Source organism: Pipistrellus kuhlii, unplaced genomic scaffold (assembly GCF_014108245.1).
Source record: "Pipistrellus kuhlii isolate mPipKuh1 unplaced genomic scaffold, mPipKuh1.p scaffold_m20_p_14, whole genome shotgun sequence".
In the NCBI taxonomy this organism is placed as follows: Eukaryota; Metazoa; Chordata; class Mammalia; order Chiroptera; family Vespertilionidae; genus Pipistrellus; species Pipistrellus kuhlii.
In genome coordinates, this window is record NW_023425449.1 from 35,559,869 (window position 1) to 35,704,047 (window position 144,179).

The 144,179-nt window shown below is 44.6% G+C and overlaps 2 protein-coding genes across 9 annotated transcripts in view; one reads left to right on the top strand and one right to left on the bottom strand.

The window, feature by feature from the left end:
* Positions 1-17,809: 17,809 nt before the first annotated feature.
* Positions 17,810-106,350, bottom strand: JPH1 (junctophilin 1). 5 transcript variants are annotated; one of them, XM_036437157.2, is made up of 6 exons: positions 105,712-106,348; positions 98,755-99,517; positions 40,110-40,228; positions 28,317-28,960; positions 20,404-20,499; positions 17,810-19,889 (listed from the first exon to the last, which is right to left on the bottom strand). In XM_036437157.2, exons 1-5 carry the CDS (start codon positions 106,088-106,090, stop codon positions 20,419-20,421), a joined length of 1,986 nt encoding a protein of 661 aa, XP_036293050.1. In that variant the 5' UTR covers positions 106,091-106,348; the 3' UTR covers positions 17,810-19,889; positions 20,404-20,418. The 5 variants fall into 5 exon arrangements, with proteins under 5 accessions (XP_036293050.1, XP_036293049.1, XP_036293052.1 ...); XM_036437156.2 differs by having other exon boundaries at positions 17,810-19,886; positions 105,712-106,347; XM_036437159.2 differs by lacking the exon at positions 20,404-20,499 and having other exon boundaries at positions 17,810-19,886; positions 105,712-106,350.
* A 27,213-nt stretch (positions 106,351-133,563) lies between these two features.
* The window catches only part of GDAP1 (ganglioside induced differentiation associated protein 1), a 19,699-nt gene continuing 9,083 nt past the window's right edge, over positions 133,564-144,179 (top strand). Inside the window, exons 1-2 of one of the 4 annotated variants that reach the window (XM_036437164.2) lie at positions 133,564-133,748; positions 134,963-135,155. In XM_036437164.2, the coding sequence (XP_036293057.1) occupies positions 133,632-133,748; positions 134,963-135,155 (310 nt within the window). In that variant the 5' untranslated portion in view covers positions 133,564-133,631. The remainder of the gene's footprint in view (positions 133,749-134,962; positions 135,156-144,179) is intronic. The other 3 variants (XM_036437163.2, XM_036437165.2, XM_036437166.2) reach the window with 3 other exon arrangements.

Here is a 144,179-nt window from a genome sequence, read left to right on the forward strand (position 1 = left end):
TCTTCTTTCCCCCCCATTGACCTCCCCCGGGCTTCCCCTACCTCCTGGTACTTACTTGCCCTCGCTCCCCTGCTCCAGTGTCTTGCATCTATTGGTTGTGCTTATATCCATGCATACGAGTCCTTTGATTGATCTCTTACCCCCCCACCCTCCCTTACATTCCCCCTGTAGTTTGACACTCCATTTGATGCTTCTTTGCCTCTATTTTTGTTCAACAGTTTATAATGTTCTTTATTATCCATACATGAGTGAGATCATGTGGTATTTTTTTTTTTTCACTGACTGGCCTATTTCGCTTAGCATAATGCTCTCCAGTTCTATCCATGCTGTTGCAAGTGGTAAGAGTTCCTTCTTTTTTTCACAGCAGCATAGTACTCCATTGTGTATATGTATCACATTTTTCTAATCCATTCATCTGCTGATGAACATTTAGGCTCTATCCAAAATCTTAGCTATTGTAAATTGTGCTGCTATGAACATAAGAGTGCATATATCCTTTCTGATTGGTGTTTCTGGTTTCTTGGGATATATTCCTAGAAGTGGTATTACTGGGTCAAATGGCAGTTCCATTTTTAATTTTTTTTTAGGAAACTCCATACTGTTCTCCATAGTGGCTACACCAGTCTGCATTCCCACCAGCAGTGCACGAGGGTTCCTTTTTCTCCACATCCTTGCCAACACTTGTCGTTTGTTGATTGTTGACGATAGCCATTCTAACAGGTGTGAGATGGTACCTCATTGTTGTTTTGATTTGAATCTCTCATATGATAAATGACTTTGAGCATGTTTTCATATGTCTCTTGGCTTTCTGAATGTCCTTTTTTGAAAAGTGTCTGTTTAGGTTTGTTGCCCATTTTTTGGTTGGATTGTTTATCTTCCTTTTGTTAAGTTGTCTGAGTTCCCTGTAAATGTGGGAGATTAAACCCTTATTGGAGATAACATTGGCAAATATGTTCTCCCATGAAGTAAGCTTTCTTGTTGTTTTGTTGATGGTTTCCTTTGCTGTACAAAAGCTTTTTATTTTGCTGTAGTCCCATTTATTTATTTTCTCTTTGCCTTAGGAGCTGTATTGGTAACAATATTGCTATGACAAATGTCTGCTATTTTGCTGCCTATGGCTTCTTCGAAGATTTTTATGCTTTCCCATCTTACATTTAAGTCCTTTATCCATTTTGAGTTTATTGTTGTGTATGGTGTAAGTTGGTGGTCTAGTTTCATTTTTTTGCCTGTATCTGTCCAGTTTTTCCAACATCATTTATTGAAGAGACTGTCTTGACTCCATTGTATGCTCTTGCCTCCTTTGTCAAATATTAATTGAGCATACTGGCTTGTGTAGATTTCTAGGTTTTCTGTTCTATTGCACTGGTATACTGGTCTATATGTCTGTTCTTGTGCTGGTACCAGGCAGTTTTTGAGAACAGTGGCTTTGTAGTATAGCTTGATATATTGTATTGTGATCCCTCCAACATTAATTCTTTTTTCTTAAAATTGCTACAGCTATTTTTTTTTTTTTTGTTCTAGATGAATTTTTGGAGAATTTGTTCTAGATCTTTAAAGTATGCCATTGGTATTTTAATGGTGATTGCGTTAACTTTATAGATTGCTTTGGGTAGAATGGACATTTTAATGTTGATTCTATCAATCCATGAACATGGTATATTCTTCCATTGTTTTTCCTCTATCTCCTTCCCCGCTCCCCCAGCATCCTGAAATTTTCTAAGTACAGGTCCTTTGTCTCCTTGGTTAAGTTTATTCCTAAGTATCTTATTTTTTGTTGCAATGGTAAATGGGATTGCTTTTTAAATTTCTCTTTCTGTGAGTTCATTATTTGGTATATAGAAAAGCCATAGACTTCAATTTTATATCTGCTACATTGCTGAATTCATTTATTAAGTCTAGTAGTTTTTTGATGGAGTGTTTGGTGTTTTCTATGTACAATATCATGTCATCTGCAAATAAGGACATTTACTTCTTCTTTTCCAATTTGGATGCCTTTTATGTCTTTTTCTTGTCTGATAGTAATGGTTAGTACTTCCAGTACTATGTTGAACAGGAGTGATGAGATTGGGTATCCCTGTTTTGTTCCTGTTCTTAGGGGAAATGGTTTTAGTTTTTGCCCATTGAGTATGAGGTTGACTGTGGGTTTGTCATATATGGCTTTTATTATGTTGAGGTATGAGCCTTCTAGTCCCACCTTGCTGAGAGTTTTTATCAAGAAAGGGTATTGGATTTTGTCAAATGCTTTTTCTGCATCAATGGATATGATTATATGGTTTTTATATCTAAGTTTGTTTATGTGATGTATAACATTTATTGATTTGCGGATATTGTACCATCCTTGCATCCCGGGAATAAATCCCACTTGGTCATGGTGTATGTTCTTTCTAACGTAATCTTGAATTTGATTTGCTAGAATTTTGTTGAGGATTTTGGCATCTATGTTGATGAGGGATATTGGCCTGTAATTCTTTCTTTTTGTATTATCTTTATCAGGTTTTGGGGTTAGGGTAATGCTGGCTTTGAAGAAAGAGCTTGGAAGTGCTCCTACCTCTTGAATTTTTTGAAATAGTCTGAAGAAGATATGTTTTATTTCTTCTTTGAATATTTGATAAAACTCTCCTGTAAAGCTGTCTGGTCAGGACTTTTGTTGAAATTTTTTTGAGTAGAATTGTTTATAGTATTTTTTTAATGCTTTTTCATATTTCTGTGGAGTCTATTGTTATTTTACTTCTTTCATTTCTGATTTTGTTTATTTGGGTCCTCTCTCTTTGCTTCTTGGTGAGCCTGGCTAGAGGTTCATCAATCTTGACTATCCTTTCAAAGAACCAGCTCTTGGTTTCATTGATCTTTTCTTTCTTTTTTTTTTTTTTTTTTTTTTGTCTCTATATCATTTCCACTCTGATCTTTATTATTTCCTTCCTTCTGCTCACACTGGGCTTTTCTTGTTGCCCTCTTTCTAACTCTTCAAGATTAAGAATAGATGGTTTATTGCCAGTTTTTCTTGTTTTTTTTTTTTAATTTTATTTATTGTATTTTATTTATTAAAATAAATCTTTATTGTTCAGATTATTATAATTGTTCCTCTTTTTATCCCCATAGCTCCCCTCCACCTGGTTCCCACCCACTCTCTGCCCTTACCTTCCCCCACTGTCCTCATCCATAGGTGTATGATTTTTGTCCAGTCTCTTCCCATACCCCCATACCCCTTTCCCCCTGAGAATAGTCATTCCACTCCCTTTCTATGCCCATGATCCTATTATATTCACCAGTTTATTCTGTTCATCAGATTTTTTATTTAATTGATTTTTAGATTTACTTGATAGATAAGTATTTGTTGTTCATAATTTTTATCTTTACCTTTTTCTTCTTTCTCTTCTTAAAGAATACCTTTCAGCATTTCATATAATACTGGTTTGGTGGTGATGAACTCCTTTAGATTTTTATCTGTGAAGCTCTTTATTTGACCTTCAATTCTGAATGATAGCTTTGCTGGGTAGAGTAATCTTGGTTGTAGGTTCTTGCTATTCATCACTTGAATATTTCTTGCCACTCCCATCTAGCCTGCATAGTTTCTGTTGAGAAATTAGCTGACAATCATATGGGTGCTCCCTGGTAGGTAACTGTTTTTCTCTTGCTGCTTTTACTATTCTCTTTGTCTTTTGCTCTTGGCATTTTAATTATAATGTGTCTTGGTGTGGTCCTCTTAGGATTCTTTTTGTTTGAAGTTCTCTGTGCTTCCTGGACTTGTAAGTTATTTCTTTCACCAAGTGGGGGAAGTTTTCTGTCATTATTTTTTCAAGTAGGTTTTCAGTATCTTGCTCTCTCTCTTCTTCTGGCAACCCCACAATTTGGATGTTGGTACGCTTGAAGTTTTCCCAGAGGCTCCTTACACTATCTTCATATTTTGGGATTATTTTTTCTTTTTGCTTTTCCAGTTGGGTGTTTTTTGCTTCTTTGTATTTCAAATCTTTGATTTGAATCTTGGGATCCTCTAGTCTGCTGTTGGATCTCTGTATATTATTTTTATTTCAGTCAGTGTATGCTTAATTTCTAGTTGGTCCTTTTTCATATCCTTGAGGGTCTTACTAAATTTATCGGCCTTTTCTAGAAAATTCTTGAAAAATCTTATAACTGTGGTTTTGAACTCTATATCCAGTCATTTATCTTCCTCCATTTCTTTCACTTGTGATCTCTTTCTTTGTCTCTGCATTTTGGCTGCTTTGCTGAGTTGAGAGTGGCTCTGTGTGCTAGGTGTCCTATAGGGCCCAGTGGCTCAGCCTCCCCAGTTACCTGAGGTGGACACTCTTGGTGCACCCCTTTGTGGGCTGTTTGCACAGTCTTATTGTAGTTAAGCCTTGATTATTGTTGGTATCACTGGGAGGAATTGACCTACAGGCCAGTTGGCTGTGAGGATCATCTGTGTCTACGATGGGAGAACTTCTGTGCTGGATATATCCTTATGAGGCAAGAATTGCTTCAGTGGGGCTTTGGTGCTCACTAAGTCTGCCCCTTGAGTGTGTCCATCTGAGGAGTTGTAATCTGGACGGTCCTACTCTGACCTCTGGGTACACTGGCTCTTGGATCTCTAAGGAGCTGCTAATTTAGCCTCTGCCTGAGGCCACCCTGCAGGAACTACAGAGAGAGCTGCAGATTTCTTGTCTTTGTTTGGGTTTTGGAGGTACCCAGATGAGGCCCACCTGTGAAGCAATGCAAACTGCTGTGGGGCCTTGGGCCTTCTTTTGAATGTTCTGGGTCTCACTGACTCAGCTGTAGTTTGTTATGTAAGTTTAGATTTCAAAGGACCAGGTCATTCATATGCAAAAGCCTCTGTGTACAGCTTGGATGGGGAGGAGTCTCTGGGTAGAGCAAATAGCAATGGCTTCCTGCCAGCCCTGACCTATGAGGCCTGCGGCCTCAGTGTCCCATGGTAATCACTGCAAGTACCTCTGAGAGAAAGGCACCCTTGAGTTCCGCCTGCTGCCAGACAGTCCAGTTTCTCCTCACATGAGTCTGGGTCCCCAGAGCCTTGCCCGGAACTGGAGTTCAGAGCAGTCTGGAGCTTTTGTCTCCCTCCCACTTGAAAAAGACAGCTGTGTCCTCAGTTGCCAGCCCTCTCCATGCATGCACCTCCATACCTCTGCCTTCCATAGCTCCTCTGAGTCTCAGTGTGCTTTTCATTTCCCTTCTAGTTGTAGAATTTCCACTTAGCCAGCCTTCTTGTGGTTCTGGATGATGTCTGTTTTGTCTTTTAGTTGTAGTTTTGAAATTATTGTGCAAGGCAGCAATATGCCACCATCTTGGTTTCTCTTTTTCTTGGTTTTTATTTTTTTATTTTTATTTTATTTTATTTTTTTGAGGTAGGCTTGTAATGCTATGAACTTCCCTCTCAGGATTGCTTTTACTGTGTTCCAAAGATTTTGGATTGTTGTGTTTTCATTTTTGTTTGTTTCCAGGTTTTTAAAAAATTTCTTCTTTGATTTCTTTGGTAACCCACTCATTGTTTAATAGTATGCTATTCAGCCTCAAAGTGTTTGAATTTTTGTGATTGTTTTTACTATAGTTGATTTCTAATTTTATGCCATTGTGACCTGAGAAGATGCTTGATATGACTTCAATCCTTTTGAATTTGGGGAGACTTTGCCTGGGTCCTAATATGTGGTCTATCTTTGAAAATGTCCCATGTGTGCTTGAGAAGAATGTATATTCTGTAGTTTTGGGGTGGAATGTTCTGAAGATGTTGATTAGGTCCATCTGATCTAGTGAGTCATTTAGGATTGATGTTTCTATGATAATTTTTGTCTAGAGGATTTATTCAGTGATGTTAATGGGTTATTAAAATCTGCTACTATGATTGTGTTGCTGTCAGTCTCTCCCCTGATATCTTTAAGAAGTTTTATTTATTTATTTGGGTACTCCTGCATTGGGTGCATATATTTACCAGAGTTATGTCCTCTTGTTGAATCAATCCCTTTAGAATTATCAAGTGACCTTTCTTGTCTATTGTTATGGTCTTCACTCTGAGGTCTATTTTGTCAGATATAAGTATTGCTACCCCTAATTTTTTTCATTTCCATTTGCCTGATAGAATTTTTCCATCCCTTCACTTTCAGTCTGTGTGAGTCCCTTGTTCTAAGGTGGGTCTCCTGTAGACATCATATATATGAGTCATGCTTTCTTATCCATTCATTAACTGGTTTTCTTTTGATTGGAGCATTTAATTCATTTATGTTTAATGTTATTATTGGTAGGTACTTGTTTGTAGCCATTTCTATGCTTTAAGCCTGTGTTCCTTCCTCCCCTTTTGTTTCTTCTTTTTACTGCATTTCCTGCATTGCTGGCTTGGTAGTGATAAATTCCCTGAGCCTTTTTTGTGTGTGTGTGTGTGTGTGTGTGTGTGTGTGTGTGTGTGTATGTGTGTCTGCAAAGCTCCTGATTTCCCCTACAATTTTGATTGATAGTCTTGCTGGATAGAGTATTCTTGGATTTAGTCTTTTGCTTTGCATCACTTTGTATACTTCCTTCCATTCCCTTCTAGCTTGATGTGTTTCTGTTGAGAAATTATTTGATAATATGATGGGGGATCCTTTGTAGGTAACTCTGTCTCTCTCTTGCAGCCTTTAAGACTCTCTCTTTGTTGTTCACATTTGCCATTGTAATTATTATTTGTCTTGGTGTGGGTCTTTTGGGATTCATCTTTGTTGGGACTCTCTGTATTTGTGTAACTTTTTTGTTCCCCATGTCAGGGAAGTTTTCTGTCATTATTTCTTCAAATAGATATTCTAATCCTTCCTGCTCTCATTGTCCTTCTGGCAGCCCTATTTATTATACATATGTTACTTTATTTTGTGTTGTCCCAAAGCTCCCTTAGGCTCTCTTCCTGCTTTAAATTTTTTTTTTCTCTAGTTGCTGTTCAGATTGGGCTTGTTTCACTACCTTATCTTCTAACTCACTAATTCAGTTTTCTGCCTCTTATAATCTACTGTTGAAACCTTCCATGGTGTTTTTGATTGTAGCTATATCACTTTTGATTTCTTCCTGATTTTGCATAGGTTTTTGATTTTCTCCTTTATCTAGTGTATGAATTACTAACATCATTACTCTGAATCCTTTTTCTGTCATGTTGTATGCCTTGGTTTCACTTACTTCCTTTCTTGGCAATTCCTCCTTTTCTTTCCTCTGGGGATTATTTCATTGTCTCCCCATTCTAACTATCACCAGTAGGTTCAAATGCTGAGTTACTGGGGCCTGGGCCATGTTCAGTGGGAGCTTCGCACCATCTGAGTGTCACTGAAGAGCTCCAACACCAAGACATGTGGCTGTCGTGCTTGGTGGGAGCCAAGCTCACCCAGGATCAGAGTCACTGGTGCTCTGTGTGGCCTCATGCACGCACCTAGAATCAGGCATTCCACCTGCACTGTGCTGAAAGAGACCCTGTGGACGTGTGCTGAAAATCAGGGTCCTCTAACGCATGCCACGAGTCAGAGTCCCCCTGTGTCTGCATTGACAATTGAGTATCAGAGTCTCTGTTGCTTGGTGTGGCCTCATGCCGAGAATCAGGGTCCCTGTATGCATATGCGCCAAGAATTGGAGTCACTGGCTCTTAATGTGAATGCACTGGGAATCAGGGATCCCACATGCACGTGATGAGAAACAGAGCCAAGTCACTGGTGCTCAGTGCTGCCTCTTGGGCGAAGAACCAGGGTCCCAGGTCTGCTTGGGGGACTGGGTTGCACAGCCGCCCTGTGTTGACAGGGGTCCACTCCTGCACTTTGTAGAACTTTCCTGTGTGCTCTGCTGCCCTGTGGTCTGGTTGTGTGATTGCACACGGTAGGGAACAGATTCCTAGTGCTTGCGTGTGCCCAGGCTTACATTCCAGCAGTGGAGCCGCCCTGTGTGGGTGTGGGGGCTTGTCACTCAATTGTGCACTGTGGGGAACAGATTTCCAGTGCACACGCACGTGCCCAGGCTCAAATTCCGGTAGCGAAGCTGCAGCTCCTGTGTGAGGAGCAGGTCTAGCAGTTCCTATGGCGCTGCAGCAAGCCCGTGGGGAGCGGGTTGGGCTCTGTGACTCACAGAAATCTGCTGCCAGGATGTCTGGATTCTTGGATGTCTGGGTCTGCAGTTGAGGTCACAGGTCTTTGACCCTAGAGGCTGGAGGATCCTGGTTTGCGTTTCAGTCATTGTTTTTATCAATGTTGCTTTTATATAATGTTTTTATTTTATATCATGTCTTTGTTGTTGTTATATCATGTTATTGTTTAACAATCAATTTATATATTTTCATATGTATTTTACTAATTTTCTTTCATCTCTGACACTTCTATTACAGAGAAAAGGTAAATAGCGATATTAAAATATTTCTTCTAGCCCAAACTGGTTTGGCTCAGTGGATAGAGCGTTGGTCTGTGGACTGAAAGGTCCCAGGTTTGATTCCGGTCAAGGGCATGTACATTGGTTTTGGGCACATCCCCAGTAAGGGGTGTGCAGGAGGCAGCTGGTCAATGTTTCTCTCTCATCAACATTTCTAGCTCTCTATCTCTCTCCCTTCCTCTCTGTGGAAAATCAATAAAATATATTAAAAAAAATAAAATATTTCTTCCAATTAATTTCCTTTCTATGTGCATGAATTTGTGCACCAGACCACTAGTATAGTCAATAATATTGTAATGACTATGTATGGTGCCAGGTGGGTAATGGAAATGTCAGGGGGAACACTTTGTAAAGTATATGATTGTCTAACCACTATGCTGTACATCTGAAATTAATACAAAATAATATTGAATATCAACTGTAGTTGAAAACCCCCCCAGTATGAGGCAGATTTTATTGTTCCTATCTTAAAGGCATAAAAACTATCCTTAGAGTGTACAACATGGACATGTGATATTTGAACATCTGTGGATATAGCAAGTGGTTATGGGGACAACTCCAAAGGAAGTTCCATAGAAATGGCATTTGAGAAAGTGGCATTCCTGAGTTTAGTCTGCCTCATGCTTCTCTGGCAGAGTTAATCTCCTCAAGTAAGCTGGGATGTTTGCCACCCTGCATGGTGACTTGTGTGTGTCTTTGCATGCTACTGGGCTGAGGAGACTGACCAGGAGCTATGCTCAGGTGGGATGGAGAGCTCAGGCTTGCAGGCTCTGAGACAGTAAATGCAAAGGTGAGAAGAAGCCGAGATCATCGCATTTCCTCATGTTGGGGTGGTGTATTGAGCACAGTGTTAAAGTTTCCGAAAGCTGGAAGGAGGACAGCAGTTAGGTTTCAAATGCTCCTTTTGTAATTTGCTCAGGTAGTCTTTAGCATGTCAACACAAACACAGGTAAATTGTTAATAGTTTGAGTGAATCCATGGAGATCCTCAAATACAGTCTGTTAGGATCTTTAGGTTAGATTTTTACAGTTTGTAAAATTTTTTAGATTTTTTTTCTTTTTGTGAAGAAAAAAAAAAGAACATGTTTATTAGAATAAATGGAAAGATGTTTCTATGCACAAAAATTGTAATGGAAAACCCATCTCCCCCCACCAAACTGTAAAGTAAGAAAATACAGGAAATGAAAAAGTGGACATTGAGAAATGACAAGTTAAGCTGAATACCTTACGTTGCTTGTATCACTGGATGCAGATAACAACAAACCTTTCGAGTTCAGAAATAATTCATTTTTTGGGGTACTTTCTTGTGTGGAGACTATTTCCCAGATTCCTGCTTAGTTTCAATGGGCTGATGAGTAACAACGGACTTAATGACACTTTATCCTTTTGAATATTGTATGGATTTGAGTAATTCTAACCTCTGCTAACTTTTTATTTGGCCCAGCTGTCTGATGTTCAACTGCTTTTAAAATGCCATCTCTAGTTCTCAGATGATCAGATTCCATTAGCTCTACAGCAATTCCACGTTTGAGCACCTTCTTGGCCTTATTAACATCAGAAACAGTGACGTGACCCCTAGGTACCTGCTCTATTGGATGGAAACTGTTTTACAACTTGCCCCAACATGAGGAAATCCGATGATCTCGGCTTCTTCTCACCTTTGCATTTACTGCCCAGGGGAGGTGATAGTCACCTATTAGATTCTTTTCTTCCAAACACGTGCCATAGATGGCAGGAATGTGAGATATGCAGTTCTGAAACCAAAGACCTCCATTGCTTACCCTTAAGTAAATAATCATCTTGAATTCCATTGAATGTTCTATGGTGTTCTTCATATTTCACCAGGGGGAAAGATGGAGGACAAGGAAAGATTTGTTCATAAATATTATAATAATCTTTAATGAATTTATCTCTATCTCCAAATCCTCTCTATAAAATTCTTTTCAGCTGAAACCGGTTTGGCTCAGTGGATAGAGCGTCGGCGTGCCGACTGAAAGGTCCCAGGTTCGATTCCAATCAAGGGCATGTACCTTGGTTGCGGGCACATCCTGAGTGGTGGGTGTGCAAGAGGCAGCTGATCGATGATTCTCTCTCATTTATGTTTCTAACTCTCTATCCCTCTCTCTTCCTCTCTGTAAAAAATCAATAAAATATATTTAAAAAAAATAAAATTCTTTTCAAGGATTGATACACTGTATTCTTTTACAAATATATTCTATTGATTTTTCACAGAGAGGAAGAGAGAGGGATAGAGAGCCAGAAACATCAATGAGAGAGAATCATCGATCAGCTGCCTCTTGCACACCCTCTACCGGGGATGTGCCCACAACCAAGGTACATGCCCTTGACCGGAATTGAACCCGGGACCTTTCAGTCCACAGGCCGATGCTTTATCCACTGAGTCAAACCGGTCCCAGCTGTATTCTTTTTTAAATGATTTTTTACTTTTCAACTAGAGTTAACATAGTAATTATACTAGTTTTAGGTGTAGAATATAGTGATTAGACATTTATGTAATGAAGTGGTCAATCTAGTACCCATTTGACACCATACATAGTTATTACAACATTATTGACTATATTCCCTATGCTGTCTTACGTCCCTGTGACTGTTTTTATAACTGGCTATTTGTGCAACTTAGTCCTTCCACTTTTTCACCACCCTCACTTCCATCTGGAAACAATTTATTCTTTGTATCTATGAGTTTGAATTTTGTTTGTTCACTTATTTTATATTTTAGAATCCATATATAAGTGAAATCATAATAGTATTTGTCTTTCTCTGTCTCACTTATTTCACTTAGCATAATGCCCTCTGGGTTCATCCACTTACTGTTGTAAGTGGCAAGATTTAATTACTTTTTATGATGGAGTAGTCACCCATTGTACATATGTACCACCTCTTCTTTATCCATTTATTTATCAATGAACACTAAGGTTACTTCCATATCTTGGCTATTGTAAATAATGCTGCAGTGAACATAGGTGTGCATATATCTTTTCAAATTAATGTTTTTGTTTTCTTCAGATATATACCCAGAAGTGGAATTGCTGGGTCATACTGTAGATACATTTTTAATTTTTTGAAGAACCTCCATACTATTTTTCATAGTGATTGCACCAATTTACAATCCCACCAACAATGCACGAGGGTTCCCTTTTCTCCACATCCTCACCAACACTTGTTCTTTGTTGATTTGTTGATGATAGCCATTCTGATAGGGGTAAGATGATATATCATAGGGCTTTTAATTTGCATTTCTCTGGTGATTAGTGATGTTGAATATCTTTTCATATGTCTATTGGCCATCTGTATGTCCTCTTTGGAGAAATGTCTGTTCAGGTCCTTTACCTATTTTTTAATCAGATTGATTGGTGTGTGTTTTTTTTTAATTGTATGAATTCTTTGTATATTAAATTCTTATCAGATGTATCATTAATGAATATGTTTTCCCATTGAGTGGGTTTCTTTTCATTTTTTTTGATGGTTTCCTTTGCTGTGTAAAAACTCATAAGTTTGATATAGAGCTGTTTGTTAATTTTCTTTTGTCTTCCTTGCTTGAGGAGACATAAAAAAATATTACTAAGAGTAATATCAAAGAGTTTGTTGCTTATATTTTTATTCTAGGAGGTTTTATGGTTTTGGGTCTTAGATTTAAGTTTTTAATCCATTTTGAGTTTATTCTTGTAAATGGTTTAAGAAAGTGACCCACATAATTTTGCATGTATCTATCCAGTTTTCTCAACACCATTATGGAAGATACTGTCTTTACTGCATTGTATATGCTTGCTTCCTTTGTCATAAATTAAACAACCATACAGACCTGCGTTTACTTCTGGGTTCTCTATTCCCTTCCATTGAAATATATGTCTGTTCTTATGCCAGTACTATGTTGTTTTGATTACTATAGTCTTGTAGTATAGTTTGATATCAGGTAGCGTGCTACCTCTAACTTTGTTCTTTTTCAATACCACTTTTTTAAAAAAAATATATTTTATTGATTTTGTACAGAGAGGAAGGGAGAGAGCTAGAGAGCTAGAAACATCGATGAGAGAGAGTCATCGATCAGCTGCCTCTTGCACACCCCCTACTGGGGATATGCTCGCAACCAAGGTACATGCCCTTGACCGGAATCGAACCCAGGTCCCTTCAGTCCCCAAGCCAACGCTCTATCCATTGAGCCAAACTGGTCTCGGCTCAATAACACTTTTTGAGATCTTTTGTGGTTCCATAAAATGTTTAGGATTATTTGTTCTAGTGTAAAATATGCCATTGGTATTAAGTCTCAAATTACTTTGGGTAATGTGGACATTTTAATTATGTTAATTCTTCAGTAATGAGCATGGTATATCCTTTCATTTATTTTTATCTTTTTCAATTTCTTTCTACAGTGTCTTATAGTTTTTCCAGTACAGGTCTTTTACCCCCATGTTTAAGTTTATCCTTAGGTATTTTGTTCTTTTTGATGCAATTGTAAATGGAGTTTTTTTTAAAAATTTCTCTTTTTTGATAGTTTGTTGGTATATAAAAATGCAACCAGTTTCTGAATGTTAATATTGTATTCTGCTACTTTACTGAATTCATGTTGTAATAGCTTTTTTGGTGGATTTGTTAGGGATGCACACACACACATCAAGTCCTCTGCAAATAATGACAGTTTACTTCTTCCTTTCCAATTTGGATATGCTTTTACTTCTTTTCCTTGTATGATTGCTATACTAGGACTTCCAGTACTATGTTGAATAAAAATGGTGAAAATGTACATCTTTGTCTTGTTCCTGATCTTAAAAGATTTTTGCTTTTCACTGTTGAGTATGATGTTAGTTTTGGATTTGTCATATATGGCCTTTAGTATGTGAAGATATGTTCCCTCTATCTCCATTTTGCTGAGAGTTTTTAATCATAAATGGATGCTGTATTTTTGTCAAATGGGTTTTCTGCATCTATTAATATGGTCATATGATTTTTGTCCTTCATTTTGTTTATGTGGTGCATGAAGTTAATTGATTTTCAGGTATTGAACCAACCTTGCATCTTGGGAATAAATCCCCTTGATCATGGTGTATAATCTTTTTAATGTATTGTTGGATCTGGTTTGCTAATATTTTGTTGAGGATTTTTGCATCTATATTTACCAGAGATATTGGCCCTTAAGTTTCTTTCACTGTAGTGTCTTTGTCTGGTTTTGGTATCATAGTAATGCTGGCCTTGTAAAATGATTTTAAGTCCTTCCCCTTCTCTACAATTTTCTGTAACAATTTGAGAAGGATAAGTATTATTTTTGAATGTTTGGTAAAAATTCATGTGTGAAACCATCTGGTCCAGGGCTTTTGTTTGTTGGGAAGTTTTTGATTACTGACTAAATTTCATGAGTAGTTATTGATCTTTTCAGATTTTTTGTTTCTTCCTGAATGAGCCTTGGGAAATTATATATTTCTAGGAATTTATCTATTTCTTACAGACTGTCCAGTTTGTTGGCATATATTGTTTGTAGTATTTCCTTATAATCCTTTGTATTCCTGTCAATGTCAGTTGTCTTATTTCATTTTTTATTTTATTATTTGGGCCATATCTATTTTTTTCTTTATGAGTCTAGTAAGAATTTATCAATTTTAATTTTCAAAAAACCAGTTCTTGGTTTCATTGATCTTTTTTTTTAAAAATCTTTTTAAGACTCTATTTTATTTCTACTTTGATCTTTATTTTTCTTTCCTTCTATTCACTTGGGCTCTGTTCTTTTTCTAGGTCCTAGTGTAAGGTTAGATTATTTATTCTCAAATCCCTCACTATTACTGTATTTCTGTTGATCTTCCCTTTATATCCATAAATATTTGCTTGTTTCTTGAGGTAGGCCTGTATTGCTATAACTTTCCCTATTAGAACTTCCTTGGCTGTGTCCCATAGATTTTGAGTCCTTGTGTTTTCATTTTCATTTGTCTCAAGAAATCTTTTTACCTGTTCTTTGATCTGGTTGTTAACCCATTTATAGCATGTTATTTAGCCTCCAGGAGTTTGTATATTTTTTAGTTTTCTTCTTATAATTGTCTAGAGGCCCGGTGCATGAAATTCATGTGGGGAGGTGGTCCCCTCAGCCCAACCTGCACCCTCTCCAATTGGGGGATGTCTGACTGCCAGTTTAGGCCTGATCTCGGACATCCCTCTCACATCCTGGACTGGGGGCTCCTAATCACTCACCTGCCTGCCTGCCTGGTTGCCCCTCACTGCCTATGCATTTTGGCCTGATTGTCCCTAACTGCCCCCCCTGCTGGCCTGGTCACCCATAACTTCCCCCCACTGCCAGCCAGGTCACCCCCAATAGCCCCCTCCCTGCCAGCAAGGTTGCTCCTAACTGCCCCCCCCCAATCGACTTGGTTGTCCTCAACTGCCCCCCACTGGCCTAGTCACCCCTCACTGCCCCTCCCCCCCACCAGCCTAATTGCCCCTAACTGCCCCCACTACCTGCCTGGTCCCCTCCAACTGCGCACCCCCCCCCCCCCACCAGCCTGGTTGTCCCTAACTGCCCCCTCCCCCCCGCCTGGTTGCCTCTTACTGCCCCCCCCCCCCTACTGGCCTGGTCCCCCAAACTGCCCCCTTCTGCCAGCCTGGTCACACCAGCTGCCCCCCCTGCTGGCCTGGTCACCCCCAACAACCCCCCTGCTGGCCTGTTGCCCCTCATGGCTCCTTCCACTGGTCTGGTCACCCCACGCAACCTGCTTATTCAGTCGTTTGGTCATCCTTCACTAACCCCCCTGCTGACCTGGTTGCCCCATGCAGCCTGCTTGTTCAGTCATTTGGTTACCCCTTACTAATCCCCCAGATGGCCTGGTGGTAGGTAGCCATCTTGTGAGGGTGTGAGGGTTAATTTGCATATTACCTCTTTATTATATGTAATTTTTAGTTTCATGCCATTGTGATCAGAGAAGATACTTAATATGATTAAAATCTTAAATTCATTTAAACTTGTTTTGTGGCCTATCCTTGGTCTATCCTGGAAAATGTTCCTTGTGCACTTGGGAAAAAAGGTATATTCTGCTGCTTTGGTGTGAAATGCCCTAAAAATATCAACTAAATCCATCTGGTCTTAACGTGTCATTTAAGGCCAATGTTTCCTTTTTGATTTTCCATCTGGCTGGCTGATCTACCCATTGATGTCAATGGAGCATTAAAATCCCCTACTCTTGCTGCTATTACTGTATTACTGTTGATCTCTCACTTTATGTCCATAAATATTTGTTTTATATACAGGGTATCCCTCCCCCCAAAAAATGAATACCCACTTTAACAGCTGATTCAATTACATTTCAAAATGAAATATATTTTAATAAACACTGCCTTTATAATTATTCAAAGATCATGGCATCTCCCCTGCCAGGTAAGTATTATTCAAAGTGTGTGTTCATTTTTGGGGACACCCTGTTTTTAGGTTCTCCTACATTGGGTGTGTACATGCTTATAAAACTTATATCCTCTTGTTGGATTGACCCTTTATCATTATGAAATGCCCTTCTTTGCTTGTTGTTACAGTCTTTGCTTTAAAGTCTATTTTTTTCTGATATAATACTGCTATCCCTGTGTGAGGTGAGGAAGGCCACTCGTGTGGAAAAGCATCTCAAATAGGTTCCAACCAGGCATTTGAGTTGAGTTGGGTGGGGTGGGGTCTCAGGGAATCACCACAGCGGGGCCAATGATGTTAGCAAAGTTAATGGAGAGCTCAGATTTGGCATCCACCTGCCACTACAGGCTGGGGATGGGAGTGGTGGGACGATGGTGGTAACTCAACGAAGGAACATCGGCATCTGTCGGCACTTCTGTTCTGGAGAGAGTTGCCCTGATCCCTACCCTCCAGCCCTCACCCTGAAGCCAGTAAATTCAGTTCCTTCTCATATGACCCTGGTGCCTTTGTGGCTGCTGCCCCAGCACTGGAGCCCAGGGTGAGTGAGTGAGTCTGTGCTCAGGTTTTAAGATCTGAGGTGTCGAGATCTGCAGCAACCTCAGTCTCAGCCACAATCTCCTGTGGTTTCCACAACCATGTTATGGAGGTTCTCCTCCTGGCACGGGAGCCTCAGGCGGAGTAGCCCAGCCTGGGGCTGGGACACTTCACTCCACAGGGGGTACCTCTGCAGCAACAATTTCAGTACCTTTGGAGTAAGAATGAAATGTTGGACCTCGTTCACAGGCCTCGGATAAGCAAACACAGGTGCATGAACTGCTCCCGGGGAGGGCAGGCTCCATGTAGAGTTGGAAAGTCGAGGCTACTGGGATAACTTCCCAGAGCATGAGAGGGCCGGCGGGTCGCACAGACTGTGAGCCTGGGAGCCTGCTCATCATGACTTTTAAAAAACAGTGACTGCATTAAATGGCCATGCAGAATGTTCTCCCAGATTCTTCCCGGCCAAACAGCCTCCTCCTGAGCTTTGGCTCCAGCCATCATGACATGTGGTTTGGACATGAGTCTGGAATCAATAATGTTTCTAGCACCCTGTGCTTTTCCCGCTTGCTCCGGGACAGTCTGTCCTGTGTTGCGTTCCTTTAGGATTTGCTATGAGACTCATCGTGTAAGTTGATAAATCGTTTTAGTAGCCAGAGGTGATCACTTTGTGTGTTGTTTATATGGAGGTCTCAGCATACTAGCCCTCGGCAGGAGTGACAAACCCGGGAACTTAAAAGCGCCTGGCACCTCCTGGGCAGCTGTTCTGGAGGTCCTTTAGTTATACCGCCGAGGCAGCTTGCCTGGCCCAGCTCCAAGGATGGCTTCAAAGGGCGCCGAGGGGCTGGAAGGTTTAGCGACAGCAGGTTCACTGAACTGTAAGCTTCCAGAAGTGTGCTCAAGCAGTAGGGGCCATAGAAATGTATTAATTTGTTTGGTCCAAAATACTTGAATTAATTGAAAAGTACCTATGCAGGAGGGAACTGGCTTCAAATTTGAGTTTTCCTTAAAAACTTTAAACTCTTGCCCAGCTGGCGTGGTTCAGGGGTTGAGCATCGGCCTATGAACCAGGAGGTCACGGTTTGATTCCCAGTCAGGACACATGTTCAATCCCCAGTAGGAGGCATGCAGGAGGCGTCCGATTGATGATTCTCTCTCATTGTTGATGTTTTTTATCTATCTCCTTCTCCCTTCCCTTCTGACTTCCATAAAAATATATTAAAAAACCAAAAGGAAAAAAAACTTGGAACCCCTGGGTAGGGCACTAATCCAGTTAATGAAGGCAAGAACCAGAGCAGTGAATCTTATTTTGCAAAATTACCTGGAAGGTCCAGGATGAGAGAAATGTAGAAAGAAATAACCGTGTAGTACAGCTACCCTCTGCCACTTCGAGCCCCAATCCCTGCCCCCATCATTTCTATGGTTAATTTCTCAGCAGCTTTCTTTCAACACCACCACCAACATTCCACCTAACTCTGCAGTAATGTATGTACAAAGGAGACACACCTACCACTTTTTAAATAACCAACTTTCTTTTTTTTTTTTATTAGAGCAAATACAGTTGTGAAAACTGTACATTATACATTTTGGTTTCAAGGATTATAAATAAAGGAACTCACAGGTAGGGAGTTCTTTTTTTCACAGCAAGAAACTTTAAATAAACAAAGTCATGTTTTATTAAGTACACTGGCAGACTTCATGTGCTGTCCAAAATGTAGAGTACAGTATAACAACCCATTAGAAAGAGCCTTTCATGTAAAATACAGCTGTGCACATTTTAGAAAAATACCGACAATTTGGGCTTTGTTTTAAAAAAGCTTATAAATCATACATATATTTATAAATGGAACCAACATGCTTACTGTATAAACATATCCTTTCCATTATCTTGTTAACCCATCGTTTCAAAGCCTTACACATTTTTAAATAAACACTTAATAAGATTAAATATTTTATCTTTTTAAAAAAATCAGCTTTCCCAGCGTAAAGAGCTATGGGGTTAGGAAGGAGAAGTGAGAGGATTGAGAATGACCCAGGAACTTAAACATTTCTTGGGTAGAAACATTCTTCCTAAATTTCAAAGTCAAAGCAAAATGTAAAAAATAATTAAATATACAAGTTGTAATTTTCATTTGCTCTCTTTCTGCTTCCTGCTCTTTTCCATGTTGCTCACACCCAGGATTCTCAATACCTTGCACTTCTGCAAGAAACGCCACTGGGTGACTGCCCTGCTGGTGACCAAGCACCCAGTCCACCCCTGTGCTAACAAGTGAATGGTCTCTTCCGCATTGAAAGGGTAGCAAATAAGGCCAAGAGAATCGGATTAAACCATGCAGATGGTGAAAAATATTCAGGAATAGCTCCCTCTCCACAATGTCATGTTTCATAGAGATCTAACAGAAACCTTTCCTCCCCTGATTGCTTTTTTAAATAATTACTTTGAGAAAGACCCTGTAGTTTCTCGAAGTAGGCATGCTTCTGAGTAATAAAGGATACATTATAAAACAGCAAAAAAAAAAAAAAAAAAAAAAAATCAGATTATTCCAGAATAACAAAGGACGGCGAGAGACAACTATTGAAACAAAAAACATCTAAGCCTTTAAGATGTGAAATAAAATTAAAAAAGGACTTCGGAAAAACACAGAAGGCATAAAATTGAGAAGCGATGATTTTACAAAGCTTTCTGCTCTACCTGCATGTCTTCAACAAAAATTTTCAGTTGGGGAAAAAGAAAAATAACGGGAAAGAGAAGAGCAGTTATTAATAGCATCTTGCTTAACTTTCATGGGAATTAACATAGCCACCGACAAGATTCTATTTGGTTGTAAAGTACGTCAGCAATGAAACCGAATCCTCTAAACACCGATTAATGCAACCCATGCAACATTCTGGCTTCTTAGAATTCTGTTGTCTTTTCAGTTTTTAGAATTTAGCACCTTCCCGAGTGCATAAATAACTCATCGCAGTTAACGTTAAAAATATTTAAAATTAAATTATTCCTTAGGAAGGTAGGATGCTTTCCAATGGCTAACGTTTTAAAGATAAACAGCCTTTCACCGAAGGTTTAGGAAGACTAAGTGGCATTACAAAAAAAAAAAAAAAAAATGCTGTATTCTTGTCAACATCAACACGTTTCCTCTAGATTTTCGTTGTTTTCCTTTTCCTTGAGATGCAACGTGTGCGCTTCATCCAGCCAGGCCTGCACGTGGTCGGTGACCGTGCATCCTCTTTAAATAAACAGCAAAAAATAGTCGTGCACAAGCAAACGCAACGTTCTCTCCCAGAACGTGTGGGGGCGTGAAAGCAGCAGGCCATGGCGTAAGACTGCTGAGTGATCTGCTGCCTGGTCCGCGGGCCGAGGCCGGGGCGGGCGCTGGAGAGGCGGCGGCAGCAACACGATCCTCCGGCCGCATTCCTCGGGGCGGGCCGCGTGTTTGCCCCACTCCTACCGCAAACGTCAGATGGTAAAATAGTAAGGCAGCTGTTGACTTCCATCAACAACCAAACACGCAGCTCCATACGTCTCCAGTTTAGTCACACTCTGCTAGGACAGATGGAGCAGCCAGTGCCAGGAACTTCGCCGGATGGGGCTGCTTCAGCAGATTTTAAAAAAGAAGGATTATTAGGGTTTGTGCTCCCAACCCCGCTGCCTGCTTCAGCTCCCAGAGGACCCCAAAGCCACAGGGCACTGCCCCCCTGGAACCGGACAGGGCCTCCGGCCCCATTTTCCAAGGTTCCTGTCTCTCTCTCTCTCTCTCTCTCTCTCTCTCTCTCTCTCTCTCTCTCTCTCTCTCTCTCTCTCTCTCTCTCTCTCTCGCCCATCCTAACCCCAAGCCGCCTTCCCTGGGTCTGAGTCTGCCCGGGCTGTGCCATTTAAAGGGCTGATGACACCACTGGGCACAACCGTGGGCGAAGGCTACTAGTTGTCATGGCTCCACCGAAGGGTCAAACAGTTCTATCACCGAGGAGCTATGTGGAATCACATTCAGGCACGGCCAAAGTTAAGGCGAAGGACAATAGGTCGTTGTTAAAAAGAATGCGAACCTGAATGTGGGACAAGAATGCTATGTTCTGTGGTTTTGTACTAGAAATCAAGGCTAGTCTTACCTTTCCTCACTCCGATCAAGTTAGAAAGTGAACGAAAAGAATGGCCAACCCGATGTTCAGCAGCATGACCAGGACAATCATGACTGAATTAGGGCCCTGGAAACAAAACAACAAAAACAAGCATAACTTTGCCACTTTCATATCAGTGCGTAAATCAGCTTGCGAAAGCAATTACTAAAAATATAAAAAGAACCCCACACAAGTTGCGGTAAAGGAGGCATGAATAATGACAGCAGTTCCAAAAGGTGTGAACTAAAAATAGCAATGCCGTATTTAGACGGAGCCATCTCTGAACTTTCACTTAAAAATGAAGCCTGCCTTGATGGAATCTAAACTAGAACTTAAATAACCTGCTACATTCGCCGGGCAACGCCTGGCAATGCCGGGCAGCAGCCTGGGTGAGACACAGGCCCCTAACCAAGGTTAGGGACTGCTGGGGGTGGGACAGGCACTTGTGAAGGTGCGATCCGGAGGAGGAAGAGGGATTTCCTCAGAAAGGCAGTGGAATATGGAGGGAGACCTGTGGGACAGCGAGGCCTCCTGGGAAAAACATTGGGAAAACTCAAAACAAGGTTCTCTTTTGCCTTCTCTGGGTGTCTTTTTCTGGACACCAGCCCTTCCTTAAAATGAAAAACTACAAGTGGGAAGCTGAACACTTTCAGAAATTTTTTACAGGTCTAATTTTGTTGTTAACCTTTCCGAGGTCAAGTTATCCTGAAGAAGATTGATAAATACTGTCGTAATATCTCACAGCCCAAGGAACCCAAACTGGGTTGGCTTGTTTAAAAACAAACCAGTTCTGGCTGGTGTGGCTCCATTGGTGGGGTGTCATCCTGTGTACTGAATGGTTACTGGTTCAGTTCCTGGCCAGGGCACATGCCTGGGTTGCAGGCTCGATCCCCAGTAGGGGACATATGAGAGGGAGCCAGTCTTGATGTTGATTATGCTCTCACATTGATGCCTCTCTCTCTTTCTCTCTCTCTCAATAAGAAAACAAAAAAACCCCAAAACAAAGACAAGCCAGCTTTATATGATCCACCTTTTCAGATCTGCCCAAGCTTGGTCTTGTTGATTACAAAAACATGATCTTGATATTTACTATTAAAATAGTGTCTTATTCTCTTTTAAATCTATTTTTATTGATTTCAGAGAGGAAAGGAGAGGGAGAGACAGAAACATCACTGATGAGAATCATTGATTGGCTGCCTCCTGCATGCCCCCGACTGGGGATGGAGCCCAAAATCCAGGCATGTGCCCTGCCTGCGAATTGAACCGTGACCTTCTGGTTCATAGGCCAATGCTCAACCACTGAGCCACACCAACCAGAATGCTGGTACTGCATTCTTAAATAGCATCAGAAGTGTTCTAAAACTTGTCTCCTGACTTAGGTGGGGAGGAAGCTTTGTTCTTAAAGATGAGAGAACGGTTGTACTATGTTTGAGTACTCAGCGAGACCACAATGAAAATGTCTTGTTGGAATTCTGAGGGGCGTGGGGTGAGAAAGTTAGGAACTGCCACTGGTCCAGTGCTTGTTTCGCAGAGTCTAGGGCTTAGGTCACATATCCTTCAAGCAGGTCCTCTTCCTGGAGGAGGTCAGGGTGCATGCACCATTTTTCTCTATTCTAATACTTCACGCTTGTCATCTTTGTTACCGTATTTTTCGGACCATAAGACGCTCCGGACCATAAGACGCACCAGTTTTTAGAGAAGGGAAATGAAGAAAAAAAGATTCTGAAATAAATAGTGTCCCAAAATATTTTATGTGCATTAAAACCCAACATCACAGTCATAAACACATGTAATCAACCCTGTAAAGTAAACAGCAGCATTTAGAACCATTTTAGAGCCGGGCAAGCACACAGAGACCACACAGAGCCGGGCAAGTAAAAAAACTTTTTTTTTTTTACAGTATATGTGTAGGCTATATTTGGACCATAAGACGCAGGGACTTTCCCCCCCCCACTTCTGGGGGGGAAAAAGTGCGTCTTATGGTCCGAAAAATACGGTAAATACATCCCTGAAGCAGCAGGGCCTGCCTTGTTCACCGCTGTGCCCCCACACAGGTGCCCGATTCTTCAGGCACCCAGTGTTTAATGAGAACTCCCATCTTCTGGCACTTTTCTGGTGACATGGATGTGGTGAGCAGGCTAATTCATGGCATTAAAAGAAGAACAGGGGGCCCTAACCGGTTTTGTTCAGTGGACAGAGCGTCAGTCTTTGGACTCGGGGGTCCCAGGTTCAATTCTGGTCAAGGGCATGCACGTCGGTTGTGGGCACATCCCCAGTAGGGAGTGTGTAAGAGGCAGCTGATGGATGTTTCTCTCTCATTGATATTTCAAATTTCTATCCCTGTCCCTTCCTCTCTGTAAAAAAATCAATAAGATATATTAAAAAAAAAAAAATAACAGGGTGACTAGTAGAATCAGGGTGGAAAGGAAGAAGTAAAAGTGGATGCCCTTGCCATAGGTAGTGTTAGTTCCTAACCCCCAAGGAAATGACAGAAGAAAGAAAACACTGACTGCAGGTCTTCCTATGCCAGGCCTGGGCCAAGACGCTGTGTCAATTATTTTTAAAAATTCTTCACAAGGGATTATTAGTTCCATTTCACGGAGCTGAGAGAGTGTGTTTCCCAAGGTGAACTCGGCCTGTTTGGACAAGTTAGAACTAGAATTAAACTTTGGTCTGCCCACTCCAGTGCTCATGTCCTTTTCTCTGCACTCCTATGAAAGCCACAGGCCTCCGTTTAAAAAGAATGACTTCCCATCAACTGCCTTAAAATGGCATTCTCTTCTATACCCTATGCTTCTAATATCGGAAAAACACCAGATGTTGGGAAGGATCCGTGTTTCTGGTGGAATACTTGTGTTGTAATCTATTAAGAGAGGACTAACCCAGTCAACTTCTCAATCAAGGTGAGCCTAGTCCATATCAGGTGGGAAGCTCTTAAGACCCAGGAGATAATCCAGATGCAGTTTTAACATCAATCACAACAGTATGGAGATTAAGGAAATGCTATGAATGCCAGGAACTTTGATTAGATTTTGCTCATGAATGTGCTACCAATTTTGGGATTGTTTCCACTCTCTGAGGTCAGTGGATTTAATTCCCAATCCCCAAAAACAGGGATGTGAAAGATGATGAGGGCATTTCTCTATTAAACATATATTCATCCTGTGATCTGTTCTAACAGACACACCCACTTATCCTACTGTTTATAGTGCCCTCTTTAAAGATGGTTCAGTAGAACCAGCAACAAAAGGTTCAACCTGCAGCCAGGGGAAAAGCCAGTTCTGGGACACTGTGTCTGAGAGGCGGGTGTCAGGACGCGAGCTCTGTGCTCATCGGGGTGCAGAGCTTTAAGGTGAAGGCCCATAAATGTGACTGCTGGCCAGTTGTAGCTTAAAATAGCAAAATGGAAAAAAAAAATCAGTCTTGCTTTTCAAGATGGACTGGGACAGGTGTCTTGAAGAAAGCTGTTTCAGGGCAAAGTGCAAGTCTTGATTGGAAGAAAACTTTGGGCCGTTTTAAAGAGCCAGAAGTCAGAATGTGGGGAGGCTGGCTAACGCAAGAAATCAATCCCTCCCCCTTTTCTTTAAGAGACTATCCATTCATTTAAAATGGTGAGGAATTAATTTCCTGCTAGAGAGCACAGTTTATTAATGTTAAATGGAAAACTTTCCCAAAAACAGAAAAACCAAAGCTTAGCTTAGTATTAACAGCAAATTTTAATTATATGGATTGACTTCTTTATGAGTGTGGTTCAAACATGGCCTGACAAGTTTTTCAAAAACGTTTTCCAATAGTTCAAAAGAAATAACGGGCAAATCTCAAAATGAACTTGGGAGCCGATCAGAGGAACAGCTGGGAAAAAGGGCAGGCAGTAGCCAGAAGGGGTCGAGATTCTTAATTAGAAGACCCCTCATCATTCTAGCTGACACGGCTCTACAGATGCTTCTCCTGACCCCTACCCAAGTTGCCAGGTTACAAAATCCTCAAAATTCTGTGGTTCCACGTGAGTCTACATACAACCCCTGTCCACAGGGGCCACAAACTTCGTCAGGGGGGGGTTACAGAGCAATCCCTGCCATGGCCCCACCCCCTCTCAGAATCAATTAATTCATTGGCTCTGAGTGATTAGCCTGTGTCCCAGAAGATTTTATAGATTTCTAGGGGTTTAATCACCAGGGTGATCAGAGAACACTGGAGGACAGCAGGTTCTCGAACAGGTTGTTTTGTTCAACATGGTTTCATTGTAAGACGGAGGAGAAAAAACACACAACACTAAACAAAAAAACAATTCCCGGCCAGAGCCACTGTCTGCGTGGGTTTCCTCCTCCATCCCGATGGCGTGCTCATGAATGCACTGCTGTGTCTCCAGTGTCCCTGGGCCGGGAGGTCAGCCTGTTCAGGGTGGGTCCTGCCTTGTGCCCCGAGCTGCTGGGACAGGCTCCCGCCACCCACAACCCTGAGCTGGAAGGAGTAGGCTGGAAAAGAATGATAGTACTTGTTTTTGTTTATCTTTTACATATATATGTAGCTCGCATTTATCTCAGTGTTGAATATTATAAGTGTTTTGGGTGTTTATTTAGAAGTTTGGTGATGGTTTTGTGACCAGAAATAGGCTGGAACTTAGCTCTTGCTTTTCCCAGTTAGCCTGTGGTGAACTGGTTTCGTTACCCGTCATCTCATTTAAAGTGGCCATTTCCAAGAACCTATCTGCGTGCTGATGACATGAAGGGCGGGCGGGGGGGGGGGGGGGGACTTACTGAATTTATCAACTATTCATGCTTCAGCTAGTTCCGTGCTGAAGCAAATGTAGTCACAGTTTTTGAGCACTCACATTGTGCCAGGTACCAGGCTGGGAACTTTATAAGTATTAGCTCATTTAATCTTCACAACCACTCTACGACAGAGGATGAAGAGACCGAGTCGCCGAACCGTTAGGAAACTTGCCTCAGGCCACACGGCAGGGACTTGGACCTAGGGCGTTTGGTCGCTCAGTGCACACCCTCAGCCACTAGCCTATCCTGTCTCCATAGGCTGGTTGGAATTCGAGATCTGGTTTGGTGAGCCACCCTACACAGGGCGATTCTGACTCACACCAGATCTGCCAACTGCCCACAGAGAGCACTGGCTGATTCAGTGTTGTTTTCCCTCAAATGTCTGCTTCAGAGTGAATGTTCCTATGAATTTCCAAGTTGTTATTTTATCCATCTCTTACTTACACAGTGTCTTCTAATCTCAAAATTGTATTAAATTTTAGTACTCCCCAGTTTTATTACTTATTAATACTCATCTGAGGATATTTTTCTACTGATCTTTTAGAGAGAGTAGGAGAGAGAGGGAAAGACAGAGAGAAACATCAATACGAGAGAAACACCATCGATTGGTTGCCTCTTGCACATGGCTCAGGCTGGGGAGGAGCCCACAAATGAGGTATGTGCCCTTCATCAGAATCAAACCCGGGACCCTTTGTTCTGCAGGCCGACACTCTATCCACTGAGCAAAACTGGCTAGGGCCTCCCTGGTTTTAAAAGTTGTTCATTGACTAATTTGAGAGTAATTCTGTCACTTCCTACATCTCTGTGAAGAAACCAGTGATCAGGGTGAGAAAGGCAGCTTTTGGTTATTATTAGAAATAGAAGGTTAATTGTTAAAATTTTCCCACGAAGGCGTCACGTCAATCCTGACTTCCGGTGCCCATGGCAGACAGAGGTGAGAGCTGCTCTGCCTCCTTGGGGTGTGGAAGCCAACCTACTGAGCTGGGAGATGCTTGGCTAACTCCAAGAATCACACGATTCTGCACAGACGTCAGACAGATGCTCTTTCTAAACAAGGAGACTATGAGGTTTATAGAGGGAACTATTGCAGAGAGGAGCTAGGTCACTCACCCAGTTGTAAGACACCGGGGCATATGCTTCCCCCGGGGCAGTTCTGGAAGTCAACTGAACCCCACTCCTGGGAACCCAAAGCTACAGATTACAGGGCTTGACAGTGTTTGTCTGATTTACAAGTGGGAAATTCAAACTAATACTAATAAAAATGTGAAGAAGCTTTATTAATCTGTGGATAAAAATTCTGAAAGCCAAATGAGAAGTGAATTATTACATTTATCAACTTCAGTAGTGATATCGTATATATTATAGATATAATATCAGGATACTGATATATCAATGTTAAAAACTAAAAAAAAGAATGCTTATTGAATAGTCAAGAGTCTGAAAGTTATTCTGTTTTGAAACCATCTATACTCATGGGGACTGACTCTCAGAAAGATAATTCAGTTAATCTGATTAATATATACTTAGATAATTAAAAAGATGAGAATTTGAAAAATAGGGTGGGAACCAGTGTTTACAGATATTAGCAAAGTCAACAAACCTAAGAAGTTTCAAACATAAGTTGATTAAAAAAATGAATTTCAATTGTTTAAACCTGTGAATACATTAAACAGACAAAAGAAACTGGTGATTGTATTAATATTCTTGTTTGCTAAAATACTAACCCACACCTTTATGCAAATATGTCTCTGAAATTACTAAACATTGGGTTGGCTGTGGCTTCTACCATGAGCTAAACATGCAACAACTCTGTTCCAAAGGCATATGAATAGGTTGGTCAACTGTCTATCAGAAAATACTCTGCTTCAGATTTTATAAATTCTATAGAATTTGATAAAATCCAAATTCCATTTATCATTAACAAATCAAACTCATTTGATTAAGGATACATTTATCAATAACTGAAAGCTAACTGGTTAAACAACAAAAACTTAGCTTCTCAAGGCTGATGATAAAACTAGCATCTACTAGAAATATGAAATGTCAGGAGCACTAACACTCTGAGGGGTTAGAACAGTGGTCGGCAAACTCATTAATCAACAGAGCCAAATATCAATAGTACAACGATTGAAATTTCTTTTTGAGAGTCAAATTTTTAAAACTTAAACTTCTTCTAATGCCACTTGTTCAAAATAGACTCGTCCAGGCCATCGTATTTTGTGGAAGAGCCACACTCAAGGGGCCAAAGAGCCGCATGTGGCTCTCGAGCCGAAGTTTGCTGACCACGGTGTTAGAAGACTATAGTCATCATCTTAAACAGTTGAAACCTGGCTTTAAGTAAGTAAAATCCAAACAAAATATTTATGAGAATAACTCAAATTGCTAGAAAAGATTTTTTTTTTTTTTTTTTGTCTAAAGGTACTGTTTTGGGGAGTCAAAAGGTGGGCTAAGAACTTAGCAAATGGGGGTGAAGCCCTCTTCTTAGCTAGAGCTCTGAGCTTTGTAGCCAGCGGGGAGTCAGCTTTTGTCCTGGATTGCATGCTTGTGTCTCTCCAGAATTCAGATGTTGAAACCCTAACCACCAGTGTAATGTGGTGGTACTTGGAGATGGAGGTCTTTGGGAGGCAGTTAGGTTATGAGCGCAGAGCCCTCCTGCTGGGATAGTGCTCTTATAAGAGAGAGGCAGAGAGAGCTTGCTCCCCCCCCCCCCCCCCCCCCCCCCAGCTGGGTGAGGACACAGTGAGATGGCCTATGAACCAGGATGTGGGTTCTCACCAGACACCAAATCTCTGGGGACTGGACCTTGGCACTCCCCACCCCATCTATGGTATTTCTGGGAGAGCAGTCCCAACTAAGACACCTATCAGGCGTGATGCGTGTTGTAACCTACCTGAAGAATGTCTAAGGTGGGCGGGTGGCTGGCTGAACATGGAGGAGTTTCTGTCTAGAAAGCTTTTTCCCATCTCCAGCTACACACGGGCTCCGCTCTACCCTGAACAGCCCTGTGTGTGCCAGGATTTTGGAGAGCCTAGCTGTCCTCAAGGTGCAAGTCACCCCCCTACCCCCACCCCATGCTCCCTGAAAGAACCAGAGCGGGGGAAAGGAGGGGAACACATGGCTCGGACAACTTACTGAATTGGCTTCTGTTTCCGAAGCAGGGCACGAATCGTTGCTTGCTGGGTTCTTTGGTATGGCAAGTTCAGACTTCTTAGCTTTTGGCTCAGCTTTGCTTTCTTTGGCAACTGGTTTTGTCACAGACTTGGGGGGACTCCACTTGTTGGGTGTCGGCTTGTGCACCAGCGCCGAGGAGGAGTGGCCGGATCCTTCGTCTTCCCGCCCGTCTCCCAGGGGGTGCTTGGGCGGCAGCTTCACGTAGTAGCCGTGGTACTGGGAGTGCAGCTCCCCGTTGCTGGGGTTGGAGACGTGGTGGCGGCCAGAGTACTTGGACTGGGGCCCGGCGGCTCCCACCTCCTTGGAGGGGGCCTTGGACATCAGGGGCTTGTTGACGACGGCCGTCACCTGCTCCTCCGCCACGCTCCGTTTGTCACGGTTGAGTCTGGCCCCTGAGCTGGGGTTCTGCTTCCTCGCGGGCTGGGGGGAAGGCGGGGGCGAGTGGCTCTGTCTGGGGTGCGTCTCGGGCGTGCTCGGGGGCGTCGTGCCTTTGCGATAGAAGTGAGGAGATTCCTTGGGCGAAGGCGGCTTTTCCGGTACCTTCTCTTCTGGGTTTTCTTTCACGTCCACGCCTTCCTGGAATCTCTGTTTGATATAATCCGGGCCTGGCGGGGGAAAAGCGACAACAGAAAGGAAGGTGATAAAAATAAGGCATGAAGGTTTCACCCTCATCATATGCATCCACAGCAGGTCCCGAAAAATGTGGTTTCGCTCAATGCTGATGAGATGCCCTAGGAACTTGTATCAATTAGCCGGTGGGAAGACTGGTTTCATGATAAGTCATTCATAGGTTCTATTACTTTGAGGACTCAGCAAACATGCAGTAAGGCAGCTTAACCTTTTTCTTTTAAATATACTTTTGAGGCTTTGACTAAGCACAAGCACATTTCATTCCCCAAAAGGTTACCTATTGCTGAAAATGTGTTTTTTACATTAACATTTGTGGTACTTAATACTATTCTGATGGCCATAAAAGTGAAACCGTTGTGACTTCCCTAATAATTGCACTGGCTGTGCCTACTTGCAGAACACAGAGGCGGAATTCACAGTCAGCCCTGCTGACCACGCCGTAGGGATCTGAACACTTAAATTGGGTTGCATACACTCGTATTAGTGAAATGCGCTCAATATTTAATAAATTACACTGAGGTGCACCTACAGATTATATATCTATTGTGTTAATCCTCGCTTGATATCTTTTCCATTGACTTTTTTAGAGAGTGGGAGGAAAGTGGGGAGAGAGAAACATTGATGTGAGAGACATGGATTGGTTGCCTCCTGGACCGGGGCCAGGGAACGAACCTGAGATCTTTCGGTGCGCAGGCCAATGCTCTACCACTGGCCACACGGACTAGGGGAACCTATTTTTAAGGATCCTCCTTCAAAGGATCATTTCAAGCTCCTCGTTCGGAGCCACATCTGTCGTTTAGATTGCACTTTACAAAAGAACTTGCACACAGTCCTTCCCAGCATGGGCTTGCACTGCAGGCATCCAAGTCAAGACAGGGCCGTTGTCTTTGGCCCTCAGGTCTCAGGACAGTTTATAACAATCCCATGTTATTTTTATCAATGGAAATCCTTTCATTCAAAAAAGGGACTCCAGTGCATTGTTATTTTATATGGAGATCTGGGGAGGGAAGGGAAGAAGTGAGGAGTAGAGACACATAAAGGGCGGCACAAGATGGTACCAGTCACGAGCGTTTAAGGATGCCAGTGGTCCAGGCAGGGACAGCGCTCCCAGGAAGTTTCCTCCTGCTAGGGACTTCGCCTCTCAGCCCCTCTCCCAGAACCGGGCCATGCACATCCTCTGGCCACCACTCCACCACCAGCCACTTTTCACGTCACCAGGCGAAGCCAAGGTTACACAGTGCAGTGGGTCCTCTGCTCTGCACGTGGGCAGGAGCGGACAATGTCATCTCTCCCGTGTACGAGGGAGAAACCACCCCACCGATTGCTGACAGGACTTGACCAACTTGACCAGCTCTTGTCAACCACGCAGCATCCATTTCCATTTTGCACCCCTGACAACCCTGAGGGGCCGAAAACCAATGATCCTTGTTGTTAATAGACATGCTGCCTATTTACACTTTCAATTGCGCTGCCCTTGGTGGTCTGAGGAATAATTTGTTAGGAGATCGTTATTTATTATACAAGGTATTTTTCAAAATTCCAAGCCTCACCAAACTTAAGAAGCAGGCATTATCTCGACTTTACTGATGTGGAAAAACCAAACGTCACAGAGCCTGTGCATCCTTAAGATGAGATAGAATACATTGTGTAAGGTGATGATTTAAGCCCGTAAATGAGAATTCCTAAGGACCCACAATTATAATTGTATTCAGGGCAAAAACATAATAGCATTATCCCACCTTCCATGGTCCAAAGACAAACCCACCTCGGAGGGTTCGAATTTCCTGGTCCGCGTGGCCAGCGGTAGAGCGGTGGCCTGCGCACCAAAGGGTCTTGGGTTCATTCCCTGGTCCCGGTCCAGGAGGCAACCAATCCATGTGTCTCTCACATCAATGTTTCTCTCTCCCCCTTTCCCTCCTTTCATGATCACATGTCAACAGTGGTGGTGTTCTTTCTAAATTCAGTATAAGCACCCTCTTTTTTTTTAAAAGCTGACAGTTTTCTTTTAAAAATAAATTTTCGACACAGAGAAAGGCCTCTCAGGTGAGTGAAGAAAAAGGAGAAACTGCAGCTTCTTTTCCGAATTTTTCTTGGTGCTGTGACAGGGTCATAGCACCCTGAGGGCTGGGCTTCACCTGCAGGCTGGCTGCGGGGTTTAGAACCCATTTGGGTCACTTCCACTGGGTGTCCACGGAGGGCCCCTCCTCCTCTGATTGTGGAATTTTTACAGAGCCTCTCCCCTGTCAAAGCAGCTGCCCGCCAAGTGAGAGCTGACAGCAAGGAGGAGACAGAGGAAACACCAACAGTGACAAGAGACGATTATTTGGGGGGAACGACCTCAAAGTAATTCAGTCATCGCGGGTCCAAGAAAAATGTAATTTTTTTAAAAGTCAGCACTTCAGGGAATATGCTTTAGTTATCTGGAAAAGGAGCATGAAACTATTTTAAATACAAAGCATATTTTCAAATGCTTTTTGTAAATACAACTCTGTACTTTTTAAAAAATAAATATTTATTGATTTCAGAGAGGGAGGGAGGGAGAGGGAGATAGAAATACCAATGATGAGAATCATTAATCAGCTGCCTCCTGGCCCTAGCCAGTTTGGCTCACTGGATAGAGAGTTGGCCTGGGGACTGAAGGATCCCAGGTTCGATTCCTGTCAAGGGCATGTACGTTGGTTGCAGGCATATCCCCATTCCTTGGTGTGCAGGAGGCGGCTGATCGATGTTTCTCTCTCTCTCTCCCTCTCCCTTCCTCTCTGAAAAAAAAAAAAAAAAAAAAAATCAATAAATATATATTTTAAAAAATCAGCTGCCTCCTGGACACCCTACACTGGGGATCAAGCTTGCAAGCTGAGCATATGCCCTGACTGGGAATCAAACCATGACCTCCTCGTTCACAGATTGATGTTCAACCACTGACCCACACTGGCTGGGTCGTCCCTACTTCTTCACTTATGCTCCCATTAATAGGCCAACTTGGCAATACTCTGGCCACTGGAGAAATATGTGTTAATGGGTTTATGAAGCTATTGTTTGGACTCCATTGCACATACTCATTATGTTTATTAACCAGTCTACTCCCTTAGATTTGTAAAAACCTGATGTGTTGCTTCTTTTGACACTTTCTCTGTTCTAAATGTGTTAGGAAAGGCATTTCTTTCGCAATTGCTTGTGACACTTTCCTAAGATGCAGTTTTCAGGCATATTCCAGTGGATTTCTCTATAGCGCTTCCAGTGAAATTCAAAATCTGTTGCGTTCCAAGAATTTACTAGAAGGATGGAAGTACTCTCTAGCACAGGCTGTCCCATTTGAAAGGGTCCTAGCGTTACTATGCATTGAGCATCGCTGGCTCAGGGACTCCATGTCCTCCACAGCTGTGGCTCCAGAGTTGCCACCTCAGACACCTGGGGTACGACTCTCAGAGACTTAGATTCCATGAGGATGAAGAGAAGCTTAGAAATCTTGAGGTTTAACGAGTGTTTTAGGAGGTTCTAACGGATCCAGCCACAGGCGCTTGAAAGTAGCCAAAAAACATGCTGACCAGCGGCGGTCCTTGCTCCAGCCCTGCGTGACTACATCCTGCTGGCAACGAGTCCAGGGATGCCGTCATATGGCTCTGATTGAGGATATACAGTTAACATTTCCAGAATAAGACCAAATGCACTTGGAACAAGACATTTAATATAAGGCAGAGGACAGATGTTGTTCCTGGACTACCTTCTTGGAAGGCACACATTGTGTCTGCTACTTGTCTGATGTAGGAATGTGTGTCAGCCTCGCCAGGCCAGCGTGAAGCTGATGAGATGCAGCAGTTCACAAGAAAGACTTGTCAGGACAGTGCCAGGGAGGAAAAGGATGGCGAGGGCGGGCGCACAAGGCGTTTTCATCTGTTTTCACCCACAGGATCTAAGAGTCTTTAGGGGTTTATCCCTGGAGGATTCCTGTTGGGAATCGGGTCACATGCTCATGGACACGACAAAATGTGAACCAAGAACATTCAGAAAATGCCATTCAGAACCACGGAAAGGTTACTGGCTGCAGTGGGCAGGAAGGCGCTGAGCAGCTCTGGCAGATGGTAACAGCAGGGCACCCAGCTGGCTCTCACAGGTGAGCTTCGAGGGGCTGGCCATGGGCAGACGCAGCACCATGAAGATTCCCCCGAAACACATGTCTGCAAGGGGGTAGTGCTTGGGAGCAGAGGCTCTGTAGCGTCAGCAGAAGTCATGACATGGACATGAGGTCTCTTCTATGGAGACTGCCTTTCAGCAAAGCAGAGCCACGTGGAATAATTCTAAAAAGATGACAGGGCTGGTGGGGAGAAAACCACTTTCCTACAGGACTTCCTGAACACAGCCACGGCCGTCTTGTCTGCGGGACGTCCATTTCTGTCGCTTGCCTGTGGCTGGCACTCCTACACAGCTGTGAAACTGAATGAGTAAGTGGTAAGAATAACCAGAAAAACCATGAATTATTCATTACATATCAGCTAGTAGATTATTCCATTTCCCATTTTCTATGAAACAGTTGGTTCAGGTTTTGGCAAGTGAGTTGAGAGAAGTTGTCTATTCCAGAATGCTTCTCTTGTCTTAACCATAAAATTTACATACTAATGACAGGCACAGGAAATTACATAATGAATATGTGCCTTATCTCTAAATTCAATTTTTATTGAATTTATTGGTTAATAAAATTATATAGGTTTCAGGTGTGCAGTTCTACAATGCAGCGTTTGTATACTGTATTGTGCGTTCACCAAGTCAGGTCTCCATCCATGACTATTTATTCCCCCTTAACTCTCTTCTAACGTCCCCCATCCCCTTTCCCTCTAGTAATCACCACACTATTGTCCGAGTTGTTTCCCCCCCTTAATCTCTTCACCTTTTTCACCCAGTCCCTTTTTATCATTATATCCTATCTATTTCATTGGTAATTTATTTTGTTCATTAGTGAAACCATATGGTGCTTGTCTTTTTCTGACTGGCTTATTTCTCTTAGCATCATACTCTCTAGGTCCATCTATGCTGTTGTGACCCCCGCTTCTCAGAGGGAATCCCTTCCGAATCTCAGGGGCTGCCTGTGGGAGGGGGTCTGCCCTTTTTGTGCCTCCATCCTTTTTACCAGTCTTGGTGTGGTTTCTTCTGTAAATCTTTGGTTGTAAGACTTTTCAGCAAAAGGTAAGATTACCTTCTTTTTTATGGCCAAGTAATATTCCGTTGTGTAAATAAATGTTCCACAGCTTTATTAACCCACTCATCTAAGGATGGGTACTTGGGCTGCTTCCAAATCTTGGCTATTGTAAACAATGCTGTAATGAATACAGGAGGGCACATACTAGCGTTCTTTTGAATTAGTGTTTCGGGTTTCTGTGGGTACATTTACAGAAGTGGAGTCACTGGGTCATAAGGCAGTTCCGTTTTGAATTTTCGAGTTAGCCCCATGCTGCTTTTCACAATGGCTGCATTCATTACCTTTCCCATCAACAGTGGAGAAGCGTTCCCTTTTTCCCACATCCTCACCAATACTTGTTATTTGTTGTTTTATTGGCGACATAGCCATTCTGACAGGTGTGAGGTTTTAACTGCTGATTAGTGATAAGTATCTTTTCATGTCCATTGGCCATTTGTATGTCCTCTTTGGAGGCTGGCTGTTCTCTGGCAGTATTCAAATTGCATGAGGTACGTTCTCAGTGAGTCGCCAGGTAGAAGTGAGTGGTGTTCACTAGGTTGATAAAGTTTCAAACTCTGTGTCCTTGCTGGGTCTGAGGCTACTCAGCAAAGTCGCAGGGTACACCAAGTCTAGCTCCATCTGCCAGGTGCCTGCAAGCCTTTGTGGTGAGAGGGGGGTCTCGGAGCCATCAGGGTGAGGCAACAGAGTTTATTAGTCCCCAAGGGACCAAGATGTGGCCTTGTAAATGGAGGGTTCTGCACCAGTTGGGAGTGTGAGAGAAAAATGTCCCTCGGTCTACACCACACAACTCAATCTCAGTAGGGCAAGGCTGCGGGGAGGATGGGGCTAGTGGGTCTTGCCTGAGGAGGAGGTGCTGATCAAGCTTAGGGATGGGGGTAAGGGAAATGGCCCTTGCCCCAGAGCCATGCAACTCAGTCTGTCCCTCACTTTGCCTTGACCTTAGTAGGGTGGAGCCCAGAGACTGGGACCAGTAGATCTCCAGTCAGGTTCACGGGAGAGTGGGAGAAATGGCCTCTACCCTAAAGTCACACCTCAGTTACTGACAGCACGTGAGTCTTCCCGGACTTCTCTATCCTGGTGCGGGCAGCTGATGCCGTGTGGAGGGGAGTGCTCCACCCAGGAAAGATGGCTTCTGCTGTGCGGGAGAGTGACTCAGCACAGGGATCCTGGTGGCTGTCCCTTCAGCTCTTTCCCCAGAGCCACACCCCCCAGACTCTCCTCTTTTGACTCTGCTCTACCTCCCCTTTGCCAGAGCCCAGAGTGAGTGGCAGCAAATGAGATCTCATGCATTGGCACTGTAGGAGGACACCTGTGTCTCTAGCACATTCCCTGGTAGACAGACTCCCTGCTGGTTTGCTCAGCTGGATGCTATGAGGGCGCCTCTTCCTCGTAACAGTTTGGGGTTGAGTCCCCACGCTTCTCAGGGGGAATCCCTTCCAAATCTCGGGATGCCTGTGGAAGTGGGACCAGCCCTTTTCGTGCCTCCACCTTTTTTTTTTTTTTAATCAGTCTCAGTGTGGCTTCTTCTGTAAATCTTTGGTTGTAAGACTTCTCTTCAGCTAGTCTTCAGATGGTTATTGAGGTTGCTTGCTCTATATTTTGGTTGTAACTACAGTTTGGCCCAGCGAGAAGGTGAGCAACATTCACCTCCTCTGTTGCCATCTTGGATCCCTCCTCTCTAAAGAGTTCTAATTCGTAACAGAAATGTGAACTTCAGCCCACAATAACCTATGCCAAAGTCCTCAGTTTTTACTTAAAATGTTAAATTTACTGGTGTGTACAAATACATGCTACTATGAATGGCATGTGTGCTCCTAAAAATCCATAGTTTGGAGGTGTGGTCACAGGGAGGAAAGTAGGATTAGATTATATCATGTGTTACCTTATGATGAAATCAGTGAACTTGAAAAAAGAGGAAGACACAGCAGAGTTCTGTCACGCCCCTTGCATGTGCACAGGAGAGGTGACCTCACGTTCTGGGAACAGCCCTCTTCTCCCTGATGACGCCAGCATCGTGACAAGGCAGGAGAAGGCTCCCCAGCACCCACCTCCCTTTCCTTTCCCCACCTCCGCTGTCCTTGGGAAGAAACGGGGAGAATTCTCCCATCATCCCGCTGCCTCCTTTTCCTTTCTCTACCTGCCTCTTGTCCTGGAAGAGAATTCTCCCAGCACCCACCTCCCTTATCCTACCAGGCTCTCATCCTAGGGAAGAACTGTCCCCCTCACTACCTACTTATCTTTCCCCACTTACTTCTCGTCCTTGGGGAGAAGCGGGGAGGAGGCCACTCCTTCCTCTCCCTTCTACCTGCACGGGGCTTGCTACCTCCCAAGAGGGGATCCCTCTGAGACACCTGCCAATTCCAGGGCAGCGTTTCTTGGTCTTTTTAAATTCATGCCCTGCCACTTTGATAAACAGAAAAAGTTTACACTCTACTTAAATCACTTAATATTAAAAATGAAGTATTTTGACTAAACGGAAATTGTAACAGCGGGACAAACAACCATACGTATATAGTTCCTTGATCTCACCATGTCCCATTCCCGAGGGACCACCTGAGGCCTCTCATCTCACCTTTCCTGGCTTAGCTACCTGATTCCACTGGAAGCAGAGCGGCTCCTTGGGGCAGACTCACATCGCCACCAAAGCTCACAGACTGATGCGGGACAGCAGAAGGCCAGCTCATTATTTTAGAATAGGGGTGTCGAACTCAGAGAAGGGGCCAAAATCTAAAATCCAGCCTAAATCGCGGGCCGAATGGTTTACTGAACAGTCATAAACTGTCATTGTGATGGAAACGCAGCGGAGTGCAGTGATGACAGTGCGGTGCGGGCCACATTGCAAGGCCTGGCGGGACGGATTTGGCCCGCGGGCCTTGTGTTTGACACATGTGCTTTAGAACCACCGATGCCAATGTCACACAGGCCAGGGGACTTGCCCTGACACCACCAGTGCATGCTCTCCTTGTGGCCGACCTCCACCAGAAGCTCACTCAACACGAGAAGGTTGCTAGTGAACACAAATCGGGACACGGAGCATGAGATGAGTCAAATTTCTGAAGGCCTGAGGCAGCCAATTCCTCAGGGGGGTCATCTTGCCAATAAAGCCACACAGGGCTGGTGACAGCTCCTGCATCCTTCCCCGTTATAGCCATGTCCTTCCAATGCAACCGCGAGCCTTGAGCTTACGTTTTGGCCAGGGCTCCTCTCTCCTTTGGACAGTACTGACGTGGGTGCTGCCAACGTTTTCCTCTGTGACTCTCTTTCCCTGGACTCTTTGGGTGGCCAGTTCTGTCTTTAGATATTTTAATAACACCCAATCAGGTGACAAGGAACATCTCGCAACTCTGAAACCCAGGTGATCACTTCTGAGCCCTTTATATATCTCTGCGTACTATCCCGAGCTCATTTTATAATCCAGCGCAACCTTTTTCTAAATTCTTGGGGGGTGATTCACTCTACCGTGCATGTATGCAGTCACCTACACACATTCACAGCCGTTGGTATGCTTTATTTACTAGAATTTAACCCTTTACTCAAAGCCAGCCCACGGGGCTTGAAATTTCCCCCCTTAGTTTTAACTAAACTGCAGCATCATCCAGTTCTCCAGGTGTTCTGATCGCCTTCATCTCTTTAGAGAGGAGGGATCCAAGATGGCAGCAGAGGAGGTGAATATTACACTCATCTCCTCGCTGGACCAAACTGTAATGACAACTAAAATATAGAGTAAGCAACCTCAATAACCATCTCAATAACTGGCTGAAGAGAAGTCTTACAACCAAAGATTTACAGAAGAAGCCACATTGACGGACATCCTTCCGCAGGGTTAACGCCTTCTCTGCAGGACACAAGCACTGCCAACAACGGGAACGTTTATAGGTGAGATAAGTATTTTTTCTAAGCCAGGCTGCTCGTACGATTTACGTAAGAGGTGCCTGATTTGCTCACCGTGTAACGTGGCGGGGGAAAGCGTGAGTTACTGAGCTAAGCTCCCTGCAGAAGCTCAGTCACACTCAGCACAGAGAAGCCTTCCCAGACAGTTGCCGAAGGACATGCTGGCTGTGGATGAGGGGGACGGCAGCCTCCCGCACCCCTGGCCTTGTCGCAGACAGAGCCCTTGTTGTCATCCCCTGCTGTGGGGCTATATTCATTACTGACCGACAGCTAGCTTCACAGAGCCGGTTTCTCTCAGAAAGGGTGCAATTACATTTTCCCCACAATATTCCCTGCCCCCCTCCTCCATAAAAGGCTTTTAAAACCATTTAGTCTGGGAAACAGAGATGACCTTCTGGATCATTTACCTCTTGGTAACACACCTAATAGAAACCTATGGGGAACGCTCTCCCCCAACAGAACCCAGAAGCGGCCATCTGCAGACAATAGGGGGCTTGTTTGCTTTCAGAGCGGCCCAGTCTGCGCTGATTGCTGAGGCGGTGTGGGCGCCTGGCGCTGTGAGCACTGCGGGAGGAGCCAGTTGCTCCCAGCTCTCGCCTTACGGCAGGCCAGCCGCTAAGGTACCAGCCAACAGTTCCTTCCCACCCAAGGTCACCATAAAAATCGGAAAGTCTCCCTTTCTAGACAAAACCATATATACATACATGTCAAATGATTTCAGTCTCAGCCACAGGTTAAAAAATAGCGCACACAAGGAGAACACACATGATTTCCACGGCCTCCCCTGAGCTGTCATACAGAAGCCACTCTGTGACAAGTCCATCACCTCACCAACCGGGCCTCACCCCGGCCTCTCTCATACAAACAGTCTTCCGAACCTGGCCTTGACTGTCTTCATTCTTTGCAGAAAAAAACATCACCATCCTGTTACTTTCTCTTCTTTCTGTCCTTTATCACAGCCAAACTTTCTAGCTTTTATATGGATTTTGCTCTTCTGTTCACTCTGACTTACCTTGTTCGTTCAGTCACAGCGATGTCCCGGGGGGTCCCACTATCCTCTCACCTTCATTGGAACCCAGTGTGTATGGAACACACGTGCTGTGCAGGGTGCTAGTCATCCAGCTTGATTTAATAGACACCAATGTGGAAAATTCTTTACCAAGCAAATACATATTTTGATATTTAGGACATTTTGGTTCTTCTTCACTTAGAAATCTATTGAACCCTCAACCAATCCCGAGAAAGATGTTGACAAGACAATGGAGAAACACACAAAAATGGCTATTGCCATTTTATTACCACCAGTATATTATAGAAAGGGATGAAGGCAGTCTACCTGGAAACCTCTAGGAAGTGACTTTAATGTTTAAACCCACGGAAACATTTGCTGATTGCTATTTTATAACACTCGAGAGACAACCAGGACTGACTTATTTTCTGAGGTTGTCACTTTCTCTGCGTCCGTCATGACTTACATCGTCATCTCAGCCTGTGCAGAGTCACCAGACTTTAAGCGGGATGTTCCTGTACCTCTTAACCACAGTCCTGGGAGCCTCAGCTCAGGTATGTTTCAAAGGGACCTGCACGCATGCTTATTAGCATAATCAATGAACACAGAGACTGGGGCAGTGGGAATGGCTGGGGAGGCCAACTGGGGAAAAAGGAGACATATGTAAAACTTTAGACAATAAAACACACCAGTTTGTATGTATGGGCTCTCCTCTCACTGCCAGTTTGGGGTTATTTGTTACATCTGCAATGGCCACTAACTACGCACTTTGTTAGAATCAGATGCTTCTTTTGGATTCCTATCAGCACAAAGGTTGTTGCTGGGAGGGGGGGAGGAGGGGAGTCACATTGGCCAATACTCCACCTCTAGCGCTAACCTCAGGCCTCAGCTGATTCTAACTGTGCTCCCATTTGTTTTCTAGTATTTCATGAAACACAGACCCGTCAGTTGACTGGGAAAGAGTGAAAAAAAAAAAAAAGGAACTCGGAGGCGATGCTCTTACCTCTCCCACCACAGGACAGCGCGGCCTTACCTGGTTGGTAGAAGTCGGGCGACAGCTCCCTGGCCACGGATCTGGCGATGTCGCACTCCTGGCGGGCGGCCAGCGCGGCCTGGTCCGCAGCGTCGGCTTTGGCTCTGGCGTGTGCGGTCCTGCAGGGGCACAAGCGGCAGCCATCAGGGTGGGACCTTGTGAGCTCCACGCGGCCACGCAAACTGGCTGTGGCCGAAAAGGAGTGCTAACTGTGATCCGGCCTTGCACCAGCAAGGCTCAGAGTCGTTTCTACAGAGACAACATGCACTAAACCACCAGTAACATGCCTCAGTCCTTCTTCCCAGGGACACGAAGGATGAGCACACTCTGTACGGCTTGATGCCAAACTCACTGAATGGGATATCCGGTTTACCCTTCCTCTCCCCGACCATGGAGGGCAGAATTAGAACATGCGTCAACATGGCGTTTTCTGGATTTAATTCCTAGGGTAGAATCTGATTAAGGGTCTGCCCAGTGCTGTGGGTAAAGGAGCACCCTGAAGGAGAAATAAAGTAATTAACTCTGATGGGTAGCACTGACTAATTTCACTGGTGCAAATTTCACTGTCGTGACCCACAGATTGAGAACCGCTGCTGTAGAGCCCAAGACCATTGGAAAACACAGGTACTTATATTATGATTCATTAACAGTAGCAAAATTCCAGCTATGAAGTAGCAACAAGAATAATTTTATGGTTGGGGGTCACCACAACATGAGGAGCTGTATTCAAGGGCCAGGGCATTAGGAAGGTTGAGAACCACTGCTCTAGGGTTAGGGAGAGGCAGGAGGGAGAACAATGGAACTTCTTATGGCAATAACAGGTATGTGTGGTTGGCTGATTTGCTTCCTGCCTGCCTGAAGTGGGGATTTGGAGGGTGTGACTGAGAACTTTGGATCATCCACTTCCCAAGGAGAAGACCTTGTCCAGCTAGTCCTTGGATGATGATCACAAGCACCTACTGCTTATAACTTTGTAAACGTCCTATCTATTCTATTTCATGAGCACCAGCAGGACAGGACTATAGATAACAACTTACTAAGAACTTAAGTCTAAAAGGTGCTTGGACTCATTTCAGAGAGAGGCGTTGGGAAATGGCACTGTGCCCTGGCTGGTCTTAGGAGAGAAAACACAGATGGCAGCCTGAGGAGGCTGGCAGACAGAGTTCCAGGAAGAGGCAGGAGGCTGAGGTCGGACCTGCGACCATGGGGCTAACTGGTAGGAGGCCCCATTCTCCAATTATTTTCTTCAACTATGTCCTCCCACCCTGTGCTCTCACGGGGCGTTTCCCTCCTATGTACGCCCTAGCCTGGAGGCCTGATGTACTAGCTGGAGGCTTCCTTCCTGTAGGCTGGGATTTTAAATCTGGTCCTTGGCTAAATGCCCAATGCACAGAACACTGCCCGGCACACAGTATTTATTGAGGGCTCACTTTATAAATAAATGAATGAACGAGGCTTCCTTAGAAATAGCTGAGTACTGTGTTTCCCCGAAAATAAGACATCCTCCGAAAATAAGACCTACTTATAGATTTCCTTCTGAGTGAAATATAAGGCATCCCCCCAAAAATAAGGCCCCCCCCCAGGCTAAACATGAGAGATTTGGTCCATTGATTCTGAAAGAAATGGAGTCACAAGAAATTCACCAGGAAATTCAGGAATTGGATTGTTATGATGTTCCAGAAGATGATAACATGATTGTCATTGAATAAATGAGTAAATTCTTGATACTGTAGGATTCAGAGTTTGTGTTGACAACTACCGTACTACCCTACTGTATACAGGTAATAAATTTCCTTTATTTTCATTTAACAATAAATGTGTACCGTATTCTTCTTCATGGAAAAATAAGACATCCCCTGAAAATAAAACCTAGTGCATCTTTGGAGCAAAAATTAAGACACTGTCTTATTTTTGGGGAACAGGGTAGTTACCCATGAATGGATGGACAAAAGTACAGAGACAGTAAGTAAAAAGATCAGTGGTTGCCAAGGGTCCAGGGTGAAAGTGGGTGAGCGATGAACAGGTGGATCATGGGATTTTTAGGGCAGTGAGACTAGTCTGGAGAACATTAGTAATGGGGGATACATGACATTTGACAAATGCATAAGCTCACTGAACTGTACAAAGTCCTGCCAACCGTGGACTCTAGTTCATACTAATGTATCAATATTGCTTCATCAATTGTACCAAATGTACCCGCTCACACAAGATGTTAAATAATAACGGGGGAAACGATGTGGGTGTGGGGAGAGGAGGCACATGGGAACTCTCTGTACTGTCTACTTACTTTTTCTGTAAACTTAATATTGCTCTAAAAATAAAACTTTTTAATTAAAATGAAGTGGATCAAGGTCCAGTAATCAGAATGGTTATTTCTGAATCCCGGAGGGTGTTTTAGCTGGTCTCTGTCTGATGGGTATCATGAAGTGGAGACTAAATCACCGGGGTGAGAACACATTCCTAAATCCTGGCCTCGTCACCCCATGGGCAGCCCTCACTGAGGACAGGTGACACATCGGTCCCATGTGCGGTGCCTGAGCATCTATGGGGCCTCCGTTATGTCCTTTTCAGCTTCCCAGGGCTAGTTTTCATGTTCTCTCATGTTCTTAACTAGAGCCTCATCATGTCCAGGTGTCATCATACATGAAACCATAGGAGTTCAGTTATGCTACCTTGTAATAAAACCTACGCCCCTTTCAATGACAAATCCACAAAACTCAAGTAACCAACAGCTCACGGTGACACCATCACAGCCCACCACCACAGCGCCCAATGAAATGGAGGCATTAGTTCTGCCGCTTTTCACAATATGCGAGACCAGGGCACAGACAAACACAGCTTAACCTTTCTGCAAATATGTTTTGGAAGCAGAACATCAGTGAAGCCTTAACCCTGTCCTGTCTCACTTGCTCCTTCCTGTCACACCACACAGGGAGGGGGGGACCTTTCCATCCAGTGCCTGTGTCTCTCCCCCCCACCCCCCACCTGCCGAGATGAGTCCAAACCATGTTCGACCCCGAAAACCCGAGGTCTGCGGGGGAGCTTTCGCTGGCCCTGGATCCGATCACAAAAAGCAGACGAGAACAAGAACCCATTCGGACTTCGCCGTCCCCACCAGCTTTGGGTGGCCAGACCTGCCATGTCTAGATTTGGCCTGGGGGGAAATCCGGGCCTGACCCTGCCTCACACCCCAGCTTCAGTTCCAGAGCAACACACGGTCCCTTTAATCAGTCAGCTGGTAAGACCTGCCATTGTTCATGGGTTGTGGGGGGAGCTCAGGCTGGTCCATCTGGAGAGAGGAGCTCAAACTATTATACTCACAGGAAATGCCCTGCTGCTGTTGCTGGTCACGTGGGAAACACGCGTGCTTTTATGCGTGTTTCCCATGTGACCAGCGACAGCAGCAGGGTATTCCCAAGAACCTCTCATTCAATCAAACGACTGCGGACACCCATAAATCTCCAGACCCTCACCAGTCTCCAAACACTGACATCATACTCTTTCTCCCATAAAACACAGTCAACAGTAAGTGAAAAGCAACTTCTTCCAGGCATTTGTCATTGACCTTCTTTTAGGGTCCTATTTTTTAGAAATAAACCAAAAAAGTTTTAACTGGTAGAGAGTTACTATGTAGGAATGTAGAGATACAGACACGTGGGCAGCTGGCTAGACGCACATGGGAGCTAAATGTCTCCCTCCTGGACAGAAGCCCTGCAAAGGTCACCTATGAAGGGCCAAGAGCAGTCCGGGTGGAATTTCTGAACTTCAGGCACCACCTGAACTTAAGAACTTAATTACAACCTATTTTTTCCAAACAGTAAGTTTATGAGGACCTGAGCTTTCCCCTCCTTTAATGACTGAAATAGTGTTTCATGTCACCTTATTCAGAAAAACACAGCCTGGCTTTCCCAATATTTCTTAAACATAATAATACTTTTACTAAAAAAAAAAGCATATAAACAATACAGTGAGCATTCCCAGCTAAAGTAACACATGGGTCCCTTACATGCCTGTCCCAACTTCTAACTTTCCCCCGTTTATACCTCTGTTCACTGACATAGCTGATGATTTTAACCTAGAAAGGTCTATGATTCTACTAAAATTCTTCTAGAATCATCTACAATGATTCTACTAAAACACCATTCTAAGTAAATTTGGGGTGGGAAGTCAGCTTCATAAGGGCCAATCTTTACATTTATATATTCTTGAATGTTACTTTTCTCCCAGAGTTGCTTTTTTATTTTTATTTTTAAAAAAACCTAGAATAGTAACTTTAAGACAAAAATCTTAGATCCTGGCTATAAACTTGTTCCATCAAAACAATAACAAAAAAAAAACAAAACAACCCAAAAACCAAACCAAACAACAACAGAAAACTTGTTCCATCATCAGAAAACATTTGTCTTTCTTGCCAGAGCAGGAGTTCATGTCTTACTTCCCTAAAAAGTAAGCAACATCAACGTATTTAGATATACAATGTAAACTAAGGGGCTAGCTATCCCCATGGGAGTTTGCTGATTGATCTTTTAAAGGCCCAGATTCACAGAGGAATGATGATACAGGCTTTGGAAGCACTAACACTCAGAGACGAGGTTAAGACCAGCCTAGACCACAGATAATCCTTGTCCATAAGATCGAAAGTTAAACCACGTTACTTTTATCACAGAAATGTCTTTGTAGAATCATCATTTATACCACAACCTTGATTTTTTTTATTTTTTATTTTTATTTATTTATTTATTTTTTTATCAAGCGGAGACAGGAGGAACCAAGATGCGTGTGAAGAATGTTTCCATACCTGTTGTAAAATGCAGTTCCCTGTATGTGTCCTTGCCATGTTTACAGAGATCTGGGTGAGATATTCCTCGTAAAGTTCAGTGCCAGGAAGAATGTGGTCTCTGCTGATAAACCGGTGTGCTTCCTTGTATCATACATAAGAGCTACGTAAGCTTTCTTTCTCTCTTTGTTAAGGCAGCCGGGAAACCTGGAGCAAACCCACCCTCCATCTGTGTATATGGTTATCTTCCCTAACTACATGGCTGCTACGTTCCCCCGTGTCAGGAATGTATGTGTGACTCATCATAATGCCCTTGCTAATCCTTTTTGGAAACTGGCAGGATATTGGGAGAAAAAAAAAAAAATCACTGGCTCAATAAAGCTCTCTGTTTTCTGAACTCTAGCCCCTCACACTGGGTGAATGCTCAGGAACACATGTACTAACTTGGGAAAAGCTGAGCATATTAGTCAACTTCCTGTATAGCACTTTTTTTTTTTTCTATGTTCAGAACATTTTCAAGCTTGGAAAAATAAGTCCTCATTCTTAAGTACTTTACAGACTTTATTCCCTAAAATTTGATCAAACTTAATAAGCTTAAAGGCTATATCCTCTGCATGGGCCAGGTCAAAAGCACATTCCTAATCCTCAGTTGAAATATGCCAAATAATTGGCTCTTTTTTACTTTATTCTGAGTTTTATAGAATTTATCTAAAATTTACTTTCGCATGCAATTGGTGCACTGAGAAAAATCGGATGTAAAAAAATTAAGAAATGTTATGTTCTTAAAATTTTTTAGAGAAGAGCAGTCATTTAGAAGTTCAAAGACATTATGACTAAATAATATTAAAAGTTCACTTTGAAAGAGAGTCACCTGCAACTTACTAAATGGGAGAAGATATGTGCTGACCATATATCTGACAATGGATTAGCATCCAGAATAGATAAAAAACTACTACAACTCAATACCAATGAAGGACCCAATTAAAAATTGGCAAAGGACTTGAATAGGTATTTCTGCTAAGATGACATACAAATGGCCAATAAACATATGAAAAAAACATCAAGATCATGTATATGAAGGGAAATGCAAATCAAAGTCACAAGATACTATCTCACATCCATTAGCATGGCCACTAGAAAAAACCCTCCAAAAATAACAATTGTTGGGGGGATGTGGAGAGATTAAAAACCTGGTGCACTATTGCTGGGAGTGTAACAGGGTGCAGCTGTTGTAGAGAACAGTACGGTGGAGGGTAGGGCTGGGATCACAGTATTTTAGGGGAGGCGGCAATCTGGAGACCCCTGCCCATTGGTTCTCTGTTTTCATTGTCAAAGACTTATTTTAATAAGAATCTCCCCAATGGACTTCTGTTTTAAGAGATGCTTGCCAATTAAATTGTACAAATTAAGAATAGAAAAAGAAAACGGTATGGTGATTTCCCAAAAATTAAAAATAGAATTACCATAGGATCTGCCAATTCTATTCCCAGGCATATATACCACAAAGAAGGAAAAGCAGAGTCTCAAAGAGATATCTGTACATCCATATGCAGGAAGCATTGTTCACAGCCATCAAAAGGGGGAAGCAACCTGTGTCCACCAACAAGTGAATGGATAGACACAATGTGGTGAATATGGTCATACACTGCACAGTGATGTTTTGGTTAATGATGGACTGCATATAAGATGATCCCACAAGATTATAATGGAGCTAAAAGTTTGCTATGGCCCAGTGACCTCAGCTGTTGTAACACTGTAGTGAAATGCACCACTCGCATGTTTGTGGTGATGCTGGTGTAAACAAACTCACCGTGCGGCCTGTGGTTTAAAAGCACAGCACATACAGTGACAGTAGTGCACTAGACCACACAGATTTGAGTAAGTGCACTCTACGATGTGCGAATGATCACGGAATCACCTTATGGAACGTTTCTCAGAATGCATGCCAATGTCAAATGGCCCAGGACTGCACATCCATGTACTGTTATTCAACCTCAAAAAGGAAGGAAATCCTGACAACTGTTTCAACATGGATGACCCTGGAGGACGTTATGCTTAGTGAAACAAGCCAGCCACAAAAACGACGATTCCATTCATATGACGCACTTAGAATAGTCAAGTTCACAGAGTCAGAAAGTAGAAGGGTGTTTGCAGAGAACAGGGAGAAAGAATGAGGTGTTATTAGTTAATGACTGTAGCGTTTTAGTTGTGTAAAACGGAAAAGTTCTGGAGATTGGTTGCACAGCACTGTGAATACACTTAACGCTATGAACTGTAACCCTTAAGGATGGTTAAGATGGCAAATTTAGGCTATGTATAGTTTTTAAAACAAAGAAAACATGGTTACGTATGTTCGAAGTATTTCCAGAGCATCCTATGTGCCCAGAGGGTGTGAGGAGAAAGAGCAAAGGTTGGGCTCCCAGATGAGAAGGTGCAGGAATCTCAGCCAGGGCATGCAGCCTGTCACGAGGGGGAAGAGCCATAAGAGAAGGCATAGCCCCCGGCGTTAAGAGGGAGGAACTTACCACCCTTTTGAAACACCAGGGCAGCCTCCAGCCTGCACTGTCAGCTCTTACGGCCCGGCACAGAGGCTGTCAACAAGTACTCGTTGAATGGAGAAATGGGAAGAAGGATGGGAACCTGAGGGAAAACCCCAAGATCTCTAACTTGGCTTTGCTACAGATAGAAACTGTGCAGGTGTGGATGAGAAGACAGTCTGAAAGTGATGACAAGTTCAGTTTTAGGCGAGTAGGATCCTACGTGACACAGGCATTCAGAGGGCTGCCACTCAGAGTAAAGGTCAAGGTTAGAAACAGGGAGGTGGGCATCATGATCACAGAGAATGAGTGCATGACAGGTGGATGAACCTATCAAGTCAATGAGTCAAAAACTCAAAGGACACCCTGGCCAGCGTGGGTCGGTGGTTAGGGCATTGGCCCATGCATCCAAGAATTTTGGGTTCAATTCTTGATCAAGGGCATGTACTGGGTTGCAGGTTCCATCCATGGCCCTGATCACGTATGCGGGAGGCAACTAATCAATGTATCTCTCTCACATCAATGTTTCTCTCTCCTTCCCTTCCTTCCGCTCTCTTAAAAAAAAAAAAAATCCTTGGGTGACAATTAGCAACAACAAAAAACAAAGACAGAGACAAAAGTGCCCCTGGGACGTGGTGAAGGACATAGTGAACTGAGAGGCAGCAGGGCACAGATGGAGGGTGGACTTCCAATAGAACCGTTCAGAGTTCTTGTTTTTGGATAAACCACATCTCCTGTTAGGACGCAAGTGGGCCAGATGGGAATTTGTCCCTTCCCTGGGCCCTAGCCACTGTGACATGTGCCCGGAGAGTGTGAGGAAGGGGTGGCTTGTCAGTCCTGCCATGTGCTGGAGAGAGCTGAGGGCCCAAAGCGTTTGCTAAGAAGCTCTGAGAGGGCAGTGCTGACCCAAAGGCCACTGCGGGAAGGGGGTCAGTGAGGAAAGGGGCAGAGGAGGGAGAGGAAGCAGGTGTCAGCCACACGCTGGACACTTTTGACCCGGAAAGGAAGGAGGAAATTTGGACAGTAACCAGAAGGATGAAGTGGGCCAAGGGAAAGGGCGTTTTATCTGCAGCTGAAGACAACAAGAGCTGGTCAGGCTGGAAGTTGGGCAGAGAGATGCCCAGGGGAGAGAAGCAAATGAAGAAGCTTTGAGAAGGTGACAATGGTCGGAGTCGGGTCCAAGATGAAGCAAAAGAAAGGAAATGGGAAAAAATTATAAGAACAGCTAGGTTGATCTAATGTTTTAAGAGATGGAGAGAACTGTGGGCTTTAGAAGCAGACAGACCTGGGTCAATCCCCAGTTTATCACATACAGGCCACGTATGTAACTTTAGCCTCAAGGTCCTTCCCTGTCAAATGGGGATGCTATTGTCTAAGGAACTGCTGTGCATCAGAACTGATTTATACGAAGTACTTGGCACCAACTGAGGGTACTTCGTCGATAAATGGCCATGGTTGGTCTTCCGTTGAAATGTAGGGCTTGAAGGAAGACCCCGGGGGCTTAAAGAGGTGCTGTGGGGTGGCAGGAAGGAGCACTGGAATTGCTGGATGGGACCAGGAGGACCTGGCTTCCGGTCTATATGATTCTGCCTCGTTCTCCATCAGGCCCTCCCTCTGGGAGAAACAGGAGAGGGAGAAGGTGGCTCTGACCCAGGGTAGAGACTTGAGCGAGGAGGATGTCCCTGCTGCAGGGCTTTGGGGAGGGAGAAGGGCTCATGCCAACTGTGGACCCTGAGCTGGAGGAAGTATAGGAAGGATTAGGTTAGGATCAAGCAAAAAATGGGGAGGCAATCTGATCATTGTGATGTCCATACAGGTAGGCTATTATAGTTTCAGGTGCTTTTCATTTTTATTATTATTATTATTTTTAATATATTTTATTGATTTTACAGAGCGGAAGGGAGAGGGATAGAGAGTTAGATATATTGATGAGAGAGAAACATCGGTCAGCTGCCTCCTGCACACTCCCACTGGGGATGTGCCCGCAACCAAGGTACATGCCCTTGACCAGAATTGAACTTGGGACCCTTCAGTCCTCAGGCAGACACTCTATCCACGAAGCCAAACCGGTTAGGGCAGGTGCTTTTTAATGAACTGAAATGAGGCTTTGTCTTTCCCCTGGCAAATTCTATAAAAACTGCCTAATTCTGACTAAATTCAAGTTCTATAGGAACTGCCTGATTCTCCCTACTAAAAGGAATTACTTTAGTTCAAATGACCAGCTAGAGGCTTTTGAGAACCGAAGTGGGCGGGGGGGGGGGGGGCAAATCATTCCAAAATGAATGCATATTGTATAAAATGAAACCAGAGAGAACCAGGACTACATTTTCACTGAAACACACACATCTGGTTGTGCCCGATAAGGACGCTGCAACCTTGGGAACCTGAGACCTGGGCAATGAGAACGAGAACGGTCACATCCAGGCGGCTTTTATTTGCACACCACGGCTGTGCAGCTTGTGCTTTACCAGTGGCCCGTCATGGGCACAAATTACAGTATGACTACGGATCAGAGCGATTCCAGACGAATGGTCCACCCCATCGTGGCAGCCAGCCGTGCGCAGGGAAGGCAGGCCTCTTCTCCACTCACTGCTGCCAGTGCCCAGCAAATGCATGCTCTGTGGGGCTCAAATTCTCACTGTCTACATCCTTCTACATGAAAAAAATGAAGCAACCATCACTCACTCACTCCTCAAAAAATGAAGCAGATCCTTTAGAACTGCTCCTTTAACTCGCCATTGAAACACATTCTCTTAGGTAATAAAATACCCATTTTCTTCTTCTTTTTTGTTAATCCTCACCAGAGGATATTTTTCCACTGTTTTTGTTTTGTTTTGTTTTGTTTTGTTTTAGAAAGTGGAAGGGAGAGGGAGATTCAGAGAGAAATAGCAACGTGAAAGAGACATACCAATTGATTGCCTCCTGTATGCAGGGCTGGGGAATCTGCAACCAAGGTATGAATCAAACGCGGGACCCTTCAGTATGCAGGCAGAATCAAACCGGGACCCTTCAGTCTGCGGGCTGATGCTCTATCCACCGAGCCAAACCAGCTAAGGCCCAAAGTACCCATTTTCTATCCTATAGTATCTAAAATGATTTTCTAAATTCTGTAACTATGTATAGCGACAGAGGTTAATTAGATGTTTCACGAAAGACCCGAAGATAGAATCATTACGTTGTGTACCAGAACGAATATAATGTATGTCCATTATACCTCAGTACAATAAATTATAAAAGTATTAAGAATAATATTAACATCACAAATTAGTATCATAAAAAATGGCTCTCTAAAAAAATCCCGAATCTACCAGTTTCCCCCTTCCCTTTGTCCTGTCTTGAATGCCTAACTGGTAACAATAAAGGAATCTATTCCTCTATTGGGTATTGGATGCTGAACTGTCTGAACAAGAACTTGATGGGGAGTAACTATGCAAAGCCATCCTGCACCTTTGTTTCCATCTCACTCAATGTCCAGGTTTTGAGGTTGTTGAGCTTATGAGAAGACTGCTTTGTGAGGAATGTTAGGACGGTAGGTTATAGTTATTCTCAGCAAACTAGTTTTATTTGTTTCGTGTTTCCTTGTAGAAATAGTAATTCAGTTATAACCTACATAAATGTCATGCCTGGCCTGTATCAAGAAATCACTCGATAGTTCAACCAAGAAATCCTCGACTAACTTCACTTTAAATCATCGGTCTTTTGCAGCAAAGATATTGGGCACAACAATCTAAGGAGCCCAAAGGATTGGCTCTGATTCATAGTAACCTTCTGATTTTGAGCAAGTGGCTCTTGAACGTTCTGCTTTACCAGACAGGCTTGAAACCACAATGAGGACTGGAAGGGCCTCTGAGAGCCCCATGGTCAATTACTTTTCTTTCTGTAGGGTTTTGAGGCGCAGAGAGGCTAAGGAACATAGGCAAAGTCACACAGCAATTCAGTGGAATGAATGGGCAGAACCAGTCTCCTAACCTTTCGAGCAAAGCTGGGTGACCTCGGTGAAAAGAGATTTCTCCCATCCAAGTACTAACCAGGCCCGACCCTGCTTAGCTTCCGAGATCAGACGAGATCGGGCGCGTTCAGGGTGGTATGGCCGTAGACTGAAAAGAGATTTCTGTACTACTTCTTGATTTTGCTGCCATTTAATGATCTCACCTATATGTTTGTTCTGTTATAAAAACATATTCATAGTCCTAGTCCTATCTTCTTATATTAATTTTTTTCTCTGAATCTGTAGCCCTCTTTATTTCTCTAATTCTTTAGTTTTAATAAATTTATGATTCCCATTGAAAATTAAGATTTTGAGCTTTCTTCATATATATATATATATATTAAAGCCAGTTTTGGCTGACTTTCACATGAAATAACACAGCTTAGAAAACATCTCACTGGAAACTGTAAGAAAGATTTGGTTTTCATCAAGGCTATTCTGCTGGAACATTTTTAGGTGATGTTAAAAATACTGCAGATTCATCCAACTCATAGCTGCCTTCCCCAAATCACAAATTAGTAATCAACACCTCCAAACTTAAGAGGAAATATCAGATCATTCAGTTTTTCCTGAATTCTTAGAAAGTTTTCTTCTTTTTCCTCATGAGAATCTAAAAAAACACACAAAACTCCATTGTGATTGTACCTGTTTTTAGCATTTGCTGTGCTAAACCGAGAAGATTTTCACCCCAATACTCAACAGATAAAATAATAGCTTGCCCAAAGGCACTGGAAAAATTCAGGCAGAAACAAATATTTAAATTAGGGCGACTGGTTTTCTGTTTAGTGCCTTTCAATAAAAATAACGCAATTCCTTGGGGGAAGACAAAGGTGGTTTTTAAGATGACAATGTGTACTGGGAGATAGAATGTGTACATACTTCCCCTTCATTAAAGACCATGGTAGAAATGCAAGGCAGGATTCAAATAAAATAAAAGAATCGTGTTAAATTCTGGCTCAAAGGACAGGAATATTTCCTTCTAGTCCTGGAAGGTTGCCCGTAGTCTGCTTCAATATTGCATCCTTCTGGTGCCTATAATAAATACTTGGGTTTCTTGACCAGGAGCCTGCTGTCTGCCTGGGTATCTACTTTAGACACATTTTGGTGAACTTTTAACCTTTGTTTTTTTTTTTTCATTGTGGAATTTATTGACTCTGGGGCCTGGGATGCGTGCCTGTCAGCAGGATGGACAGACGCCGGCTGCAGTCACTGGGGAATGCAGGGTCTGCCTTCTGCGACTCCTCGGTGACAGATGCATTCACGGGAATGGAACCAGTCCTCGGCAATCTGAGGCCCACCCTGAATCCTAAGAATCTCCAGAAGCATTCCAGGCAGAGAGGGAATGCTGTGCCTCCCACCCCTAAACATGGGGATGTGACTGACACTGAGGTCAGAATTTTCCCTGAGGCCCAAGGATTCACAATCTACTCACTGCTACCTTGTCTGGGGGGATGCCAGGCTGGACTCCGGAGGGGCAGGGAGTTCCCACCAAATCAAAGCCTGCCTCCCGCAGCTGCGAGTTGTCTAGGGTGGGTCTCAAGTCTGGCTGCCCCGCCGTTTCTCACAGCTGCCCCAGAGGCCTCTTCGTCTACCTCGGAGCATCAAGCTCCTTTCCAGGTTATGTATCCTGACTGTCATGTTTTAGCCAGCGATACAAGGGCTGGAAACAACTCCTTCCTTTTCTTTCTTCTTTTTAAAATACGTTTTTATTGATTTTTGAGAGGAAGGGAGACGGAGAGAGAGAGAGATAAACATCAATGATGAGAGAATCACTGATCAGCTGCCTCCTGCACAACCCACATGGGGGACTGAGCCTGCAACCCGGACATGTGCCTTGACTGGGAATCGAACTGTGACCTCCTAGTTCAGAGGTTGATATTCAACCACTGAGCCATGCCAGCTGGGCTCTTCCTTCCTTTTCATCTAATCACAGCACCTACCAAAATGACCACAGGTTCGGTGTGCCCTTGCCGATGGCGGTCCTGTACTATCTGAAGTGGGAACATAGAAATGCCTTGAACTTAAGGCAAAGAACCCTGGAGCCTTGTGAGGCTCTGTGGGTTCCTAGTCGAAACCGTGAAGTATATTTGCATACAATTGTGGACCCACGTAATGCTCCACTGGACATGACACAGTATGGTACTTCACATTCTTCACTTTGTTTGGCACGAATGAGATGAGGGACAGAAACCCTTTTATAGCTTCATGTGGGGTTGCTTTGGGTTGACTAGTTAGTCTGAAACGTGAGAAATATTAAGGAAAGGAGAGGCCTATGAGAGTCAATCATAATGTTCAGAACAAGTCCACCCTCATATATAAACTTACAAGCTCATTCTGCAAAGCTAGCATTACCCTCATATCAAAACCAGACAAAGATATGACACCCCCCTCCCCCCCAAAAAAGCAAATTACAGGCCAATATCCTTGATGAACATAGGTGTAAACATTCTCCACAACATATTAGCAAACCAGATTCAACAATGCATTAAAAAAAGATTGTCCAGCCAATGTAGCTCAGTGTTCATCCCAATAAGTGCAGAAAAAACATTTCACAAAATTCAACATCCTTTTATGATAAATACTCGAAAAAGTGGTAGGGAAGGAACACACTTCAACATAATAAAGGCTATGTTTGACAAACCCATAGCTAATATCATAATCAGGGGTGAAAAGCTCAGAGTTTTTCCCCTAAGATAAGGAATGAGAAGGATGCTCATTATCACCACGTCTCAACATAGCATTGGAAATCCTAGCCACAGCAATCAGATAAGAAAAATAAATAAAGCATCCAAATTGGAAAGGAAGAAGTAAAACTCTATTTGCAGATAACATAACACTATCCAGAGAAAAAGCCCTAAAAACTATTAGAACTTATAAATGAATTTAGTAAAGTTGCAGAATACAAAATCAACATACACACAGAAATCTGCTGCATTTCTATACACCAGTAAAAAACAGAGGAGAAATTAAGAAAACAATCCTATTTGTAATTGTTAATCAAAAAGCATAAAATATCTAAGAATAAATTTATTCAAACAGGTGAAAGACCTATACTCTGACAACTATAGGAAACATTAAATAAAAGCTAAAGAGGATACAAATAAATGGAAGGACATACCTGGCTCATGGATGGAAGGATTAATATTGTTAAAATATTCTTACTGCCTAAAGTAACATAAGATTCCATGTATCATAATTCCTATTAAAATACCAGCAGCATTCTTTGCAAAACTGGAATAATCCTAAAATTTATATGGAACCATAAAAGATCCCAAATAGCCAAAGTAATCTTGAGAGAAAAAAGTGGAAGGTATCATGTTCCCTGATTACAAACTATCTTACAAAGTGACAATAATCAAAACAGTATGGTAAAAACAGATATATAGGTCAACGGAATAGAATAGAGAGCCCAGAAATAACTCCCCACTTACATGGTCAATTTATCTATGATGCAGGAGGCATGGATATACAGTGGGGTAAAGATAGTCTCGCTGAAGATAAGTGGTACTGGAAAAACTGGATGGATGCACGCAAACCCCCCCCAAAAAACCCAACAACAACAACAACAACAACAACAACTGGATTAGTTTCTTAACTATATATAAAAACAAACTCAAAATGGATTAAAGACTTAAAAGTAAGACCTGAAACCATAAAACTTCTAGAAGAAAACAAAGGCAGTAAATTCTTTGACATGGGTCTTACCAATATATTTTGTATATGTCTCTTCGGGCAGCAACAAAAGAAAAACATAAACAAAAGGGACTACATTAAAGTAAAAAGGTTTTTGCATAGCAAAGGGAACCTTTTACAAATGAAAAGACAAACTACTGAATGGGAGATGATATTTGGCAATGATACATCCAATAAGTGGTTAATACCCAAAATATGTAAGGAACTCATACAAACTAAAACCGAAAAAAACAACCAGGCCAATTAAAAAATGGGCAGAAGATTTGAATAGACATTTCTCCCTATACACATGGCCCATCCTATATAATAAAAGGCTAATATGCAAATTGATTTAATGACAGAACAACTGGTTGCTATGACACTCACTGACTACCAGGGGGCAGATGTTCAACGCAGGAGCTACTCTCTGGTGGTCAGTGCGCTCCCACAGAGGGAGCGCCACTCAGTCAGAAGCCAGGCTCATGGCTGGCAAGCACAGCCGTGGTGGCGGGAACCTCTCCCACCTCCATGGCAGAGCTAAGGACGTCCAATTGCTGGCTTGAGAGTGCCTAAGCCAGCAGTTGGAAATCCCCCCTGAGGGCTCCCAGACTGCAAGAGGGCACAGGCCAGGCTGAGGGAACAGCCCTCTGCCCAGTGCACAAATTTTGTGCACTGGGCGTCTAGTAGACATATAAAAAGATGTTCAACATCACTAATCATCAGGAATATGAAAATTAAAACCACAATGAAATATCACTTTATACCTATCAAATTGGCTATTTTAATAAACCAATAAATAACATGTTGGTGAAGAGTTAGAGAAAAGGAAACCCTCATGCGTTGTTGGTGAGATTGTAAATTTGTACAGCCACTATGAAAAATAGTATAGAGATTTCTCAAAAAGTTAAAATTAGAGCTGCCATATTACCCAGAAATTACATACTGGGTATTTATTTGAAGAAAACAAAAACACTAATTAAAAAGAATATATGCACTCTTATGTTCATTGCAGCACTATGCACACCAACCAAGATATGGAAGCAACCTAGGTGTCTACCGACAGATAAAAGGATAAAGAAGATGTGGTATATATTAAGAACAGGGTATTACTGGGCCGTAAAAATGAATAAAATCTTGCCATTTGCAACAACATGGATGGACCTACAGGACATTATGCTAAGTGAGATATGCTGGACAGAGAAAGACGAATACTGCATGAATTCACCTGTATGTGGAATCTAAACAAACGAAACAAATAAACAACATAGAAAGAGAACCATAGATAATAGAGAACAAACTAATGGTTACCAAAGAGTTGGGGGATGGGTGCAATAAAAACATATAAATAAAGCTCACCCTCATAAGAAAAAAAAAAAAAAAGATGTCTGGGTCGCATTTTCAAAATAGATCCAGAGACACAAAAGCATGGAACAGACTGTCAAACCTCAGACGGAAGGCATGGGAGGGAAGAGATCAACCAATGAACTTGTGTGCATATATGCATAACCCATGGACACAGACTGTAGGGTGGGGAAGGCCTGGGATGGGGGTTGAGAGTGGGCTAGAAGAGATCACTGGGGATAAGGGGACTTACGTAATACTTTCAACAATAAAGAGTTACCCCCCCCCCCCCCCTCCCAGCTCCTCAGGGGCAAGAATACAAGAGTAAGCCTATGTCCCAGAGCTCTCTGCTCTCCTGTAGACAGGGCTTCTTCCAGGGAGGCCTGGAATGCCCTAGAAAATGGCATTTGTTCCACAGAGAAGGGGTTAGGAAGCCTCTTTCCATGCAAGACCTGGAGCGGGGACAGCGCCTGGAGCTCCAGGCCGGTGAGCAGCTGACGGCTGGCACTGATGCCCTTAGGAGCTCTTACTAAGGCTGCGAAGGTCCTGCTGTTCCCCGTCTTCCTGTGGCCACCTCTCCAGGCTTCAGATCCTGAAAAAAACCACCGCTGGCCTGTCTCTCCTGACACCTTTCCAATGCCGTTTCAACTCTCACCTCATGGTCAACCCCTAAGGCAAGCATGTCAAACTCAAAGGCTGACACCACGGGCCAAACAAACGAGGCAGGCGGGCCCCGGGCCCCGAGTTTGACAGGCTTGCTCTAAAGTTCTCTCTCTCAAATGAAAACGTCAGCATACTTAGTGACTCACAGATGTCTCAAAATCCTTTTAAATTCTTTGCTACTCTGGACACACGTAATTCATTCTACTGAATTCTGAAGATCATGCTCCTTTTTCTTTTCCTACGTGTTATACACATAGTGCACGCCCCGCCCTCCTGCTCGGGGCCCTCTGCGATGCTAGTTGTGGAAAGAAAGCTCCTTTCCCCTTGCATTTCTCTCCGGCAGGTGATTACTGCTGACAACAGTGGATTGTACGCATGACATTTCTCTGCAGCGTGTTTCTGAAACGTCACGGTGATAGCAGCTTACAGAGAGAGCTCACGGGGTGAAGGGGAAAAAAAAAAGATTTCCCCCCTTTTTCAGATTCTGGTCTGGGGGGGGGGGGCAGGCGGGAGAGGCTGTCACACCTGGGCTCTGAGTCGGCACAAGTCACCATGAGTGACATGTGTTAATATGATGAAGGACTTCGTGTCATTTACTTGTTAAAATTTCTTTTCTCTGGCGTCAGCTTAATTCCCAGCAAACAGCTTATCCTACCTGTGTTCTAAAAGTCTGAAATTGATTTTTGAAGCAAACCTCTTTTCATTCTACATGTAATGAAAAGGCCTAGGGTTATTTTTACTTTTTAAATCTGCTTTGTCATCTTACAAGTAACCATCAACTTAACTACTATGAGAAGAGGAATCTCTTGTACCATTAAAATTCCTACAGCAGCACGGAGGGTTGGCTTGGTAGCTTAATCTGATAGTGAATTTTGGGGAAGGAATACATAAATATATGCAAAAATGTAATACACAAATTTAAAGTGTGGATGTAATATTTGATTGAAATGCAGGGATAGATAAAAGAAGGTTTATGGTTGTGAGTACATGAAACACAGTTTATTCTTGTATTGTTACTTATTAATTATAGTATTATTATTACTAATCTACTTTAGCCCACTCCTGTATATATCTGAATCAACCAACGTGAACCAGTGTTATGTGTGCCTGAAGTTTTTTGTTTGTTTGTTCTTATTTGGGACAAATATTAAATGTAATTATTATCCTCTAATAATTTTGAGGGGGGAGGGGAGTCTTATTGATTCTCAGGGAATGTGACAGAGTTGAAATCAAGAAAAACTAAAAAATAACCAACCGAACAAAAATTTCAGGAATGAATACTTCTAAGAGAGAGATCAGCTAAAACTCTAGTACTGGCTATTATCAGTGCCCGGGCATCTAGGTAAGTCAGGGCTGCCCCCATTTTTAAGTTATAATTTCATTATGGGCGGCACCAGGCTCCTTTGTCAAGTAAGGCTTTGTTTCCGGGTTGTCACGTAGGGGTGAGAAAGGTCTGCTAGGCCTGGCAAACCTAATGGCAATGGCGTTGCCCTGGCCTGCAGATGGGAAATCATTAAACGGGGATTCAGTAACCAGTCCGTAATAAGAAAAAAATTATACTATTGCACGGTTTCATCAGCTTTTTAAATAGAAAAGCTTCCGAGTGTCTTAACCATTCTTCTCCTTTACGCTCTGGGACTTCACACGAGCAGACAGGTAAGCAGTGATGTTGGATGCGGGTGGCCTGCCTGCTGTTCTCCGAGCCTGGTCAGTCCCTCCCAGTCGCCCGTTTCCCCTTTCCCTTAGCCCATCGCTTGGCCGCCAGCCCTCCTCCCTGCCATTTGCCACTTGTTCTGGGCTATTTTAATTCTGGACAAGTTGTGGTAGCTGCTATATTTAAATTGGCCTGTGCGGTGCAGAAACACAGCAAATGCTAGTGGCAACCTTCTCCCTTTTTGACATAACCCAGTTGTGCTCTGGCTTTGAGTCAAGATTTGGTACCGTCCACCCTGGCTTGGCTCCCGCTCTGCATCCAGGTGCTCACCGCCCGTTGGGGTGGGCGGGTGGGTGTGGGGTGGTTTTCTGGGAGGGATGACCCACAGCAGGGCCCCAAACTAGAGAGTTAACGGATAAACAGGAACCATCATGGGAGGAAAAGCGAGATGCTTCTGGAATACTGGCAGAGTGGTTTTTCAAAGACCAGTGTCCACATAGGAATTCTGCAGAATGTAACCCATGGATCGAGGGAGCCTTAAGGGAAACTGCTTGCATGTGAAGAGCCAGCTTTTTGGTTCCTGGGTGCTGAGAACTGGGCTCATGGGCCAGCGGCCTCTGCACATCTGTGCTGGGAGGAAGATGTCTCCCCGGGGACTTAAGCTGTCCCATCAGAGAAGACAAATACATCGAAAGTGGCCCCCTCATCCTTAAAAGCTAAATACAATATAAAGAAGAGGTTTGATAGATGCCCACAGCTCAAAGCCAGCCTATAGCCAGACTCTGTCGTGAAGAACCAGAGAAAATCAACCTAATATTTTTTTTACAGTCTAGGGCTTTTGCTTCAAGACCTTAATGTACAAATGTTAATACCGACACCCTCATTTCACTGGCAGGGGAATTAAAATTCAGACGGGCTATAGGATCCTACCATCTCTCTCTGAAGTTCAGGATTTCTGCCTAAATAGGCCTTTTGAGGTTTTTTCTTAGACTGCTCGGGCTATTACACGTTACCTTTTGTCAGCCAAGATTGTACTTTTGGTTCTTTTTCTGAATAAACTTTATACCCACGCAGGTAGTAAATAAGACTGGGCTTTTGTTTTCTGGGCTGAGTAAGAAAACCATCGTGGAAATGTTTTGCTAAAAAAAGAGCATTCACTAGTCAATTCATATGAAACCACTTTTAAACGTCCCCAACAAAGGAGGGCCCATTAGGAGGTTATTTGGTTACATGTAGTCAGGGTTACCAGCTTTCAAATTTCTCGACATAGTAGCCAAACAAAGATGGAGAGAATGGGTGGAAACAGAGATGCCTGCTTTTACTAGAAGGTACGCAAGTGGTACTGAATATATCATGCTCTGAGTATCATGAAAACACAACTCGAAATAAATCCCTTATTATCCTAGTGCTCTAAGCTTTCAGAGAGCTAATTCCAATGTTAAGAAATCACATGCCGTTTTCTTTCTCAAATACTTTCCCTGACGTCCTGATATTCTTGTAGGTAAGAAAATTACCTGCACCCTAGCTGGTTGCTCAGTGGATAGGGCATCAGCCTGGGCACTGAAGGGTCCTGGGTTTGATTCCGGCCAAGGGCATGTACCTGGGTTGTAGGCTTGATCCCCAGACCTGGTTGGGGCATGTGTGGAAGGCTACCAATCAATGTGTCTCTCTCACATCGATGCTTCTCTCTTTGTCTCTCCCCCTCCCTTCCAATCTTTCTAAAATCAATGGAAAAGTATCCTCAGGTGAAAATTTACACCACGCGCGCGCGCGCACACACACACACACACACACACACACAATTAAAATTACCCGAGGTTCTGAGGCCTTCCTACTTTGTCTTCTCCTAAGATACAGTTTAAGTTCATTCCATTAAAAATACATATTTTTATTGATTTTAGAGAGAGGGAAGGAGAGGGAGAGAGAAATAGAAACATCAATGATGAGAGAGAATCATTGATCCGCTGTCTCCTGCACACCCCACACTGAGGATCAAACAAACGACCAGGGCATGTGTCCTGACCAGAAATTGGACCGTGAGCTCTTGGTTCATGGGTTGATGCTCAACCATTGAATCATACCAGCTGGGCTTAAGCTCATTTTTAAATGACAAGGACACATGTGAGGGCCTCTCCCACCATAACTGCATAACTTTAGGATAAATTGTGCGTTTACAAGTCTGGAACGAGAACCCGGCACAGAAGTGCTGGTGACAGGAGAACAAGTGGGTCCACAGCACAACAGGATCATGGGAGTGTGCCGTCCCTCAACGAACGTCCAGTCCTCTCCTTTACTATCCCGACAGTCACCTGGATCTTCCTACACTACAAGGACCTGAGGCGGGCTCTTCCGAACTCCCTGCTCTGAGACTGAGGGACAGAAAGGTCATATGTGGTAGGAAGGAATCAAGCAGAAGAGAGACCAATTCTGACCTTTAAAAAATGGGGGGCCATTTTAATGATGACTTTTAAAGACACATTTCTAACAACTTCAACATTATTAGTTCAATTTTGTTATATTGTGTGTTTCTCTGTGATGATTACCGGCTCACACACAAATATATACAGATATCCCTCCAAGATCACAATAAACCAAGGGCTGATATCTCATAATTTCTAGGAGGAACAGGAAAAAGGAGAAGTTAAGAAAAATTCTAGCATATTTCTTAAGGAATCCTGGAGAAGCACACGAAACAGACTAATAAAACCATAGGTGGTAGGAGCTGAAAACTAAGGGACATAGGCCACATTTCTGCATGTGGGGGTGGGGAAGAGGGGTGACTGGATGGGACAGGTCTCAGGAGTTCACACCACCCACAACCGGACAGGCTCACCCTGGGCTGTGAAGGTGTGAGCAGGGAGGTGACCTGAGGCCTGGAGGACAGCCCCTGCCTCTGGCCATCATGTGGCATTGGCAGGACAAGGTACAAAGGAGAGGTGCAGTCTCTTCCTAGTCAACGCATTGACTTGTAATCCACCAAGTACAGCAGGTCCTCACTTAACAGCGCAGTGGGTTCTGTGACCTTAAGAAAAACGTATAAGGAAATGAACGTCATCATAGGCTAATGGGTATAAACAAGAGTTAAGTTCGTAGGGCATCTCACCAACATAATGAAACGACTTTATTCCAGGACCTGCTGTATCACCATTGGAAAAATATAAATACCTGGCATTAAGTTAATCAAGCAAGAAAGTATTTATGATGATGATGATGATGATGATAATTACTGTTAAGATTGACCAAGTGCTTTTTATACACGAGGCCTAAACTTGCATTTTCTGTTCTAAGAACTTGACATGTAGTGTCTCCTATGATCCATGCTGGATTACAGACTAGTGTGTGGTGGGAGCTGATGTGAATCGAATGTCAGAATTGTGCATACACACCCACCCAGCCAAGTCCTGCTCAAACTCTCTAGACTCTGGTCTCCCTTCTCATTCCAGCCATAATAAATACTTGGTTTCCCTCATCATCAAAATGAATAAAGATGAACATTTTTTTCCAGGTACATTTAATGTTTTTCTTAAACTAACATATACATTTCTCATTTTCCCATGAGTTAATTCTTATATATAATAACCTTTTGGCGGGGGGGGGCGGGGAGAAGCTGCACTAAGTTTTCAAATAATCTACTCCAAGAAAAGGGATTAAACAACAACCACCATTGAAATCAGGTTTAAATGTAACATCTCTCTCAGACATTGACATGCTGCTGTTTCACTGGGGTTTCAGTGGCAAAACACACCAAATCCTACACACACCAAGCCCTCCAACGCAGGCACTTGGCACCTGTGGTGGTGGCATATGAAGCCTTCTGCCTGCTGGGCCACCCTGAGGCCACCTCTACATCCACCCTGGTCCCTGCTGGGTCCTCCATCTGGAGGCTCTGACGGTTCCCTCTCACCCACTCCCCTCGGCATGTCCTTAGGTGTCTCTGCATTTGTGCCATTTGGCAGTGAAAACCTGCTACCTCAATCTGGGCCCATTGCTCCAGCCGCAGCATGGAGGTAACCCTCGGATTAGATTAGCAGAGTGGAGATTTACGGTCTCCCGGGACCGGCTCTATAGATAGAGACAAGTTACTGCGGATTCACAGCCCTCAGACCTGAACATCTCTCTCCCACCGCAATGGAACACACTCCAAGTGGAGTTTCTTGCTGTGTGTCGTGTCCCCTCCTAGAGTGCTTAGGAACGTGAGTTCTAGAATCAGACTGCCTGGATGCGAATTAGCTCTCGCCTTCACTGGCCTGCAACCCCGGGGCGTTCTTCACCTAGCCGTGCCTTCGCTTCAGGAATGGTGGTAAACCCACCGTTTGGGGTTATCATGAAGATCACAGATGACACATGGAAAGCCCCAAAGAACAGACAGTGCACATAGGGTACTCAACATCATTACCAATGAACATTTATCAATTAATTCAATAACTTAAAATATATTACATTTTGCCCAGACCAGTATGACTCAGTTGGTTGAATGTTGCCCAGTTTAATACCTGGTCAGGGCACATACCCAGGTTATGGGTTCGATCCCCAGTTGTGTTGCAAACAGGAGGCAACCGATCAATGTTTCTCTCTCACGTTGATGTTTCCCTGTCTCTCTCTGTCTCTCTTTCTCTCTCTTTCTCTCCTCCCTTCCATTCTCTTTAAAATCAATAAAAACATATTAAAATATATGGTAAGCTTCTGAATAAGATATTCAAATGGTTCAAAAAATATAAAAAAGAGAATAATAAGGAAACTCTCTCTTTTACCTGGTCCTGATCCAGCCATAGCCAACCAGCGTCGATGTTTTTTAAAAAACCTTTTCCATAGTTTCTTTACGTGTATACAATAGAATAAAGTTCCTGTTTTCTCCTTTTCTATACAAAAGAAAGCAATATATACATCGTGTCTGTTCCTTTGTGAATGCAACAAGAAAACAGGGATGAGAGCATAAACCTTATTCTGTGGCAAACTACGGCAGCCCTTGAATATCGCGAGAGGTGGCAGTGAGTGGAACCACCCGGGAGAAGCCGGGACAGGAGCGGGGTGGGGCTCTAGTCAGAAGGCTTCTGTTTGGGTCCTGGGCCTGTCATTTGCAGGCTGTGCAGCCCTGGACAGATTACCTAAAAGTGCTGGAGGTGTGGAGTTGGTCATCACTATGTTTGTTGTAGGGATTAAGATTTGTGTGCAAGAGTTTTGTAGCCCTAGTTGGTATGGTTCAGTTAGAGCATCGGCCCACAGACTGAAGGGTCAAGGGTTTGATTCCAGGTCAAGGGCATGTACCTGGGTTTCAGGTTCAATCCCCGGCCCCTGTCGAGTTATGTGCAAGAGACAATGTCTGCCTGCCTGCCTGCTCCTCACTCTCTCCCTCTTTGTAAAAATCAATGAAAAAAGTAACCTTGAGTGAGGATTAAAAAAAAAAAAGGCCCAGCCACCGACTCATGAACAAGGAGTTTGACCCTGGTGAAGGGTACATGTCGAGGTTGTGGGCTCCACCCCCAATGTGGGGCATGCGGGAGGCAGCCTATCAGTGATTCTCTCTTATCACTGACTAGAGGCCTGGTGCACAAATTTGTGCATGGGTGGGGTCCCTCAGAGTGGCCTGTGGGGATTGGACCAAAACTGGCAGGCCAATGCCACCTGCCACTTTTGCCTGTCGCTCCCGCTCATCCTGGCCTCAATGCACCTGCTGTGGGCTCGTGCCCAGTCAGTCCTGATTGGGAGAAGTGAGCACCAGCTCTGCATATGGCACCATCCTGATGGAGGTACAGGGATGTGGTCAGCCCTCTGGGAGGTGGTTTGATGCCCTTAACGGCCCAGGATCTGGATCTAACCCATTGACATTCACGCAGTTTGTAGGGAGCCACCTGGAGGCCACTTTTATATTGTTTCTTCCTTGTGAAGTGTCTAGGGAGGGGAATCGGCCATGGTGCCTGAGGCCAACTTTCAGGAGGCCAGCGGGGCTGTCTGGATTGTGACAGTGGCACCAGTTTGTCAATGCCTGGCTCATTCTCCAGAGGTTGGACCTGCAGGACTATTGAGGGAGTGAGTGGCTGCTGCCTGGCTGGTGGGCCACCAGGATGGTGGGTTGTTAGAACAGGTCAGTCAGCTAAGCAACACTCCAGCTGTGGGATCACCCTGACCACCAGAGGGCAGCTCCTGCATTGAGCTCCTGCCCCTTGGTGGTCAGTGTGCATCACAGCGACTGGTTGACCCGTCACTTAGGCTTTTATATATATAGATGTTTCTTTTTTTCTTTTCTTTTTTTTAAAATATATTTTATTGATTTTGTACAGAGAGGAAGGGAGAGAGATAGAGAGCTAGAAACATCGATGAGAGAGTAATCAACCAGCTGCCTCTTGCACACCCCCCACCGGGGGTATGCCTGCAACCAAGGTACATGCCCTTGACCGGAATCGAACCCGGGACCTTTCAGTCCCCAAGCCGACGCTCTATCCATTGAGCCAAACCGGTCTTGGCTATATAGATGTTTCTTTTTCTCTCTTCCTCTTCCTTCCTCTTTTTGAAATTAATAAAAACGTGTTTTAAAACAATAGGAATTTTGTAAATTGAAAATACACATACCAAGCATTATTACCAGTTAGAAGCTACCATAACCCTTGAGGGCACTCCCCCTCCTCTGGAAATCCCAGTGGAGTGATGAGAACACAGGTCTCCATCTGTGACCTGGAATCTGGCCAAACAGATGCCATTCCTCGTCTAGGGACACCTAGCTGGTGTGGGGTGCGCTCTGTGCTGTAGCTCTATCTTGCTCGTGGGTCCAGTTTGAGAGCTGACCCCCAAATGTGTCAACATAATGGGAGGCTGAAGGTGTGAAAATCAATGAGAGAGAGGCTGGAAGGAAAGGGGATAACACACAGGACCTAGCGGTTTCCCTTCCTTACCAGCAGCCCGACCTGTTTGATCCCCCAAGAGAGTGGCCGTCACGGTGTTCCTGACACTGGCCACGTGGGCTGGCATGTGGGCCGGCGCTGCGTGTGCACTGGTAAAGGGGAAGCTGTCTGTGGGTTTAGAGATTTGGGTTCTTTTGCTGATTTCTTACTATTGTGACCAGAGGCCTCTCACTTCCCCGTGTTCCATTAGCTTCCTCGCTATAAAATGAAGGGGTTCAAGTGAGAATTCTAATCTGTTCTTGTAACAAAATTTAACATTCACTTTCAACAATGAAGATTTAAAACAACAACAACAAAACTTTAACTTACTTCCCTCCACCCCCCCACCCAGTGAGATACCAGGGGGCATGCTCTGGCTGGCAGGGACCCGGGTTTTCCCCACCTTCATCAACAGGCCTTCCACCAGACCCTAGAATGCCCCAGATCCCTGAGAACACCACGAATCCTGAGAACGCCCACAGATCCCGAGAATGCCCACAGATCCTAAGAATGCCCATAGAACCTGAAACTACAGCTTGAAGGTGCCAAGTAAAGATCCTAAAGTTCCCTCCAACCTGAATGTTCAAAAACTGTGGCAGCTCTCCTTCTGTTTCTAAAGAAGTCTGCTTATTATACATAAATAAAACTAGATCTCTCTTTATCATCTTTAAAAAGTGAGACTAGCCCTGATCTGGAATCAAACCCGCCAGCTTTTGGTGCACAGGACAACGCTCCAACCAGCTGAGCCACCTGGCCAGGGCTGACTGAAATAAATTATTTTGCTTTAGTAGATCAAGTAGAGGTAAGATGATTATTCCTTCTAGCTAAAGTTTTCCTGCAACTTGAATGGCAAAGAACACTAACTAATAACGTGGACATAGCAATCAAATCACCCATGGAAGTGAAATATGAAATTGAATGTATTTCATACAACATAGATCAACATGTCTAGCAATAGATGTGTACACATGTGAGCATAGAGCAGAAACATTCTAAATGATTCGTGCTGCTGCTTCTTCTTATTATTTAAATCCTCACCTAAGGATATGCCCTCTATCAATTTTTAGAGAGAGGAGGAATAGGAGGAGAGGGAAGGAGGGTGAGAAAAAGAGAGACATGTGAAAGATAAACATGGATTGGTTGCCTCCTGCATGCACCCTGACGGTGAGTTGAACCCAAAACCTAGGTAAATGCCTTGACCCAGAATCAAACCTGCCACCTTCTGGTGCCCAGATAGACACCCTAACCAACTGAGCCACCTGGCCAGGGCCTTGGTTGATTATTCTTATAAGTGGATCCCTAACACCAACCATAGTCCTTAAACATCCTGTAATCTGCTAATTAAACCTGGAACGAATTCACATTATATCAACTTATGTCACAAAATCTGGAAACCGAGAAAGGCCTCAGAGATCACCGAGTTCGGTTCACTTATATAAATCAGCGCCGGCTGGAGCAGGTAAGGTTAATCACACGCATCCACACTCACGTGCACCCTGCAAATGTCTGCCTGTGGGGACCCAGCCTCGCTGGCGCAAGCGCCACGGGGACAGCATGGTGGGGGGCTGGCCAGGGCCTCACGTGATGCAAAGTTCTAATAGTCCCAGGCGCTGGGCTAAAGGCTCTCCTGCAGCGACCACGAGGTGATGAAACGTGGGGTCCTGCCACGCTCGGGGACTGTCAGAAGGCGCCATGTACAGGGATGGCTGTAATTTGATGGCCAAGGATTGTCTACTCTTCAGGAAAGCACACAGGTGTTCTCCAAATATTTGTTTCTAATTAATTACACTTCTAATGCATTCCCATCTCTTATAAGAGAGGGAGAAGGTATGGAAGGAAGGGGAGGGGGACGAAAGACCCAGAGAAAGGTGGATGATGGGAGGAGAGGAAAGACAGCAACACAGGGACTAGTGAGGGTTCCACATAGCCCAGGAGACATGCCCAGCAGGCTCACTGAGAAAAACTCTACTAAATCCTTGAGAGAAATGTGAAAATCACGATTTTAATATTTACATACCACTGTCCTGTGTATGTGGATACACACAAACACACTCTCAAGATATAGAATTTTATGCTACTTGCTAAGCATCTATATTCCAGGGATCTTGCTAAACGCTCGGGGAACAAAATTATTACGCTGAGCTCTCCCAAGCACCCTTTGAGGCCGTGAGTCCCTGTTGTAAGGAGGTATAATATAAGGAAGTGTGCTCTGACAGCAGCATCGGACGGAGCCCACGGACTTTTAATGATGAAACCCACACTCTTTCTTCCACATTGTGCCACCTATCAGCTGGAAGGAATTAAAAGGTTATGGGGGAATTCTGCCATTGGTGACACTGTTTGCTTATTACAACTGGTTTTTATATTTAAGTCAAACATAATCCCAGTAAAATGGCCTTTCACTAAAGTTGATCATTCAGATACAGGTTCTTATAAACTACAACATAAACTGATGAACAAAAACAGACCTGGAGACAGGGAAGCATCAATCAGACTGTCAAACCTCAGAGGGAAGGTAGGAGAGGATGGGGGAAAAGGAGAGAGATCAACCAAAGGACTTATATGCATGCAGATAAGCCTAACCAGTGGTCACGGACAACAAGGGGGTGGGGGCATGCGTGGGTAGGGGTTTGGGATGGGAATGGGGAGGATGAGGACAATTATGTGATACCATAATCAATAAACAAATAAAAGAACCCACAAAAAAACCACACAAAAAACCAAACAAAACACAATTTGGTTAAGAGATCTAAAAACACCACATGGACAGATGTGTGTACCTAATTATTCCAGGCGTGCAGACCCAGCCCTGGTGTCCAACACACTGAAATAACCCCCTTCTTCTTCAGAAGCAAGCATCTATGGACAAGTTGTAAACTGAAGTTTGATGAGGACATTTCAGGCTCCAGGGAGTTGGTGAGAGATGCTCAATGTTCCCCTGAGGGCCAGGGTCCCCGTGCCACGCCCTGGCCTACGCTACAGGTCCAGATCTGTCTCACCTGTCCTCTGACCCACAATTACTCCCTCACATTTATTCCCGCTCTGATGATCTTGGGTCCTGGGATAGATCTTAAACATACCCCCTCCAGCACCCTGCCCTCTTCCATAAGCACCGATGCCGCCCTCTCCCTTCCTAGGAGGGCTGAGCAGTGGCTCTGACATAAGCGGCTGGAAGATGGCGAGAGGCAGCTCTTGGGCAGGACCAAGCGGCTCCTAGAAGCTCTGAGGAACCTGTCTGCCAAATTCTCTAACCCAACCTGGGGTGAGGCGGCGTTCCTAACGCCCATCGTCCCCTTTACGGCCTGCCCACCGTGTCAGGCATCATACACGCTCCACCGCGCACATGCACTTTCCGTGCTCCTCTGAGGAGGGCTCTATAATGACCCCACTTTCATTGGGGAAGAGACCAAGGCTGAGAGCGGTTCAGTGACCTGCCCAAGGCGGAGCTGAGACTTTGCCAGAATCCAAAGCACGTGCTCATCCTGCACTCATGACCTCAAGTTACAGTATGTGCATCAAATCAGACTCCCTTCCCCCATAGTCTAGAATAGGGGTGTCGAACTTAATCAGAGAAGGGGCCAAAATCTAAAATCCAGCCTAAATCGCGGGCCGAATGGTTTACTGAACAGTCATAAACTGTCATTGTGATGGAAACGCAGCGGAGTGCAGTGATGACAGCGCGGTGCGAGCCACATTGCAAGGCCTGGCGGGACGGATTTGACTCTAGAATCTTCCTCCCAGTTTGGCCCCTCAAAGATCTGAATGATCTTTATTAGGGCAGGTGTGTGAATATTTTATTCTAAAACAGATGACCCAGAGGCTGTCTGCCCAACCCCAGGAGGCATCCCACCTCCGATCAGAAAGTTTAGATTTCTTTCCTGAAGGACAGAGGTGCTGAAAGTATTCATGCAGGGGTGGGCACTACCAAGTATCCTAAGGCGTAGAACAACGCTGGAGAGCCCAGCTGGTGTGGTTCGGTGGTAGAGCATCAATCTATGAACCAGGAGGTCACAGTTCGATTCCTGGTCAGGGCACATGTCTGGGTTGTGGGGTTGATCCCCAGTGTGGGGTGTACAGGAGGCAGTCAATCAATGATTCTCTCTCCCTCTCCTTCTCCCTTCCTCTCTGAAACACACACACACACACACACACACACACACACACTAAATGGCCAGATTATTATGATCTCTGAACGCATAATAATTTGCCCCCCCCCCCTCTCTCTCTCTCTCTCTCTCTCTCTCTCTCTCTCTCTCTCTCTCTCTCTCTCTCTCTCTCTCTCTCTCTCTCTCTATATATATATATATATATATATATATATATATATATATATATATATATTTTAGAGGCCCAGTGCATGAATTCGTGCATGGGTGGGGTCTGGCCAGCCTAGCCAGGGGGAGGGGACATGGGCAGTTGGCCGGCCTGCCTGCTGGTCAAACTCCTGGTGGTGGGGACAATTTGCATATTAGCCTTTTATTATATAGGAGATACACTGAGTTGCCAGATTATTATCATTCAGAGATCATAATAATCTGGCCACTCAGTGTATACTCAAACGAACAAACAAACAAAAAATACACAGGAGACACAACATGTTTCCATGTATAGAGAATTAATGAGCTAGAATAAATACCAACTGCTGTGCGCTTCCAAAGGGAAGGGAGTGGACGGGGGAAATGGAGAGAGAGGGAAGAGAACAGAAGAGAGGCCTGGGGGTGATGGTGCACACAGAAGGCAGAACCGCAGGGATGTGTTCCTTCCGCCTTCTACACTGAAGGGTTAAGAAAAGGCGGGAGGGAAGGAGAAGGCAGGGGAGGTGGGGGAGGAGGGAAGATAGAGGACTTGATAGAGGGTGGACACAAGTTGTGAATCCAGCTCAGCGCTAACACCCCCTGTGAGCTTTCCTCCTACCTTGTTCTGTTATCACACGCAGCCCTCGGCGTGGGGCAGGTCTGCACCACGTGTGTGGGCACATGCTCACTCCGCACCCCCATGCCCTGTATGGCCATGCCTGGATTAGAGCCAGTTTGTAGGCTTGAAGACGAACAGAAACGAAGGATAGTACTTGTGGGCATTGGAATGGAACACTTGGATTGATTCCGAGAGAAAAAAAAAAAGCTCCCTTTCTTTTTCTACTGTCTACAGACTGGCAGCGTTTAAACACGCAGAACACAGAGGCCATTGCAATGAAAGAGGAGAGGGAGTGAATGACCATATGAGATGAAAAGCTCCACCTCGCCTCCTTCCTCCCCTCCACCCAGAGGTTCGGGGGTGGCCCTGATCCCGATCTCCTTGCTTGGACCCCAGCCTCACGCTCAGGCTGTTGTGGAGGGGCTGGGCTGGGCCGGAGGGGAGAGAGCTGGGGAGCCAGGGGCGGTGAATGGATTCCTGAACAAACTCTCCCCTGACACATCCCTAAAAATAAGTCTGCTTACTTGCACAACACGCTGTGGACGGGTAAGCTGAACTCTCCCCTTCCTCCTCTCTGGGGACCAGACGTCTCAGCTTTTAGAGAAAATGCAATGCAGGTGCAGCCACGTGGCGCCCAGGGGGCAGCGGCATTGGATGTGTGTGTGACAGCGGCGCACCTGCCAGGAGGTGAAGGACGCAGGAGCCCACGGTGGACGAGCCCCTTGCCCTTGGCCAGACGCTGATAAAGCTCGCCTGGGCATTGCCTTATTTAGTCAGGCTGCTCTGCCCCACGCCGGGCACGGTGACAACTGCGTAAGCGGTGACCGGCCCTCCCCTCCAGCCGCTGGTGCTGACACACCAATTAAGAAGGCTCTCTGGGATTTGAACAGCCTCTCGCCTTTCCGAGGAGCGACTTCTCCGAAAAGAACAACAGCATCACAAATAAGCCCGAATGTGTATGTATCTGCGTGGCAATGAATTCTCCGAGGAACATGGAAGACCACGTTCCAGGTCCGAAGGCTTTCTTGCCGCCAACCCTGAGCACATGATGAGGTTACATAAGGCAATTCTATGGGGTTGGCTAACTTGCACATTTCCCCCATAAACCACTATGATTACTGTTTCTTTCATCTTCTGTGTGTGTGTGTGTGTGTGTGTGTGTGTGTGTGCGCGCGCGCGCATTGCTTCATTGTGTTTCATAGATACTATTTATTTTTTATTTTTTTATTTTTTACAAATTCAAGGTTTGCAGCACCCTTGCGTTGAGCAAGCCCATGGGCACCATTTTCCCAACAGCCCTTGCTTCCTTTCTGCCTCTGTGTCACATTTTGATAATTTGCACAGTATTTTAAGCTACTTGAATATTATAATATTATATTTGTTATATTGATCTGGGATCGGTGACCATTTTTTATTTTATTTTTTCCATAACCATTTATCCCTCTATGCCCTCTCCCACCTCCACGCCCCCCTGCCCCAAATCACCACACTATTGTCCAGTTCTTTTTTTTCTCCTCAAACTTTCATGCTCCATCCCCCCCTCCCCACCACACACACACTCACACTATTTCTAACTGTATTATTATAAAAACAACAGGCATTAGAGTATTGGTGATAGGCTGATCTATCAATAACTTGCTCTAGACCTGACTCTACTCTCAATGAATCTTATACATCTTTACCTACATACACATATGTACATAAACCACTACATATGTAAATTATTTTATGTATATTTACATACACCACTATATGTAAATTATGTATGCATATGTACATAAACAACTATATATGTAAATTATTTTCTGCAAGAAGGCTAGCATGTGAGCCATCTGTAGTTGCTGATAAATGAGGAAGCTTTCTAGGTACTGGAATGGAACACATTCTAATATATATTGCTAATTAATTAAAAGTAGGGTACACAACAGTGTATTCTGGGCTACTATCCTTTATCTACAATTCCAACATCTGAAAAACTTTAAAAACCAACATTTAACAAAAATAAGCTTAGGGCCTAAACTTCTTTGACTATGGCACCATAAGGTAACTGGCAGGAGTCTATTTATGGTTCTGATTTATCCCCTTCTGTGTGAATACTGTCTCCCTAGAGAATGAATGTGCTTGATTACTGGGTGCTGCTCAGAGCCTGTGGATGCTATATGCTCCATATTGCTTTCCTAAAATCTAATATGGTGCATTCCAAAACATACCGGGACCCAAAAGGTTTGGAAAGCAATTATGAACTTGTGGAATGCAACCATATGTGTCAAAGGGGACAAAATGTATATTGGTGTGCATACACACCAGAAAAATTTTATAAAGATGCCAATAACATTGCTTATCTTCAGGGAAAGGAAATAATCAGTTGGAATTAGGAGTGGGAGGGAGATTTATCACTCAGCCTAGACCAGGGGTTGGCAAACCAAGGCTCGCGAACCACATGCGGCTCTTTGGCCCCTTGAGTGTGGCTCTTCCACAAAATACCATGGCCTGGGCGAGTCTATTTTGAAGAAGTGGTGTTAGAAGTTAAAAAAATTTGGCTCTCAAAAGGAATTTCAATTGTTGTACTGTTGATATTTGGTTCTGTTGACTAATGAGTTTGCTGACCACAGTCTAGAATCAGGGGTCCTCAAACTTTTTAAAGTGGGGGCCAGATCACGGTCCCTCAGAGAGCTGGAGGGCCGGACTATATGAACTACTAATTCCTACTGTAACACCTCGGCTGCGCTCACTGCCCAAAAAACCTGGCGGGCCGGATCAGACTCCTCTGCGGGCCGCATGTGGCCCACGGGCCGTAGTTTGAAGACGCCTGGATCATTTTACAACTTTAAAATTTTGAACCATAAACATGGGTCATCTATTAAAACATAAACAACATTAAACATTAAAAAAAAAAAATCACCAATTCTTCCCTGGCCAGGAGGCTCGGTTGGTTGGAGTGTCATCCTGTGCACCAAATGGTTTCGGGTTCCATTCCTGGTCAGGGCACATCCCTAGATTGTTGGTTTGATCCCCAGTTGGGTGAGTACTGGAAGCAACTGATTGATGTTTCTCACATCCATGTTTCTTTCTCTCTCTTGCTCTCTCTAAAACTCAATATAAACGTGTCCTTGGGTGAGGATTAAAAAAATCATGAATTCTGAGCATAGGACGAGAGCCTAATCTGTTTAAAATACATCCTGTTAACAAGTCTTCAGTAAGCAGCATTTCACACCCACTGCCAATGGATCCCTTTGATCAGCCTTCCTTAGCACCTGTTCAGTTCAGCTTCTCTTGACTCTCATTTTAAGCATGTCTGGGTCTTTCCAATGCTGCTGTCTTTTCCTTTGAATTACAGAGTCCTCACTTAACGCTCTCTACAAGTTCTGCAACTTTAAGCCAAACGACACATATAACGAAACCAAGTTCAGTGCCTATGGCATCTCATCAATGCCATAATGAAATGACACTATATGAGGTTGTGCTGCACTGCTGACTGTTCATTTCTTAAATAAAGTTTTTGTCTCCCTAACCCACATGTGGCTTCTTCAATTAGATCTAAAACTCGATAAAACTCATGTAACGGGCCAGATACACGCTCACTTATTTGTCCTAGCCTTTCAATTTCCATGGAATTTCATAAAAGTACAGATAAAATAATCTAACTTTAATTTTTTATTGATTAAGGTATCACATAATTGTCCTCATTCCCCCATCCTCCCTTACCCCAACCCCGTTGTCTGTGACCACTGGTTAGGCTTATATGCATGCATACAAGTCCTTTGTTTGATCTCTCCTCCTTTTCCCCTCCCTCCCCTACCTTCCCTCTGAGGTTTGACAGTCTGATCAATGCTTCCCTGTCTCCAGGTCTGTTTTTGTTCATCAGTTTATGTTGCTCATTACTTCCCCTAGATGCGTGAGAACATGTGATACAAGAAAAACACTTATAAGAACCGAAAATGAGACCAGCCATAATGGTTATGCTGAGAGGCAAATGAATTAGTCTGTAGTGAGTTTCTTTTAACTTTAAAACTTTTTCTTGGCACAGTTTTTCATACATTGGGGGTCAATTATACAGTGTGTGTATCTGGTTTTCCTAAGGAGCCCCCGGGTCCACCCAAGTAGCCAGTGATAAGTGTAAGCTAAACTGGATTAAGCTTGGAAAACAAAGACATTCCCCAGGGAGGCTTCGTCTTTCAGAGGAAAAGGGAAAAGAATCAAGGCAGGCTTCTGAGGACTCAAGTGCCACCTGTGAGGGCCGTGAGAAGCAGGGCCTGGGCTGCGGACATTATTCTGAGATTACACTCTCCCAGTGCTGATTCGTGCACTGATGGCAGAGAAAGCCCAGTGACTTTAGTGCCCCTGCCTCCGCAAGACAAGGCCTCATAAGAATGTGAGTTAAAAATTGCCTTTGTTTCCTGTGATATAAAAATAACAAGTTACGGACTGATTGTAATGAGTCCCAAAGGCATAAACTAGGAGTCAAAATCTTTAAAAAATCATGGGCTACTAAATTTAGAAATAACACCATCCTTATCTTGCTTAGAATCCTTGGAATCACTTCCAAACGACTTTTTGAAAAGGTCAACATAGCTGATTTAACAATTAGTCCCATTTCTCCTTTTTAAGACAGAGCGCAGAGTGGAATTCCATGTTGTGCAGTAGATTCTGCCCTGAGTATGTATTCCATTCAATCCCACTGCTCTGGCATTGTTAACAAACCTTTGCTTCCAAAGCCAAAAAGAAAAACGACATTTTCTCCCCTTTGTACCCTTAAAAAACGAATCCTGGTAAAGAAATTTACTTGCAAACCATGGTGATATAATCACAAGATAAAGGCAAAACATCTACATAGTTTTCAAAACACATATATAGCTGTTTTAACTGATAATCACAGACCTTTTTTTTTTTTTTTTAAAGCCAGAAAAATCTTGGCAAGAATTCTCGGTCACCCTTTTACTTTACAGATGAAAAATACCAAGCCCAGGGACTCACAACGTATCGTCTGTGTTCTACCCGCTATGCACTGTGAGGTGTGCAATTACTAATAACTGGCTGGACTCACTTAGACAAGCAAGAGCGTATGTATATGTACAAGCAAGTCTAATAAGTATGGAGACCTATCTGCGCCCTATTCCTCGGAGCACAGGAAGATGGGGGGATTGGAGGAGGGGCCCCGGGAGAGTTCTGCCTCCCTGCTTCATGGGCCGCTAAGCCTCCCGCACCTTCTCCAGGAGGATTTCCGCTGCATCAGCACTTCCGCCCTGTAGGTGGCCGTTTACTTTTTGTCTCACCCAAAGGGTGAGCACTGCCTTGGAAAACTCATTTCTCAAACACGCACAATGTCATGTCCACACCCATGAAGTGAACTGGATCTACAAATGACATCCAGGACAGCGGATGGCGGGTCTGGGGAAAGTAAAAAGGGGGTGGAACAATGCGAGCAGGAAGGCAAGAAAGGAGCAAGAGGCAGAAGCCAAGAGACAGGGAGCAGGTGAGCTGGGAGGACACGCGTAACCAGGAGCCTGTGGACAGTTTCTCCAGGGGAGATGCGTGTGCGAGTTCTTCCCGGTCAATGCTAAACAACAGAGGCCATGGGACGATAGACTTGTATCACTGCCACAACAGTCTTAGGTTATGTCAATAATCTCCGCGTCACGTATGGTCATGAAGAGCTAGGACAATCTTCATGGTGCAGGCTGACGTGGCCTCGGGCGCATCCCTCAGACGGTTTTCTGCACGGACTGAGGGTGTCCTGGAAGTCTGCTGCCGGGCCAACATGGATGCAACCACACGTGGCGGGAGTGGATGAGCCATCAGAAAAGAGGCTGCCACGTGCCCTCTGAAAGATCCAGCAAACCCGCCCAAAGAAATACCCTCTCCTGCCCCACTGGGTCCACTACACCATGCTGCCTTCATAGGGGAAGACGCATCTTCGATAGAAACCTTATTTGAGAAGAGGAGGCAACAGTGGAGTCAGATGCCATGTTCTTTACAGAATGAAAAGGAAATAACCGACTCCCTCGGCTTCACAGCTTGAGTGCCACCAGGGCAGCAAGCGTCTGTATCCATCACAAAGATGCCGCCAGCCACGGCGCGGGCCTCTTTAGAGAAAGATGGTAGCATACATCTTCTAAGCCGGAACAGCAAGACGGCCTAACAGGTTTGCAGCGATAATTCAAGCTTTGGTAGTTTTAAAAAAGGACCAAACCCCAAAGGCATTTCGTTGAAGAAGTGTACCCACATCACAACCATCCAGGAGCTCTGTGGGCCTTGATGTATCACGATATGTTCTCTGTTGTAACCTGCTGTGCCCACACCCGCTTTACCTTTTTATCTGCTTAGAACACCTCTCCCTCCTCCATTTCTGCCTGGCAGATTCTTCTCATGCTCTGAGAGCCAACTGTAACCCCCTCCTCATGAGACCGTTCCCGATGCTCCCACATGGATAAAACCCTCTGCTTTAAAAACCTTGTCCAGAAGAGAGAAGAGTGTGAGACACTGACTTGCCCACAGCACTCATGCCTCACCGTGTATCATAGTGACGTGCTGTATTTCGCTCCTGCGGAACCAGGTGCTGGACAGCAGGATTGTGTCCTGCTCACTTCCGCACTGAGCATGCTCCCAGGAAGCATCAAGCTCACTGTGGTCAGGACAGTGGCGTAGGGCATCCATGAATTGTCACGCACTCATGGCATGTGGGTCTGTGCGTACTGACTCTCCCAGCTTTTACTCTATTCTTCTGATGCCGTTTTGCAATGACAATTGACCTAACTGTATAGGGGGAAATACTGGTTTTAGGTATTCCCTAAAGCCTAAACAGACACACTGAGAAAAAAATATAACATGACTTCAATAATCTTATGGTAGACTTACACCCTTTTTTTTTTTTTTTTTACATTAATTAAACAGAAAGGTATCATAAGGAGAATTTTCTACCTCATGCGAATGTTACTTTCTTACACTTTCAGTCCGGCCATTCCTTCTAAATAAGTTGATTGAAACAATGAGGTGGGAATGGAGACGTGCAAGCATATAGATGGCCAGCTGTGCAAATCCTGTTCCACAAGGCCAGACCCAGGGCAGAGGCACAGGTGTCCCGCTCAGAGCTGGTGAAACGTCCCGCGCAGATGGCACACGATGTGAGCCAGCTGGTCGGAGCCTCGACAGGAAACCTGCATCGCAGAAACCTGTGCTCTGGCCACAGTGTGCACTCACCTGGAGCGGCCCTCAGGCACGGCACACAGAGGTGCGGCCTGGTCACCGCTGGCCGGGCTGCTCTTCCGTCCGTGTGATGCACCAGAAGGAAGCCGGCCCGCCTATTCCAGACCTCAGAGGTCAGAACCTCTCCAGCTCTCCTTCTCAGAGACCGAGGAGTGCCGATGAGCGCCAGCCCGATCACTGGAAACAGATGTGATGGAACTTCACAAAAGCCTTGGCTAATGGCCCACAGGCACCATCCTGTCCTCGGGGATGGCCCGTGAGGCGGCAGGGAATGACGGCACCCGAACCTCTCTCTGTGCCCACGGTAGGAGTCAGAGCTCAGACCCGCAGTGCTTACTGCTGCCAGGCACCCCTCCAAGCCCAACACACGCCAACCCGTGGGAGTACCCGCTCCAACCCCGGGAGGAGGCTCTATGAACGGCCATGCCCATCGCACAGGTGAGGAGGCCAAAGCTTGGAGGTCAGGTTGTTTGCTCGAGGCCACTCAGCTAAAAAGTGACAGAGCCAAGACTTAACCACTATACCGAAATTACAGAAAGATTTCCGGAGAATTCCCTGCACCTCCCTGAGCAAAAATCAGGCTGTCATATTAAAAAAATTATTTAAATTTTCTCCCTGCAATTCTCTGCCATGCAGCCAGCTCATGCTCACTCCTCCCCTGATTTTCCCATAACGATACTGAATTTGAGCCGACTTTGGAGCAAACTGGCCAATAAAGGAGAGACAGTGTTTACAGCACTTGAATCTATGGCACAGAGCCAGGCACACACCACACCTGCGACAGATTTCTGCCAGAAATAGGATAGTTTGGACCTAACTGTTGGAAGACACTGGGGTCAAAGGACAGGTATTTCGATCTTGGCCTGGGAGTCGGGGGCTGGGGGACACGTGGACACCGCGGGGGACCCAGTAGGCACAGGGTGGGCACTGCAGGGCAGGACTGTGCTTTCTCAGATTCGGCTTCCACAGCATAGCACAGACCTCCCTCTGGTCTTCCTCCCCCTGGTCTGGGCTGAGGGAGAGATGGGGGTGCCCCCTGCACGTCTGAGGGAGCTCCCTCCACGGTGGGAGTCCTGGCAGCCGCTAGCCTGGAGAGCACAGGATGGGAGCAACAAAGCGGCTGGGAGGGGAATCCTGTGAACGAGGCCCGAAGCTCCAGCCTCGGGACCTGTCAGTGAGCTGACCTCTCTCTGATGCTCCTCTCCCAAGCCGATAGCAGGGACCTCCCTACCTGCCTCTCCAGCTGCGGCTCCAGGGGAAGATGTGAACTCCGGCCAGGTAGCGGATGGGAGCCGGGGCCAAGTCAGCCACAGGGAGTGAACCGGGGCCAACCCAGCGTGGCCAGCCCTGCCCTCACCCACACACGATGCAGCCAAAGGACGACGTGGGCACCAGCCCCTCTCCCCCAGGGGTCCCTCCCGTCCCTGCAACAAACGTCTTTTCTGCTGATGCCCCTGCCTCCGCCTCCGTGTGGCTCCTGGTTCATTTCCAGCGGCGCTGCTGCTTGTTTACGGATCCGTCTCTGTCACTCGGTTGTAAATTTCCTGGAGGACAGGGGCCTTATTTTTCTCATTTTGGTCTCTCCCAAGCCACCAGCTCTGCTTGCTTTACACAGAGCAGGCATTCATTCACGGCTGAAATGACTACAGCATTTACTCTGACATGAAACAGTAAGCATCCACACTCCACTCCAAATGTCTCACCCCACGGTAATCCTGTGAGGCGCTAATACTGCTTTTCCCCCCTCGGTGCAGGTGAAGGAGAGAGAGACGTGGGGGGTTAAGCCATGTGCTTGTACCCCAGCGCTGGGACTCAGGATCTGAACCCAGGCTTTGGCGTGGTGTACAGGAGACCCCTTATCTCTGGATACACACCAAGACCCCAGTGGATACTGAAACCGCAGACAGCACCGAGTCCTATAGATGCTGTGTGTGTTTTTCCCTATACGTACAAGCCTTCCCACTGAATAGAAGCTTTTTACGTCCTCTCTATTTGGCATACCTGATTGTCAGCATCTTGTAATTTGGGGCCATTATTGTAATTATTTTTAAAGTATTTTTATTGATTTCAGAGAGGGAGAGAGAAAGATCAATGATGAGAGAGAATCATTGACTGGCTGCCTCTCGCACGCCCCTCACTGGAGATTGAGCCTGCAGCCTGTGCCTGTGCCCTGACCAGAAATCCAACCATGACCTCCTGGTTCATAGGTTGATGCTCAAATACAGCCACGCCAGGTGGGCATGACGGGGGCCATTATTAAGTGAAATCAGGTTACTTGAACACAAGCTCTGTGTGAACCCAGATGGCTACTAAGTGACTGACAGGCGGGAAGCAGCTACAGTGTGGAGACACTGGACAAAGAGATGAGTCATGACCCGGGCAGGGCAGAGCTGGACAGCATGAGATTTCATCACGCTCCTCCGAGTGGCACTTATTTGAAAACGTATGAATTGTTTATTTCTGGAATTTTCCGTCTAATATTTTTGGACCACCGTTGACCACAAACAACTGAAACTGTGGAAAGTAGATTGGGGGAAGGAGGGAGGAGGGTGGATCTACATGGTCCTAACCACTAACTGCTAGGACTGCCTCTCTGTGCCCTGGATCTGCATGAATATAAATAACAATAGCATTTCGGCAGGGAAGAAACCAGCAAGAGCTCTTAATCCTCCAGCTTTGCCCTGGCAGTTACCTCTGCTTGGAGAGCTCTCTCTTTCTGTTCCTGGAAACACCTACTTGTGTCCTCAAGGCTGCTCAAGAGTCACCCCTAGAAGTCTCCCATGGTCCCTCCAGGTGTTGTGGGACCTCTGGGTTCTTAGATACACACTAGAGGCCCGGTGCACAAAATCAGTGCAAGGGGCGTGGCCCTTGCAGCTGTGGAGGCTGGTCTTGGCCTGTGCAGTTCCAGCTTCATCCAGAAGGACATCTGGAAAATTGTTTGGTTGTCCGGTCTAATTAGCATATTATGCTTTTATTATTATAAATACCGTCATTTGCTAGGTCACATCATATAATACCTGTTGGTTTTCTTCTCAATCTCCTGCCCCAGCATAGGAGGGCAAGGACGGTGTCTTTGAAATAGTCAGCGTGGAGGCATTCAACAATGGTTGTCCATATCAGTTTATTTACTGGCTATTAAGTGCTATTTGTTGGGTTAGGGACATTCACATACACTAATCTCGTTTAATTCTCCTAACTTCCTGTGAACTGCCAGGTACCAAGTCACCCCCCATTTGGGGGATGAGACAGCTGAGGCTTAACCAATATTTACTTAGCCAATATTTGAATGAAATCTCCCACTTTAGTGCCATACACAAAAACAAACTCAAAATAGCTAAAGAACTTGAATGTAAGATGGTAAACCATAAAAATCCTATAACACTCCATAGGCAGCAATATAGCAGACATATGTCATAGGAATATCTTTATAAACACAGATCATAGAGCAAGAGAGAAGAAAATAAATAAATGGGACTTCATCAAAATAAAAAGCTTTTGCACAGCAAGAGAAACCATCAACAAAACAACAAGAAGGCCTTCTGCATGAGAGAACATATTTGCCAATGCTATCTCCAATAAGGGTTTAATCTCCAAAATTTACAGGGAACTCATACAACTTAACAAAAGGAAGATAAACAACCCAATTAAAAAATGAGCAAAAGACCTAAATAGACACTTTTTGAAAGAGGACATTCAGAAAGCCAAGAGACACATGAAAACATGTTCAAAGTCACTAATCATCTGAGAGATGCAAATCAAAACAACAATGAGGTACTACCTCACACCTGTCAGAATGGCTACCATCAACAAATCAACAAGGACAAGTGCTGGAGAGGATGCGGAGAAAAAGGAACCCTCCTTCATTGCTGTTGGGAATGCAGATTCGTGCAGCCACTGTGGAAAACAGTATGGCGTTTCCTCAAAAATTTAAAAATGGAACTGCCATTTGACCCAATAATCCCACTTCTAGGAATATATCCCAAGAAAACAGAAACACCAATCAGAAAGGATATATGCACCCCTATGTTCATAGCAGCACAATTTACAATAGTATCATACTAGGGTACATCTACAATTGGCCAGTGCATGTACCATTTACCATGGTACATCTACACAATGGAATACTACGCTGATATAAAAAGGAAGGAATTATTACCATTTGCAGCAGCATGGATGGAACTGAAGAGCATTATGATAAGTGAAATAAGCCAGTCAGTGAAAGAAAAATACCACATGATCTCCCTCATTTATGGATAATAAAGAACATTATAATCTGATGAACAAAAAGATAGATACAGAGGCAGAGAAGCATCGAACAGACTGACAAATTACAGCGGGAAGGCTGGGGGCGGGGTAAGAGATCAACAGAAGGACCTGTATGCATGCATACGAGCATAACCAATGGACACAAGACACTGGGGGGTTGAGATGAGGGCATGTGCCAGGGGGTAGGGGAGGCTGGGGGCTGGTCAATGGGGGGAAAAAGGAGTCATATGTACTACTATTTGTAATTCTTTAAACAATAAAAAATAATGAAATTATATAGAACCACAAAAGACCCCAACTAACCTCAATAAAAAGAAAAAAAGGAAAGAAAACCAAGTATTTAGAATGTCTTGACATCTGTGTTGGGTTTCATGCAAGGTATAACAAATAAAACCAGTTCTATTAACTACACAGCAGTGGTTCCCACAGGGAGATAATTTGATTTTTAAGGGAGGCAATTTGAGAATGAGTTATTAGCAGTAATTTTTTTTGCATTTCTTATGGTTCTAGGGGCCTCATATATATATATATATATATATATATATATATATATATATATATATAGTATGTATATATATATATATATATGTATGTATATAGTGACATTTTTATGCATTTCAGTTCTCTATTATATGTTGTGAAACTTTATTTGCTATTTTTTTCATATCACTTAAAATTATTATTTTTTAAACAATTTCTTAGTGATTTCTCCCTCAATATTTCAACTGTCCTTTCATTCTTTTATTTTTTCTTTCATGGATGCTGTGTTCTTTGGAAACTTGTTTAGACCAAGTTAATGGCCTTTTAGACTTTCTCTATGTTAATAGGAGTTCACTTTTTGAATAAGAATTATATGTCATGGGGGGGAGGGAGGGGGCGCCATCAGGATTTTAGAGATGCTTAGGTGGGCTTGGCCAAAAAAAAGGTTAGGAATCATTGCTATACAGTATCTATAATAATAAAAGTGTAATATGCTAATTAGACTGGACAGCTGAATGATCTTCCAGATGTCCTTCCGGACAAGGCTGGGGCTGAGGGCCGAGCCCCTTGCACGAATTTTGTGCATTGGGCCTCTAGTATACTAATAAACGTAATAAGCCGCTGGAGTCTATCTTTTCATATCATTTTCTTCTCAGGTGTCGCATAAGTAAGCATTTTATTCTTTCTAAAAATGATCCCAGCAAGCTTTAGATTTATGCTTAATTACCAGGGAAAACTTAGTAAGTCTGAATAGCTTCACTGTTCATTAGTTCAGTACTTATTAATTCAGAGTTCTAAAAAGTATTTAGAATTTAAGCAAGCAGGATTTCATACTCATCTAGAGGTTGAATGGAAAGGGGAAAGGAAGGAATTGAAAAAAGTGGGGGAAAAATCCTGCAAATGTCATGAGAAAATCCAGTTCTGCACAGCCTGTTTTAAGTTCTAAAGGTCTTTATACATATTTGGTACAAGGACTATAATTATATCAATTTGCCTAAAAACTTTTTTTTTTCTACAAAGAAATCCCTTTTTAATTTCCATGGCTTGAAAACTTAAGCTTTATACATCTCTGGCTGATTCAGAGTCCTCCTACAGACAAACATATAAAGCATGACTCAGTGCAACCCATTTTTTTTTTTTTTTTTTTTTTTTTTTAATCCTCACCGGAGGATATTTTTCCCATTGATTTTTAGAGAGAGTGAGGAGAGGGGTAGATACACAGAGAGAAACATCAATGTGAGTGAGACACATCAATTGGTTGGCCTCCCACATATCGGGGATTGAGTGTGCAACCAAGGTACATGCCCTTGTCTGGAATCAAACTCAGGGACCCTTCAATCTGCAGGCTAATGCTCTATCCACTGAGCCAAACTGGCTAGGGCTGCACCCCATGATTTTGAAAGAGCAGTTTATATTCAAAGAGCATGTAATACAAACAATTTTATATTTTGATTCATTTAAAATGTGTTTGCCACTTAGTAAAAGTATTTTTTCTTCTCATATTTTCCTGTTTTGTGAGTAATAAGAACACTGTTGATGGACTAGAACAGAATATACATGTAACCAGATTCCTCTTATAACAGGAAAGTCAGTCTGCTCAAGAGAGTCCTCTGTATTTCATCAACACCCCACCCCTGACTGCCTTCTAGTAGGAAAGGGGACTTCTCACACCTGGCTGAGCAAGGGGGTCCTTTCAAGCTGGGAGTTGCCACTAAGGATTTGCAGAGAGGACGGACTGTCAGCCGGACTGGCCAGCTCTGGGAGATTAGGCAGATTCTCTGCTACAGGAGAGGAGGGCTCACAAAAGTGACAGGTCAGAACAGGGACCAGGGAAGGCTGTAGATGGTATAATGGAGCATAAAAACAAAAAAAACCCACACACACCAAAAAAACACGGACCCCTGGGACCCCCTTGGTTTTGATCATAAGATGAACCCAAGTGCTCTTTGTGGGGCCCCCATCTCCCTCCCTGTTCTCCATGCTACCTTCCTACTCCACGCAGGTAACACACCTCCACATGTCCTCCTGCAGTGCAGCCCTGGGTGGTAAGGCCCAAGGCCTGAAATTAGCCACTGCAAAGCTCCCACATTCTTTATTTAACTACGAAGACAGGTATCTCCATGCAAGCCGTGTCTGTGCTTATTCTCTTGGTCCATTTTGCACGCACAGTAACTAATAAAAATGAAAGATGCCTCTTTGAAGGCAAAGAGAGTCAGAGATGTTCATTTCATTTGTCCATATGGACTTAGTCCAAAACAAAAGTGAGCACGAGGACCCCATGAGAACTCTGAAGACCCTTTGACTGACCAGTTAGGGCAAGCATGTCAAATGGACCGCACGCCTTGTTTATCTGGCCTGTGCTAGCCTTTGAGTTTGACATGCTTGAGCTAGATACTGCAATGGCTACTCTATTAACAAAGTAAATTAAAAAAAAAAAAGGAAAAAAAAGGGAGTGGGATTTGTTAATTTGGTTTGATTTTTAAGTTATGGAATTATGCAAATAGATATGCTAGTTATAACCACACTCAAACCTGGCTCAGTACCTTGTCTTAGTTGAGTGTTTTAGGATAAAATAATTCCCTGCTCCTTTCCACACACTGGGTCACCATCCTGGAAAATTCCTCATAAATCTCTCTACCCCAGCCCCCTCTACTCGCTTTCCGAACAACTCTCTTATTATGGAGGACAACATGAATCTCTGATTTTGGTATCTTCTTTTCCTTTGGAAGCTCTTACATGCACAAGCTCTGAGAGTGACCATCTTACAGGACTCTCATCTCTTTTGTTCCTCCTTGAAATGCCCATGAGTCAAAAGATTCCTCCTCCTCCTCCCCAAATGTCTCTCCGGCCCTTGTGCTCGGAGCTAACGGTGCTCAGATCCTTAGCGTTTTAACTCCCTTGGACAGAACCAGCTGTCTATTTGCAAGTTTAAAGGGCCCAGTTCTTTGCGGCTGGACACGTTTATTCCTGTCCTTCATGGTTCTGTCCCAACGGCTGCTGCTGCCGGGATCCACCCCCTGTGCATGGCAGCAAGGACCATGCTCCTCAGATGTTGCCTTGCTCATGTTACCCACTTGCTGGGAACTCAGGCGGCTTCCACTTGCGCGTTGCATAACACCCGATAGTGCTTCTCAGCTCCTTGAGCAGTCAGCACCCTTATCTAATTGTCCTCTTCCCTCCCCATGACTCAGCGGTGCTCCTGCCACGGCGAGGCACCACACTGTGCATCTGGGATGACACGCACCAGCGGGGGGTGCCCAGCCCACGAGGGGGCTGAGGACACTTCTGTACACACGTTTGTAAGACTTCTCAAATGAGGAGGAAGCGCTGCAGTCTGAATCACACAGAAACGTGATAGCCAGCATCTCTGGCCTCCTACTTTCCCGTTGTGTGTGTTCTTTCCTACACACCGAAAGCATTCGTTTTCAGGAATTTCAGACGAGCACCCCCGCCCTCCACAGATCTGCTGCCTTTCTGGATCATCTCTGCTGGAGGCGGGACGGGGCTGTCTGCCTAGGAAAGACCCTGATTTACAGGTTCTATAGGCAATGGGGGCCGCTAGGACACAGAACGCGAGGAGAAGAGTCATGAGGCTCAGAAGCTAAAGGTAAGATCTTCGGGAAGGTCCGAGACAGTGCTGCCCACAGATAATGAGCACTGCTGGGCTTTAGTGCCTCTGAGTGGTCTTCACTCTCTTCAGGTTGTGAGTCACCGGACACGCTGTCCTTCCCCCACCTGGCAAAAGCCCCGCTAGCCCGGGTGACAAAATCATGCCTTCGCTTCCCTTCAAAATACTGCTCAAGGCTCCAGTTCTCTATGAAACCATCCCAGACCCATTCCATCTGGCACCAGACACACCAGTTATGCTAGGAACCCCTGCCGTCTCCGATCTTTCTCCTTTTTCTCATTACTCGGCATTTCTTCAGGGCCAGCATTCATATGCATGCATGCTCATGTAGACTCGTCTACATACGTGTTTACACAGACCCTCTGTGTGGGGGATGGTTTTTTGAGACTTTATTTTTCTTTCCTTTGTTGGCCTGTCCCTTCTATTCCCTTGAAATACCTTTAAGATCTTATTGGGCACCAAATGCAGCCGAGGCTCTGGAATGATTATAACTGTTACCAATAGAGCAACTGTAATTAAAGAAAACTTCTCAACAATAAAGTCTCCTAACAACTCTAACACCACAAAATCACTGAAGGTTCTGAAGGAAAAAGGAAAAAAGAAAATCCCTCAATATGCTTTCCTGTCCCTCATTTCTGTTGATGGAATTAAACAGTAGTGACGGCTCACAACTTAATCAGATTTTCATCATTTCAACAAGTGGCTGAAAGCTATTCCAATGTAGTGAAGTGCAAGAAGAATAAGATAATTTTGAAAAATGCTTTTCCTATCAACCTTGTGCAGTAACATGAAAAAAAGAAAAGCCCACCCAAGAAGCTACGTCAAAAGTCTTTGGAAGTGCTTTCTGAACAAGTCAACCGATTCCTGTTGAATTTCTGTAAGACGGACCCTTTACAGAACTTTGGAAACCTGCATGGCGCGAGGCAGGACACTGAGAAGTGAAGGGCTGACCGTGACCTCTCAGTGTGATTTAACTACTTCCTGTGAGTGTAAGATAGGTGCAACCAGCTCTAAGCTTATGGAGGCCGGGGCCCCAGCCTATTCCCCTTCCCCCTCCCCTGCCCCCTCCAGGCCCAGCGCAGTCCCGAGTGTGCATGTGGTGCTCAGTGACTCTGAGAAGACCAGGGCCGTGGCTTGGTGACCTGAGCTCCTTACGAGTCCTTCAACGTAGTTGGTGCATGTTAATTTGGGTTATGATCCCAACAACGGCACAGTGGGACACTGCCCCTTCCAGTCCACCCTCCTCTGATTGTGGACACACCTGGAGTTGGAAAAGTAAGTGGTCAGCGATGTTTCACTGTGTTCACTTGATGAATAATTTTTATCAGAAACCTTGCTGGAACTGTGATGTGACTTCAGCTTCAAAAACCATGCAAATGGAGGGGAAGTCGCCCAGACTTGGGCTTTCTGTGACAAACGGGTCCAGCTGCCCACTCCCTCAGCCCTACTCCTCGCTGAGGATTCATGGACTGGAGTCAGAGATCCAGAAGGTTACTTGTTTAATATGCTTGACAAAACTCCCCCATGTTCTGAAATGAATGAACCTTTTCACTAACATGACTGAGAGCCATTGCAATATCAGACACTCGTATCTAAGATTCGCCTCCATCCCTCACCCACCACTTCTGGTCCATCAATTCCTGAAAGTTTTATCTTTTGCCTTTCTACCACCTTAACCTTGACTGGGTCTTTATCCTCTCTTCACAGGCCAGGCCTTGAGTCTTGGCCCCTTTACCTCCATCACAAAGGCTGATGGCTCTCTTCAAATCCCTTTAAAGACTCCCCAAAGCCATCGGTAGAAAATTAGCTGCCAAACCTTCATGACCTCATTCCTATCAAAACTCAACCTACACTTACTGACCGGGGTTAGTGTGCCCAACAGTAACCTGGGAAACTCTGGGCCTTGCCCCGAGAAAGGTTAATTTAGCCCTGGGTGGGGGGAGGGGGGAGGGATTTTTAGGAACCCCCTGAGATGTGCTGCAGAGGGTGGTGGGCTGCCCCTGGAGAAGCACTGTCTACCGTCTGATGGCCTGGAGCAGTGGTCGGCAAACTCATTAGTCAGCAGAGCCAAATATCAACTGTACAACAATTGAAATTTCTTTTGAGAGCCAAATTTTTAAAATTTAAACTTCTTCTAACGCCACTTCTTCAAAATAGACTTGCCTAGGCCGTGGTATTTTGTGGAAGAGCCACACTCAAGGGGCCAGAGAGCCGCATATGGCTCGCGAGCTGCAGTTTGCCGACCACGGGCCTGAAGACCTTAACGTGGGGTTAGGCAACAGAAAGGGGCTGGGGGTGAGGGCATTTAGGCACAGGGAAATGCTCATGCCAAGAGTCTAGACAGTGTCTGTCTAGGCTGGCTTAGGTACCTGGGGGTGGGGGGTGGGGGGGTGCTCACAGCACCTGCCCGGCTGCAGGGAAGCACTATCAACCCATTAACATGGTATTTGTGCTTCACGACAGACTTTGCTTCTGATTCATCTCTGTATGCCTAGGGCCTACTGCCATGTTTGGACAGAGCTGACACTAAATAAATGTTTGCCAAATGATGTTCTTTAGCATAATAATTTGCAAGGGTGATACTCTGTTCTGCTCTGTTGCCAAGAAAGAAACAGGCCAGCGGATCTTGCTCACCGGGTGGGTCCCGTCAGCACAAATCTTCGAAAGCATATATTTCACAAATTCAAGTGCAGACGTTCTGATACTCGAGTCGCATTATTCCAAGGCAAACAGATTTATGGTCACTTAATGTGAGGACGGCTTTGTGTGTGCTTCTTAAAAAGAGCTGTTTCTAACATTATCTGCATACACTTCCTTTCCTGGCACTATCTTTGTTCTGCCGAGTTCTGGTCTGAGCTCCGTAGGAAGAGTGGGAATCTTTTTTTGCATTCTAGGCCTGTGTTCCCTGTTGTCTTTGGGGCCAGCACCTCAAAAATTCAAGAAGTCAAAAATCCATTGGAAACTCATCTTCCTCTTTAAACTGGTACCTTTCTCTCAGGCCCGTGTGTGAATCAATAGGACCACTGCCCATCCGGGGGGACCTCCAGAACCACACTGACGTCCTTTTCCAGGTCCACCGCACGCATTCAACCAACCATCAAGTCTGACTGAGTCTGCTTGGAAGGCTCTCGCCCAGCATTTGCTTTTTTCCATCGTCACTGCCATCGCTTAGCTCAGCCCATGGGCTCTCCTTCCCTAGGCTGCTAGTTAGCAGGTCACTACTTCATTTTTCTCCAGTTCTCTCTCCCCTTACTCTTCCCTAATCCTAGACTACCGGTAACCAAAGTGATCTTTCTAAGTCTGACCAGGCAATTCCTGCTTAAGACTACCAAAAGCCCTCCCCTGTCTTAAGGATAATGTCCAAACCTCCCCTTACGGGTCAGTGACGTTGCTTCTCCACCTCATCTCTCAACACCCCTACCTAGCACTCCCTTTTCCAGCCATGCCCAGGATTATGCAGAGGCCCAGATACACGGGGCTGTTGTCCTTGGCATTCTTCTCCATCTTCTGGAGAACATGTGCACATCCTTTGGGTCTCTCATGTTGGGTACCACCTGCAAAATCATGCTTCCATCCCCAGGCTATGATTAAGCTCCTCCCCTGGGCTACCTAACCTCACAGCTAGGTCCCGATCAGCCGACAGGTAATTAGATGTTTTCTCCATCCCAACTAGACTCTAGCATGGGAAGGGCTGGGTCCCAATCATAATTTTACATTTACATAATTTTACGTAATCAATGAATGCCACAAAGAGTCAATTAAAATGAGCAGTGATAGGAAGAAGTCTTCTCTAACAAGCACTTCATACACTTGGTGGGAGGAGGCCTGGGAGAGCAAATGTGAGGTGGGCATTGACAGCGGAAATGGCTTTATCACGACTCTAACTACTGTAGAGATGTACTAATGTGGGAGGCAAGCTTCCTTCTGTCTTAAAGTAAATAATTATATATGCATATGTGAAATCACTTATAAAAAAAAAAAGTCAACGTTTCACTGAGTTTAAGAACCAAATCTTATCAAATGGGCTAAGCATCCGAACCAGAGTGCTACCTAACTTGTAACTGATGACAGACAAGGGCCAAGGCACCTCCCATCCGGGGCATTTGCATCCTCTCAAGGTAATCTATCAGCCAAAGTGCAGCTGATTCTCTATTCACTGGGACGAGCAAGAGGGGGTGGGACCCAGGGACAGGTAAACCGGCCATCTGGTGCTCCTCCCTTCCACTCTTGAACCCTAACCTCTAGCTTTTATGGGATATCTCAACGTGTTTTGACTAACAGGCTCCCCATAGGACGCTCAACCCTGGGCCCTAATGGATGGACGCGAATGTATGAAATTTTGATATACTAACTCAAAACAACTCTGACAGCGATGTAAAATGTTAAACATTGGGGGGCGTCTAGACCAAGCAACTGAGACCACCAAAATGTGATTTGGTTGACTTGCTATAGTAAAATTCAACGAAATTTTTACCTTACTTACAAAGTTTTGAAAAACTCACACAACTATTAGTTAATCTCTGGCATACGTGAATGTTTTAACGACGCTGGAAAGTGAGTGTGTTTTCCTTGGCTTGAGCAAGTTTCTTTTGGCACACGGGGGAAAGCTAAGAAGATTGGACTTCAAAGAGTTGCCCTATTTTGGAGGCAGCCTTGATTCCTTACATGTTAATTAAATTTCTGATAAAGCAGCTTATTTTGAACTGAGTATATTATCCAAATAAACGGGAAACACCAACTAAGACAGAAGGGCAATGTTATTAAAAGCTTATTTGGTTTAATTCTCAAGAGGCTGTTGTACTAAAGCTGAATGACTTACATAAATACCTTTGGCATTTGTTGGATCCTGTTCCTAAACACAATGTTCATATTTCATCTATAATAAGAAAAGCATCTCAAAGATTTGCAAGGCACTGGTCTTGCAAGCGTCCAGCGTGGTGTCTTGAGTGAAGTGAGATTGGCAGGCAGCTTAATCCATAATGGAAAGTTGTGAGTGGGCGGGCTGGGCCCCCGGCAGCTGCCCGGAGGAGGCGGCTCCCTGCTGTCAGATGCCACGGAACTCGACACCTGCCCCAACGCGGAGTTTCTCCAGGTCAAAGCTCAGATTCACGCGGAGCACCTGGGGCGGGCCACAAACGTCACCATGCCTCTGGCCTTCCGGAAGACATTATGGGAGGGGGGATGTCATGACATACACAGCTCTCCTGCAGGGTCACTGCTGCTTGGATGCTTCCCATTCACAGAATCACAAAAAATGTCATAATTTAGAGCTAAATGAGATGGTCTCTGCTGCAGTTTATACAGTTGAAGTAAATGCAGATTTCTAAAAACAAGGCCAGTACGTGTCCCAAAACCTAGTTCATCATCAGCACCCTGGATTATAGTTTTTTCCCCTTTCTTTCCAGTTCTCACCACGTACTGAATTGAACATGCTCTCCTATCCCCTCCACACCGCACACCGCACACGGCACCTTCTCCTTGCCCTCTCTGTTTAGTCAAAGTGGAGAGCCATGCCTACCTGAGTCAGGGTTCAAAAAGTATGTTTATTGTGGGCCCAATGTCTGGGAAACTGTGTGAGCCTCCCATTATTATGGCCCGAGACCAATTTTCATTCGATCTCTACCGCTTGAACCTCTGTGTTCATCATTGAAACACTGGGCCACCTCAGCGCCATACCGTTTCTGAATGGGCCTGGACTTGGAAGGGCTGGACAAAGAGTTTTTTATTTTTTATTGAAAGATATTTAGCAACAAGATAGCCTCGGGATGTTTTACAAAGTTTTCATAACACAGCATGTTCCCATGTGCTGCGCAATGACCCGCCCCACGGCGAGGTGATAGAGATCAGAGTTGAAGGACAGGGGCCGGGCCAGGAGTTTCTCTCTGTTCCCTGGCCAGGACTCTGGGGACGGTGTTATCCTAGCTTGACTCCCCCCTCCTGGGGGTGGGACAGAGCTGCCGCTGGCCCAGGTGATCTTTCTGGTTCCAGCGGCTCCCTCTGCACACCCACAGAGAGAGGAGTCTCACACCCACACAGAGGGAGGAGTCTCACACCCACACAGAGAGGAGTCTCACACCCACACAGAGGGAGGAGTCTCACACCCACACAGAGAGGAGTCTCACACCCACACAGAGGGAGGAGTCTCACACCCACACAGAGAGGAGTCTCACACCCACACAGAGAGAGGAGTCTCACACCCACACAGAGAGGAGTCTCACACCCACACAGAGGGAGGAGTCTCACACCCACAGAGAGAGGAGTCTCACACCCACAGAGGGAGGAGTCTCACACCCACACAGAGGGAGGAGTCTCACACCCACAGAGAGAGGAGTCTCACACCCACACAGAGAGGAGTCTCACACCCACACAGAGAGGAGTCTCACACCCACAGAGGGAGGAGTCTCACACCCACACAGAGGGAGGAGTCTCACACCCACAGAGAGAGGAGTCTCACACCCACACAGAGAGGAGTCTCACACCCACACAGAGAGGAATCTCACACCCACACAGAGAGGAGTCTCACACCCACACAGAGAGGAGTCTCACACCCACACAGAGAGGCGACTCACACCCACAGAGAGAGGAGTCTCACACCCACACAGAGAGGAGTCTCACACCCACAGAGGGAGGAGTCTCACACCCACAGAGAGAGGAGTCTCACACCCACAGAGAGAGGAGTCTCACACCCACACAGAGGGAGGAGTCTCACACCCACACAGAGGGAGGAGTCTCACACCCACACAGAGGGAGGAGTCTCACACCCACAGAGGGAGGAGTCTCACACCCACACAGAGGGAGGAGTCTCACACCCACAGAGGGAGGAGTCTCACACTCACACAGAGAGGAGTCTCACACCCACAGAGGGAGGAGTCTCACACCCACAGAGGGAGGAGTCTCACCCTCACAGAGAGGAGTCTCACACTCACAGAGGGAGGAGTCTCACACCCACACAGAGAGGAGTCTCACACCCACACAGGGAGGAGTCTCACACCCACAGAGGGAGGAGTCTCACACCCACAGAGGGAGGAGTCTCACACCGAGAGAGGAGTCTCACACCCACAGAGGGAGGAGTCTCACACCCACACAGAGAGAGGAGTCTCAGGAACTGCGTGGCCCATGAGGAGGTCTGGGTCTTTGGAACAGAGAAGCGCGACTTTCTTGAGACAACAGCCTGGAGAAGAGCGGCAGGAAACCACAGCAGGCTCCTCACTCTCAGCATGGCAAAGGGGTGCTCGGGGGCGAAGAGGAGAAATGCATATCTGAGATTGTCATGTGCCATACAAGACGGATAATGCCCCCACAGGGTACTGGTGACCCACACGAATAAGCCTACATGCTCGAAAGAGAAAAATCTTTATTTTCCTACACTGTCTTCAGAATAGTGCCCCAGAGTAGCTTGAAATAAATCATGCATATGCCACTTCCCCATGCATTTTCTTTCGTCTTAAAAATTAGAATTGCCTGTTGACGGTATACTGACTTCACCCAGATCGGAGGCTGGGAAGGGGGCGAGTTCTGAACTGTGCTCACGTCTGCACACAGTGGTCAAGCTTGGGGATGGGGATGGGGGCGTGGGGAGAAGGAGTTGGTTAACTCCTTTCCTCTTGTTTATCCCTCTTTCTGCTTCTCAAGCCTGCCTTCCCTTCCTTCCCCCACTCTACCTCCACCCCAGCCTGACTTCTTGGTCTCCCCTCTGCTTTCACGTTGGGGAATGGTACCTGCAGGGCTGACGTGCCTTCGGAAATATGAACTCTATGTAGCGATTTACAGTTTACAAAGCCCTGTGGCACTCACTCCCTCATTCATCTCCGACAGTAACCCTCCTGTGAAGAAAAAGGCAAATTCCCAGTCCTCGCTCATGGTGACTTGTCTGCAGCTCGGAGTGGGTGTGCTTTAACGGAGCCTTTGGAATGAGTGTGGAGAAGGGCTGGGATGACAGGTGGGGACAGGGGACAGGCAGCAAGGCAGATATGGAAGAACATAGGTGCACAGCGACAGAAAATAACTAATACTCTCATGAACGGTAAACTCCCACATTTTAGGTAATTTCCTTCTGAAATTTATTTCCCCGCTTAAAGGTCTTTTCATTAAGATGCCTTGTTAGGCATTGCAAGGATGTGCCTTCCTGCAAAAATGACTTATGCTAACAACTGGGAATGAACCAGAGCCCCAGGAGAAGAAGCAAAAAGTTCACAGAAGAGGTGATTAAAATTGTTCTCAAAGATATGACATGACCCCAAGACTGGAAGGAAAGAAAGACAGAGTGTGAACTATAGTTCTGACTTGCAGAAGAGAAAGAGAATCCTTCTGTCCAACGGAATTGAAGAATTTTGAATTCCTTGCCCTTCCCAGCCACTTGGCGGAGGTCAAGCTTGTTCCTGGTGGTAGGAAGCTCCACTGGGATCCATCATGCGCACTGATTCCCGCCTGCCCTTGGGTTTTAATGACTAATACGTGAAGTACCGATCGAGTCAAGCAACCTTGCCAGGGACGGTTCCATTGGGGACCATTAAAAAGATGGCCCTAAAGAGGCAAGACAAGAAAAATCTCTCAAAAGGAAAAAATAAGCCAGCTGAACACTCGGCAAACGTTGATTTTGAAAAGGCAGTAAGCCCTCATGTCCTGACTTCTCATATATGTTGGTGATGTCCAATACGCAGGAAGGAACTAATGCTGTTGTAGTTATGTAAGGGGACTTTTTGGAGTCTCCCTTTCTGCTTATAGGAAGCGCCCGCATGCAGCGTGGACCAGCTCACACCTGTGAGGAATAGTGAGAACAATCTGGCTTAACCTGAAGCCCTCATTTCCTGGCCCTGCCTGAGTTAGGACCCTTTCATGATGTTGACTTCACTGAAGCAGAGGGTACCTGCACCTCACCCTTACACACCGTCTGCACGTCCCTGACTATTGTTAGAGGGGAGCCTGGTGAATTATGAGCGCGATGCTTCTTTTCTTGAAACGGTGACTTATAAATGTCCAGCAGAACGGAATTAGAAGCACTGGCCGTGTTCAGACCCTAAGCAGGGAGAATTTAATTCACTAATTCATCAAATATTTACTTGGGGCCTTAGGGAAGTGCCCTGATCCATGCTAGCTGCTGGGCGTACAGAAGTGAGCAAAGCTGCCTGCAGCCTGTCTTTCTGGCCTCGTTGGAGAAAGAGCTATTGAACAAACAGGCTGAAGTGAAGTGACAAGGTAGCCCGGGGGGATGGCAGTGGGGTGGGAGGTTGTGGAGTTGGAGAGAGATTTTCAGTGAAGAAGAGACTTTGTGGCAAAACCTGAGGATGGAGCAGCAGGGGAAGGGCTCAGCAAAGGGAAGCTGTCATGGCCGGTCATTCTGGATATGGAGGGCAGGGGGAGAGTGGTGGGAAACAGTAATATGTCTTTTTAAAGAAACGTATGGGAAATATACTTTTCCTGAAGGATTTTTTCAGACTATGTCATTTTTTATATTGAAGTTGAAAACTGGCAAACATGGAACCCAGCTCTGGGAGCAGATGCAGCCAGCTCACCTACGTGCCAGACCTTAAGCTGAGGCCCTCTGCCCTCTACCTGGCTGCTCTGGTCCGTTGTCGTGTCTCTCCCCCCGTGCAGCTATGGCTGGGGCCCAGCAGAACAGGGGACCGCTCAGGGCTCCCTCCTGACACTACCTGCCTGGCTGTGGCTGTTACCAGCTTCCCGGGCACTGAGAGTCCATATCATGCTAACGGGGTAATGGGAGGAGCACTGCCCCACATGGCAGGCTGGCCCGCCCCTGGCTTGACCCTTCCCCCTAGTTCTGGGAGCTGGCAGCCACGCATCCCGCTTGCTCCAGTGAGGCCGGCCACTTCGTCTCCTACTTCCCCTTTCTTCTAATCTGACAAAGGGAAGGTAGAAGGTGGTGCAAGCAAAGGCCTGTGGTAGTCACTGCTTTAGCTGGCTCTCCTGTCCTGTCACCATCTGTTTCCATCCTAGAGTCTGGAGCCAGGGTTATGACAGTCAGACAGCTAGAAGGCCTGTCCAGGCAGTGATCTCCAAAAACTGAACAGAAGCTGCCCCTCCCCACTCTAAAACAAAGTTTTAAAAGAAGGTAGAACTCTAAACTCAGAGCTAGTATGGGAGAATGCCAGTCCTTGTTACTTCCTTCCAAGACGAGCTGCAAAGCTCAGTACCTGAAGCAGTCATTACAGCAAGGGGTGGGGACTACAGCAGCGAAAATAAGTAAAATAGAAAGCGCTCGCCGAGTGGGCATTTCTGGTTTAGTGTATCATCCAAAGAGGTGTTTTTTTTTTCTTTCTTTTTTTTCTTTTAAGAAGGCTTAAGGTGAGATCTACCCTATGAGCACACGCTAAGTGCACACTAGCATACTGTTAGCTGCAGACACAAGGCTGTGCACAGCTTTCTAGCACCCTTCTTCCTGCTAAACTGAAACTTTATACCTGCTGAACCCCACCTTCCCACGTCCCCTCCCCCCAAGCTCCTGGCAACCACTTTCACTCTTTGTTTCCAAAAGACTTCCAGCAGAGAGGACATGGCTAGGACTTGCGCGAGAGCTTTATGATATTAGCATAATCACAGATCAGCTTTGTATTGCAAGTGGTTCCTTTTCATTATGAAGATTCCTCCAATATAAACTAATCACAAACTCAGTAACCACAGAAAGCGTAAGAAAGTCTTTTGATGCCAGAGTGTCCTGCATGGCTTACTTTCCAATCAGGCAAGACTGAACTATAGCACTAGGTTGTCAGGTGGAGATAAAATGGAAGAATCCAGGAGTGTGCTAGAAATTACACGCTAGGTGTATGACTGGTTTTAGTTAGCTGAGGACCAGGGAAGCCGGCAGATTAGATGTGCCAAGCATTCTATCTACAAAGCCAGAGGAAAAGCAGATAAGATACACTGCTTGGTGATCAGAGAAAACCAAGATCTAACATAAAAGATGCTTGGCAGTGAAGACAGGAGAGACCCTCCATAAAAGTTTCTGCTGATTAACAAGAAATACTAACTTTCAATGAGGATTTGAGATGCAATGGAAACCTTCAAAAACTTTTAGTATTAGAATAGGTAGCTATACATCAAGGGTGGGGAACCTTTTTTCTGCCAAGGGCCATTCAGATATTTATAACATCATTCGAGGGCCATAAGAAATTATCAACTTAAAAATTAGCCTGCTATATTTGGTCAAACATTTAATTAAATTCACCTCTAATACCTTGGTAGGGCCAGGCTAAATGATTTCATGGGTCTTATCCGGCCCGCCGGCCAGACATTCCCCACCCCTGCTATAAATAATGCAAAATCTCCCATTTGTCAAGCAGTGTTTCAGACACTCAGAAGAGTAGCCATAGAATAGGGACATTAAACACACACACACACAAACAAACACACACAACATCACAAAAACACAAAAACAAAAAAACACCATACACACAAACTTTATAGGTTTGGAAGTATATGAAATTGCCACATGAAAAAGTTCAAATGTCAGAAATTTTATGTTTCAACAACAACAACAACAAAAAGGTGGGTGTCTTTCATTCAATGCTAAAAATAAAAACTTGAAGACATGATGATACTTCGTGGTTTCAAAGGAGGTTGACTTCTGTGGACAGTAAACACAGCGCTAATATTCTATGCTAAATGTCTGCTTCGGGTCACACACAACTGCGGTCCCTCAGCACCCACCGAAATAAGGCTAAAAAGTATTTCCAACGACAACCGCCCCTTTTTCTTTTGTGTCTGACGTGACATCCATCCGTCATAAAATTCTATTCCCAACAGATTTCTCCACCCCTCTCACTGGATCCCCAAACCCAGCTATTAATGGCAAAACCTGAAGCACAGAGACCTTCTGTGCCCACATACACCCTACTTCCCAATCTATTATTCACCCACCTTCTCCTCCTCACTCCAGCCTGTCTCCACTGCTCTACTTTCTTCCAACCTTGGCGCACTGACAGTCCCATCTGTCCACGGCAGGTTCCCCGCCCCCCTCCTTTTAATACACAGTGATCTAATCTCTCCTGCCCAGAACGAGGCGGTTTCTGTGAGCCTCCGTGCCTCTGCCTCTGCCTCTGCCTCTGCCTCTCCCATGTTGTGTGCAAGAATGCATACTAGCTTTTGTCATGTAACACCCAAACGTCTGCCAGTCTAGATCCTGGATGGAGGCTTACTCAAAACCAATGTCACCGACCAGGCTTCAGAAAACAGAACCTGAATTTTATAAATCAGTCTGATTCTACTAGGAGGGCATTGTAAACACTTTGAACTGACACATTAGGATAGAGGGAACTCATCTAAACCAGGTATGTTTCCATGGCAGTATTTTAGGAGTTACTTTCTAAAATATGCCTCACTTTCTGGACTCGGACACAGGGCCTGTGTGAACTGTCCATCCCAGTAAGGAGGAGGGAAGTAATTTGTAACAGGAAGGGGATCTCAAGGTGCCTCAGTGTGTGTGTGTGTGTGTGTGTGTGTGTGTGTGTGTGTTTGATGATGGAAAATATCAGAACAGCACGGGGACATGTCTGACTCTGATTCTATGGGGCTTCATTACTTGCCACCTTTGATTCCGGCAGGGAAAGTGGCAGGACCTATTGGCGATGCCACGGACAGACGGACAGACAAACGGACATGGCCCGGGCCCGGCAGAACCGGTGCTCACCTACCTTGAGTTGGCTATTTCCACTTTGGTTCTCGCCATGGCGGCTGCCCTCTGCGCGCCTTCGATGGCCCTGTCCACCTTCTCCCTAGTCTTTGTGTTTCGGATGGGGATCAGCTGCTTCCTTATGCCGCGGACCAGCACGTTGTTTTTGTACTTCCCCTCCTCCTTGGAGCCGTCGGGGAACAGGGTGCAGCCGTAGCCGTGCCTCTTGTTGTTGGCCCACTCGCCCTCGTACTTCATGCCGTTGGAGCGCTCGCTGACGCCGAAGCCGCTGCGCTTGTCGCTGCGCCACTCGCCCATGTAGGTCTCGGTGGTGGTGGCGTCCACGTGGTCCTCGGCGGGGCCGAAGTCGCAGTCCACGTCGCCGAAGCTGATGGTGGAGTTGGCGTCGCTGGAGCTGATCCTGCTCATGGCCGCGTCGCTGCGCACCGAGCTGCGCTTGCTGGAGATGGAGGACTTGGACTCGGACTTGCGCATCTTCATGCTGCCCAGGAGCGAGCCTCGGCGGAACAGGCCGCCCTTCTTCTTGCCGGCGAGCTCGGCATCGGCTTGGAAGTTGAGCACGAAGCCGCCGCGGGTGCCGGCGGGGGTGTCGGCGGCCGCCGCCGCGTCCTGGTGGAGCAGGCTGCCGTTGCTCTGCTCGCTGCGCAGAGAGGCCAGCGAGGTGCGCAGGGGCGAGCGGATCACCGTGGCCATGCCATAGGGCACGCTCTGGCGCACCCCGTAGCCGTGCCGCATGCCGCCGGCCCACTGGCCTTGGTAGGTACCTGGGAGAGACCAGAGCACAGTGTGAACCTCGGGATCCTCGCCAGGGCCGCTGTCCCCTTGGACAGCCAGGCGCGCACAGGGGCCCAAGGTCAAAGCCCACAGCCTCCTCGGACCAAGGGAACCTTTTCATTCGGCAATCCCTGCCCTGTAACCGTGTCCTCACGCCCTTTTGGAATGGTACAGGACTTCCCAATAGACTGGTTTTGCTTTTCATCTAGAAATGTTTGCCAGTTTCTGATAGAACCAGAACTCAAATACCAAGAGGGATCACCGGAAACCAACTTTTCAGCCCTGAAATGAACACAGCAGAAATCCCTCTGATCTTCATAAGTTATATAAATGTCTAACCCACTGTGCTGTTCGCCTACAACTAATATTGAATGTTAACTGTAGTGGAATTTTTTTTATTTTTAAAAAGTAAAAAAATAAAAAGAAATCCCTCTTAGAAAGGCAGTGCCATAGTGCAAGATGAAATGAATTCTACTTGTGCATTTCATCCTAATTTTACTATTAATGACTCTAATTTAGCCGAAAAACTCTAAAAATGACTCTTGGGTCTGTTGGTACAACATTCCAGCCGGATCAAGGACTTAATATGATTAAGGTATGGGTCAAGAAACACACTGTCTTAAATTTTCTTTCTACCATGGTCATCCTTTTGAGGGGGTGGGGAAAAGTTTAATATTTAGGATTCTTACTTCAATTTGGGTAGAAGTTTTTGCGCTAACAGCGAGTTGACAAAAACAGTATATATCCCGAATACAGTGAACCATCATGAAAAACTAGGCAATTTATTTTAACACTGTCCACTTCCAGGTGGAAAGGTTATGACATAGATGTGGACAAGACTTACTACGGTGATCATTTCACAAGATACACACATATGAAGTCATTATGTTGTACACCTGAAACTAACATGTCAATTATAGTTAAAAAATATATGTATATTTTTAAAAAAGGCTTATCCCATATTACTTGCCAAATTTCTGCTTTCCCCAGGCCATCCAATTTCCAGTGGTCGGCAAACTGCGGCTCGAGAGCCAGGGTTTGCTGCTCTGTTGACTAATAAGTTTGCCGACCACTGCCCAAGCCCATGCCACTGCATTAACTAGAAGCACACTGAGGGCAGGAATTATCCTAAGAGAACACAACATTTCTAGACTCATGGCTTGTGTGGTTTGTAGCCTATAGGTGTTTGGTAACGTTACAGTAAACAGCTATGATGGCGAAAAAATACACTATTTATCCCCAGAAAAACTGGGATCAGGCCAAAGGAAACCTCCCATTCTTAACATTATGGAATTCATCTCAGAGCGAAGATGTCTTAAAACACATGTGTCAAACACAAGGCCCGCGGGCCAAATCCGTCCCGCCAGGACTTGCAATGTGGCCCGCACCGCGCTGTCATCACTGCACTCCGCTGCGTTTCCATCACAATGACAGTTTATGACTGTTCAGTAAACCATTCGGCCCGCGATTTAGGCTGGATTTTAGATTTTGGCCCCTTCTCTGATTGAGTTCGACACCCCTATCTTAAAACTTTGATACCAGATCCCTTTTCAATGAATAGTATGCCTTTCCAGGAAGAAGATAATCTCTAAAGAATTTATGTTCAGTAAGGTTTTCTATGAAATAAATTAGCAAAGGCACATTTAAAAAACAGACTGGTGCAGAGTTTTAAATATTCTTAAGAAGAAATGAATGTTAAAATTAGCAAACTTAAATTTTTTCTTTTCACAATCAAGGCCATTTCCTTTCAGTAAAAGCAAAATTTATAGTACCTCCCCTGGAAATATTGGGGAGGAGGAGGAGAGAGAGGGAGAACACTTTGTAAAATATGATTGTCTAACCACTAACTGTTATACCTGAAATTAATACAAAATAATATTGAATGTAAGACATAATTGAAAAAAAATAAACCTTTTGAATACATTATAGCTAATTTATGCAAACTAATAAAAAATAAATTATAGCACCTCCCCAAACAAAGCTATGTGGAAATGTTAAGATGCAATTACTTTTGTATTCCTAACAATTCACAGGATCATAGAAAATGAATCATAACTGCAGCCTGTCTTGACCTCCTTGTTTCTGATTTCCTAGAGCTACCGTGAAGTCATTTTTCGTTTTAAATTGCCACATCGGATGTCCATTGTGTGGCATGCATTTCATTTCAAAATTCTGAGCAAAAATGCTGGTTTTATGTCATTGTGTTAACAAGGACTGCACTTAAAACCACAGTGGCCCCTAAATAAAAAAGAAAACCTAGACTAACTTCAAAATTACTTTCCCTTTCTGTTCATTCTGTTATACTAGTAACAGGTAATGTAGCAGGGCAACAGTGAAATATGAAATAGGTCCGGTACTGAGAATGTCACATGCTGGCACAGGTAAATCTTCACCAGACATCTAGGAACTTCTGAGCGGTAGGCGGGCAATGTCTTTCTCTGAGGTTTGCAGACCAAAAGGGCAGGACCAGTCACAGAACATTTTAAGGTGAGAAACTCCCTGCTGAATACTAGCCATCTTCAAACATCACCACCTCAACAGAGAAGAAAATGGAATAATCGGGAAATGTCCATTTTGACTTTACCTTTGCCCATATATTTACAGTTTAAATTCTAGGTTAAAATGTATACAATCTTACACATACTAAAACAAATCACCTTATTTTACATAGTTTGTTTCTTTTAAATAAATGTGGAAGACTGAGATTATGTCATTCTAACTTTCCTACCTAATGACAAGTTAATTTTGCCAGGAAAGTTTCCAGGGTGCTGTTTGAATCAGTAAGTAGAGTTTTTTAGTTTTATACTTTTAAACTGCAATCATATTATCCTAATAAGTGTTTAGCAGCGAGAGAATACTAACAGCTAGTTTCTTTGAACTGATATCTCAAAAGTAAGACTAACATTTGGAATTTCCAAAGAAGTATTGCTTGAAAAACCCAAGCAGTCTACAGTAACAACAATTAGAAAGTTTAGGACTCTGATTAACTGTCAAGTAGGGAAGGCCAGGCGAACAGCTGGCCACATTTCCATCCTATTCTGTTAAATCACAGTTTATGGAAGAATTCCTTAGTGCCGTGGTCAGCAAACTGAGGCTCGCGAGCCACATGTGGCTCTTTGGCCCCTTGAGTGTGGCTCTTCCACAAAATACCACAGCCTGGGTGAGACTAGTGTGAAGAAGTGGCGTTAGAAGAAGTTGAAGTTTAAAAAATTTGGCTCTCAAAAAAAATTTCAATCATTGTACTGTTGATATTTGGCTCTGTTGACTAATGAGCTTGCCGACCACAGCCTTAGTGGATTTGCTAGAAACCAATTTACAGCCAAACTGTTAGTAGTTTCTCTGAAGTTTAAAATATATTTAGTTTAGTCAGTGAAACTAGAAAAAAGGGCCACTGTTTCTTTATGAGGCAGGTGGGTCTCAACGTCTTTATTTGCTGCTCAACTAAAGCTCTAATGAGGTCCTCTCTGCTCCTTAAAGATAGATGCAGATTTCACAAGCGCTAAGACTCATTTTTACGGGCTTGGTTTTAGATTCTGTTCTATGATTTTTTCACCTGGGAGCTGATTTTCTAGATAGAGCCATTTTGTACTGGAAGGCCTCTAGTTCAGAACGAGTTCCAATCAACTGAAGACTGTTGCATGCAAACTTACAGTTATATGCTACAAATGGGTGTGTGCAAGTACAAATACCGTTAACAACAATATGTCTTCCTAGACATTTCCAGTGGTTTTATGAGAGTTGGGAAAAAATGAAGTACAGCAGATCAGAATTTGCACCAAACATGCTGGGCACCTCAACTTGGATTTCATGAGTCCAGTATCTATTTATTCCGATGTGATATTCAGGGGTTTCTATTCACCAAGACTTCACACACACATCACCAATAAGGCACATGATACTCCTCACATAGAATTACTACTTCCTTCCTCCTCTAACTTACTGTCACCCCAAAATACTCGGGATCAGATTTTCCCTAAGTCCCACAGAGGGTGTACAGGGACAAACATCTAGTTGTGTAGAGGGCAAAAAAAGTAAAAAAAAAAAAAATCCCAAGCTAATTCAAGTAACAATAGGGAAAGTGATTAATTCCTATTTCGACCAAAGCCTTCATATGAAATAAGTTATACACTTCCACGTAGACTCCACCTTTTATGAGTAAGGACTTTCTAATCAAAGAGTGACAAATGAAAGAAAGCAGGGAACCACCAACTCAAATAAACTCACAATCGTGGTTTTTAAGGTTTTCCCCTTCTTAATTGGTGGCATATTAAATTTTCTATTTATTTATTTATTTATTTATTTATTTATTTATTTATTGTAGAAAAGGAAAAGCACTGTTTTATGGTGATGCCAAAATTTAAGGTTTTTATTTTATTTTTTTAAAATTTTAAACAGAAGGCAGATTATCCACAAAGTCAACCTAAACACTTCTGGAGCTTCCACAAAACATACAAAGACATTCACTGTGCTATATATATTTTTTGATTACTAAGTAAAATGAAAACCAAGAGATTTTGTTTAATTGAATAGTAACTTTAAAAGAAGACTGATTTATTTTTAACCTTCCCGAACTGAAGAGAACTATCCACAGCCTTCCTAAAAGGTTATAACATGATGCACACATTTAAAAAATAAATACTGTGTCCCACTTTTGAGCATGGGATTTAATTATATTGATGAGCTGGGGCCTCCAAGGAAATCCAATCACAAGCTAACATATTGATAGGGCTGCCTACCAAGGCACCCTGGGCCCGTTCAGAACATTTAAGGCCCTAATTAGCTACTGTGGAACTTGGGACTCAAACAGCCCATAGAACAGTATTCGAGAATGATTTTTTTTTCTTCCCCTTAATCCATGAGAAACATGTCCTTTATTTAGGACCAAAAAAATGTCCTGTTTAGCATATCCTGTTTTGCATTTGAAACATGGCCCGTGTTCTGAGTAAGTGAAGTGTACAAATTGTATGAGGTTTTTTTTTGTTTTTTTTTTTTTAATAGACAAGTGGGGTTGCACTGGGGCTGGAGGAACTTTTAATTGGGTCCCTTTAATATCTTCCCCCTCCGGGCTGCCTAACTCCAAAAGATGGCGTCCTACAACCCCTTTCAATGAACTATGGTTATGCTTATTATTAGAAAATGTACTTTGCCGAAGCATAACCCTATTCATCTTCCTGACAAGGAAATGCATCAGGTTCTGACACCTGTTTCAATAATGTATATCTCTCCCAGCGGAAAAGAAAAAGCCTGCTCTCCGTGCACACACATTCTTTTGCAAGGGCTGTCAGGTGAGTTTTGTCCACCGTACTGCTTAGGTCACGCACCTTTGTGCAAATCAGTTTTGGGCACTGCCATTCTCAGGAGCAAAGCAGCTGCTCACTTAACTATCGAGATGATATCTCTCCATTGCATATTTAAAAACCCAGAGTTCCTAGCTCATTTCCACAACGTTTTCCTCGTGATTTGTCCACACAGCTTGAGACCAACAACCACGACCATGCCTTTGACCAAATACCAACACTCTAGGAGCCGAATGAAAACTAGTCACAAAACACCACACCCTCCGAGCTCCACCTGCGGGCCAGGTGCCTGCCCTCTCCACTCCCCTCGCCGGGGACGTTCCCAAACGCGCCCCACACGAGGCACTGTCCCCCCACATCCCAGCTGCGGGCCCTGGCTGCTATCTTTAGGCTCCTAGAGGACCGGCAGCGAAATCCGATTCCTCCCCGTGAAACCCATCCGGGAGCGGCCAGCGCCCGCCGCCAGCCTCGCCAGCAAGCCCGGGGCGCGCGCTCGCTCGCTCTCACTCCCGGGGAGAGGCGATTTCAAACGCGGCCGGAGAGGGAGGGAGGGATTGGAACGTAATGTGATGGGCTCAAGTGACAGGTCCCCGCTCCGGCCGGCGTCCCGGGCGGGCGGCGGCTCCTCCCGGCGGCAGCGCAGCGCCCGCGCCCGCCAGGTACCCCGCGCCCGGCACCCGGTCAGATCCCTCCCTCCAGCCCCCCTCGCACCAGTTGCGTCCCATCACACCGTCCACGCGGGCGCGGGAGGTGGTGGGAGGCATCCAGGTGTTTTGGCGGGTCCCGGACACGTGCGTCTCCTGTCCCCTCTGCCACCCCGCAGCCCCCCGCCAAGCCCCCCACCCGGCCCGCCCCCGCGCCCCCCGCGCCCCCCACGCGCAGCTCACCTCCGTCCCCGTAGGTCTCCACGCCGTAGCCGTCCTGCAGCCCGTTACTCCAGGTACCCTCGTAGCGAGCCGGGGTGCACAGGCTCTGCCGGACCCCGTAGCGCCCCTTGAAGCCGTGGGACCACTCCCCCCGGTACATCCACTTGCCCTTCGTCTCCACCCCCAGCCCGTGCCGCTTGCCCTGCGCCCAGTAGCCCTGGTAGGTGTTGCCGCTGGGCCAGGTGTAGCCGCCCACCACCTCGAAGCCGTGCGACCAGGAGCCCGAGTACTCGCCCTGGCCCTTGGGCCCCGTGCAGATGCCGTGCCCGTGCGCCTTGCCCTCCTCCCAGCCGCCGCAGTAGGTGCCGCCATCGTCGAAGTCGAACCTTCCGCCCGTCATTCGGGGGGCAGCCCCGGCGCGCTCCCCGCGGGGGCACGGGCGCGGGCAGAGCGGGGCGCGGCGGGGCGCGGCGCGGCGGCGGGGGCCCGGCGGGCAGGCGCTGCACAGCGCCCCGGGCAGCTCGCGCCGCCGCCCGGCTCCAGTCCGACGCCGCCCCCGTCCTCCCCTCTGCCTCCGCCGGCGCCGCCACCGCCGCCTTCCTCCTCCTCCTCCTCCTCCCTCCTCTCCTCCTCCCTCTCCTCCTCCTCCTCCGCCGCCGCCGCCTTCACCGCCGCCGCCCTGGCCAGCGCCGCGCGCGAGAGGACAGCCCCGGCTCCGCCGCGGACCTTCAGCTGCTCCCGCCGCCCACGTGAGCCGGGCACCGCCCCGGGCCCGCCCCGCGCCCGCCCCTGTCCCCTCCCTGGTCCCCTCCCCGGGCGCCGGCCCGCCCTGTCCCCTCCCCGCCCTCCCCGGGCGCTCCCGCCCCGCCGCGCCCTGCCCCGCCCGGGGCGGCCGCCCCTCCGGCGGGGGGCGCGGGGCGCGCTAGGGGCAGCGTGGGGGGCAGGCGCGTGTCCCCAGGGGCGCGCGGCAGTCCCCACCTGCACACCGAGGCGCGGCTGCATGCCTGCAGGCGGCTCTCTCACGGGCTGCAGAGCCTCCGGGGGTTGTGCTCGGGGTTAATCAAGGTGGTGAAGCGCCTCTAAGCACGTCCACGTGTGTGTGTGTGTGTGTGTGTGTGTGTGTGTGTGTGTGTGCGCGCGCGCGCGCGCGCCGAGGGAGAACTCCTAGGTGCAGGATCCTCTGCATGGGCTTTGCAATCGCATCCCTTCGGCATAACAACCTGTGTGTTCTGCTGCATGTGTCATGCCCAGCTGTCGTCATGACTCAATGTCCCCCAGCTAGAGGCAAGCCTGTGATATATAAATCGGGGGCAGCCTAGATACAATTGCGCGGGGCGTTCTCGTACATCCACCCGTTTCAAAGCACATGTGTGTGCATTTATTGGATGAGGATGCAGGGGAGAGCCATGCGGATTGAAAAAGTACGCAATTAGTTACTTTTTTTTTTTTTTTAACTTGGGATAATGGAGAGGTTGTTGTAAACCTGCTTTTTGCAGGGCGATGGGCCATTTTGCTTGTACAGCAGAGCCCACCCCCCTTAATGCCTCATTTGTTCTTCTAATAACCTTAGGCATTCTCCAGCCTGAAGCTGTGTGAGTACCCGATGGGCAGACAGCTCAATGTGTGTGTATTGGGTAAGTGTCTGGAATGTACACGCAACACTTTCCCGCTGGTAGCCACAGTGTAAGAAAGTAAACAGAAGCTTCCAAGGAGGTAAGTAAAACACTGCCCTAAACTTACAGAGAGCCTCTGACCTATAAACCCGCGGACAGGTGTCAGCTGATCTTTCCAGCTACAACACTGCTTTGTTGAATTCACGTTCGACAACTCTTTAAACTTTGAAATGTTAGTATCACCATCTTCCACGTGGAAGGGACCCGAATTGCTTTCACCTTTCCATGGTAGATGGCGACTAAGTACTAATATACTGTTGGCGCAGGGCAAAGCCGGGCAATTAGAGAGTTGGTAACAGGCAAGTTGAATCAGTCAGCTGTCTCTGCCCAGAGCAGGCATTGGTCCCAACCGCATCCTCAAAATGCCCCGGGGAGACATTGGTGTGTAGCCAGGGTCTTAGGCTGGCCTCCCAAGGACACGCTATGCAGAGTATCCACCCGATTCCTTAGGCCGAGAGGCTTTGGATGACTGAGTGAGCACCAGAGGCTGTCTGACGTTCTCTCCTAGGTCTCTGATAATCAGATAAAAACACAAGGACAGGTGTCGGGAAGGCAGCAGGGAAAAGTAGACTAAACGGCACAGAAAAGGAACTGAAATTGACCTTGGTTGCCTCCATCTCAGGCCCAGAGCGGGCCTTTCCTGCTTATCTGGCTGAAATGCTGAAAGAAAAATCTCAGTTTACACAGAACCAAATCACCAAAGAGAATTGGAAACCCTCATCTGTGGCGCTGCCTGCAGGGCTGCCAGGAATAGTGCTTACCCCAGTGGCCTGAAATAATTCCACATCTTGCTCAGCATCTCGCCCTGGGCTGGAGATTGATTTAGGCCACTGGGAAAACGAGGTTCCGGGACTTTGCCACTGAGCCCTAACTGCATTTCTCCGTTATGGGATACACTGGGATCAGCAGCCAGCTAGCACAGGTAGACACATTAGACAGCATTTTTTTTCTCTCTCTTAAAACTTTTTTTCAGAGTATCCTTGTTCCCTGATCATATTTTTCTTGGAACTAGTCGTATGTGTTGGATCCATATAGGAACATTTAAGGTCTACGATTTTGTTTGCAAGCATGGTGGAAACATTGAATGATTTGTACTTTCCCTACTTTGCTCTCACACAAATGACGAAATTTTCTGGAATATACAGCACAAAGTTTCTAGCTTTTGTAAAAATAAAAAAAAGTTTGGTCCATCCCGGGAGGACCCGGGATCGTGGTACATATACATCTGGGTAGAATATGGAAATTTGGGGAGGATAGAAGACATGGCTATTTATCTTTTAATCTTTTTCTCTTCCTCTCCCTAATAATGTTTTCCTTGGAAGGAACCCTCCTTAAACGAGAGAATCCACCACCAGCTATCTGCTATTAAGTTTCAAATCATCTTAATTGTAACCTGACTCTGCCATTGACTCTCTCTCTATGGAAGACATTTATTTATTGGATGCTTGGTTCCTCCCTGAACAATATTTGGCAAAGTAACAGTACAAGCCATGCGCCCGTGTACCTGCTGCCACCACAAGGGAATGTTCCCCCCAGTGCACTGATGTGTTTTCTGATGCCACGGCTCAGGTTCAATGGTGACGGTTGGAGAAGAAGGGAAGGTGAACTAGGAAGAAGTGCCAAGAATGATGGATGGCAGAGAGAACTCAGGGTTAGTGATGTCCTTATTTTCCCTCTCTCGCTGAACCTTTGCCCTGGATAAGGGGGAGTTGAATTTAGCTTTAAGAAGGGATTAGTAAGAGGAGAATGTGAATGTGGGCTTGACAGGTGGGGTGGGGGAGGCCAACAACCGCCCTGGCAGTCTATTCTCCTCCGTTCAGCCCAGCGAGTAGAGACTGTCCTTCCAGAAAACCCTGCAACCAAAGGTGAGCCCTTCTGAGTGTGACTCTGGAAACAACATGTGGGTGAGGGTGTTTAACTTCGATTTTCATCTTTTTAAAAATAATGAAGGTGTGTTTAAAATTTATGAATAGCCATTTGACAGATTAGAATTAATGATGGAGGATTTTTAATAAAACATTTACAAATATGCCAGTGTTTATTGTTTTAAAGGATGTGATTCCAAGTGTGTCTACAGCTTGGACTCTACCTGGACCCTGATGTAAAGCAACTCTGAGAGATGGACCATGACTTACTCTATGTCAAAATGAGTATTATTTGCACCTTTGCAATAAAGCATCCAAGAAATTTAAGAAATTTGTCTGCGGTGAATATAGATGTTAAGAAATGTGGTCATAGCCAAAACTGGTTTAGCTCAGTGGATAGAGCGTCAACCTGCGGACTGAAAAGTCCCAGGTTCAATTCCAGTCAAGGGCATGTACCTTGGTTGCGGGCACATCCCCAGTGGGGAGTGTGCAAGAGGCAGCTGATCAATGTTTCTCTCATTATGTTTCTAACTCTATCCTTCCCTCTTTCTCTCTGTAAAAAAAAAAAAATCAATAATATATATATATATATATATATATATATATATATACACATACATACATATCTATATCTATATCTATATATATCTATGAAATGTGGTCATAAGCTTTGCAGACAACATGAGGCCAGCAGAAAAGAGTTCCAAAATGAACGGTTTTCACCCGCCTGGCATGGCTCAGTGGTTGAACATTCACCTATGAACCAGGAGGCCATGGTTCCATTCCTAGTCAGGGCGTATGCCTGGGTTTCGGGCTTGATCCCACTTGTGGGACATGCAGGAGGCAGCCGATCAAAGATTCTCTCTCATTATTGATGTTTCTATCTCTCTCTTCCTGAAACAAACCACAACATGTGTGTGTATATATGTGCATATGTGTACATGTGTATATGATTACTTACTGGGTTAGATTTGGAGACACAGAGAAGCAAGGCTCAGACCTTGCTCTTAAGACTATAAAACATCTCTAAAGAGGTAAGAGATTAAGAAAAAGACAATAAAAGTACCTGGGTGACCACTGTAAGTAGCAAGTAAGTGTCAAGAGTCCTAAGAGTTCAGAGGACAGAGTGGCTTTGTGGGCTGCTGGTTGAAGCTGTTTTGGGGGATCAAGGGCATATTGTTTAGCTTTGGGATAAAGTGGAAGGGGCATCCTTGCAGGCATCTACAGAGGAGTGGTCTTCAGTTAAGAGACAGAAGGAATGAAGGAGTCCGCGTCTGTGACTGACACAGAGGAGACCTCTTGGGAAAGAGGTCCCTGGGATCTGGGGAAACAAGATGACAAGCTCCTCTCTCGTGGCATACTGAAAATCCAAATGCTTTATTCTGAGGCTAGGAAGATACTGGGGCAACTCAGTATTTGAAATAGCACAACTTGGGGGTGGCAAGGGAACATGGAAGTATATTTGGGAGTGTTGGTATTGAGATGGGAAGAGTTGTGAAAACTGACGGGATGACATTTCTCTGGAGAGCTGACTAAAGAAGGGAGGCACACGCTACTGCGGAAAGCACTGCTAGGGAGTACACAGCCACCAAATGATGACCGCGGAAGGGCAGGAAAAGGAAGCCAATTTGTAGGCAGTAAAAGAAAGGCCGGTTCTAATTGGGGAAGGAATGGTTCCCAGGGCTCTGGAAAGGGACATGAAACAATAGCCGAGAACAGAAGAGGCTTTCTTCTGAGTGACATGGGGGAGCTCTGTCTTTGCCAAGGGTTGCAGTCCCAGCCCATGTGTCACCTCAGCAGCACACCTCAAAGCCCTCGGGGGGTTCTTTGGCACTGATTTCATTCCAGAGAAAGCTTAAATTCCTCTTCCTTTCCTTGCACATGCTCTCACCCTTTGTCATCTCTTGCATTTCACTATTACTTTCACATGGTAAGCACTTAAAAATTTAAAAAAAGATTAAAATGATTTTAGAGAGGAAGGGAGAGGAAGAGAAACATCAATGATGAGAGGGAATCATTGATCCGCTGCCTCCTGCATGCTCCACACTATGGCTCGAGCCCATAACCCCAGGCATGTGCCTGGATCTGGAATCGAACTATGATCTCCTGGTTCATAGGTCAACACTACACCACTGAGCCACACCAGCCGGGCATGAAAATCACTTTTTAAAGCTCCCTGAGAAGTAGGCACAGCCCCCGGGCAGTCTGCTCAGCTGCAGGAAGGAGGGCACTCGGCAGATAGCCTCCAGCTGCTGTGACTTCAGCTCAGCCGTGTTCACGTTAAGGCCAAGCTCTCCTAGGACATCCTCTACAGATAAGAGGCAAATTATGCATCTTGTAACCTCCAACACAAGAAAGGAGCAGGGCACTTGGTAGGTCTCGGGTTCTGGGAGCAACACATACCACACTTACTAGTAGAAGCTGCTGCAGCCTGTACCCTGAGTGACATGGAAGATGGGCTGCCTGCTCTGAGAGAGTTCAGAGCAGGGAGGCCTTTGCAAGAAGCCCGGGCTGTGTTGTAAGCAGCCCTGCCTTTTGGGCCCTGTGATCAGGCAGATTCGTTGGTGTCGGTGTCTGGTGTCAGGGGTGAGAAAAGATACAATATGCAGATGATGGCAAGCCCTAGTGGAGAATCACACCGAAGGTCTTCTGAAGCAAGGCCATGTCATTTGCAAAAGAGAATGTTGTAGCTTTTGAGAAGCAGTTCCTGGTTAAGTTACTTGATCTTGATAGAAAGGGAATGCTTGACCAAAGGACACCAAGGGACAATCATCGAGAATTTCCCATTATGAGCTGGGTCTCCGTGAACCTGCCCAGGCAGAGACACGTCTAGTAGCAGTCCATTGTGAGATGGACACCGTAGGTCTAGGATCAAGCTGGTTAGGAGCAGAGGGCATGAGTAAGCTGCAAGAACTGGTTTCACCAGTACCCTTTTCCCAGCTCTCACAATGGGAAGATGAGGTCCCATAAACCCAGCTAAAGGAGGGATAAAAGCCTGCATTAAGTTTATTGATGGACAGGCTCAGGAGCCAGATGAAGTTGCAAATGAATGGAGGCTGCATTACAGCCACCTGGGGGTGGGGTGGGGGAGTCCTTCCAGGGGCCAGAGCTGTGAACCTGGTCATCCATTTTGTGTGAAAGGGGCCTGAGGTGGGAGTATATGTACATTTCTGGACAAGTGTCAACAGCCTGGCCATCTGGTCAGGGGCCTGGAAGGGACAGCACTGGAAGACTAGAGATGTGGAGCTCTAAGCTAGGGACATGTGGATGAATATTCAGTGATGGGCAGTGTGTGTGGAGTTTTGCACTGCATGTCAATGGCTTCCACAGAAGAGGCAAACCCCCACTCTGCCAGGCGATGGCAGCCATCCTTCCTCATCAGCCAACCCAGCCCTAAAACAAGGACCACACAAACTTGTGGCCTTGGTGGCAGAGATGGAGGTTCTACAGGGCCCAATAAGAAGGCCTCCCAGTTATCAAGGCTGATTAAGCTACTGCTGCCTCTGTCCCACCCGCCAGCAATAGAAACACCAATCATCCACTTGGCAGCAGGTTGACCACGGGCAGCCCCTTCCAGCTTGGAACAGCCAGTGTTCACCTGGTTTAGGTATAGGTTCACCTTTTCTGCCCACAGAGCTTCAGTCTTTGTCACCGCTGTCCAGGAGCTATGGCATGCCTGGTACACAGGTGTAGAATTCCACACAACAAAAAGTCCAACTGGGGGACCCCACCTCACAGTGAAGCAGGTGCCAAAGTGAGCCCTGACCATGGGTCTTACTACAGCCTGCTTCCCCACATCCCTCTGTTATCTACAAGGAGCTGGCCTTTTCCAATGAGGAGGTGAATGGTCTCCCGAAGGCACAGGTTGCAGGAAATAATCTGCAAACAGAGCAAGTGTGGCCTTCAGGATGCACCATATTCACTAAATCAGACTTCTTGGTAGCATCGTAGTCCAAGTAGGAAGAACATATGGGCCTGGGAACTGACTGGTGGAAGCGAGATTGTGATAACTTCATTATCACCACATCTGAATGACTTCCCCAGCATCTTTATCCGTTCTATCCCCGCAGCTCTGCACTCTGCAGGGTTCCCAGTGGACCTCACTCTTGCAAGAGGGAAAAGTGAGAGTCCGGTTGAACTGCAAATTCTGGCTGCTGCCTGGCAGTGCCATTGATTCCTCAAGCACAGGGATCAGCAGATGAGAAGAGGAATCATCATACTGGCAGGAAGAGGACAATGGGGACAGAACAGAAGATGTGCAGAACCCAGCTGACCCATTGCATGCTTCCTGGATCGCCTCAGATCCCTGGTAGCGCAGGATGAGTGGAATGCAGAATGCATGGAAGGAGAGGGAGAAGATAAGCATTTGCAGCCCCATGACCAACTGCAGAGACGGGGCTCCTAGTTGTCTTATTAACTTTCCTTTTTTAAGCTTTCCCTCAAGAAGACAGGTTGATGGCCTGACCAGTGTGGCTCAGTGGTTGAGCATCAAGGATTGATTCCTGGTCGGGGCACATTTCTCAGGTTGCAGACTCGATTCCCAGTAGGAGGTGTGCAGGAGGCAGCCAATCAGTGATTCTCTCATTATTGATGTTTCTATCTTTCTCTCCCTCTGCCTTCCTCTTTGAAGTCAATAAAAATATTTTTTTAAAAAAATAAGAAAGAAGAGAGATCAATGGGAACTGCTCCCCAACATGTGGACAAGGCGATGCTTGCAGTGAAAGGGGTGAGTCTGTGGGCCATGGGTGCACACTGCTCAGAGCTTCCTTCAAGAGAACCTACTGCGAGGAGGGCGAGAGATGAACGGGCTCGTGCTGCTGCACCTCTGGTCCTGGCAGGGTTTGTGCTGGGGCCACATGCCTCCTAGACTATCTCCAGCCAACCGCTGGGCACAGCGGAGCTGGGCCATGCCTCCTTCGACAGGCTGCTGTGTTCTGTGCTCCCCATCGACTTGTCTGAAGCTTATTCAGGGTGCACTACAGTCTGAGGTTCCTTCACTCCCCCAGGCCCCTTCCTTCCTGCTTCCTTTGGCAGGTTTAGACCTGCCTCCTGACCAAGAGGCTCTCCCCACCACTCCTGCTTCTTCTGATGTTTATCTTTTGAATGTGTTCTTCCTGTAACTCTTTGGCATATCGAATGTTGTCCTGGCACCTGCTTTTTGGAGACCCTGAGCTGAGATGCCCACCGATCTTTTCAAAACACACACATACGTACACACACTCACACACACTGGCAGACGGGACTTGGTCAGAGAGATGAAAGTCTTTTCAGAACTTCATAAATCCAAGTTGAAATTCAGATTTCATGATTCTCAAAAAAGAAAGAGGAAACTATATACTGATACGAAAAAATCCCCAAGATCGATTAGGTGGGAAAAGAAGCAAGATCCAGACCAGTATATGTGGCATGCTGGATGTGAATGTATGTAAAAATATGTAAAGATACTAAATATGTGGTGTGGCTCAGTGGATTGAGTATCACCCCATGGACCAAGAGGTTCCCTGATCAGGATACACCCCCCCAGGTTGTGGGTTCAATTCCCGGTAGGGGGCATGCAGGAGGCAACCGATCAATGTGTCTCTGTCATCTATGTTTCTATCTCTTGCTCCCTCTCTGAAATAAATAAAAATATATTAAAAATTAACAATGCTTGTCTAGCTACACCCTCCCTTAAAAACATCTCTGAGTGAGGCTCCATCACAGGTTCCAGCAGCCTCCCCAGTGACCCCAAGGTGTTTCTCTGGCGAAGACTCATTTTTGTAGGGCAAGTTCTGTGACAGTCACTGGGGACACCTGCTAACTATCCGCATGTCCAGGTTACTCCCTTGGTGAATTCTTACTCACTGAGTTTGAGTTGAGGCTCGGGAATCTTGTGTGTTTTTAACAAATCCTTGCCCAAGGATATGTCTTTATTTATTTTAGAGAAAGAGGGAGGGGCAGAGAGAGAAATATCAATGGATTGCCTCCCATGCACCTTGACCACGGGTGGAACCTGAAACCTAGGTGTGTGCCCTGACCAGGAATAAAACCTGCAACCTTTTATTGTATGGATAACATTCCAATCAACTGAGCTACCTGGCCAGGGCTCAGTTTTGTTTTTAATAATGACTTTTGAGTGTTCTTATGTGGACTACTTTAGAGTCCAGAAATTGACAAAATAAATTCAAAGTTGCCTCATACTAGTGATCCTAATATGAATTCATTTCTCTTGCATGAATACTCTCTCAAAGTTCTTGGATAATTATAAATAGCTAGAGACCTGGTGCACAACATTCATGCACTGGGTGGAGGAGGAGGTCCCTTCAGCCTGGCCTGTGCCCTCTCACAGTCCGGGACCCCTTGGTGGACATCCCCCAAAGGGTCCTTAGTGCTGCTGAGGAGTTGGGAGAGGCTCCCAGCACCACTCCTGTGCTTGCCATCCATGAGCCCGGCTTCTGGCTGAGCAGTGCTCCCCTTGTGGGAGCGCACTGACCACCAGGGGCAGCTCCTGTGTTGAGCATCTGCCCCCTGATGGTCAGTGGGCATTATAACGACCAGTCGTTCCACCATTTGGTGGATTTGCATATTAGGGTTTTATTATATAGGATGTTTTCATCATTTAAAAAGCATAATTCAAAAATACTACATAAGAGCGTGCCTACTAAGAACGAGTGTACAACAGATAGGGATACTTACAAAATAAAACAAGCCATTAAGGGGTGGCCTTGAAATCTACACCTTAACACAAATCTGGCAACTCTAGACAAGCTGGTGCACATGTAAGGTCTCCACTCCTTGCTCAAGGTCTCTGGAGCGTGGGTTCAGGAATGCATGCTGTCTTTAGGATCTCTGGCCTTGAGAGGTCTGTCCCCTTTCTCCAGGGCACAGGGCCTGGGCCAAGCTGGGAACAGCTTAGGGTTACCACACAGCAAGGTGCCCCAAGTCCCAGCTCCTACAACTTCCAGATAGTTTAGAATTGTAACCTGATCCTGCTGGCACACTTCGCAAGGGCTTGGACTGGCGGGCACTGTGGCAGCGGGCCCTGTGGCAGTGGGCACACAGGCCTACTCCCTGCTCCTGATTATGGGCACCTGCATTGACTGGCATCTCTGCCTATCTGTCCTGGGGACCTAGAGTAGCGTTAAGTCAGGAGGCGCTTAGGTTTGAACACATAGGGAGGGAATGATCCTGGGATCACCCCTTCCATATAAAAAAAAATAATAATTATGCCAGATAGATGAAAAAAAGATTTCTTTTCTATTACTTTGAGCAAATGGTTTGTTGACCAGTGAATCACATATATCTTATGAGCTCCTCTGTCCAAGTCAAAGCTGAATTTTGCTAAAACATCTATAGCCTTTATGGGCACTTTCATACTGATTGCAGTGTATACTTTATCTTTGATTTGTGTCTTTGAGACTGTGTATAGGACGGCTCTCTTCCATCTCAAAGGCCATATGTTACTTTTCCCCAAGATATGTAATTCTTTTGGGTTGTTTTATGTTAATGAAACCCATTAATTAAAAGACTTTAACATGTTAAAAAAAAAAAAGTCTTACCCCTCCTTACAGTTATTTTAGTGATGTGAATGTAACCCTCAGGTTTTCTTTGTATTCATTTACTCAGAGTAGATATAGTGGATGTCTCCTGAATAGAATGCCTCTGACGGGTATGGAGATATTAATCACCTGCCCCCACAGGGTTGAGGAGGATATATACTAAGTCAACATATCATCGACATTTTCTGTGCTATATAAGCCAAAGTATGCTATAAAGTAATATCAAGGAACATTTTCATTTATATTTCAGGGTCAAGAAAGGCATGTCCATTCACTCATGTATCTATCCATCCATCCTGCCAACAGATATTGCCCAGATGCCTCTGGAATAAAATGACATTTAAGCTGATTTCTGAAGGCTGAGTAGGAGATATTTGGGAAAGTAAATAGGAGATCAGCTGGAGATGAGGAAATGGAGAGATGCTAGTGGGAGGGAGGCCGGGACCAGGCCTGTGTGTGATCTTACTCTAAGAGTTCAGTAAGGAATGATGACTCTTCAGTCACTCTCCGCATGGCTGGGGTAGGGCAGAAATGAGCAAAGAGGAAGAAGTGTAGCTTTTGGAAGAAAATGTGAAAGGCTGCTAAGTGCCAGCCTCTCCTACTGATTCTGACACCCGCCATCTCCCAAGCAAGATGTGAGCCCCCTGCTACAGAATGGTGGTTTTTAAACTTGAGAAATGTTTTTTAAGGAAAACAAAAACGTGTCCAGGCCTCTCCCCCATGGTTATTTAATTATTTTTGATTTAACTTGAATATACAACCATTGTTTGTGTGCAGTTAAATATGTAAACTATAAAATAAGGTATACCTCCCTATGCTTATTTACAACACAAAGACAACGTAAATTGAAAACAAGTAATACTGAAATTAACAACCTGAGGCCCAGCTTCCCTGGTTCAGCACAGCCGATGTCTCGAGGACGCCTCTGAGGATGGATTAGGAAGCCTTTTCTGAGACAGCGAACTGGCACCACTTGGCTATTGCCTGATGGAGATCCATCATTCAGTGTTTCCCAAACTTTGACATATGTGTACCCCTTCTATAATTTTCGTAACGCTGAGTACCCCTCGTACTCATGAGAATGTAGAATTAGGTGCAGCTAAGCACAGTGCAGTGCATATCCCCACCAAACTCCGGTGCAACGTGTTCCCCCACCAAACTCTTCCCGTACCCCTGGGGGTACATGTACCACACTTTGGGAAACACTGATAGTTCTGCCTCTCTGCTCATGAATCAGAAACAAAGTGGAAAGAACAAGTTCCAAGTCAGCCTACACATCAGCACAGGAGAGCCCTGAAACCAAGTCACTGTCCATGGAGATGGGAAACCCTAGAAAGAATTACCAGACTCCTTAGAACCTGTGGGAAAACCCCCATGGGTGTGGGGGCTTCTGTTTGGACAACAGTCCCACCTTTGAGAGTGGATTATTCCTAGAGGAGAAAAGGGAAGCTGTGGAGCCATGGGGACAGGATACATCGTCCCTTCTCTCGTTCTAAAAAGGCATTCTTGGAATAGAAAGTTGGGGACGGTCAAGAGGGATCCCTAAGATTTGAGTATAAGCAGAGACCAAGGAGGGTGTGGTCACAAGTCCCTGTGGTTCCTGCTTCTGGGACTCAGGACAGACGAGATGGCAAAGAGGCCACTGAGAGGTATCTGCCTCCCAGCCATGGGGCTGAGAAAGGCTCACAGCACTCCAGGCCTCCTGAGCCAGGGCTCAGACCAGCCCCCTGGAGTGTGGGCAGAAAACACTGGGGCCCTGGAGAGCTGAGCCCTGCCCTCGGCTTGGAGCCAACAGCTGCCAGAGGAGTGTGAGCCGGGCTCTGTGAGACCCAGCGTGCCCTCAGTTTGTATGATTTACCAAGCGCACAGATTGGCCGGAGAGAGAAACGCAAATTTCCAGACCAGACAGCAAACGATGCTGTCTATTATTGTGAGGTGATCATAACTTACGCGAAATGTCAACTGAAGTTACGTGTTACTCTTCCGGAGTATGACAAGTCTTCCTGTCCACCCACGAGGCCCACTGTTTCAGGGAGAGGGGCGGAGAAGGGACAGAGGAGTGAATTGAAATTTCCATCTTGAAAGCAAACTTTCACTTGGGGAGAAACGACACACAAGAGATCCAGGCAAACATGGGTAAGACTCGGGCTCTGTTGGGAGGAATGAAAGGATTTGTGAGATTCCTGAAAGACGCGAGTTGGAGAATGGAACAGAGGGTTTGCTCTGTGAACCACAGATTAGAAAGAACGTGGTTCAGGATATCAAAGCAGCTAAGAGAGACTGACGGGGGAGAACAATTCCCAGACATATCCCCAGGTTTATTGAGGATATGAGGGGAGAGGAGTCACATATTCCATTTCTGTCCCAGACATCTGAGAGCAGAGATGGAGCAGCCTCATCAGTTAACTAGAAGGAACACAGGACAAGCCATGTTGGGACAGAGGGACGTGTTGGGTACGGAGGCAGACAGAGCCTGAGACGGCCATGCAGTGGGCCCTGACACGCTGCCCTGTCCCCTCTGGATCGGGCCCTCGTGCCCACAGCAGCTGTGAGTACTGGCAGCGGACGCCGTGCTGCCGATGCCCTTCTCCAGGCCATGCCCTTAGCTGAAGAAGGCCTCCTTGCCCATGGCCAAGTGTATTCCATGGCAGCCCACGTCCAAGGACTGGGGCTGCAGGGTACAAAGTCCACGCCCCTCGCTCACCTAGAACAACTGGGAAAGCCTCCCAGCTCCAGAGCAACCTGTTCAATCAGCTGCTCTGCCACTGCCCGGCAGGTCTAACCTCACCCGCTGCCCTACTCCCTTCCAGCTGTTGTTCTGAAGAACGTTCTCCAGTAAATGTTTTATAGTTTCCTGGGGAGCCTGAGCTATGACAGGCCTCCTGGGACTCCCTCGCTGTGGGGTTGGGGTTGGAGTGTGGAGGAAACCCTGAGGTGGGCTCTGCTGGCCTCACATACAAGAGGAGCACGAGCTGGCGGGCAGCCTGTGGGCTGCATCGTGTGGCAAGACGTAAGGCTTCCAGTGGCTGTCACACAGGCCAGGATGGACAACGTGGCTGAATTTCAGAGGATCAGTGAGAGCCATGACTGAGTCAGCATTGGGAGAGAGGGGAGAATGGATAGCCACACGCTGACCATGCCTGACCATGCTGGAAGGGCGAGCCACAGGCGACCTCAGCTATGAACCCTTTGGCACATGCAGAAAGGCCAGAGGTCAAGCCCCCAAAATCTAGCTGGGCAAGACACCCGGGGAGGCCAGTGACGACCAGAGGCTGTTATTACCCAGATGTCCCCCTCCAGAGGGCAGGTGAGCACGGAGCCCACTAGATCCACATCCCACCCCCAGAGGGATGGAGGGGCAGACTGGATGTTGACCCCAGAGAGATCTCTACTAGACGGAAGGTGGCTCAGTAACCATGGAAGGAACAAAATGAAGAGTTTCTCCACCATCCGTGGAAATGGATGCAGAAACATGCAACTAAAAAGAGGGACGAAAGACAAAATCACAAACCAGTTGGGGCAAACAAAAATTAAAAAAAAAATCCATGTATGTGATACATATTTATAGATATCACTTTTTTTTTTTTTTTTTTTTTTTTTTTAACTCTAAGAACCGGGCCTTGTCCTCAGGGCTTTTATTTAGGTATTTTTGTAGTTTATGGACTTTTAGGTGAAAATTTGCCAACCTGCTCACATCCAATACCCTCCTGGTTCCTGAAAAGTATTCCCCAGCAGGCCGCCAGAAACATCGCGATCGGAAGCACAGCCCTGTGCCTTGTCTCTTGAAGAGGAACGGACAGGCCGGCGAGGAGCCACAACGGAGTGGGTTCGAACTGCGCTCGCACACAGCTTCCTCACGTCATTCTCACAGGCACCCCATGAGGGCTCGCTGTGATCATCTTGAGTTTAGAGAGGTCATGGGGACCACAGAGGCCCAGGCTGGGCCAGGCTGCGAAAGAATTCAGAGCCGGGCGGCTGGCTCCAGAGCCTCGCCTGCTGCCTCTGCGACCCACTGTGACCCACTGTGACTCACTGCGACCCACTGCCACCCACTGCGACCCACTGCCTCCCTGCGTCTGCTGCGTGCACATTGCAAATGGCATTTGTGTCCGGGGGCTTGAGATCTGAAGAGCCATGTTAGCCAAGCTCCAGACATAAGTGTTGCTGTGGGCGGACGGTCACCCAGGGGGCGCAGACATGGAGGGAATAGGAGCCATGATGACTGATGGGTAATGAGCAGGGGTCGTTGATAAAGCCAGGATCACCCTCACGTGGTGTATCCTGGAATGCACGTGTCAGCAGTTATGTGTCTAAAGTCTTCATCCAGTGCCGGTCCAGGAGCTGTCACCCGTGTCCTTGTAGGACTCTCTGCGGCTGGTCACCGAGTCCCTTTCATGTCACAAACAAGGAGCGTCTTAGTAAGGGACAGAGGCAAGTCAGACATTGCCTAACACCAGGCCGTGGAGAACTCAACATTTGCCAAATTTCCAAGCTGTGGCGATCAGTCAGGCTGATTTTTCCCTCCTTCATCCATAATTTCTCTCCTTCACAAAGTCACCTTCCATTGCCATGCATGTTCATGGTGGGCTGCTCATTTCAAATCCAGGGCTGCAGCACGTAAAGCGTCTCATGCCAACCGCAGATCGAATTGAGGATACTCATGAGCTGCTCATTTTAACTCTCCTCCTGGTAGGCTCTATTTGTATCCCCGGTTTGAGCCTCGCAGACTTGGAGGGGGTGGTGAAAGATGAACGGGCAGCACTCAGCCGCCAGGGGAGGAAAAAACGTCATCCAGCCCCCAGAATAGCAACAGCAATAAATATGGCCATGGAGCTCTTCTGCTGGGGCCGGAGTGACAGGCAGAATCACATTGGTGGCATCCAACGGGCCCCCCGGCTGCAGGGCGGGCTCAGGGGCTTGGAGGAAACACGCATCCAGTGGATGCTGACAGAGCTGTGACTTAGTGAGCCCAGGAAGAGGGGTGGGGGCCCGGGACCCCTCTGCAGAGCTGGGGGTGCTGGGCACCGTCCTGGCCACAGGGGAGCGTGTCCTAAATCAGCGCTGGGGACAGCTGGCTCCTGAGAGCTGAGCCGAGAACTCCGCTGCACGTCGGCCTGAGAACTTGCTGTGCATTGCAGCTGCCACAGCCGTCAGGGCACATGTGTAGTGAGGAAGGTGAACGAGAGGCTCCGGCGGTCACGAGTTATTTAAAGAGGGCCCTTCGGATGTCAGTCCCTTCACGAGCAGAAGCGGCACCTGGCTCTGGGAGGCCTGGACCAAGGGGCATCTCTCTCCCTTCAAAACTCCTCATGTCTCCTTTGCAGACCAAGCCAGCAGGCCCATAGCCGTTTCTAGGGCTCCTTCGTTGGTCATATTTCCCGTATATTTCAGTTTCATCTACGATATGGCCACATCTCTGGAGGGTGGCGGTTTTAGCATCTTCACGTTCTTTTGCCATTTGCAATAGGCAGGACTGGGCTACCACGTCTGTATAACTGGCACAGAGCAGTTGTCATTCAGGATGAAACGTTTTTAAGCTAATACATCATTTCCCCCTGTGTTTTGGAAATCAAAGCATCACCTGAATGTGACCAGTTTCCCTTTGCCTGTTAAACACCTCTACTGTAAAAGAAGAGAATCCTATTTAATAAAGAGCTAATATGCTAATTAGACCAGATGGTGGAATGACCTTCCAGAATGACCCATGGACCACACCTTCTGCAGAGGTGGCAGGAGAGGGGGTGGTGTGGTTCTGGCGCCTCCACAGAGGTGGGATGAGGCGCGACCACAGTGCTTCAATCTTCCACAGCCCCTCCCCCAGCTGGCTTTGCCCAGATCAACTCCCCCTCCCCAGTGGGCAGGGGGCAGGGATAACGCTAAGGAGCAGTGAGCCTGGCTTCTGATTGAGCAGTCCTCCCTCCACCCCCACCCCTCCCGCTGCCAGCTTAGGCCTGCTTCCCACAGAGAGCAGGAATAAGCCATCAGTCAGACATCCCCCAAGGGCTCCCAGACTGCAAGAGGGCACAGGCTGAACTGAGGAACCCCACCCCCCACAGGTGCACAATTTTCATGCACCAGGCCTCTAGTTTCTTATAAAGCCACACTCCTTCTCTCTACGACCTCGGTGGATCACGGGTCTCTCCAACCAGTCCTCAATGCTACGCAGGAAGTCACTGGAAACAGGTTCATGGTGGCCACATGTCACCCATGTAACATGCACAGATTCAGTTCCATGCTTTCCTTGGTCTCAGTTCCATGCTTAGGCCTGAAAGGAGTCTTTCCTCTCTGAACCACAACTTTGCTTTCATTTGAAAAGGGGAGTCCGTAAAGGATTAAAGCAAATGTTGCTGTAAGCTTTGGTATCTCAGTGCAAAAGTTAGCACTCTCTTCTACTGTCACTCTTATCTTCCCTTCTTTAGGATCTTATTAAGACCAACAAGATAAAGGAAGTAGGTTTTACAGCGCCAGCTCTCACATTCCTTCTCCAATCGTCCCTGGCGACTCTGGGTGGTTAAGAAAAAGAAAAACAAAGACCATTCCAGTGTGTTGCCATTAGTGCCAAAGGAACACAGATGACTCTTCAGTGCCCAGGACCTGCGGCTGCCAGAACCTTATCTTGTCCTATTTATACATCCACCAAGTGAAAGCCTCCTTAGAGCCACCCTTGCGATGTTAGCACTTTCTTTCTGTAAAACTTATGTCTCTGAGTTTTCAATGCCATTTTTTTCTCATGTGGCCAGAGGCAATGCAGGCGTAAATTAACCTCTCCACTTACTATTGTATTTAGTGGCTGAAATATAAGTACCCAATGCTTTTAGATTCATGGAAAGATCCCTTTAAAGATAAAAAGAAAAAACTCCCTCAATCGCTTATTGGGAAATAGGAAGAAAAAGTCTCCTTCCACTGTGAGGATGACGCTCTGTGCTTATGGTAAAGGATGAATCACACAGACAAGCACATTTAAGTTAGTAAGAAAGCACTCAACTTTAGGAAACATAACATGAAAAATTGTTAATTTCAGACCTTAGCATTAGGTGTCTTTCTTTTTAAAGTATATTTTATTGTTTTTTTACAGAGAGGAAGGGAGAGGGAAAGAGAGCCAGAAAAATTGATGAGAGAGAAACATCAACCAGCTGCCTCCTGCACTCCCCCCACTGGGGATGTGCCCGCAACCAATGTACATGCCCTTGACTGTAATTGAACCTTGGACTTCTCAGTCCGCAGACCGACGCTCTATCCACTGTTCCTAACCGGTTTCGGCTAGCATAAGGTATCTTATATGAAATATACTTTTTCCAAGATTGCATCTAAATATCCTGGAGGCTTTTATAGTTGCAATCATTCATAATTGCATTATTATTTTTACTTCATTATTTTTACTTTAATGAAAGAAGCCTTAGTGATATTATTCATAACAGAAGCCCAATGCATGAAATGCTTGCAAGGGGCTCAGCCCCCGCCCCTTCTGCAGCTGCCTCTGCCTCAGCTCCTGCCATAGCGGCTTCGTCCGATCTAGTTAGAATGTTATGCTTTTATTATTATACATGCCAAGAGAGCACACTGGGAAAGGATTCCTCTTTTTCTCTCTGACTTCTCTTGCCTTCACATGCTAAGAGAACTTTGCATACTATTAACATAATTACCAAATGTTCTTGTAGTGATGTACTCCAGTGGGTACACCATGAAGTCCAGGAATGGACCTGAATGCAGCTATGAGTAATATCTAAGTATTTTTTATCAGTTGTTATTTCTTTCTATAGAAATATTTGATCTCCACTCACTACTGATTATTTCATATGTATTTTTGAAGTAAAAATGGCTAAAATTCACATGACATCATTAGAACTGCCAAAATGAAGTGCCAAAGTCCAGCCAGCCTGACAGCCATGTGCCTCTGACCATAGGACATGTTGTATTAATAGTTACCATTTACACAGAGTGTTAAAAAATGCACATTATTTTTATTGTTCTATAGGGGTCTTTTACAATTGTCATATATACCTTGTGCTAAACACCGTGTAAGATGCTTATCATTTAAAACATCATGATTAATCCTCAATACGGTTGAACCTTGAGCAACACAGGTTTTAACTGTATGCATCTACTTATATTCAGGTTTTTTTTTTTCTTTCCTATACAGTTGGCCTTCTGAGTCCACAGGTTTTGCATCCATGGATTCAACCAATGGATCATGGAAACTAATCTTTTTTGTCTGTGGTTAAAAATCTCCAGATGTGGCCAAAATCAGTTTGGCTCAGTGGATAGAGCGTTGGTCTGAGGACTGAAGGGTCCTGGGTTTGATTCTGGTCAAGGGCATGTACCTTGGTTGCAGGCACATCCTCAGTAGGGGGTGTGCAGGAAGCAGTTGGTTGATGTTTTTCTCTCATCGATGTTTCTAACTCTCTATTCATTTCCCTTCATCTCTGGAAAAAATCAATGAAATATATTTTTTAGAAAAAAGTTATACATGGATTTTGTTTTGTTTTGTTTTGTTAATCCTCACCCAAGGATATTTTTTTCCATTGATTTTTAGAGAGAGTGGAAGGGAGGAAGGAAGGGAGGGCAAAGAGAAAGTCAGAGAGAGGAAGAGACATAAATGTGAGAGAGACTCATTGATTGGTTGCCTTCCCCACAGGCCCTGACCAGGGCTGGGGATTGAACCTCCAATCTAACCATTGAGCACACCGGCCAGGGCTTACATGCATTTTTGATTGTCCCTAGGCCCCATGTTGTTCAAGGGTTAACTGTATATCCCAACGAAGGTGGTATGATTATTGTACCTGGTTTATAGGTAAGCAAGCTGTGCCCATGATAACATAGCTGGCAATCAGTGGCACCAGTGACTGAATGCAGTTCTGACTTTTTTTCTCTGGAGACTTAACAGACATTTAAAAAAAATATTTTTATTGATTTCAGAGAGGAAAGGAGAGGAAGAGAGAGAGAGAGAAACATCAACGATGAGGAAATCATTGATTGGCTGTCTACTGGCTGCCTACTGCCCCCCACTGGGAATTGAGCCTGAAACCTGGGCATGTGCCCTTGACTGGAATCGAACCTGGGACCTTTCAGTCTGCAGGTCGACATTCTCTGGACTGAGCCAAACCAGCAAGGGCTTAACAGACATTTTTAAGAGAAGTGTTTGGGTCCACAACATAATTTAGTGGATGGTACAGAAAGTTTTCATACCCCCTACCCCTACATTCTGGCTTCCTCTACTATCATCATCCATACAAAATGGCACATTTGTTTCAACTGATGAACCTACAGCACACACCATAGTCACCCAAAGTCCATAGTTTAAAATAAGGTTCACTCTTGTACATTTATGTGTTTTGACAAACATATAATTCCATGTATCTACCATTGTAGTATCACATAGAGTAGTTTAACTGCCCTAAAAATCCTCTCTGCTTGCCCAGCTGATGTGGCTCAGTGGTTGAGCATGGACCTATGAACCAGAAGGTCACAGTTCCATTCCCTGTTCAGGGCACATGTCCGGGTTGAGGACTCCATCCCCAGAATAGGGCATGCAGGAGGTAGCTGGTCAATGATTCTCTTTCACCATTGATGTTTCTATCTCTCTCTCTCCCTCTCCCTTCATCTCTGAAATCAATAAAACTATATTTTAAGAAAACCCTCTATGTTCTGACTGTTCATCATTCCTCCCCACAATCCCTGGCAACTGCTGATCTTTTTATTGTCCTCAGTTCTGTCTTCTCTAGAATGTCTTGGAGTTGGAATCATTCGCCATGTAGCCTATTCAGATGGACTCCTTTAACCAAGTAACGTGAATGCAGCTCTGACTTTGGAGCCTGAGCCATGTTAATGCTAAGTGAAGGGTAATGCTAAGTTAACGTGGAGAAGTTGACCAGTGAAGTATCAACTCCAGGCACTGCTCTCATACAGTGATATGATCCACAAGACTGCGTCATTGTGTCCAAATCCATAATTGTCAAGTCAATAAACCGAACCGAAGTCAGACTGTGATGTAATACATAAATAGTAGAAGGCTCTAGAGTTGGCCTAGATCTGTGCTCAGGCGAGTAGCGGGCCATGTGGAAACTGTGGGATACAGTGGATGCATAGAATTTGGAGCTAGAAGTCTGCTGCGTTGGTTCCTATCCACCAATACTTAGAAGGGTAATTGGCCTCATATCTCAATGCTGATTCCTTATCTCACAAAGGGGATAGGTGGGTAAATCAAATGGCTATTGTTTTTAAAGCATTTGCAGACTTTTAGTAGGGAATTAGGTATTATTAGGGGAATGTTGGCACAAATTTGTAGTAAGTGTTGATTTAGTTTTAGGAGGGTATTTTCCCCACTCTGTTCCTCTCAATTTTTCTTTCTTTCTATAAATCCTAAACAATTTGGGCAAAAAAATTCCTGAAGTAAAAACAATTAGAGACTTGAGGAGTCACATTTGCATGCCACTAGTGAAATCTGAGCTGATGGTTCTGTGATTGTCCCTCACAGACTGAGGCTGGCTCTTGCAGTGGTAAGAACATGACCTCTAAACCAGTCTTCTGGGGTGAAGTCCGGGCTTTGATATTTAATGACAACAGAGTGAGTTTGGGAAATTTCCTGTCCCTTCAGTGTCTCAATATCCTCATTTATAAAATGGATATAATTCTCCCTGCCTTAAGAGATATTGCATGTGTTAAATAAAATCCTATTACTAAAAGCCTAATATACTAAGTGTCCAGTGGTCTGGTCATCCATTCAACCAATGAAAGCATAATATGTTAATGAGATGCTAAGACTGCTCAACTGCTTGCTATGATGTGCACTGACCATCAGGGGGCAGACTCTCTGACCAATAGGTTAGCTTGCTGCTGGGTTCCTGATGATTAGGACTGAGCAAGACAGGCTGAAAATGCCCTGGAGGCCTCCCGCAGTCCCTTCCCAGCCCCAGTCATGCACTGGTGGGGTCCCTCAGCCTGGCCTGCTTCCCCTACAATCCGGGACCCCTTGGGGGATGTTGGAGAGCCAGTTTTGGCTCAATTCTGCAGGCCAGGCTGAGGGAACTCACGGGTGCATGAATTCATGCACCGGGCCTCTAATATCTACATAAATTCCTCCAAATAGCTCCTGGCACACACTAAATACTAAAAAAAAAAAAAAAAAAAAAAAAAAGTAACAACCCTGTCGTGCAAGTACATCTTTGAATTGCTTACTGGTCAATAGTCAAGTGTTTCCTCTGAAAGGACACCATTCCTCACAGTACAGATGATGAGAGAGGGTGGCCAATATGTGAAACCCTCTCTGACAAACACAACGTAAATTCTCTACTAAAAAAATAAAGAATTTCATGCATTATTTATATTAGCAGTCATTCTTTGAGAAACAAGAAAGTTAATCAAATTAGTCTAAGTTACAGAGCCTCCTGTATTAATATGGTGCACTAGGTAGTATGCATGATTATTTGCTCTGGGATGCGAGAAAGACCAGAGGAAACATTGTAGACTCGCAGGCGTCTTCAAACTACGGCCCGCGGGCCACATGCGGCCCGCAGAGGAGTCTGATCCGGCCCGCCAGGTTTTTTGGGCAGTGAGCACAGCCGAGGTGTTACAGTAGGAATTAGTAGTTCATATAGTCCAGCCCTCCAGCTCTCTGAGGGACCGTGATCTGGCCCCCACTTTAAAAAGTTTGAGGACCCCTGTTAGAGTGTCAGGAGCAAGTCTGGGCTATTTAAGGTCATGGAGGCTTTCTCTTAGAAGCCCACAGTGGGTAATCTATGGTTTTTGAGGGAAAAGTGGAGGGGTCTTGGCATCTTGAGTCTATATACTGGTGGCTTGACACGATGTTTTATTTTTGTTTGTTTTTTTGTTTTGTTTTAACCAGGCTGTTTTATGAAAATGGTTCCAGATTATCTAACCTTTTTTCCCCCCAGCTACCATAACTCAGCCTTTGCGTTTCATACACCATTCTGCTCCTGAGGTTTCATGAATGGGGCAAACTAGGGACTGAAAATTGGAATGATTCATTAATTCTATACTAAATTGGCAATTCTCAAGCTTAATATGTATCAAAAAATTGATGGACATATTTTTCCCCATCAGTTTAAAAAACTGGAGAGCCTTTTAAAACACCAGTTTTTGGGCTCTGCCTCCAAATTTTCTGATTCATTAAGATGTAACAAGTTCCCGGTTGCTGTTGTTTGTCTGGGGGGCCACACTATGAAGATAAATCAAACACAGGAGTCAAGTTGATTAGGGATCCGGTCAACCAGCTAGAACCATCACAACTCTATCACCAAATTAATGTATGAAGGTGAGCCTTGATTAGGTAATATTTTGAGCTTTGTAGATGCTCAAGAATATCAGATAGTAAGAATTCTTCATATTTGACATAAAAATTCTAAAAAAGAATTTCTAAATATCCCCTTTATTTTCTTTTTTATGCATATGTATACCAACTTCAAAGCATTTGAAATTCTTTGTAAGCATGGGTCAGGATGGAACAGGCAAACTCTGGGTGCTTGGTTAATATTAATGTTGCTACTCTCGGGAGAAAGTGGAAATTCTATTTTTTTTTTTTAAACCATATACTAGTATATAAAATATTTTTTTCCAATTTTGAAAATTTTGATTTTGAACTAGATAGCTTAATTAGTTAAATATATTCTTTAGAGACTAGAGATGTTTCTATATTCTAATTGCCAAGAAAGAAAATATCTGGAGATTGATTTTTCTTTAAAAAATAGAGACCTCTTGTGGTCATTCATAAAAGTACTTTAAAAAATAGAAACCTGGAGTGTTCCAATTTGTCAAAAGGTTTCAAGAACTTTGACTTTGTTGAAATACATTATAAAATTATATCTATTCCATAATACCTATCAAAATATATAAGATCAGTACTAGGATTTTAGAACTTTACATAACAGTAACTTTTATAAATATATACATCAGTCTGCCATAACAGTTCTAGATTGTAATTTAAAATCTGATTGAAGCAAAAGACATAAAGGAAAGTGAACAAATCCTAATTGTCTAACTCAAAGAAATTTCCTGAACTGGATCTCTCTGTCTAGCCAGTATGCCTGATAGATTTTCTACTGTAATTTTATAGGTAAGGTAACTCAAGCTCAGAGAGGTTATGTGATCTGCTATTTTAAAATATCAATCAAATTCATTTTAACTTCATTTATGTAGGAATATTTAAATGAATGAAGAATTTCAATAAATATTAATATAAAAGACAATCAGTTTACAGAGGCATAATTTCCAGTTCAAATTTGTAAATACCAAATTCTGTCAAAAGAAAATACCTGTACACATAGAATTTTGAGAGCAGTAGACTAAACAGGCTACATTTTATCATTATTGTTGTTAGTTGCTGATTGTCATTGTTTGCTGTGGCTGTTGTTGTTGGTGATCTACTCTTGCTCAATTAATTAATAAGCAGTTTTAGAGCACCTTTCATGTACCAGGCATTAATTTGGATTCCTGGGGACAATACAATGAATATTGGGCCTTGACCTTACAAAGCTCTGAATCTAATGCACAAGAAAGACATAAAAACAGTAGTTTCTGATACTGTAGTTTGTGCTTCAATAAAAGTATATATACCCATATAGAGTTATTTCAAGAAGGTTGCTATATTTTCCCCGCCTTGCAAAACTTGAAAGTCCACAAACTTCTCTTTGGTTTTAGAGCTAGCATAGTGTAGTTGAAAATAATACCTGTCAGAAAAGTTGTTTTGAGATACGGCTTTTCCACTTATCAGGATTTTGGATCAGTCTTTTCGTCATGAAACCTTATTTTCCTCAATTATAAATTAGGGATGGTAGCTACCTCAGACTATCAGAGGGATCATATGAAACTGCAAGAAATTGGCCTGTGGTCTTTAGATGAAGTTCTACATTATACTTTGTCTATAGGGTATTATAAATATGAAACACCACTGCAATAATCAATTCATTCAGTTTTCCGGGGCTTATGTTTTTTTTGTTTTTGTTTTTGTTTTGCTGCTGGGAAGATGTGCTAGAGAAAGTGCTATGTTTGATTGTGATCAGATAGTACATATTAAGTACAGTGAAGAGAATAAAAATGTTGTAAGGGGTGTCTGAGTCAAGGGGAAAGAAGCAGAACTAAGCTTGTCAGGACAGGAAAAGGTACCAAAAGCAGATTAATATACAAACTCATTCATTCTCAGATTTATCATCATCATCAAAACAATTTACTAAACATTAAATAAAATTCATACACTCCATAGTGTGCAGGTAAATGATTAACAACCAATTCTCTGGAAAACAAACATATAATAGATAGCACTGGCCAATTGCTATAGTTTAAATACCTCTATGATGGCCAATTTCAGGTTACTAACATGACATCACTGAACAGGGAGTCAGGAAGAGATACATATCCACACACCCTTATATATGACATAATTTCAAGAGTATAGACAATAACGAACATTGCAAAATGATTTAGGAAGTAATTAGTTTTGAGTATTTGCTAGCTCTGTTTTTAAATTATTTAAATGCAATTCAATTTTATTTCATTTTTAATATTGGCTATGCTGAATATCCAGCTTGCAAAATTCCTTAAAATTCAGCAGTCAGCTCTCATCAGCCTGTATGAGCCAGAGGTAGCCCAACACTAGATATGTTGGGAATTGCACCAGTATGGTACTAGTTACGGTAAAAGTCATCACCTCTTCTGAGAAGCCTCTAGGTTAGGAGTCTTTCTCTACACTCCTATCACAAGATCCTAGATATCCAAGCAATGGCCATGCTGTGTTGTAATTTCATCTCCCTCCCTCCCCACACTTGACTTAATTTGGCCAGCTATTGTGACTTTTAACTCCATCTCTTCTGCTTCTAGCACTGTTCCTGAAAGAGGGAAAACTCAGCAAGTGCACACTGACCTGGATCTGGGTCCTGTTCCCCAGGAGCCCACATTTTAACTTAATGTACAAAGACACACAGCAACAGAATACGCGCATGACTTAGCAGAAGCTCTGAATAAATATGTGAATGGATAACAAGGTTTTTCTATTACATACAAGTGGATTTTAGTGGGAAGTATTGGAAAGGGAAGAGGGACATTATGAGATTTGTCTCTGCCAAGCGTGCCCCCCATTTATTTATTTATTTATTTATTTTTTATTGATTATGGTATCACATAATTGTCCTCATCCCCCCATTCCCATCCCAAACCCCTCCCTACATATGCCCCCACCCTCCTGTTGTCCATGGTCACTGGCTAGGCCCATATGTATGCACACAAGTCCTTTGGTTGATCTCTTCCCCTTACTCCCTTCCTCCCCTACTTTCCCTCTGAGGTTTGAGAGTCTGATTGCTGCTTCTCTTTCTCTGAGTCTGTTTTTGTTCCTCAGTTTATGTTGTACATTATTTCCTTTAGATGTGTGAGATAATGTGATCCAAGAAATACCCTTGTAAGAACCTAAACTGCGACAATCCATAATGGTTTGTCCACCAACCAGATCTGAAATATCATGGCTGACATGTACACATAAGGAACTATTTGACATTGAAATTGGGACTCAAAAGAACTGTTGGCTCCCTTTTTTAAACTTGAGTTGTATACCTGACTTTGATTTCTTTTAGTACCTTTTGTTTACTCTAAGACATATAGATCTTATCTCTGTTATGGTCATCTATTTATTTCTTGTCTCTGCCACCAATCTTATATCCTGGGTGCCAGATATCAGGTCTTACATATCTTTGCATTCCAAGTGCCAGCATAATGCTTGGAATATAGTAGGTACTCAGTAAATATTTGCTGAATGCATTATACAAGCATCCACAGTCATATTAGTACATTAATTTACTAGTGATACATTTTAAGAGAATATTGGGAAATCAGGACAAGAATTCAGGTAGACTAGTACAAAATTATGATTCTGATCATGCCTATAAAGAGAATGTTTATAAGTCAACTGAACCTGTGAATAACATTGAGTACGTACAACATGCTGGGCTGTTTTAAGTTTTTAACATTGTATTTAGTTACTGAATTGTCATAAAAACCTTATTAGGGTATTAAATTATCTCCACTACAAAAATGGAGAATATTGGGAAATCAGGACAAGAATTCAGGTAGATCTGTTCTCAGAATTTCTGTATTTAACAACTAAACCATTTTTCCTCACTATTATGTATTAGTTATTTATGATGATGATGATGATGGTGATGATGATAATGATAAATTAGTTTGGCTCAGCTGGCATGGTTCAGTGGTTGAGCGTGGACCTATGAACCAGGAGGTCATGCTTCAATTCCTAGTCAGGACTCATGCTCAGGTTTCAGGCTTCATCCCCAGTGGGGGGCGTGCAGGAGGCAGCCAATCAATGGTTTTGTCTCATCACTGATATTTCTCTCTCTTTCTCCCTCTCCTTTCCTCTCTGAAATAAATAAAATTAAAAAAAAATGATAAATTATTTTGCATGACTCCATAGTAGCTTCTTCTAATGACAACACCTAGATCCTTATCCTGTTGCTTTGTCTGGCAACTGGAACTTCCCCTTTGCCAAAGGCAGGGCTTTCCCAGAGGAACTCTAAAAATCCTGGAAAATTGCTGTTTTTATATCTGAACAACCTCTACTCCACCTCCAAAATCAACGAGTACTTGCTACCAACATTGTTCATTACCCACTTTAATAACCAGGGGTTCATTTTAGGTTGTTTCCTCTAAAAAAATCTGACTCCCATGCCCCAGAGGCTTTCTGGCTCATGTACACCCCAGTTTTGCAGACGCTGCCCCACAATTTTCTGGCTGCAGAAACTACACTTCCCAGCGGCCCATGCGCTTTCCAGGCTCAGAGAGGCATCGCGGGAAAACGACCCAAGCTTTGCTGGGCAGTGCGGGTGGGAGAAACACAGAGAGAGCACCTCGAAATGGCTCAGATGCAGGATGAGCAGGGAGGGGGCGCGCCCTTGACGGCGGAAGGCAAGTCGGAGGCGGAGGTTAAGCTCATTCTGTACCACTGGACACATTCTTTCAGCTCCCAAAAGGTAAAGGCCTCAGCCGGGTGGAGGGCGGAGAGGATCGGGTTTCAGCACCAGGACAGCTCCCTAGGGGCCTGGCCTGCACTGGCCCACCTGGAAATAGGCCTCCCAGGCCCTGACCCCATCAAAGCTCCCTCCAGGAGCTTTGTGGGGGACTAGGGAGCATCTGCCTGAGATGGAAAGGCGATGCCTGAGGCGCTGACACTCATGGGACAAGACCAAAAGCATCACTTTCGGTGTTCGGGCTGGAGGCCTTGTCCCCTGGGCCTCACAGAGGGAGGCAGAGGGAAGTGATTTCCAACAGCCCAGACCCAGATTTTACTCCATTTTGTTCCCATCCCTTCTCTTTCACAAGGTCTAGCCTGTTTGTATCACAGTTTCTTCTTTGGGGAGGGTATAATCAGGTTTAGGGCACAAAGAAAGTATTGGTGATGGGGAGGTTGACTGAATTATTGCAGCCAGAGTCATGGTCATTACTGGTCTTTTCTAATTCATAGGAACAAGACGCCAGATTATATCTGACTTGTTAATCCTAGAACAGGAACACAGTGACAGGTCCTGACAAATGCATTGCACAAACCTAGATGGTACTAGCCTGCTGCATTCCAGACTGCATGATATAGTGTATGGCTCCTAGGCTACAAGCCTGTACAGCATGTTCACATACAAAACTACATGAGATCAAATTTACACACAAGAGAAAATGAGGCAATTAAGAGACAGGTTAAAAACAATATATATGAGGCTGCTGCTGGTGTGACATGACATATTGTTTTACAAGTAAACTCTAAATACTGGGATAAAAGTACAGTATAGTACATACAAAAACCAGTAACATAATCATAAAGTGTCATTATTAGGTATTATTATGTACTGTACATAATAGTACGCACATACATAATTATAGATTGGCAGTGTAGTATGTTTGTTTACACCAGCGTCACTACAAACATGTAACATGTTGTGCTATGATGCTAGGATGGCTATGACATCACCAAGGGATAGGAATTTTCAGCTTCATTATAACCTATGGGACCACTATCATATATGCAGTCTGTCGTTGACCCAACGATAGTCACGCTGCACAGGATTGTAGCTAAAGAGGATGTTGAAAACATTAAGAACTCCGGGGAGCACAGGAAAGCTGCCTAGTGGTCTCCAGGGATGCCACTGAATGGAAAGCCCCCATGCTCTGTGGTAACCGGTGTGACCTCTTCCAGGTGCGCTTGGTAATTGCTGAAAAGGCACTGAAGTGCGAGGAACATGATGTAAGTCTGCCCCTGAGTGAGCACAATGAGCCTTGGTTTATGCGTTTGAACTCAACTGGAGAAGTGCCCGTCCTTATCCACGGGGAAAGCATTATTTGTGAGGCCACTCAGATCATTGATTATCTTGAACAGACTTTCCTGGATGGTAATGTTAAGGCTATTTGTGATTTCTTGGATTTACTTTTAACGCACGTCTGTGTGTTCCCTCCATCCGTTCTTCCCTCCCTTCCTTCCCCACTGCTTCCCTTCTTCTCCTTTTGGTTTCATGATGGTGATTTAGCAATGAAAACTTTTCCATTTCCATAAGCGCACAAAAATAAATTAGGCCAATAGCATAAATTTTGTACAAACTATCAATAGTATAACTCCATTTAAATTTCATGCAAACTACACATTTTAATGTTTTAAATTTACATGTAAAAAAAAAAAAAACACCCTGCAGGTGTGTGGCTTGTGGTGGTTAATTTAGTTGCTTTAAGGTCAAATTCATGATATTGATTCTAAATGTACAATATGAAAATCAGTCTCATCTGTTCTACCAAATGGTTCCACCTTAAAAGCAACAAGAGCGAAACAGAGGAATAAATTATAGGCAAGGGAGAATAGAATGTTGGTATACTTTTGAGTTCTTGTCCTCTGTTACTCCTGTATAGTTTAAATGTCATCTCTTATAAGGAATTACAGTGCCTTTAAGTAACAATCACTTATTGATAGCCTGTTTTATATTAGGCATTTTATAATTTCTGTTCTATTCAGCCTTCAAAGAACCCACCTGAGACAGGTGCGGAGACTAGTTATTCCCATTTTGTACATGTACATGAGGGATTGCCTAGCAGTGGTCGGCAAACTCATTGGTCAACAGCACGACGATTGAAATTTCTTTTGAGAGCCAAATTTTAAAACTTAAACTTCTAACGCCACTTCTTCAAAATAGACTCGTCCAGGCCATGGTATTTTGTGGAAGAGCCACACTCAAGGGGCCAAAGAGTCCCATGTGGCTCGCAAGCCACAGTTTGCCGACCAGGGGCCTAAAGTAATATAGTTTTTTCAGGGTAGGGCTGGAATGCAAGCCCTCCAAATCCATATCTTCATATTGTACCAACTGTCTCCCATAGTCATTGCCACTTACACATGTGTCACTTGTTCCTCATGACAATCCTCTGAGGAGACTGTGGCTTCACTGATTTGCCCAAGATTCCATAGCTGATCAGACTGGCAGGACTGAGAACAGAACACAGAACTCCTAGCTCTCAGCAGAGTATTCTTCTGCAAAAGAGGCTAGATGAGATCCAGTTACTCTCCATCTCCCATCAGTTGTGTTGATGTTGATTAGGTAAATTAAAACCAAAATATAACATCAAATCACTGGAAACCGAGTAAGGAAATTGGCCAAGAAAAATGTCTGAGGTTCAACTTTGAAGGAAAACAGATATGGGATCTGAATGGGGCAGGGAGCCCACAGAATTCCATGAGCAATGGGCTGCTTCTGCTCTTATTCCAGCTATTCAGTTCTTTAGGATTCTGACTGGAGGTGTTAGAGGTGGCCATTGATCTAAATGAAAGAATTTAATGAATGGCTTTTTCCTTCATTATTATCTGCCATCCCTCTGAGCCTGTATGCTGGGGATTGTCTTGAAAGTGATAGCTAATTGATTTGATATCATTTTTCTCAACTTTGAGCTTTTTGGAAATGGATAAGCCTATTAAATAGTAATTGTTATTTATTGGGAAAAGTGATTATAATAATGTAAATAAAAATAATTGTATAAGAATTCCGTTTTAAATAATCACTAGCTTTAAAATGATACAGTAAATGGGAAATCATATTTAAATCTTTTGTTAGTATCTCTTAAACTACTACTATTACTACCATTCTCCTCCTCCTCCTCCTCCTCCACCTTCTCCTTATCTCTTCCTCCTTACATTGTTTCTCTTCTGAGGTATTGAGTAATATGAAATATGTTACTTAATAACATAGTAATGTTAATGATAATTAGGCTTTCTTAAAATGTTCTTTAGGCTTTTCCTTTGACTGTATAACAACAAAACTGAAACACATTCTGAGTTCTTCTCTAACAAGGGAAATACTTGGTTCTTATTGTAATTTATTGAATCAGAGGAGGAGGCATTGTGGGCTAAGTGTTAAGATAAAAATATGGAAACTAAGGACTTTAATTCTGGTGTGCCAATAGAATAAGTAAGAAATCAAGAATCCTAACTTATAGTCTGAAGCTGACCCTAACATATTCCAGGTCCTTGGTGACTTGACTTCTGTTCAATTTTATCAATTGCAGACATAAAGCAAGTCCAGCTGGTTTCTATTTTACTCATTCCTCTTTCTTAGGAGAGTAGTAATAGGGTTGTAAAAGATTAATATTAAAGGACCTAAAACCCATATCAAACCAGCACAAGAACAATTAGTTACATAAATGAAGACTAGTCTAATCTACAGATGAAGTTTATTCCAATGTATTAAATAAAAAAACAAATGTGCAAGCATTATCACAATTATCATTGAGATACTTTGTACCTATCATTAGGAATGCAGGGTGGTTAGGAAAAGAGCCAAACAAGAGACAGGCAAATATTATCCCAATTGTCAAGGAGGTGGAATGGGGGATTCTACCAATTTTTGCTACTTAAAGTGTCTTCCATTGACCAGTGGCACTGGTATCACCGGGAGCTTGTTAGACATGTCATTAACTAACACTTAAAAAAAGAGTCTATTATGTGCCAGGCATGATTCTAGATATTGTGTATCTTGATTTAAGTAGAGCATTTACAATTGCTGTATATGATATCCTTGTGGAGCAGATATGGCTTGACGAAATGCACATTTTCAGTTGAATAAACCATTGTATTGAAGAATATTCATTTTAGATTTCTTATACTAGGTTGCTCCTTTAGCCATAGATTGTCGTTTTACTTATCCTATAATAATTTTTATTTCACTTTATTTTAATTATTTCAATTGTTTGTAGACCACTCCAAACATCATAAGGTAGGGGCAGTGTCTGTCTTATTAACAACAGTATTTCCAATGCCTCATATAGTGAACATTCTTTAATAGGAACTTAATAAATGCATTTGAATTATTAAAATAAGTAAATCATTGAAAATAAATGTCAACCTGGACAGGGATCTCTACTGGTGTTCATATAGGCTTCTATTCTCCGAGGAACCTAACAATTCCACAAATGATCTGAATAAAGACAGAGCAGAAATATTATTAGGTTTGTAAATGACAGAAAAGCTAGGATGGTTAATGTGATGACCAGCTTAGGAAATGTTTCTAATGGAACAGTAAGATGGAAACATAACTTAGGTAAAGTTTAACAAGGTTAAATGTAGTGTGTGGATGTTGATTTCACAAAATCAACATTTCTAAAATGTTGTTTTTAAAAGTCATACCGGTTCATGAAGGATGGGAGACCCGGCTGGCTAATAAGCTACCAATAAAAACCAATATTAAAACAAAAGGCTAGTATGATCTGAAATCATTTCAAAAGTGTAGGTTCTATCTAGAACATGGGGAATTGTAACCTGCTGCATTTTTAACTGGTTGAAAATATGTAGCATTTTGGCCAGTTGTGGATGGAACTATGGAGGAGCTGGCAAATTAGAATGATAAGTGAATGGTGTATAGTTGCCCAGGGTTATAACAGGGAGCCTTTAATTAAGTGTATCCATTCTAAAGAACAGAGTGCAGTGAACTGGTATCTCCTTCACTGTTACTATTTGCTATTCTGTGTTAGTCTTTCAGCTGGGGATTATACTAAAAATGACCTTTCTCAATCTCTCTCTGTTATCTGTATTTCCATGAGATAAGTCCATGAAATCACTGCTAGTTAGGGGGGAAATTTGATCACCAAGACAGTCTTTCCAAGATTTAGCCAAAGAATGATGGCTATACTTGATTTTTTTTTTTAAAGCAGTTACATGGAAGACTGGTGTAGACTCAATGAATTACTTAAGAAAGCCAATTAGATCTTTAAATGTACCCAGTTGAATTTTGAACTTTAACAGTGGTATGTTCCTGAGGTCAGAGGTTGTGTCAAAGAAAGAATTTAGAACTACTCAGTTGCTCAACCAAAGGCTGGCCAAGAGCAATCTCTTGATTCATTCTTTCAGTAAATATTTATTAGATATTAATTGGTACAAGGTCCCAATTTAAAAGACCCAAAATCATTAAAAACTTACTTATCTTCAAAGACAATTTTGTTCTATGAATTTGGACAATGCTAAACCTGCTTGCAAGACATGCATGCACTATAATTACTACTCAGTTTTCATATATATGACAACTTTTCTTACCTGGACATTATCACCTGCCCTCCCCTGCTGGCCTGATCGCCCACAACTACTCTCCCCTGCTGGCTATCTTGTGGCCACCATCTTGTGATCACATGGGGGTGGCCATCTTGTGTGAGGGTGTGACAATTAATTTGCATATCACCTCTTTATTATATAGGATGTCATTGCTAAGTGATCTAAGTAGAATAGAAAAAAAATCAACAAAAGGACCAAGTTAGAAATGACATCTAACTCTGTTTGCAACCAGAGTAGTGAATTTAGTAAAATAATGAAAGCTTATACCTTTAAGTTCTTAAATCCTTTTAATTTATTGCTCTTGGAACTAAATGTAATTTTTAAAAATGGCTACAGAGTAGTTACAGTAAAGCAAGCAATTTATTAATCTAGATGAGGTATGATAGTAAGCAAATCAGGAGAACTTAGGAGAAATGGATGTGAAGGTAAATATACACACTAATAATAAGAATTTAAAATCCAGATGTTTCTTATACTATTCATAATCTCTTTGGATGACCTTTAATTTGGCCACTAGATAAAAAACAAACAAACAAAAACATGGGCATAAAATAACTGCAAAATACTAGAACATATGCTATTTTTCACTGCAAGTGGTAACCTGGAAACAAGGATGTATTATGGTGAATATTGAATTTTGGTAATTTAATATATAATGAAAAATCCTGGGTGCTTATGGTGAATTTGTATAATTTGACACCATATAATTTTTCTTGTCTGTGTTTAGATTTGACCTTGCTAGCACCAAAGTTAAAATAACACTGAATTATATTTTTAAACCATACCTTTTGCTCCAGGTCATAACTTAATTGTTTACTATTTAGTATATTTTTTAATGGTCAGGTGTATGACTTGTTGAGGGATATAATCTTGTTCAGCTAGATGACGCATATTATCTTATATTCTAACTAGAGGCCCATTGCAGGAAGATTCCTGTAAGAATAGGGCTTCCTGAGGATTGAGCGAATCAGAGAAGGGAGCGAAGCCTACCAAGGCCCCTGGCCCAGGTGACAGGCTTGGACACTTCCAGAGGCTGGGGAGCAGTGAGGCTGGATCTCCCATCGGAAAGGATGGATCCTGCCTCTCTGCTTGGTCCCAGTGACCCCTGGCCAGGCTGACAGGCCCAAACACTCCAGTGGCAGGGCTGAGGGGACTGGGCACCGCCAGCTTTCTGACGGAGTGATGGTTAATTTGCATATTACTCTTTTATTAGATAGGATGTCATCACTAAGTGATCTAAGTAGAATAGAAAAAAAAAAAATCAACAAAAGGACCAAGTTAGAAATGAAATCTACTCTGTTTTCATTAAGCTAGTAAAGAAAGTTCTTCACATAGACTTGGGGGAGTCTTTCTTGAAAACAGGTATAAAATGTCTCTTTTATCTGCATTACTGGGGAATGCAGGCAGATTAGTGAATTTAGTAAAATAATGGAAGCTTATGCCTTTAAGTCCTTAGTTCCTTTTTATTTTTTGCTCTTGGAACTGAATGTAATTTTTAAAAATGATTCAAGGCCATTGTTATTATCACCAGCAATATAGGGACTTGAGAATTAAAGGGCTGCAGAATGCTTTTATTGTTTCTTTCTGATTAAAAAAAACATAAAACTTGTTTTCTCTCCTTGTTTATCACGTTATTCTGCTTTTTTATGTTTATCTGCCTTTTTCTAAGTTGTTGCCTAAATTTAGGTGCAATACAAAACCTGTCTTCTAGGAAGTCATATCTTATGCAAGTTATTTATTTATTCTTTTTAAAAAATTGATTTCATAGAGGAAAGGAAAGTGGGGGAGAGAGAGAGAGATGGAAACATCAATGATGAGAGGGAATCATTGGTTGGCTGCCTCCTGCATGTCCTCTATTGGGGATGGAGCCTGCAATCCAGGCATGTGTCCTGACCACAATTGAACCCATGACCTCCTGGTTCATAGGCCCACCCTCAACCACTAAGCCACACCAACTAAGCTATTTATTCTTATTTATTCTTCCAGTGACTGCTAATCATGGCTTCCACTACTGCAACCCTATTCCCCAATGCTGGAAACTCTTCCCATTGCCATTTCTTAAAAGTTCTTGATTATTACCTTGCTGGTTCGGCTCAGTGGTTAAAATGTGTGTCTGTGGACTCAAGGGTCTCAGATTCAAATCAGGTCAAGGGCACATGCCCAGGTCACAGGCACCATCCCCAGTAGGGTGTGTGTGTGTGTGTGTGTGTGTGTGTGTGTGTGTGTGTGTGTGTGTAGTTTTATTGTAGTATATTGACCTTTAACAAATAGCCAGATCTCTCTCCAGCACAGTGTTTGAGAACAACAAGTAACTGCAATTTGGGACATGTGGCCTAATGGTGAACCATGTGCAAGTGCAGAGAAACAAGGGGAATACACTCTTGAATGGACATAGGAGGGAGTGTTGTAAACAAAGAATCCATTAGAGGAAATTGAAAGTGCAAAGATTAGTTAATGACTTCTCACTGGCTGAGTTTGGAGGCCTTCCACTGGCGGAGCTGTTATTGGGCTGGGAGGAACCTTTTCCTCCTCCAGCTGAGGTGGGAGGAGTGTGTTGGAGGTGCTGGTGTCTCCCTGTGGGGTCAGTAGTGAGCTCTGAGGGACACGTTGTGTTAGAGTTCTCCCAGCCTCCCGACTCCATTGAAATGAGGGTTTTGTTTATTAATTTCCGCAGGATGATAACAAAGCTGAAAGGACTGGCAAATAAAAGTTGATAAGAGTGAGAGGGAAGAGGTGTATAGTTCAGAGGAAATTCCCAGCTGTGTTGGACTGCTGTGCTCTGGTGACAGGAGGTGGCGGCCCATGGTGCACATGGTCCTGGACAGGGTGCGCTCGGGCGAGGCTGAGCAGAACCCGCAGGTGTTTTCTGCACTGACACAGCGTTTTGGGAGAGAGTGATTTTTGTTCCCAAAGATGCGCTAGGTCTTATTTTCAGGGGATGTCTTATTTTTCCATGAAGAAGAATATGGTACACATTTATTGTTAAACAAAAATAAAGGAAATTTATTACCTGTATATGGTACGGTAGTACGGTAGTTGTCGACACAAACCAGACAAACTGTGAATCCTAAGGATCAAGAATTTACTCATTTATTCAATGACAATCATGTCATCATCTTCTGGAACATCATCATCACAATCCAATTCCTGAATTTCCTGGAGAATTTCTTGTGACTTCATTTCTTTCAGAATCAGTGGACCAAATCTCTCATGTTTAGCAATAGCACTGTCTTTAAGTGAGTACTTCTTGTCAAGGTAGCCTGCTCGCAGTGCATTTGCAATGCAACTGTCAGTGATTTTCTCCCATGAATTTTTCACCCAAGTCACAACTTCTTGCAGTTTAGGTTTCACAGAGTTTCCACGCTGATTTCTCTCCATTCTATTTTCAATGAGTCATTAATTTCCATGCGCAAATTGTCTTTGAATGGCTTGTTTATTGCAATATCAAGAGTCTGGAGATAGGCCTTACTTTCAGGGGGATGCCTTATATTTCACTCAGAAGGAAACCTGTAAGTAGGTCTTATTTTTGGAGGATGTTTTATTTTCGGGGAAACACGGTAGCAGTGGTGTACTGGGTCAAGAGCATTACTTGCATGCATTTCAACATTGGAAGACTCAGCCTGGCCACATGAAGCCTCCCTCCCCAGAAAGCAACCAGCCCTCTTTTCCCTGCTCTCTCCCACCTTCCAGGGGTACGAGGCTGCTCTCCTGGACACAAGCCTCAGGCTTGGCACCGGAAGGCAGCCAGAGCCAGGGAAGCATGTAAGAACGCTGCACCATTTACGGTATTAAGCTGAGGTTCTTAGAGTCCTAAAGCAGTAACTGGTTCTTAAACTTTTTGGTTTCTGGGTCACTTTGTGTTAGACATTATTGAGGATGCCTGGGCCACATCCATCAATACTGACCACAATGGCAGATAAAGCGAAGAGAAGTCTGAAACACAACAACACACAGGCCTAAGCGCCATGCACTGTGGGAGGGAGGAGTCAGGTAGTCCCTGCGCAACGCTGTACACAGAGAGAGGGGAGTGAAAAAACAAACAACATCTTCGAATTACAAAAAAACAGCTTTGACCTTGGAGAGCCCCTGAGAGTGTCTTGGGAAAGCTCAGGGATTCTCAGAGGACACTTGTCCTTTGTGGTCTATGAAGAGAATTCAGGAGATTTGAGATCTCATTTAGATGGGGGAAATTATATCTTGTTTTCACTAATTTCCAGTAGACATTTATTATCTCCTCTCCTTTCTAATGTAGGCATAATCCCACAGCAGTAGCAGGAACGCCTCTGACTTTGTTACCAATAGGAATCACAGATGTGCTCATAGTGTATCAAGTTATTGCAGATATTTAAAATGATCATTTATGCCGGGACCGGTTTTGCTCAGTGGATAGAGCACCGGCCTGTGGACTGAAGGGTCCCAGGTTTGATTCCGGCCAAGGGCATGTACTTTGGTTTCGGGCACATCCCCAGTGTGGGGTGTGCAAGAGGCAGCTGGTTGATGTTTCTCTCTCATTGACGTTTCTAACTCTCTGTCCCTCTCAATTCCTCTCTGTGTAAAATCAATAAAATATATTTAAAAAATAAATAAATAAAATGATCATTTATGCTCCACTTTTTTTGAATGCTAGACTTGCTGCTAAATCTTGTTGATATATTTACACATAGGCACCCAATTAGAATTTTATCATTTAAAATTACTTTCATAACTGTATTTTAATATCAATTTTCTATACAATCCTATGCTTGTATTTTATGCCTTTAAAAACAAACAAACAACAACAAGAATTTATTTTCATGATTACATGTCTTGTAGATTAGCTGAGTTTGCCTCATACAGGCTG

Excerpts from the sequence above, each read along its gene's own strand:
- JPH1 (XM_036437157.2), bottom strand. The coding sequence starts at position 106,090 with ATGACGGGCGGAAGGTTCGACTTCGACGATGGCGGCACCTACTGCGGC. Across the intron at positions 99,518-105,711 it reads GGAGACCTACGGGGACGGAG|GTACCTACCAAGGCCAGTGG; the intron begins GTGAGCTGCGCG and ends GGTCTCTCCCAG. Across the intron at positions 28,961-40,109 it reads GCCCGACTTCTACCAACCAG|GCCCGGATTATATCAAACAG; the intron begins GTAAGGCCGCGC and ends TTCCCCCGCCAG.